General features: G+C 36.6%; 2 protein-coding genes across 2 annotated transcripts; one reads left to right on the top strand and one right to left on the bottom strand.

The window, feature by feature from the left end:
- Window positions 1–10,504: 10,504 nt before the first annotated feature.
- Window positions 10,505–30,533, bottom strand: Znf365 (zinc finger protein 365). The gene is made up of 5 exons (XM_042696493.1): window positions 30,507–30,533; window positions 28,155–28,892; window positions 15,937–16,117; window positions 11,806–11,843; window positions 10,505–11,214 (listed from the first exon to the last, which is right to left on the bottom strand). The coding sequence occupies exons 2-5, from the start codon at window positions 28,877–28,879 to the stop codon at window positions 10,953–10,955; spliced, it is 1,206 nt and encodes a 401-aa protein (XP_042552427.1). The 5' UTR covers window positions 28,880–28,892; window positions 30,507–30,533; the 3' UTR covers window positions 10,505–10,952.
- A 49,458-nt stretch (window positions 30,534–79,991) lies between these two features.
- Window positions 79,992–143,788, top strand: Rtkn2 (rhotekin 2). The gene is made up of 12 exons (XM_042696497.1): window positions 79,992–80,051; window positions 86,218–86,414; window positions 98,339–98,397; window positions 102,468–102,521; window positions 104,133–104,250; window positions 106,547–106,744; window positions 116,047–116,141; window positions 123,736–123,842; window positions 124,723–124,854; window positions 137,123–137,288; window positions 141,400–141,507; window positions 142,712–143,788. The coding sequence occupies exons 1-12, from the start codon at window positions 79,992–79,994 to the stop codon at window positions 143,245–143,247; spliced, it is 1,830 nt and encodes a 609-aa protein (XP_042552431.1). The 3' UTR covers window positions 143,248–143,788.
- The last annotated feature ends 391 nt before the right edge of the window (window positions 143,789–144,179 follow it).

Below are 144,179 nucleotides of genomic sequence, written 5' to 3'. Positions count from 1 at the left end.
CCCAAATCCAAACTAGTCCCCTCTTTAAGACTGAGACTGGCATATGTCACAGGTTATACTATCTTTAGTAGAAAACAGTATCAAAGAAGGATGAACATATTTGTTTTTGATTTTTGTATTAGTGATTTTGTGACTGCATAATGAAATTCCTGCAGGCTAGCTTTATAAATAAATATGGCTGGTTTATTTCATAGTCTTGGATGTTCAGTGCCTTGGTATTGACATTATTCAGTTCTGGTGAGGAGTCTTGGCTGTGTAACTTCATTGCAGAATCGTGTATATCAAAAGAACTCATTGCAAAAGAGGAAGGCAGAGTCTGTGGTCTCCAAAGTACTTTTGAGGGCATGAAGATAATGACTTAAAGACTTCCCAGTTAGCCCTGCCTCTTAAAAGTCTAATACCTCCTACCATCAACATTGTGGGGGCACATTGGAATCATCTGGGGACATGTCTAAAACCTTAGTAGCTTCCCTTTCAATAGAAATCTTGATCAGCATGAGTCTTCATTATGATGTTCAAATATCACTATTGTAGACCACTGAAAAATTAATCATTATGTTAGAGTCCAGCTTTTATTCCTTTGTTAATTTTTACATTTTTTCCTACATTTCCTATGAGTAAACTGGTTCTTTAATATGTAAAACATTCCAAAATCAAAACCAGTAAAACAAGTAAATTCTGAGAAGTCTCACTCTCATTTCTCTTCCTCTGAGAAATGACCATTTTGTTGGTTTTTAGTTTGCTCTTCCATTATATCCATTTAAAATATATATATGTATGTATATTTCTTACTCCACATTTTCTCGTAGAATGAAAGCTACTATTTATTACAATTTTCATATCGACTAATTTATGTGTGTGTATAAATATTGTAAGAGACATTTAAAGAAAAAAACACTTGTGATATGCTCTTAAGAACTTTCAAATTTAATGAAATTTAGACATTCAGCTATAATTACTTCACTGACTAGCACACTAAGTGATATGTCGGAAGGTTACCCTATTCAACATCTCTCAGTTTCCCCCAGCATAAGAAAAAGGAGACTAATGGTCTCTTAGCTCTGCCATGAGTGGTGGACGTGAAGCACATCTAGATTGATTTAGATAAATACATATGAAGAATGTTATCAAATATTCAATATTTTGATTAAGCTGATCTCATTTTCACATTGTCTCATTTTTCTATGCCAACACTTTAGTGGTAAAGGCTGCAGAAAAGAATTTCAGCTAAATCAAGCATGACATTAAAAACAACAAAAAAATGAGGATGGACATTTTGCTCATGTTTCTACCAGTTTCTAGTTATGAAAAATCATTGCATGCTTTATTTACTGTGATTATTAATGGTATTTTTGATGACTAGAAGGTACAAAGTACCAAAATGGTCTACTTGCAAACTCTTCAGACAAGATGCACAGTAATCATCAGCATTAGACTGAAGCTTAAGTGAATATTTTATGTAGTGATACAAAAATAAGGAGAAAGCATCCTAATGTTTAGCTTAAGTAGCCTTGAGTACTTGAGGACCAATGTTAGAAGATTTTAGGAGCAATATAAGTGGCCATTTGATAAACAAAATAAGCACAATTATTTAGGTCAGTTCTCTTGAAGAGGAATCCATATTTTAATATTATTTCCAATAACTCTTATGCTAACAAAAAGAGGTCTATTTAGAAATCAAATCATCTGAAATTCTCTGGGCTATGGGGTTAGAGAGGGACCTGCGTTCAAGGGTTCTTATAGTTGGTTTGGAGAAGCACAATGAATTATACAACAACCTTACATTCTATTTTATATGTCTGCTCAACTCCACCCCACCCCTGTAAGATTTCAATAGAAAAAGATTATTTTGAGCTATAAAGTGCCACACAATGACTTCAGAATCTAAGACTTTTCAAACATTCATTCTTTTTTGTGTTTATTTTTAAAAGTTATTATCCAAGAAATTGCAAATAGTAAGCTCTCTTTTCCGAAATTTGTGGATTCAGTATTAGAAAAACATGGGCATATTTTACCTCGAGTATATTCTTTGGATAACAGCTAGAGAAAATACTTTCTTTTGGTGGGAGAACATTCATGGGTACAATCACTTCTTTTCCACCAAAGCCCTTTCTTCCATTTGGCCTTGTTTTTACCTGATAACTAAGTTTTGGTTTCAGACAAGGGATTCCCCTGCCCTAACCCAGAAATGTTTGATCTAAATCAAGTGGAAGCCCTGGATATTGGGTCCTGGATTGGGACCTCTGCTGGAGAGGGACTGAGACATTTACACAGAGCTGAGGATGAACCAAGAATAAATTCAGAGGTGAAACCAAGATGAAGAAAACCAAGCCAATTATGTAATATAACTGTCAATCCAGAAAGTAAGTCAAGAATATTGATGACATGATTAGTAGTAGACCCAATGCTTCTTTCAAGAATAATTCTGGGGGCTGGGAAGTTGGCTCAGTGGTACAGCGCTTGCCTTGCATGCTTGAGGCCCTGAGTTCGATTTCTCAGCACCACATAAGCAAAAAGAAAAAAGCCGGAAGTGGCGCTGTGGCTCAAGTGGTAGAGCACTAGCCTTGAGCTGAAGAGCTGAGGGACAGCACTCAGGACCAGAGTTCAGGCCCCACGACTGGACCCAAAAAAAATAAATAAATAAAAGAATAATTCTGAACACTGTAAATGGAATAAAAATTATCCTTTTTAAAGGATAAAATCAGCAATTGTTATATCAAAAGGCACAAAATGATTCTTTCTCAAGTGGGGAGAATTTTGGAGAGGCAAGTTGAGTTCTAAGAGATTGGAAATTCAAGGTTTTCCTAGACTACACTTGGGAAGAATAATCAGCAAAAGTTTTAATGGTCTTATAAGACCTCAAAGGAAGATTCAAGGCACCTCAAACGTACAAGTCCTCAAGAAATTTGCTCATGTCTAAAGTTGTGAGGACAGGAGATTGAGAAGAGTAAAGCAGAAGAAAAAAGTAGCTTGCTTTGCATATGGACTTGTAATCAAAGCCTAAATCTGAAAATCAGTGTTTCATAGTGCTGATTATGCCAGAGGGTGCAAACATAATGACTAGACTAAGCAATCAGTTGGAAACCCTGACGGACAATACTTCAGGGATGGAAATCATAAACAAAGTGAGATTTTCCAAACCAGCCACAACCCAGTCCCATCACTGATTATTTTAAGGTGGTTGGTTTGAATTCCATCTGCTTAGTACAGGAAGGGTGCTCACATTTTGGGATCCTATACAATCTTTATATATACTTTCCAGCAATTAATTTAAAAAAATTAACATGATATGAGTCAGGACATTACTCAAAATCAAGAGAAAAATAAAACAGAGCCAGAACCCTGGATGAACTCAAACATTGGAGTTATCAAAGATTTAAAAATAACTACAGTCTGGAACTGTAGCTCAGTGATGACACACTTGTCTGTCATATGTGAGGCCTTGAGCCTTGAAGTCGGAGTCTTGCCCTCTTACTCAGCTTACTTGCTCATAGATGGTGCTCAACCACTGGAGCTATGCCTTCAGGCTGGCATTTTGCTGGCTGATTGAAGATGAGAGTCTTGCAGACATTTCTACCAGAGACAGCTTTCAAGTACAGTCCTCCAGGTCTGAGTGTCCTGAGTAGCTTGAATTACAGGCACTAGCCACTGGCACAGGGAGATATTTTTAATTTTAGTTTTTATTTTTATTTTATGTAAAGGTGATGTACAGAGAGGTTACAGTTCCATAAGTAAGGTAATGAGTACATTTTCTTTTTTCCCACTTGCCTTCCCCTCCTGTTCTTTTCCTACCACCCCCGCCCCAAGTTGTAAAGTTCATCTCCAGCATAGTGTCTAGTGAGTATCTCTGTTGCATTGGTCCACCATTTTATTATTTTTTTTAAATCACATCTAAGGCCATTGATAACCACATACACCAAAAGTACTTAGTGATGAACCAATTTATTCCAAGGAGTACATCTGGCACTGGAGATATGCTAGGGACAGAAAATGTTAAGTTGGCCCCTTATTTATGCAAACAACCGAATAGCAGGGGAGGCAGACATGAGTCAAGTAATCACACCGTGAAATATCAAGGTGGGGGGAGGGGATGACGAGGAGGCATATAAAGCTCTGAAAGTTGGCAAGTTGATTTGGGGAAGTGGCTGCTGACCTGAAATTTAAAGACAAAGTAGAAATAAGTCAGGTGAAGAAGGAGAAGGGCAATTCCAAGCAGAAAGAATAAAATCAGGGTTTCCCAGATGCTGAGAGGGAGCTGGAGGCCAGAGGGAGTCACGCAGAGGTGTGCGGCTAGCTGGGTGGAGAAGCAGGTCGGAGCTAGAGCACGATGGGGAAGGTTACTGTCCACTCCCTTTTCCTTACCCCACTCTATGCTTCTTGGAATTTATGCTTAAAAGAAGCCAGGTTTCCTCCACTATGATGTCAAGAGCACCTCATGTGAGGATGAGATTAAAGTGCTACATTCCTGAAAGTTGGGCAAGAAGAGTTTCTTTCCTCAACAAGAATTTGAGATTGAGAAGGTTGAGATTAAAAACCAAATAAAAATAGCTTTTGATTCTTTTAACATGTATCCAACTGAGGTGAATGCAGTGCCACTTTCATCAGTCAGCAAATTGCTAACATGTTATTTGCAAAATCATGTGCACTAAGCAACAGATTTCAGTAATTTGAATGCTGTGAATGTTTGGCAAGCTGGGGTGGCCAACAGTGGTCAAGTTTAGGTCTCTCATAGTGGCTTGATTAAAACAGATGCAGTAAATGATAGTAAATATTAAGTGGAACTTTAGGACTTTGAAAACCTTTGCAAATTCAATCAATGCATGTCTTTTAGACTATTCACCAGGTTTGTTACCAGTGAGGAAACTCAATGTTATGAATGAGTGCTGAGTAAGCCTCAGAAAAACAATATTCTACTTTTCACTCTGGCTCCTAGAAATTTTTTCAAATTTCTCAAGACCTTCGTTCATTGTAAATATGGTGCAGTCGCCATCTTAAGTTTTTTTTCCAAGAAAATAAAAAAGTTGAATACTAATCAAAATTACCAGGCAAATGCCTAGAAGAAGGCATGACATTGGACTCTGACATATTAGTCAGCATTTGTCAGTTCGACATTGCCAGGTTCTTCCTCTGTTGGAAAGAATGGCTGTCAATTCAACTGACACCAGAGGAAGGGGTTGGCTGGCATTCAGGAGTCATGTTCTAACAAAAATGTACCTTCTCTGGCAAACTGAAACCACACTCTGTGAGGTAAAATGCTTCTGTTCTCAGAAGCACTTCATGCTGTGATGTGTGTCTCCCATTTCTCCAACTGCTGCTTCTCCACCTGCTAAGAGAAGCAAAATTATACCTGCTCATTCCTGTTTCAAAGGACTCTACAAACATAAATGTGGGTATGTGTTATGAAAAAGTTTACAAAGCCCAAGATGTTGATATAAAATCTCCCAAAGCAATCTGCAGTATCAACACTAAGTTTTATATGACCAACATCTGTATTAATGTAGCTGCTGTTTAGCTACCACTTTAGCTAGAACTCTTATTATCTTTTTACCTATCTATATTATTACCTAAGATTATCTAAATTTTACTATATTATCGATCTTATCTATGTACCTATCAAGCTAGCTGGTTCATTAACATACTAGGGTTTGAACTCCAGGCCTTCAGTCTGCTAGGCAAGCATTCTACCACTTTAGCTACAATCCTAGCCATAGACTAAACTGCAGAATCCCAGGGCTATAGTTTCCGATCCAATATAGAATCCCACCAACCATATAAAGTAACTCAGAGACCAAGGGCTTGCTTTAATACATGATAACCTCTTTTGTGTGAACACTTAGAAATTTATCATTCAAGTTCAGGCATTTTTGCTCATGCCTATGTACCTGCTGTTTAGATATGAAGATGTTGGTCTTGTCAACAGGCAAGACCACAAAAACCTGTAGAAAATAAACTAAATCAAAACAGTGGTAGAGCAACTGCCTGATAAGCATGTGCCCCTGAATTCAAACTCCAGTACCACCAAAGAAAAATAGAAAAAAATTTCATTCAATGTTTGGATTTCTGTTTATTTACAACTCTCTCTCTTCGATTTCAATAATGCCTTGATGGCTACAAAGCAAGTATTTTTCCATGTGACAGTTCAGATCTCTGAGGACAGTTACTGTATCTCTTTTCACGGGACTAAAGTCATTTATCATTTTAGGCAATTGCCACCACATATGCCAAATTTTCAGAGTCCCTATGGCAGGGTGGGCAGAACTCAGCCTACAGATGAGGTTCCTCCACTGGCTAGTCCTTTTCTATCCTGGAACAAGAGCTTCAAATAGATCATAGAGCAACAGCCTAAGTAACTCTTTCTTAAATGGAAATTTCATGTGTGTCCATTTTACTAATACAGAATGTAGACCAAAAAAATTTCATTCCACAAAGTAAGAATCAAATCCAAATTGTTATATGCTCTATTTGAAATACTTGAAATGTCTCCCGGCTTATGTTGAGGACTGTGCATATAAGCCATCCCTGGAATTCATTTGTGAAGGATCTACACTATGCAGGCAGTATACGAGACTCATGCTAATATTCTCCGGTGAACAGGTATGTTACGTATTTCTCAGAAAGGTATCACCATGGCTCAGGGGGTAGAGCCATGAGTGACAAAAGCCAAGTATAGTAAACACAGGATTCCAATGCTGTAACTCCTTTGAACAACTTATACTTTAGCAAAATGAGCAAGAAACCGAAATATGAGTTGTCAGGAGGGGATTGAGGTCATGAAGAGGAAAATGTATAGAGAGGGTGAGAAAATACAGTTTTAATATTCAACATACCTATGTAAAAATGGAACCAGATAACTTGAGGGGAAGGGTGCTGTTGGGGACAAATGATGGAAGAGATGCATTGATCAAGATGGATTGTACTGGGCTGGGAAGGTGGCTCAGTGGTAGAGCGCTTGCCTTGCATGCCTGAGGCCCTGGGTTTCATTCCTCAGCACCACATAAGCAAAAAGAAAAAAAGCCGGAAGTGGTGCTGCGGCTCAAGTGGTAGAGCGCTAGCCTTGAGCTGAAGAGCTGAGGGACAGTGCCCAGCCCAGAGTTCAGGCCCCACGACCGGACCACCCCCCCCCAAAAAAAGATGGATTGTACTCATAAACTGATATACTGAATAGAAACCTGTACTTAAAGGTAATTTTTTTAATTGTAAAAGACATAGACTATAAAATGTAATTTTGACCTATAACCTAGTGGCCCATTGATTTTAATACCAGTGAAGTATTAAGAGAAACTTAGAGCAAATGGAGTCCCCTAAATTTTTATAATTCCATAGCTCTTAAATGACCAATGGCAGAGTGATTCTGTCAGTGATTTACTTCTCTTTGCTGTCCAGTCTAATCACTCTTCAGGCTTCGCAATGAGTAGTATCACTGATGTGGGCTGGGATGTACACTATGAAATCTGCCTATAATTTTTGCTGAGAGTTGACGAGTTTAAAAAATATGATTTAGGAAAATGACTCATAGTTGTGGAGGAAGATGGGGAAATGCCAAATGGGTTGGTGATGAAGATGTCACAGCATGACCATATGCAAAAAGAACTTTTGGATATAGACATCAGATGAACAGAAACAGTCAAGATAAGTTTTCAAGAATGTTTATGGGTGAGCAAGGTCAAAGTGATTATTACACAGTGTGCAGCTTATTTTGGAAGACCATTTTGTACACTGTTAATGAACCAACAAACCTGGCTTCCCCAAAACCATTAAACAAAACACACCAACACATTTGTCAGAAATATAGCTTTATTATCATAATATTTTATAATTAAAAATTTCTTTTTTAATCCTGGGAACAGAATATTCCAACTTCTATACAAGTGACCCTGCAGAATACTGGGAAACAGTGTCTAAGCAGTCTGAACTTTGCAGATAAAAAAATCTACCATTAGGTTTGGGAGAAGAAAGAAAATGGAAAGAAAGACTGTTCTTCCCCACATAACAAATAATAAAATTCTATCTATTCCCCAGTTTAATCTTGACCATGTTTTCCCAGAAACTTTGGTGATGTCTTCAAAAAACCCCACTGCCTCAATTCTAAGGCTGAGTGCCTGTGGTGGCAAGGAAACTTTTAAAATAAGACCTGAAGTGGACCATGGCACATGCTGCAGGCCATGAAGTGTAAGTGGACACTATTCCACATTTCAAAAGTAAATTTGTTGTCTCAAAGGTAGTACAATATACACAAAACATTTCCTGGTATGGGGATAAGAATTCAGTTGAAAATTTTCAAATTAATGTAACAAATAAATCCCCAAATTATTTGTCTTGCTTAATACAGAGAGTGTAGATATGATAGCATGATGCTTTCCCAAGATCACTGGTACCACTGTCAAAGAAGGCTACTATGTCCTTTAATCGTGTTAAATGAACATTTAAAAGCAACTTGAGTTATCCGAAATAAAATGGAAAAAAATAATCTAGCTATGCAAACTTTTGAAAGAAGCTGTCATTGCATACATTACAGAACGAAAGAAAAGCATGCAATACAGCCAAACAAGTCATGTTCCAAAATGTTCTAAAATGCAATGGTATAAGCATCAATAATGTAAGCATAAAGAATAAAGAACTTTGGAGGAGATTAATTATCCAGATAAATAACATCATTACATTTTTTTACAGTATCAGCCTAAACAGTGATATTCATAGCAATAATTTTTCCCACTTGATAACTGCTAAGTATCACAAAAATGGTCTATCCCCACAAGTTCAAAGTCAAATCAACCACTCAAAAACACGTTCACTATACTACACTGAAAATATTTGAAAATGATAAGTTATGTTTTTCATTTTTCTGGCATTTTTAGTAGCTGTTTTATCACCTATTTTTAATGTGCTGCTAATCTGATGCTTATTGCAATTACAATCATAATCCTACTTATGTTAATTAGGTTACAGTTTTAATTAAATAAGAGAATTCAATTTACATGAGCAAACTTAGATCATTTTAACCACCCACCACAAACACACACACACTTTCTCCGTGAATATTTAAAAATAAATTAATATACTTGACATTTATATTTTATATGTATGTTATATATATTTATATATATTTATAGACAAAATTATTCTTGCTTCTAGAATGATGTCAACACTTTTAAATTCTGCCTGAGACCTGATGATGTAACGAAATTTAAGGAAAAGAATTCATGAAAATTTGTTCCTGTAGAAAATGTTAAAACAAAAGGTTCTTAAAAGTTAGTTCTTACGGGGTGCTGGTGGCTCATGTTTGTAATCCAAGCTACTCAGGAGGCTGAGATCTGAGGATCACAGTTCAAAGCCAGCTCGGGCAGGAAAGTCCGGGAGACTCTTATCTCTAATAAACTACCAGAAAACTGGAAGTAACACTGTGGCTCAAGTGGTAGAGCACTTGCCTTGAGATGAAGAGCTGAGGGACAGTGCCCAGGCCCAGAGTTCAAGCCCCATGACTGAAAATAAAAGTTCTTTATAGAAATGAAAGGCATTTAGGGAGAAGAGTGTCATATTCCAGATTTTACATGCATTGTTTATTTCAGAAATTACTTTAGAATGCACTGTACAATGAACACCTCAAGTACTTGGTTGAAAGAAACCATGCAACTTTGGGTCTGGATCAGTTTGGTTAACATATTTTTTCCCCAAGTCTTTCCACTTCCTTACGAATGGTACAGTATCATTCTTTCTGATGGAAGAGTAAAATTCCATTTGTGTATATGCCACATTTTTAAAGAATGTATATTTTAGTTTTACAAGAGCACAAAAGCAGCAGGAGGTGAGTGGAGCTGCTGGTACAGCAGGTAAGCCAGTGAATAGAAGGGCATACCTATAGTGGAGAAAGGGGGGAGGGGAGGGAGAGGGAGAGGGAGAGAGACAGAGAAGAGGGAGGGAGGGAGAGGGGAGAAGGAAGGGGAGAGAGGGGGAGAGAGGAAGAGGGGAGGAGAGAGGGAGCGCACATGTGCTTCTGGCATACCAGGGAAGCAGGTGTTTGAAGACTGAGCCATACCTGCAGCATGTCCAGAGTGGTTCCAATGCACTCTGTGTGGCCTCTACTGGCATTCTTTGTACTCAGGCACAACACCAATGGTACTGTTGATTGCAAGGGTTTTATTGGCTTCCTGACCACAGCCACAGAAGCACTTATTAAGAGAGAGGTTCACAGCATCGTCTGAGGATGCAATGTATTCAGCTAAAGAAGTCATCATGGGTGTGTCAAGATCCAAATACACATGCATGTAAAAATGTAAAATCTGAGTCGAACAAATAAACTAAAACACGATCTGTCAAAATGAAGACTGAAGACTGACTGAGCAAATCGCTTAAGCGATCCAAAGATGAGAGTCTTAATTAACCAGAATACTCAGGGATGAGGGAATGAAAATAAATTGCTATTTTGGAGGCTTTCAAATAAACTGAAGGTTAAACATAATTATATATATATATATATATATATATATATATATATATATATCTCACTGCTATCAAAAGAGCTTTTTCTATTTCTTTTCCTTCTCTCACAATGTAAAAGAACAGTGGGCACAGGTGAAATTTCTCCCAGAGCCTGACATCTTGTGTAGAATTGGTCCTGAGTATTAATGATCACAATGTTCAGACTGAGACACCCTACTGGACACTGGGCCAAACTTCCAAGTTGGAGGTTTATTTTACTAAAATTATGGGATAGTTTTTTCTGTTGTGTGTTCATTCTTTAGGTGATTTGCATCTAGAAGGAGGCTGTCTTACAATTCTGGTTCACTAGGATTCCCCTTGGTTAAAATTCTGGTTAATTGAGTGCTTAAATGTGTTACATTCTTTGCTTTTCCAATATGTCTCCCTACAGGATATATCCAAAGAACAAAACAGTTTGCCCTTACAACAATGTTCCTCAGAGCCCAATGGTGATGCTCCCAGAGCCTCCCACCCTTTTAGATGATGTTCACAATGGCAGTTGGCTTCTTTTTAGCCATTTTGGGCCTGAGGTTGCCTTTCCGGCTAAGCCCCAGCAACTCTCCTTTCTTGGATGATCTGCAGAGTTCTCTTGCGGACTCAGCTTGCTCATGAATGGACTTGGCAGGCTGCATGCCGCCTCTGTCATCCTTGGCTTTCTTCAAGAAGTTTCTTCCCTTTGGATGGAAATGGGCCTTGAGATCGGGGTGGTTACACACAGAATGTGGGTGCCCTCGGCTTCTACAGAGGTTGGGTAGGAACGAAGAGGTGAGCAGACAGAGAGACGTTTTTAAACATTAAAACAATTTTAAGTACTTGTTGCACAACCATGTCTATATCCTACCATGTTGAGCATGCAGATATTGGTAATTTTCTTTTCCTAAAAGTTCGTGTCCTCCATGATTTCATGATACTAAATTCCCAAGGAAATAACACCAATTCTATTACCAGAGATAAAACTGAGGCACCTTTAAGCAGCAACCAGAATGATACATAGAGATGATGGGACCAGATCCCATATCTCTTGACTAAGTACTACAAAGCGAATGAGAAAAATCTATTGTACAGATAAGCAATGCAGTATCCACACTACATTAATAGTATCATAGAGTTATCATGAGTACACTATACCCCAAAAAGAGAAAACTACACCAGATAAGACCAGAAAAATACTACGTTAGTGTATTGGAGTCTCATCAACAGTTCACACATGCAGGTTAACTTTCACCTAACCTTCTCAAATCCACTTATAAGTAGCATATAAAAATGCAACAGTGAAACATACAACACAACCATTATTCAATGGCCCAAGAATAAAAAAGATATACATACAGGCATCTGTGTTTCTTATTTGAGGAGATATCTGTAAGCTAAAGGGAAACAAGTAAGAAAAACATTACTTCTCTTGAAGGCTGGATGTGGTTTATAAAATATTGTGCTTTTAAGAAACTGCATTTTTATTAAGGAGATAAGAAACATATTAGCATTACCATAGCACCATCTATCACATCAGACTTGTTTTTGTCTCTGTTTCCTTTGGGAGCTTCTTGGGCACCTGTTCCCAGTCTTCCTAGAAGTTAGCATCAGCAGAACTTAAATTTTTCCAAAAGCTGAAGAGCTTCCTACTATATCCATCTTAGAAATGATGGGCCATCATTTCTTGTGTGATCTAACTGTATTTGAAGCTAATTTACTATAGCAGTGGCTGGTCACAAAGTGTCAACTAAGAGGAAACTGGCATAAAATCTTTATTGTCTAAAGCACATCATTTCTAAATGAGGGCACATGAAGACCGACCTCATGAATGTCCCTGAGGCCATCTATCTTTGAGATTATTTCCACTCCTAATAGTCTATGCAATAAAATATCTGCATATACTTTGGTGCATGGGCTCAGAATGTCTTCATTCGCAGAATAAATTGGTAATTACCATTTGTGATCCAGATGTCATCCAGCCATTTATAGACAAATCAAATGAATTCCCAGCTTTTAGCTCCCAACTTTTCCCCTCCCCATAGAACTCTCAAATGTCAATGTCAAGTCTCATCAGTAAGTAGACTGGAAGAGGGAACAATAGAGAAAATGTGGAAAATTAGTCTGGCCAAGACTATTTGTGAGAGATTGATTGCAAGATCCCCTGAGGATACCAAAATCTGTGGATGTTCAAGTCCCTTATATAAAATGACATGATATTTGCATATAACCTATAAATATCTTCCTATAAACATTAAGTCACCTTTAGGTTACTCATAATACATAATACATGTAGTTGTACAAAGTTATTTTATTTCACTATTTAGAGAATAACAAGGAAAAGTCTGTGCTGATAAGTACAGATTTAATATTTTCCCTAAATACTTGCATTCTGCAGTTGTTGAACCCATGTACATAGAACCCACAGAGAGAGAGCCCACTGTATTTCTAAATTATAAGCATAGTGTTTCAACTTGCTATAGGTTTCAGGCAACTGGCCAACTCAGTTAGATCTTCTCCCACAGAACCTTTCTATAAATGGCAGCACCACATGCCCACTTATTCAGAGCAAAGCCTTGGATTCCTCTTTATTCCCTTTTTTCTCCTTTATCTGCTAAATCTAATCCAGCAGCAAGGCCAATAGTTCTTATAGAGCCTACCTGAAAACACATCATATGCCCTTTTCTTGTCTCTACTTCTAATGCTGTCACCCAGCAGCCATTCCTCTGGCTCCCCTCCAGTCTGACATGCCCTCCGATGGCTTCCCTGTGCACTCAGGAATAGATCTAAGCTTTTATGTGACCCGAAGGTCTGGCTGGACAAATCCGTCCTAACTTGCACCTTTTCTTACTTTACCTTTTCCTATTCAACCATGCCAAGCTAGCTCCCTCTGAAGGCACCTTTCCTTTGCCTAGAACATTCTATCTCCTACAGAGCTTCATTCGGTCTGCTCTCCATGTAACAGTTCAAAAGCTGCCCCTTCTGGGCCACCTTGAGCAGCTCAAACATACCATCTTACTTTCTGTCTAGACAGTGGCTCCCACTATGTGAGAGTGGCTTGGTTTACTTGCTCACCTACCATGATCCCTCCTCATTGAGAGCAAGGACCTTGTCTGTCTTGCTCACAGAAGTTTCCTGGGTATCTACTAAAAGCAACACCTTAAATAAATATGCGTTAAATAAAGTACCGCTAAATTAGCAACCTGCAGGGAATAAATGCGATGCTTAAAACAGGATTATCCAAGCTGTTCCCTGACCTTCCCATTTGAGCAGTTCTGTGAGTGATTTTGGCAGATGGTATATTAGGTCACTTTGTGTCTAATTTGACAGCATTTTTCAGAGCATAAAGATAAAATATCTGAGTAAGCACACTGTATTTTTAGAAAACAGCCAGGTGAAAAGGAACATAAATGCTCAAGGGGATTAAGGGAAAGAACAGACGCCAAAGCATTATTTCGGGTAAGGCAGTAAATGTGAGGGGATGGAAATTTTCCACAGTACAGAAGAATGTACGGCTAGAAGTCACCTTTAGAAAGAAGTAACTCACTTACCAGTCAGGCAATGGCAGCTACCATGCTCAGGAATGGAAAGGAGGCAAAGGGAAGAGCAGACGAGAAGGGAGGTAGGAGGCGATATGAGGGGAAAAGAAGATCCACACTGGGCTTGGATAACACGAGAGTAAGGTAGGAATAGCTTTTCTGACTGTTTTAGAAGAGGAAGCTCAGGTGTTGCAAGCAGGAGGGGTTGGGGTTGTGACCGGCAGTCAGGCAGAATGTCTATACATCCCGGTACACTCTGAGCATGGAGCTATTCTGGGTGGTTCCAGAATCCTGGGATCTGGAGTGTTCTATATTTTCACTAAGCTGGGTCAGCTGGGCTAACAAACATAATTCAAAGCTTTCCCTGATATAAGCATCCAAGTTATTCTGTACATCTGCAGCCATAGCAATCCCAGAAGACCACATTAAGCACTCTGGTTATATCAAATACATGGCTCATTTCATCGTGGATGTATATTATCACAGAATAAATTAGGTTATGAAATAAATTTAGTCTATAGAGTCTGTAGACTAAATCATAAAGTAGCACATTATGGTCTGAAGTGTGGTTTAGGGGACAATACATAGAGAGAAGAGGAATTTGCCCAAAACTTCTAGAAATCATGAACCCATTCTGAGTCTTTCTCCAGCTATATCTAGGCAAGCTGTATACCCTGTAGCTATGATTAGACACTGACAAGACTTACAAGGAGGAAAGAGATCAACTTGTTGGACTGACAATCTCCCCTTTCCTAAGAGTGTGTATCTGTGACACATAGAAGGTCACAGACACACACCTGAGAAACAGTCAATCAATCATGTAGTTGGAGATGAATACTGGGCTAAAACCTGAGCTAGAACCAGTTCATTCTTTTCTGTTCTGCTCTGATTATGTAAAGTTCTGTAGCTTACATACTCACCCGACATTGCCCTAGCTTACATACTCATACTATATTACTGGAAGGCTGAGTGTACATTTTTATAATAAACATTGTGCAAAATTTCATTTTCTTCTTTACTTCTCCTTTCCTGTCTCCTTGGCCTTCTTGTTGCCTCTCTCCTGCCTTCTTTCTCTTACTCAACTGCCTTTCATTTCATTGCTCCTTCTGGATAATTAGTTTCTTATTATATCATTATTCTTCTTTTAATCCCAACTTACAGAAGTTCAAACTAAACTTTTAAAAACTAATTCGACCTTATTATTCTGTTGATAAACATAAATACTTCCGATTCTTTCCCTCATAATATAATCCACTTGGGGGAAAGTAAAAGGATTGTTCCAAATCTTCTAGGAAGGAGGTAAATTAGAATAAAGTTCAATACATAATAAAATATTTCAAATAGACCACTTTTGGCTATACAAATATCCTTTCTTTGGGAACTGTATAGAGGGAAGATGGGACCTTACCTGCCTCACCCGCAGTGTGATTAAACCTGCTCTGACACTGCCAAGAGACTAGGATTTAACTGAGGCTTGACCACTGGGCCTTTCCCGCTTGCTCCATGTAGAGTACTAGCTATGAATTGCTCATAGCTAGTACTCTACCACTGGAGTCGCGTCTGCAGTTCTAGTTTTTTGCTAGTTCATGGGAGACAGAGTCTCTTAGACATTTCTACCCAGGCTGACTTTGAACCTTGATCCTTTGGGTCTCAGCTTTCTGAGTCATTAGGATTACACAGTTTATATTTCAAACATTTCAGATTTTCCAAATATGAATGAAGTTGCTTCCAATTCAGCATGGTGTGGAGGAAGAGGAGGAAAGAGTGGTAAAGTACACAATTAGGATTTAGCTTCCTCTGGCTATCACGTCCCTCAAACATGCACAAAGCAGTGTTTTTAAATGACACCTAAAGAGCTTTCACCAGCCACCCAGCTACTCATCCCTCCATCTTTGGCCCATTCCTACGGTGCTTAAGACCTCACATCTGCAGTTGAACAAATGGGACTTACCACGTGCTCGCTGATGTTACGGCTGAGGCCCACGGCCTGCTGGCTTTGATAGTACTCTAACTGCTTTTCTGCTAGCTCTACCCGTTGCAACAGATTCTCAATAAAGTCATGGAGTCGAGCTTTCCCCTGAACCTCCTTCTCAGCCGCTGCTTCCAGAAAATGGTTGAATGTTACAACTTCTCTGCAAGGCAAAAATGTGAGAACACAAAATGAAAAAAAGAGAGACAGGAATGAATTCATTCAACACATACTGAGGGTTGTCTATTTTGTGTTAATTATGATCCTAGACAAGGCAGTTGTGGCAGTAACAAAACACAGCATCATGTATGCATGTAGAGGGTGAATTTTGGTACAGGCAGATAGTCATGCTAAAATGTAAAAATAAATGCATGTCTAATGGCAAAAAGAGCTACCAAAGTTGAAACTGGATGCAAAGAGGCAAAGCAGTAAGAGGAAGGAAACAGGTAGGGAAAAAAGTAAGGGATGATCTTCTGGATGAGAAAATGTTTGAATAGAGGAATAAGCTATAAGGACATCTAAGAAAAGTAAACCAGGTCAGCCAGGGACATGCACATGAGTCAAGCACAGCCAGGAGACGTGTGTGTGGAGAAAGGAACTAAGGCCTTACTGATCACTCTAGATAGGGTAGATGGTTTTAGATAAAGTGCTTGAACTTAAATTTTAAAAGCCTGGCTGCTGGGGTAGAAAATTCTACAGAGAAGGCAGGTATAGAGGCTAGAGACCCAGATGAGTACAGTGATGAAGTACACTAATGAATTGCTTTACAGGAGTATATTTCTGAGCTAAGGATGAAATAACTCAAACACATGATGTCTACTAGGGAAGCGATTCCAGCACTGACATAGAGAAGCAATGGGTAGTTTCCTTTATGAAACTAAAAAACTGAACAAAATAATGAAATAAAATATACCGAGCAATGTTGTTTGTTAAGTATATAATTCATTACAGATTCACAAATCCAGGACATTTGTAATAACCTTATTATGGCTTTCCATTTTCCATTTATTTGTAATAAAAGTATGAAAATAGTTTGCTGCTTGTAAAATGTTATAATACACGTTAACAGTGTGAAGAAGGAAACAGCTGGAACTCCATTCTTTTGAGCTCAAACACATGAACGTGGACAGTCATCTTTTCTATCATCTCTTAAGGAATACACGCATCCCTTCCCTTCCTTGCTCTCTCCTTCAATTCCCCTTTTCTAGACCTTGTTTTTCCAGCAAACCATCAGGTACTCAGCACTACCAAAAGATGTACATGGGAGTAACATAACCCATCAATTAATCTGGTAAATTGAAACTCTTGCACAACTACCTAAAGATACCATTATTAATGATGATGTCGATGGTGATGCTATATAGGACCACAGTTCATCTATTGCTTTTATGTACTAAGAAATTCTTGTCACCCTCTTGCATGTTCCACCATCCCTACTGGGGCTAGTAAGCTGCATAATTTTACTTTTTACTACATGCTGGATTCAGTATTCCCTTTATGTGTCTTCAAACTTTCTCAGCCTCCAAGGAGTGGCCACTCATTGTCTTGACCACACTCAAGTTATGCAGTCAAGACTCTAAAGACTTTGATCATTATTCTATCAGACTGCTCCAATATCGATTAGTGAACTCTAAGTTTTATGTATCTAACATCATCCGGTGTAGACAGTCAATTCATCGCCTCTTGTCTTCCTTCTCAACTCCAAGTGATCTTTATTTTTCACGAAGTGCAATCATTTCTTGAGTATTTAGGGGAATCTGACTCAGGAAATCAGATTTACAAAAGATGTTTCCAATATGACTGGGAATAGTTCCCAACTCCTTTATTCTGTACAACTAGTCAGTGTGGTACTTTACAATTAGTCAGGCTTTTTCTCTTGCAAATATATTATGTCACACTTGGCCACACAGAAACTTTACTAACAGTTTCTATAGAGTCATACCTCTCTGCAAAATCTTGGTAGTTATATATTCATTAAACAAAAGAGAACAGATTGAGTCTAACAATGATTCACCAACGAAAATGCTCATGACTCCACCCACCTTTTGCTAGCTCTTTGTTCAGGCTGAAACACCAACCCCTAATATGTAATAACTACACTAACATTCAGTGCCTAATATATCGCCACATAAGAAAAAGACTCCTTTTGGGAAAGGATTTTCATCAAAAAATTTCAAGCTTGTTTCCATGTTTGCATGTGAGCCCTCAAGAGAAGATGTTCACTTTCCAATGTCCTACTTGTTCAGACTAGGAGCAGAACCAGTTTCCTACATGGCTTTGAAGCTGTGTGTGTGTTGTGTGTGTGTGTGTGTGTGTGTGTGTGTGTGTGTGTTTATTTTTGTATTGTTTTACTAACCTACAGTATCAATCCTGCCATATGCTTTGATTTTCCTTCACGTGAGTAGCAGGCCTTAACTAACAACAAGGGTAGAAGGCCCATACAGGTACTACACAGACATTGTGTGGATCCTAGTAAAGGAATGAACAATATCAAAGATGAAAAGCCAGTAGAAACATGACCTAGAAAAAATATGGCTGCCATATCTTCTTTTGGACATTGAGGCTTTAATTCATTTCCTTTGGACCTAAGCCCATTGAAGAGATTTTTCTGGGTGATATTTAGAATAACTGAATCATAAAATAGTTTCTAAATTGTACTTACAGGGCAGAAAACAAAAGTTAGCATTTTTTCCCAGTTCATTTTTTTTTTTTACAATATTTGCTATTTTTATCTTAATACAGAAATATTTCACACTTTTAGAAATTATAAAAACTGGACAGGGCTTTGTTCATTCAACTGAATATGTATCAACTACACATATTCAAGTAAATATTTTTGTAGTTAATATTTATGCAAGAGAAGGGGAAAAAATTCTACAAACCAGAAGTAATTATTGTCAATGCCCTTGGTATTTTTTCTAGTCATTTTTCCCCTGCATATATTTACTATTCTTGGGGTTGAAGACTATATAGTCTAACGTATGAAAAGACACCAACATCTGACAACTTAATCTCATGGGATTAAAACCAAAGGAACAAATCTGAATACAACACTGCTTATAATTATAGCTGTATGTTTAAATCAAGTAATGTTTCACTACTGGTCCCATAGAAAACCTTGAAAATTAATGTTAATGTTGGTAGCTGATCATGGAGTGTTATGTCATGTTGTAGAAGGATCTTTGTCTAGGCTCCTTCATCCAATTATCAATAATCTTCATAGTTTTCAACCAACACAGCAGGCAGTGATGCTAACCTAATGTCAATTTGTGAATCACATCAATTAGGAGAAAACAAAATAAAGATTACTGAAGTAAACCTGATGATTTAGTATGATTTTTGTCTTAAAAGATAAGTTAAACATACAGGACAAGAGTTGGAGGTGTTCATTGTGCTGGGATTGTGTGAAGTATCTTTATTAGATGAAAACTATAGCCAAAGTGAGTGACTAATTGTAGGATAGTAGGTGTGTATATCTCAGATCTTCCTTCCACATCCTGTTCATTTATAATGAATGATCTCCAGAACAACCTCTTTATTTCCCCTTCTTTACCCCAAGGCAAGGAATCTGTGACATTTTCTGAATAGGGGGAAACGAGTTTGATGAGATTCTATCTATAACCTCTATAATAATGGTATTCCAAACAGTAAAATGTCCATTCAAAGTGCAAAAGAGACCAATGGATCTCCATTTAAGAGAACAAAATGCTCGCTGTCATGATTTCAGATCCTACATTACTCCTAATCTTCAAGAAATTACCAACTGCTGCCTTTCGGCAATAGTATCTAAACAGAACATGCACCATTACCTGAAAACAATGTCAAAATATCCCCCCCTCCCCATTTCTCTACTACTGTGTATTCGTGTGCACTATGCCTTCCGCATGTATTTACCAAAACAATGAACAGAGACTGGATGTAGACCACTGAAAGGTCCGTTGGCTTCTATGAAGCCAGACATTAAAAATACTCACAAAAGTCTTAGAACACCACTAACTTGTTTTTGGAAAATAATTACATTTTTGTATGTGAACAGGTGGTGAATATATATATATATATATATATATATATATATATATATATATATATATATATATATATATATGGGAGAGGTAGAAAAGAAACAAATACTGAAATGCACAAGTACAAGGCTGAGTTGAATATGACTAAGAAAAAGAACAATATGATACTATCAGAGGGTTTGGTTTGCAGCTCTCACCCTCTGACTCACAAAACAGAAGCTGGAAGTCAGATGAGAAGATAAAGACCAACCTGAGTGAAATTCAATTAGGATTCAGGTATAGCTCAGCTTTAGGAAAGTTACCTGGTTCTAGGTCACTTCTAGCCCCATCTCTGATTTCTTATTTGGAGAAAAAGAGATTAAACATTGTTAAATCTAAGGATTTATGGAAAATATGCTTACTTAAAGCATTACTGGAGAGTGTAAGAAAGTGACCTTGAAGGTCATTATCATGTAGAACAGTCTGCAGACCTGAGAATCTGACAGTATCCCAGGATTCATGGTGGAGGTTATTAATACAAGGTTAATAATCTTGTATTTTTCAACTAACCTAGCACCGATGCCAACCTCATTTCAGTTTGTGAATGTATCACATCAACTAGAAAAAAAAACTGAAGGTGAGCATGGTGCTTTTATATCATTGTGTTTTTGTTTTAAAACTCACAAGACAAAGTTTGGAGAGGTTCAACACACTGGTGTGGAGTAAGGCAAATGTATTAGAAACAGATGATGCTAAGTGAAGTGAACCCCAAGATAGGGACACAAGAGGTTTTTTTCTTTGTCTCTCTTGTTTTTAATGTACTATGTGATATGGTATAACCAGCTGTCACTGTATTTGATTCTGGTGCCCTGCATCTTGTATATACATTTTTCTAATTTGGGGAGTGGAAGGAAAATAACAAAATGCTGAAACAAGGATACAGATTGACCCACTGTAACAATGAAACTTGCAAGACACTATTTGAAAATGAACTTTACAACTTTGGGTGGGGGAGGGAGGAGTTGAAGAGATAGGGAAGGAAGGGATACTAGGGGAAATACAAAGGGGGTAACAAATGTATCCATTACCTTATTCATGTAACTGTAACCCCTCTGTAGTGTATCTTTACAATAAAAAATTATAAAAAAAGAAAAGACCTTTCTTATACAAAAGAAGCTCTTTCTAAATTTAATAAAAAAATACTTGTTCACTCAGGTGAACAAGCGTTACTTTTTACAAACATCATGTTTGTAAAACATTGTTACTTTTTACAAATTAGATAACATTGTGTTACTTTTTACAAACTGTACCCCTCAATTGCATCTTCTGAGAAGAGTTCAAAACAACTTAAATTTGAAAAAAATCAGAGTTACACTATTATGTGAACAACATTACCTAAAAACACATTTAAAAGCAACAGAAGCCAAGCACCTATTACTCACATCTGTAATCCTAGCTACTCAGAAAGCTGAAATCTGAGGATCATGGTTCAAATCCAGCCTAAGCAGAAGTCTGTGAGACTCTTTATCTATAATTAGCCACTAAAAATTTGGAAGTGAATTTATACCTCAAGTGCTATAATTCCAACTTTAAGTGAAACAGCTAAGGGATAGAATCCAAGCCCTGAGTTCAAGCCCCGGTACTGGCACACACACAAAAATAACAGAAGTATGTAGGAAAATACTGTGGTAGTCAACACAACTGAACAGACATGAAAGCTCTGCATTATTAATGAAGGACTACATATCAGCCTTATCCCCAAACCATTTTTTATATCTACATGAACTCCCTTTCTGACTTAGCCAGACTTACATCTGGGCATCCTGTTCCCTCTGCCAGGATCTTTTTCCTTACATTTGCCCGAGTCCCCACTCCTAACAATCTCTCTAACCTCAGGAACTCTTGCTAGGAACTATGCCCAGACATATCCCCAGGGGTAGCTGAGATGCTGCCTGTGTCCTCCACATAACCTCAAGGTGCCATTTACTTCATTCAATCAGAAAATAGGTGAGGATCTAGGATCCTGTGTGCTCCTTCATTAGGATACACCAGCAGCTCACATGAGCTCAGAACACCACAGAGGCAACAAATTCCTAGGGAATATCTGAAATGTACAACTACAATTGGAAACTGTTAAGTATCAATGAGCTCTTTAGGTTTCTTTTTTTCTTTTATCTTTTTCCAGATACTTCCTGGGACATAACACTTATGAGTAATACACAGGTGCCTCCTACAGGAGTGGGGGTTGGGATCTAAGATGGGTATCTCTCTTCCGTTCTTAAAAACCACTCGAATATTAGCCTCTTCTCCCCAAGGCAAAGCTCTCTATCAAGTTATTTAAATTTCATTTTACATTACTGATTTATGAACTCTTCAGAGGTATATGAAATGATAAAAATACCTTCAGCTAAAAATAGTCTAGCTATTGATCACAGAGCACCTCAGACAGAATAAAGTGTCAGCTCAAGGCAAATATGAAGCAAGACTCAGCACCTCCTGCCTAGCACCATGAGCCTCCTGGTCAACTCGAAGGGTAGAGTGAGCTCATGAGCTTCCTGTGCAATAAAACACAAGCTGGAATTCTACCCTGGGCCCCATCTAGAGCCAGGGCCCATCTCTGTTTTTTGCTTCACCTTTTCTTGAGCTTTTCAAATAAACCATTATGGTTCCCAATTTCCTTAAAAAACTGTTTAAAGAACTGTCTCTCTCATGAGAAAATAAAAATGTTCTTACAGGTTCTAAGTAGGTCAATATATTCTAAGTTGCTCAGGTAGGATAGAGCAAAGAAAGGAGAGATGATGAAAACTGAAGACATCGAAAATTTCCCTGGGTTTCCAAATTTTACCAAAAGGGCATCGCTGAGAAAACATGTTTGACAGCTGGTTTATGCTAGGCTACTTTGTACTCTGCATGGGATATAGCTTGGAAAGAGAGGCCTTCATTTATAAAGATGAGCAAACACTGTGGAGCCAACAGACCCTGCTGTCCCATTGAACTCTGTATGTAACATGTTTCCTGGCCTGCTTCCTCGCTACAGATCAGGATGGACAGACTGTCTACTCACTGAATGACTTAAGTAAATGACAAGAAGTCTGAGTTGTACAAGCAAGTTACCAAGGTAATGGTGCCTTTTAAAGGCCAATACTCCACAGCCAGCTCTGGAAAGAAACCTAAATGGACATTGCCAGCTCCTGCTGCCTCTCTATCTGTGTCACTGAGCTCTAATGGTTTGCTTGATGCCATCTTTCTTTCAGTCTATAAGCTCCTTGAAGGCGGGCACTTCATGTGGTTTTCCACACTGCATAAACCAGAACAGAGCAGCACCTGGCACAGCAGGCTCTCGGTAAATACTCCTCCCACAGGGCTCCAGGATGGGAACAGAGCAAAGGAGGAAGGGAAAAGAGAACTGGATTCTGTGTACCGTACCTCACAAAGCAGTAGGTTGGAATCACAAAGAGGTCCCTCACTGCCATCAAAGCTTGGCACTGACACATGCCCCATCCTGACTGAGCAAGGACATCCGGAGAGCCAAGTTAAAAGCCCTTGTTTGGAGGTTAAAAGCCCTGGGCTGGGTGTTCTGGAAGCTTAGTATCACGGTGATACTTATGATGCCACTGTTTTCCTGCCTCCAACACCTTTGATGACAGCTGACATTTTCTTTAATCACATCAGAAAAATAAATGATGTCATTGTGGCAGCCCTCTCAAAATAGCAATATCCAAAATGGGCCATGCTCAGAATTACATAAGCTCTGATGCTTTAGGCAAATATCACATTTTCAGAAGTATGGTAAGGACACAGTGAGCTAAATGGAAAAGCACACGGCAGGGAAACTGCCTTCCGTTTCAGTGTGCTTCTAAATCTTTGTTCTTGGGCAAGTCAGTCCACAGCTCTAGTCCTTATTTTCTGTGAAATCCTCTCTCTGTGAAATGAGTGCGACACTCTGAAAGAGACAAGAGGTACCTTTCCGTTCTAAAATTTAAAAATTACACATAGCCCCTCCAGGAGCTATCTTTGACAGCCCACCCAGCTACCCTGTCAATGCCACTGTCAGCTATTCCACCCTTCCTTCTCATTTCTTCTGGGTAGAAATGTCTCTCTAGGTAGAAAGGTCTGTTCTCGAATGATTCATCCACTTGAAACTGTGGTTTACATTTAAGCACTTTCTAAAGCTACCTTGCAGTTTGGTATGGTAGCACATACCTGTAATCCCAGCACTGGGGGATGGGAGAGAATGAAGCAGGAAGCTCTTGAATTTGAGAGCAGTCTGAGCTACTTAGTAAGTTTGAGGCCAGCCTGCATTTAGTAGCAAGACCCTGTCTCAAAAAGAAACAAAAACATCAGTGAAAACCTACCCTGGGTTTGAATATGGTTCTGCTCATGAGTATGCTTCATTTTTCCTACAGAGAGCACAAGCACTTAGGGTAAAATACCACCGATTTCAAGTTCTCTAGACATATCTACATAGTGCTGGCACTTCCCAGGTGCACCACCAGCAGTTTGAAAACTTCCTGGCCTACTTGTGTGCCAGAAAATTTGGTATTGCTGTTATCATATTATCTCTAACCCACAACAGACCAACTCAGTTCCCAACTAAATCCAACCTTACTTGAGAAGAGATACCTTACTGCAGGGTGCCCAGGATTGATTTCCCTGATTACAGACCCTGCTACCAACAGCTCTGGGTGCTCATCAATAAGTAAAGACATGGTTCAGCAGGACTTTTTAAAGTTTCACTGACTTGGTAAATAAAAAGGACAACTTCTTTCTAGTGCTTTCACGCCAGAAGCATGCAGACTTCTCTCTGGAGGTGAAATAAGACTCACTAGTATACAAGGACAAAATATTGTCACTGCAAACAATCTAACAGCATCCTGTTTTCTCACACATAAACATACACGCATGTATGCAGGCATGCATGTGTGTGATCACACACACACACATATCTTCCATAAACCAAGTCGATTGAATCTAAAGATGATCTCAGGGCAGATACAGCCCTGGAATCTTTTAAGCAGTCTGAAGAATTTTTAAAGTTCAGGAGAAAATGTGTAAGCATGAAAGCCTTATTGTTAATGCTAAATACTACATGAATTTATTTTTAAGTTAGCAAGGATTTATTTTAGTATGATGGGTTGAAATAAGGAGAAATGAAAGAATCATGTGCTATTTGCTATGCAGGAAATAAGAGTTAAAACTCGCCTGTTTTCATTTTTTTTAACCAAATTTGCCATCTGTGCCTCAAAGGGTGTATTTCAAATAGGACAAATAACAATCTACCCCTAAGTGTTCATATAAAGGCATTTGGTAGGGAGCGCAGCTGCTGGAATGTTCTTGGCCAAATGGGCTTTCCTTATCTGAAAGACTAATGAGATGCCACCCTCTGAGGGAACATTGAGACATGAAGGGGCTCAGCCCGGCAAATCCAGTCAATCAACCTGGTACCAGTGGTGTGGCAAATGGGCAGCTGGCTCTGCACCCCCATTCAGATGGCAGGAAGAGAGGCAAAGCCAGTCTCTGCAGACACTGAGGGCCCTGTGCACAGTCACTGTCTCAGACTAAGAGCCCCAGTGTCCTTCCTGGGGACAAGACCCTCTCAGTTGTATTTCATACACAGAAGGAGTGATTATTTGAGGTTTGAATACAGAGACTGACAGGCTGGGCCCAAATGAAAGCTTAAAGAAAAAGACTTTGTTTATAGTTAAAAGATCAAGACAATGTTGCTGTATTTTTATTCTAGTTCTCAAAATTCAAACACCACTGCTCTCTTCTGTTAGCTTAAAAATCACATATTACAAACCAACTCATGCTGATAGTGTAGCTCATTGGTAATGTGCATATTTAGCATGCGTGAGGCCCTGCACCATGAATTAAATAACTAAATAAATATTAACCTGGAAAATATTGAAAACAAAGATGCACATGGATATTAACTTTAGATTCTGTATTTAGTATTAGGAAAATAGAGCAAAACTGTGTATTGGTTAATACAATACCTGGTTAAACTGATCTTGATGCATCCATACCATGGGATGTCATGTATCAGTCAACAGGAATGGCGTAATTCTGTCTTTAGTACACAACCAATACCTGAGACACAGTAATGCTAAAACAAAAGTACTCCAAGGACAAGTAGCAAACTAGTATATGTCATGATTACTTTGGAGAGAAAAAAGGAACTGTATATATAAATTACATATGGCTGCAAGCACACAGGAAAAGTCTAAAAGGGTGTTCACTAAATTTAAATGTTGTCTCTGAGAATGGCAGAAAGATGCTTGGAGAAGAAAGGATATTTTCTTTTCTTTTTGCGGGGGAGGAGGGGATCAGTCATAGGGCTTGAACTCGTGCCCTGGGCACAGTCCCTGAGCTCTTTGTGCTCAAGGCTAGCACTCTGAGCTACAGTGCTGCTTCTAGTTTTCTGGTAGTTATTTAGAGATAAGAATCTCACAGACTTTCCTGCCCAGGTTGTCTTTGAACTACAGTCCTCAGATCTCATCCTCCTGAGTAGGTAAGAGTACAGGTATGAGCCACCAGTGCCCAGCTTTTTAACACATATTCTGTTAATGTTTTGTTTTACAAGTCTGCGATTTTCATTTGATGCCTTGGATTAAACATAATATAATATTATTATTGACCTATTCACAAGCGATTTTTATTTAGTCAATCATTTTAATAATAAGACATTCTTGAACTCATCACTTCAAGCAAAGTAAATTCTAGGCTTGTCCCTATACATAGAGCAACCTCATCTGCCATTTTCCTAGAAGGGCCACATAGGTCACCAGAAGATGAAACAAACAGCAACAACAAAAAGAAAACCACATTTTCACTAGAGATCATCCCCCTAGGAACAAAAAAATATTAGTTGCAGATTCAACTTCATCCTTCCTATGTAATTTTTTAAATGTCTACTAGTCTGAACAAAAGGTGTCTTGGTTTCCCTTCAAGGTAGAATATAAATGTTTAATGATAGCCAGTAAAGAGTCCTTAAATACACAGGGTTTCTCAGGAAGTTTTAATTTCTATATTTTAAGCACAACACAAGATAGAAAAATATCAGAAGGCAAAAAAAAGATGAAAATAAATAAATCCCTATAATAGCACTCAAATTTGTCCTTTCATCCTATGAATTATGAGCCTTTACTTAAAATAAAATCCGACATTCTGAATTTGCAAATATGCTGAATTTTTATGTATGTTTTTCTAGTTTAGGTCAAATATAGACTTACAGATAAGGAAGTACTTCTCCAATTATGAAGCTTTTTCAAATAAAAGTTTCTATGATGACCTTGTTTGAAATGAGTGCCAGCTCTTTGCAAACAGTCAAGACTTGTTTTAGTGTCACGCATCATTTTATAACTGTAAAATTCTCAAACTTAAAACACAGAAATCTAAGCTGGGCACCAGTGGCTGACACTTGTAATTCTAACTACTCAAGAAGCTGAGACCTGAGCATCATGGTTCAAAGCTAATGCGGGTAGAAAAATCCATGAGACTCTTATCTCCAATTATAAAGAGAAAGCTAGAACCGGAGGGAGTATGTAGTGACAGAGCAGCACCCGTGAAGAAGAAAGCCATGCAAGAGCATAAGGCCGTGCGTTCAAGCCCCAGTACACACAAAAATCAACAACTTAGATTTCTATATCAGAAAAAACTCTTAGTGTCTCCTACTCCCAAATATAAATTATAATTAAATAGATCTTTCTTCAACTATTGGTGGCTCATTAACAAGGGCAGATAACCCAAAATGGCAAGCCAAAGTTATTTGTACTTGAAACACACTATTTTACTTGAGTAAGACAGTAGCCCATATTCTTGACCGTAAAATAGAGACAATTAGGAGGAAGGGTTCTCCTTGTACACCTTCTGTCTTCCCATTCAACTCAAGCTTACACACAATTTATGCTAGGAATGGATCCCACCATGGGTAATCTGTGTTACTCCTCTCTGTAAAAATATTACCTGTTGTTTACAGTCTCCAAGGTGACAGATACTTTGGCATTAATAAATCCTCCACAGCCATTGCACAGAGAGTGCAAATAATATCAGAGCCTCACACCTGCTTGCTCAAGTACATCAATGAAGAATGCACCAAAGATACTTTCAAATGACACACACCAAACCTTGTTTAACATTTGCTTATAACTTGGGGACCCTAAAACAACGGGGTTCACATCCAGTTTCAGCACCACTTACTCTTCTTTCCTAAGCAGCTCCTCTTCGGATTCTGTCAGGCGCTGCTTCAGCGCAGCAATCATTTCCACAGCCACGTCCACCTGTCTATTCAGGGCCCGCTCTCGCCTCTGCACTTCCTGTTTCTTCTGAGTCAGTTGCACAAAAGCTGCCCGAACTTCCAACAATTCAGCAGTTTTCTGGGCCAACTCTTTGGTGAGCTTATCAATTCTTTTCTCAATGGTCCTATCCACAGCCTCTACCATCTGGTTGAATTTTTCTCTGACATGTGCCTCAAAAGCAGCTTTGGTATCTGGAGTAGGAAGTCCAGGACTTGACCGGGGCCCATGCAGCGAGTCCGCCCGGATGTCCATCGCAGTGTAGGTCTGCACATAGGACACCGGCCTCTCTGCCACCACCTCAAATGGCTTCCTGTCCTTGGAGTGTTCATGTGAGATGCTATACAAGTTAACATAGGTTGGCCTTGGCTTCGCCCCATTGCCTCGACTTTGTACTTTACCCTGTCTCAGGAGTTCTGAAGGAGTGAGAGATGGAAAGATGCTGCATTTTGTCAAGAGGGTTCTTTCTTCGTAGCTGTGACTGAATTCCAGATGGGCCCTCAGAGATGACAAGCTTCTAAATCTGGTATGGTCTCCACACCTCGGGCAGCGGAATGGCAGGCATACAGCAACATTCTCAAAGGACTCCTGCCAGGGATATCTGCTTTCCTCAAAAGCCTTCTGTTGCATTACTTTAAAGATCCTGGGAATGGAGAGGAAAATGGGTAGTTTACATGTCTGTATTAAAAAAAAAAAAAAGATGTGCTCCTGAAACAATGGCCACTTATCTCCATGAGTGCTGTGGCTTTTGGCATAGATTGTGTTAAAATCAAAACTTAGAGATCATAAGCCAAATCTAATCACATTTTTTTTTCATTTCTGGAGCACCTACTATGGCTTTTGTACATTGGAATCTCTTAGCAGAGATGCTATGGCCTGCAATCCCCAAATACTTATTACTTGGGCTTTCCAGAAAAAGCCAACCTTCGCCTATGATTTCAAAATGGGGAGGGGAGGTGGGTAGGCCCTCTTCTTTGTAGAGGAGCAAATCAGAGCAAGGTAGTAATGAATCCAAGGTCAAGTGGAAAATGGCAGATCCAGAAGTCAAGTTTCTTGCATTCTGAATACTGCATGCAAAGCTGTGCCCTACTTGAATACAAGCGAGGAAAACTCAAAGCAATCGTCAAAATAAGCCCTAAGAGAGCAAGCTCAGCTTTTCCCAAGTAAGGAGAAGATTACTCAAACAAAGTGGCATTAGGCACACCACCAAGCTAAAGGTTTTACAAGCTGGGATTTTTTTTTACCTTTATAATTATTGGTGTGCGTAACAGTAGTTCCAGACTGGAATTTTACAGAAATTTGGAACCCAAAGTGCCAGATACCACTTGATGCAATCAGGGCCCTCTCCAGGATAATAATACAATGTTCTGGATGTATCTGTGCTGTTTCTGATCCTGTGTTAACATGACAATGTATACAGATAGATGGCCAGGTAGATATTAACATAAAACTCTTGACAGGAAGTTCTTGTTTCCTGGCATGAATTTATTACCTAGCAACAGATGACTGTTGCTAGCCATGTGAATCTATTCCCTCCTGGAATGGTTTCTGGTTAAGTGTAACTACCACCGGGCCTATGGTGAGGATGCCCAGAGGGGCCCTGAGGGTGAAACAGCAACTTTATAGGGTCTTAGATGGCTTCAAAAGCAGAAGTGGAAAATGGTCCCCAGATAGCCAGGTGGGTAAAGCTGTAAAGCTTCTAGGTTAGCACGCCTCTACCCTCTCCCCCCCCCCCACCCCAGTAGGGAACCTCTTTCTTAGGCTCTATTGGGATGTTTAAACTGCTTTTTTTTGGGGGGGGGGGTGAGGTGCACACCCAGACCTTAGATGTAAAAAGATAGCATTCTAGAATAGGAGATAGGTGGCATCTCTGGGTGGGGAAAAAACGAGTAACCACGCAATCCTTAGCACGCAGGCTTTTATGGGCCCAGCGGAAACCCCAGTCCACAGGGTTGGCAGGAAAGCTTCCATTTCTTCTGCCAGAGTAGTGCAGGCTGGCAGTGGCCCTGCCTGGAGCTGGGGATGGATGGGGGGTCCCAGCTCCGTCCCCTGCCCCCCCTCCCAGCTGCGCGGCGTGCCGGCCCCAGGGTGCGCACCGGTGTTCCCGCAGGTGGGGGCGGCGAAGCCGGCGCTCAGGCTCCCCGCGGGGCTGCGGGGCTGCGGGGCCGGGACCCCTTCCCCAGCCCCGGGCTGCTCCCCTCCGCGGCACCCCCTCGGGCTCGAGCCCGGGCGCGGGTACCCAGCGGCAGCCACTCACCCGACTTGTTGCTGCTGCCGCCGCCGCCGCCGCTGCAGCCGCCGCCACCGGTGCTGACGCTTCGGGAGCCCAGCGGTTTTCAGCAGAGCCGTAAATCAGGCTGAGCAGGGCCCGTTCTCCCCCCACCCCCGCACCCCACCCCCGCACCCCCCTCCCCGCCGCACCCCCGCGCGGGGGGACCCGCGGCGTCCGGGGCGGAGCGTGGCGCGGGCTGGCCGGCCGGCGGGGACGGGGGCGCGGCGCCTGGAGACTCCCCCTCTCCCCACCGAGGCCGGCGGCCTCCCGGGGTGTCACCTCCCTCCGCGCTGCCCAGCTGCAGGGAGACCCCGTCCCCTCCCGCAGCTCAGGATGGCGCTGACATCACGCGAGGGGGGAGATGCGGGGATCGCTTCTCGGAGGGGCGGGGGGTGGAGGGGAGATGCGGGGCCACGTGCCAACCCGCGGGCGGGCGCGGTGCGCTGCGCTGCGCTGCGCGTCGGGCAGGCCCAGCGAGCTGTTCTGCACTTTGCCCTTACTGAGGCCCCCCGGACGCTGGGCTAAGTTAACCGGCAGAGCTGGATTTAGGGTTGTTCTCCACCTGCTAAGGCTACAGAACTCGCACCCACATCTCCGAGGGCCACCTTTTGTCCCCAAAGAAAAGATGTATGATCAAGAGGCATTTCTTTCCTTTCCAGGGATCGTGCCCTCTCAATTGGCTGGATTTTAGTTTATGTTTGGGGAGGGGGGGGGGGGAGGGAAGTCGTTGGGTTTTGTTGTGGTTCTTTTAATCTTATTTAGGATACTCCTAGTCTTAACTCCTAGTCTAAACTCATAAAATAGGAAACCAAGATACAAGTTATTTTTCGATTTTTTTTTTTCTTATCTTAACTTTCCAGGAGTGTGTTCTCAGAGGCTGTTACAACTGATTTTTTTTTATTACAAACCAGTTCAGTAATTAGTTACATATGTATTTTTTGCTTTATTTGAGGAGAGGTTTGTTTGTGGACAAGTAACTCCTCACTTCAAGCTGGGGAATCAGATTTGGTTAGAATTGTGGTTCTAGGATTTCAGTCCTGCTTCTAAGACCCGAGTCCAGAACTTCCTGTATTTGGGATTCCTCATTAATGACAGGAGACAGTAAGGACCCGTATCTTCACTTAGGAGTAGGGTTCACAGAGGATGGGGTTTCCTGGTGGTTCACAACCACACAGATGAGTCATCTATTAGTGTTATTTAATTTATTGTTTTAGTTGTTAATTTCATAAAAGAGAAGCATGTACACCTCTAAAATATCAGAAAGAATGAATATGCAGTCACCCATCCCCCAAAAATTGTGCTGGGGGTATGTTCGTTGACAATATTACATTTCTCCAAAGTTACTTTATTTATTCCAACAATTCATTTGGTGAAAATAATTGTTAATTAAGCTGAAAAGTTCATGTTATAGCAGACCAGGTTATCTTGAGGGGAGAGAGCAGGGTCACACTAGTTTACCAGTTATGGCAGAAGGCAGCAGGAGCTTTGTTTTAGAGAGGAAAAGCTCTTGGGTTCACACTCATCCCTCCCAATTCTTAGGCAGCTTCTTCACTTTGATTTTTGATCTTTGAGTTCCTCCCTGGTTAAATCTAAGGACCGAGTCTTTTCTCACTCAAAGTGAGCATTGAGGAACTGTAAGTATGATCCAGTTGTTGTGGAGAAGGTCTGTGTAATACACACGCTGAGCATTGTGGGACCTTCCTTTGTGAGCCACAGGCACTAGTGTAGGTTATGGGAGCCTTTCCCAGTGTCCCTGGCACCTGCTACTCCCGTGATAGCTCTGTGAGAATAACCTGGCGACCTGTTAGTAATATATCTTATTTGCTTCCTACCTGCCCCACTGACTCAGAAACTCAGAAGTTAGGCCCCCAAGCTAACTGGGGAGAGGGGGCTGGGAAGGCTAGAGGAGGTTGAATTCTGATGGATTGTACAGTTTAAGAAACACTGTTTTATGTAGTACTTCTTCATACATTGTGTCCTATGAACAAGTCAGGTATATTTCCATGAATATATGTTTCTCAGTGCTGAACACTACATTATTTTATTATCTCATTAGGCCTTTTATCATCAGTGAGGTGGGCCATACCTTGTATTTCCAGCTTCAGCCACACTGACATCCCCGTACCTACAAGCCTAGTTTCTTCCCAGCTCAAAAACTTTACCTAGAAAAGTTTCCCCCATTATTCAGGGCTCAGTGTAAACACTCCCCCTCCCCATCTCTGAAGTTAGATCCCATTTGTAACATTTATTACAACAGAACCTTTTACAGTATAATTTGTTGTTTATATCATCTATTTAATGCATATACTTATTAGTTTTTAAGTAGTGTGGGGCCTGAGACTCTTGTTGGTCTTAGAATGTATTCCCAATACCCAATACACAGTGCTGATCGTATACAAAGAGCTCAAAAATATTGTTAAAAGAATAATTGGGAGGGCTGGGAAGGTGGCTCAGTGGTAGAGTGCTTGCCTTGCATGCCTGAGGCCCTGGGTTTGATTCATCAGCACCACATAAGCAAAAAGAAAAAAGCCGGAAGTGGCGCAAGTGGTAGAGCGCTAGCCTTGAGCCGAAGAGCTGAGGGACAGCGCCCAGGCCCAGAGTTCAGGCCCCACGACCGGACCCCCCCCAAAAAAAAACCAAAACAAAACCAAAAAAAGAATAATTGGGAAAAAAACTGATGCGCAAAGAAGTTAAGTAATTTTCCCAAAATCACACCTAGAAAGCATTAGAACCAGGACTCTAAATTCTAAGCATTTAACCATAATACTCATTGCTATTCCAGTGTTTTTCCTTAATTTTTTTTGCGGTGATAGAGGTGAACACACACTTACAAGCAACCATGCTACTACTGAGCTACAATCCCAGCCCACCTTTCCAGTCTTTGACAAAGAAAATAAAGTTTAAATTCATACAATTTGTAAATACAATCAGAATTAGAATCCATATATTCTAATGACATAAAGATGTATAAGACATGATATGAGCAAATTAAGTTAAAAGCAAAGTAAGTGGGAAGTATCTAAAGGGTTGACCTCATTCCTAGTACACAGTAGATGTTCAGTAAATGTTTGCTGAATGAATGATGTTCACATCTCTGGCTCTACTGAGCATTTACACACATATCCAGTGTTTCTCAAAGTGATACCTGCGGAACCCAGGGAACTTGTCATACATAGTCAGATGCCTGATAACTTAATCTGTGGGCATGAGTCTTGAAAGTTTACTTTTCCTAAGTACCTCTCATCTCCAGATGGTCATGGTGGTTACTACCGTAACCATTAATCACATACTTCATTGGCCCTTGTGCACAACAAAAAGTGTTGCTCAAGAAGTAATGAATGTTCGGTAAGTCTCACCACTCATAAATATCGGAGATAGGAAGAGTCTGTAGCCAATTCTGATTCTCAAAGCCAAGAAGAGGAGAGGAGAGGAAATGAATATAGGTGAAATGGAAACCAGGGAGAAAAAGAGCTGAAGAGAAGAGGAGGAGAAGGAAAGCCACTTTCTTGATATGGAAGTCAGAATTCATTCAGAAAAGGAAGAACCTGCAAGCTGAGGTTGTCAGGTCCCAGATGGAAGACCTAGAAGCTGAATGGATATTTATAGTCTCTTTCCTCTGTTGATTCAGGACCACCCACTCATGGAGGCCAGGATGCTGCCTGTCAAACACAGGTTTCTCAAACCAGAGAGGGTATTCTTTTTTTAAAAACAAATCCATTTATGAAATATGCTGATTACATTTATCAAAAAGCAACCTTACAGAGCTATAATACAGCCCCCTCTACAATGTGAGTAAGAGCACCAGTGAAAGGCTTCCAAAGAGAACCAGATCCAAATCCTGTCACTTTGGTCCTGTCTACAGCCAACATCTGTGTGCAGTCAGAACACCCTGGGTTGCAATAGTCCTTTGGATTCGAACAAATCATTCCACATAGAGTGCAGGCAATTATGCAAATCCAGGGCCACATCATTTTCTAAAGAGGGTATGGGTGGAATTGCAACACTCTGACCTTAAGTGTTAACTTTTTGTTGTTGTTGTTGGTCATGGGGGGCCTCAATTCTGGGCCTGGCAACTGTCCCTCAGCTCTTCAGTTCAAAGCTAGTGCTCTACCACACCACCACTTCTGGCTTTTTTTCTGCTTATGTGGTGCTGAGGAATCAAACCCAGGGCCTCATGCATGCAAGGCAAGCACTCTACCACTGAGCCACTTTCCCAGCCCCAAATGTTAACTTTTTAAGTAGCAGATTATTTCTCTGGTGCTACTGTGATCCAAAACCCAATGTAAATAATTATGTACATATATTCATTCTGTCTTTCAGCATACTGTCTGTATGCCAGGACAAATCAGTTGCAACATTAAAGCTTCAGAGTGAGAGGTGTAGCTGTACTCTGGCTTTCAAGGTCCCACCAGAATTATCTACTAGAGAACTATTTCCATTATGTTTCATTGGCAAGACAACCACCAAACAACACCATGGAAAATGCCTTAAATCTCACAGTCAGCTCCTGGCCCAAATGAATTGGCAGGGAGTAGGCCATCCATAAAGGTCTTGGTCCTTCCGTAGAAGAGCAGTGGCACTTACTGCTCCCCTTGGGAGAGCAAACATGAGTAAAATTAAAAGAAATATTGATTCCATTTCAGAGGCTTCTTCTGTTCATAGTTTGAACAAAGAATGTAGAGCCCCAAATCAAATACCCACTTCATTCCTAATTAGCTGTGTGAGTTTTTGTTTGTACTGAGCAACAACTCTAGGTTTCAGTGTCCTCATTTGTGAAAGATCAGTGAAAATGGACTAGGGAGTTTACAGTGCCATAATTCTAATTGCCAGTCCAGCTAATGTAGGAGTCATTTCTTGTTTTAATTTTTTTTTGGTCAGTCCTGGGTCTTGACCTCAGGGCCGAGCCTCTGTGATCAAGGCTAGTACTCTACCATTTTAGCTACAGTACCACTTTTGGATTTTTTGAATAGGGACTTTTCTGCCTTGGCTGGCTTTGAACCATGACCCTCAGATTCATCCTCCTGAGTAGTTAGGATGATAGGCATATATTACCAGTTTAAAATTTTTATTTTAAGGAGTTGTACAAAGGGGTTTCATTTTGTATCATTTCTTTGATAGCATGATGGGTCGGCTAGGGGAGATAACAGAGGTGTCATGTTGGAAATGCAATAGAGAGTCAGCAAATGGATAATTTGGAAAGTCATTAGATATCACTTCTTCCTGAAATAGCTGACATGTATTAAGTGCTTCCCATGTGCCAAGGATGGTTTTAAGTGATTTTTTCTCATGATCTACCATTTTGCTTTCTGAACAAAAATAGGAGAAAGATATTACTGTGTAAATAATAGGCAAATTGAAAAAGTAAGAAGCTCACTTTTACAAAGAAAGAAAATTGTGTAGCTAAGATTTGAACTTAAGATACCTAATTTAAGAATCTACATACTTGACAATTATTACGTTGTATACCTGGTGCCTAGATCCTTACCTAATGTCTTGAAAACTAATTATTGGACATGTAATAAATGACTTCTGTGTTGGAAAACTCTCAGTGCTTATTATTAACAAATCTCTAAGCCCCTGCCTTCCTTCCATGTTTGTTTGTTTAATGCAAAGACAAATCTTTGAGACATCTCCTCTAAGGACAGTGATTGAGGGGGGCTAGGGAGCATGTTGCTGTAGAATAAAATATACAGAAAAAAGATACCTTTAAAATATGGATTGTTAAATAATGAGCCTGAATTATGCAATTAAGTGAAGTATGAATCATGGAACTGATGCTCTGTCAAAAATGAGCCTATTTTCTAAGAGCTAAAATACATGGGCAATTTTATTCTGCTATTTTAGGTGAAAATTACATTGGTTCAGAAGCAAAGAGGAGAAAAAGAACATTGGCTATACGCAAGAGAAAATTGAACTTGAAAATAAAATATATGTAGACTTATGCAAGAGAAATTTATAGAACAACCACTATGCCAACAATATGTATTATATATGTATTATGTAGTATATATAGTACATAATACATTACATATTGTATCATATTCCATATTACATTAATATTTACTAATATATTTCATATAATACATAAGTATGTTATATAAGATATATATGTCATATATGAGTGATTTTTAGCATACTTCATTGCAAACAATGGTACGTTTAATTGGAGTCCTTTTCCCCTTTATTAGCTATAGAAATAATTCTTACTAGGAAAACAAAAGAATGTTGTTCCCTATCTCCATCCGTTCAGGCTTGGTTTCCTAGGCTATGCTAAGAGATGTGCTTTAACAGAAAGCTCAGGGCTAAGATTATGAAGTGAGTTGAAAAGATAACCTTCCAAATACTGTACTCGAATCTCAAATTTCTAGGCTAATTCTGCTCTGAAACTAAATTGTTAGATTTTTTTAATGTTTCATTGTAAACTAATATGCATACAAGTTTTCATATTATGATTATAAATCCCAATGAGTTTTCAGAAAAATCATTCATATGGATACTCCTGTAACCAGGAGCAAGGTCAATAGAGAAAGCAATTCCTTATTTCCCAGAACAAACCTTTCTATTTTTAACTTCCTAGCCTCCGCTAAAAGTACAACAGTTCTGAGTTCTACCAGCATGGATTAAGCATAACTCTGTGTACCTCATATAAACAGGATCCTATTGTATATCCTTTTTTTTTGGTGGAGGTAGGGGTGGTTGTGGGGCTTGAAATTGGGGCCTGAGCATTTTTGCTCAAGGCTAGCACTCTACCACTTTGAGCCGCAGTGCCAGGTTTTCTGGTTTTCTGGTGGTTAATTGGAGGTAAGAGTTTCCTGCTCAGATAAGACTTTCCTGCCCAGGCTGGCTTTGAATTATGATCCTCAGGTCTCCTGAGTAGCTAGGATTATAGGCATGAGGCACTGGCGTCGGGCTATATACACTCTTTTGTTCAATAGTATGTTTGTGATATTTGTCTATATTATTGTATATAAATGTAGTTCGTTATTTTCATTGCCATATAGTTGCACAGTGTACCAAAGAGGAACATTTAAGTTGTTTCCATTTGAGAGTTATTGTGAAAAGTCAATACAAACATTCTGGTGAGACACTGAATGTATTTGCAGAATATTGTAACCAGTTCATACTTAGAAACTGAACTCTGACCTACAATACCATTAGCAACCTGTCCAGAGAGCTAAATCACATCTCTGAAGCTGTTGGTCCCCATATGACTGGAACTTAGTCATTAAATGCCTGTTTTTCCAGCTTGGGGTCCTATTTTTAATTTAGGACTGATGAGAAAAAGCCAAATATACTGTAATCAGAAGGCTATCTCCTTGTAATTAGCCCAACTCCAGCTCTTCATTCAAACCTTGCCAGCAAACTCCAGTCAGAGCCCACTAGGAGCATTCCCTTTGTCCAATGAAGTTTTCCCACTCCTCTGTCTGCCTTTGATGGTAGCTCATATTTTTATAGCTAGCTTTGAGTAAGCACCCTTTGTTTATTCTCAATGGTGTGATCTTTATTTATTTTCATATTAATATATCTCTTAGTGAGTGTATGTACACATTTCTATTGTGCACCTAGGAGTAAAAATATCGAGTCATAGGATAGGTATATATTGAGTCTTGGTAGATACTGCTTAATTGTATTCAAAAGAATTATATTGGTATGGTAACCTACTAACCTTATGTGAGAATTCCAAATCATGCGCAGTTTTTCCAGCTTTTTTGAAATTTGTGACTCTGATTTAGTATTCCAGTAACTAGGGGAGGCATCTCACTAAGGTTTAATTTACATGTCTGTGGTGGCTAATGAGTTTGATGAGCTTTTTCATGTGTATTGTGAATACTTAGATAGCCTCTTATAAAATATTTAAATAACTAATAAAATCCTTAGTGAATTTTTCTCTTGAATTACCTATTTTATTCCTATTGACTAGTAAATCTGCACATATTCTATGAGTCCTTTGTCATATATATGGATATATGTGTGCATATATCCATATATATGCACACATATATGTGCATATATATACACATATATGCATACATATATACATGTGCATATGTATACATATGCATTATTCCTATTGACTAGTAAATCTGCACACATTCAATGAGTCCTTTGTCATATATATGTATATATGTGTGCATATATATATACACACATACATATGCATACATATATACATATATATGTGGGTATATACACACATATATTCATACATATCCACATATATGTGGATATATATGCACACACATATACATATAAATAGATATACATATATGTGGAGACTTTTCTTTTATGATTAGTAGTTTTATGTCATATTACAGACATTTTTACTTAATCCAAAGTCATGAAGTTGGTCTTCCTGTGCTATTTATTATTTTAGATCTGCAACCCATCTGAAATTCTCAAGCAGTGATATTGGAATGATATCAGAAGGAGTCCAGAAACACTTACTGAAAACACTATTCTTCATCCACTGCCTTGTTTTGCCTTTGTCATGAATCCAGTGACAATTCATTTGGGATCTCTAATCCAGTTCACAGTTAGTTTCTCTACCTTTGTGCTGATACTGTGAGATCTTCACTGCAGTAGATTTATGACAGCTTTTGTTCTTATAGAACAAATCTTCCAGCTTTGCACATTTCTATTTGAAAACTGACTGTTCAATCATGAACAAATAGCATTACTCTGCTTATAGTTTTGTTATTGATTCCTACCTCTGATAGACAACAGGCTGAGAATGATTTTAATCTTTTCAAATTTGGTGAGACTTCCCTTGATTTTGGTAAAAAGATACATTTACACCTGAAAAGATTAGTCTCATCACTGTTTGACTTAGTGCTCTATGTAACCCAGGGCAAATTTGGCCATGTTATATTTTTACAAATTTTTGCTAAATCATTTCATGAGCTATTAAGTGGATGATGTTGAAGGTTTTTCCATTATGAGTATGGATTTATCCATTATTTATTTTAATTCAGTTTTTTTTTAATTTAAAGTTTCTTTGTGTAGGGGCTGCTGTGGGGCCAAGACTTTCTCCTCCAGGACCAGAGTACTTACTCCTCCTCCTTCCTGCTAGTTCCCTAAGAATCAACGTTAGATGAAGGAGTGGTTGGCTTGCGGTTATGACATTTCTTCAGGAATAACCCACATCTAACTGCTACTTTATGCCAATGTATGAAGTCTGTCCTCAACTCAGGGCACATCTGTAAGGACTTTCCCAGCTCTAGAATTTTACCCAGGGTTTGGCTGTGGCTGCTCTTGGAATTGCACACATTTCAGTTTGTCTTTCTCCCCAATACTTGGGTCTTCCTTTTCTCAGAAGTCAAATGTTTCAGCTGGCAATTCCAAATACATTTTCTATATGCAAACTTTCTATCATATTTTTCAGCCCCACACATGTCCTCAGTAAGTATTCATATCTGTGGTCCCCTCCAAAATGAATCAAAGTGCAACTGGGCAACAGTGGATTTCTGCAGGAGTGGGCATGTATTACTTCTGACTCAAAGAATGTGAAACAGATTTACCTTTTTCTCTTGGGTCTCTCACAAGAGGAGAAGCAAACAATTGAGTAGTGAGGACAATCATACTGCTCCCCTCACAATGCCAGTATGGAGAGGGCAAACCATCCAGCATCAACCTGCCAGCTTTGGAAGGGAGCCTTTAGAAATGGATCCCCATCCCCAGGCAAGCCTTCCGATGATGACAGCCTAGCCAACAGCTGACTTTAGCTCACCAGAGATCCTGACACAAAATGTTCCAGCAGAGCTGAAAATAATCCTAAGTCATCAAAATGAATAAGTTGGGTTTTATTTGTTTTAATCCAGTGGGCTTTGGATAATTTTTCTTTTTCTTCTTTTTACATAGCGCTACAGATAGATAGATGATAGATAGATAGACAGACAGACAGATAGATAGATAGATAGATAGATAGACAGATAGATAGATAGATAGACTGATTGATTTTGATAACTGCAAATGATATGAAGATTTAAAATATGCCTGTGATTTTGGGACAAGTTTGTGGGGAAAGCTGAAGGGAGCTTGAGAAAGCTATTAGTGGAAGGTAAGTGCTATGTGAGACTGTTAATGGAGCCCACAAAGTGCTCACTGAGGATAGAAGGTGAATAATTTTTTCGAAGAGAAGAAAATGTGACTGGAAGTTGGGAAAAAAGGAGGACACGTATTATGGAGTGCTGGGAAGCTTATCAATATTGTTGCCTAAGGTAGCATGGAAAATTTAAATATGCCTACTAAAGTGAAATTGCTAAGAAGATTTTAAGCCAGAGTGTTAAATGTGTTGCTTGGCTTCTACTTGCTGTTCAAAGTGAAATATCAGAGGACAGAGATAAGCTACAGGAAGAACTGAAAAGGATAAAACACCCCAGGATGATCTAGCTTTGAAATTCAAATGATTTCTTATTCCAAGACTACAGATGGCAAACAATGCTAAAATTAAGAAATAGCTTTCAGTCATATATCAATCTAGGACACTCAGTTTTTTTTTAAAGTAAAAACATGATCTAAAGATGAAGCAGATGGTATGACTGTAGAATTCTTTGTTAAGCATTTAGAAGATTCTAAAGCAGTGACTTGGGGAGTTGTTCAGTGACAGAAAAAAGTCCTGTAGGAATGTGAAGGATGTCTTCATGGATCTTTGTTAATGATGCTCATTCTCAGAGTCTTGGAGATACTGTACTTCAACAAGCTCAGAAGAAGCTTACGGTTGTGCAGGCATTTGTGAATGTGGCTTTAGTTAATGGAATATATGCCAACAAGATTCAGAAGTGACTCACAAAAATTCTGAAAGAATTATACTAATGAGGGCTGGGAAGGTGACTCAGTGGTAGAGTGCATGCCTTGCCAAGCATGAGGCCCTGGGTTTGATTCCTCAGCACCACATAAACAGAAAAGGCCGGAAGTAGTGCTGTGGCTAGAGTGGTAGTGCACTAGCCTTGAGCTGAAGAGCTGAGGGACAGGGCCCAGGCCCAGAGTGCAGGCCCCACAACCGACAAAAAAAAAAAAAAAAAGAATTATACTAATGACAATAGTATATGGGTGGAAAGAAACCCAAACAGAACAGAGTGACAAAAAGGTCTTTAAATTTCCAAATTTTACAGTCAGAATCTGGATAGAGACTGGACTACTCAGCTGTATGTGCCAGCTAGCATTTGTGGAAGAGTTAAGATAGGGATAGAGGCAAAAACGAACCATTTCCAAGAAGTTGAAAGACACTTTTAATGAATGAACTGGCAACAGGTAGTTCTAAGCATTTCTATGTAGTTCTAAGCGTTTCTGCCTCTTCTTTTCTTACTTTTAGTGGGAGATTCTATAGCGGCCATCTTCTGCCAGGTTCACTGTTACAATTTTGGTGTTTGAAGAGTACAGACCTATCTCCTTAATTCACCGGTGTTCAGATCAAGGGAAAGTAGTCTAGAAACTACACTGGAGGAACTACAACCAAGGTGTCTTACCTGAACTTGTGTAGCATAAAGTGAAAGGTCAAACAATCTTGGATGTGCTGCTGAGTTTAAAATTAAAAATATTTTTTATTCTAAGACTTACTGATGGCAGGTGCAGAATTCAACTGCAGCAGGGTTGGAATTTTAGTAAGAGCAGTCCTGGTTTGAAACAAGTTCTGGGTTGTAAATGTCTACAACAAGTAATAGTGTCCTTAGCCATAGAGATCTTGAAAGGGAAGTTCTGGCCATGACAAATAAACTGGTCAAAAATACATGAAACCATGGCTTTCAGAAATTGTGAATAAGTGGGATAGGGCTGTGACTCCCTGGGGGGAAATTAGTGTCATCCTTAACATTTGGCAGCTTTCTGCCTGGCAGCACTTTGCAGACTGTGGAGCAGGGAGAGAAACACAAGTATTATGATATACCATTATCATTGAATTCTAGAGACAAGAAATAAGAGTTTAGGGAGGTTGAGGCTATTGGAATTTGCACAACAGAACTCCAGAGAAGAGATGAAAAACACTTAAAGAAGTTCAAAAATCTGCAATATTTCCTGTATCAAAAATTCTACTTGGGAGGCTGGGAAGGTGGCTCAGTAGTAGAGCGCTTGCCTTTCATGCATGAGGCCCTGGATTCAATTCTTCAGCACCACATAAGCAAAAAGAAAAAAAGCCAGAAGTGGCGCTGTGGCTCAAGTGGTAGAGCACTAGCCTTGAGCTGAAGAGCTGAGGGACAGTGCCCAGGCCCAGAGTTCAGGCCCCAGGACCGGACCCCACCCCACCCCCCCAAAAAAATTCTACTTGTTACAATTTGAATAATGCTCAGTGCTTGTATAAAGATGGAAGATATTTTTCACTCCAATTGAATACCCAGGGAAGTCAATAGAGGTCTCAAAACCATGATATATTAGTAGTAAGGATAAGCCAGTCCGTGGATAAAGCCTACTGTTGGAAAACATAGACAAAATTTTAAAATAGATATCAAAATGACTAAGCTGACTATCAAGTAATTCAAACAACTGCCAAAGCAAATTTCAGTATACAAGGGAATCCAGACACTTGACAACTGAACATCACAGTATTCTGCATTCATTTAACACTCACTAGACATGTGAAGAAATAGAAATTTTTGTATTGTCGAGAGACTATTCAGTAGGAAAAACAGATTTGGAAATAAGAGATAGTGGAGCTAATATATTAAGGGATTGAAACACTTTGAAAACAATACTTATAACAGTCATGGTGAGGACAGAAACAAACTATAAAATGAACCCAATTGGGCTGTGAAGGTGGCTCAGTGATAGAGTGCTTGCCTTGCATGCATGAGGCCCTGGGTTCGATTCCTCAGCACCACATAAGCAGAAGAAGCCAGAAGTGGCGCTGTGGCTCAAGTGGTAGAGGACTAGCCTTGAGCTGAAAAGCTGAGGGACAGCACCCAGGGCTAGAGTTCAAGTCCCAAACTGGAAAAAAAAATGAATCCGATTGAACTCATACCTAAAAAATTAACATATCAAATGTAAACTCACCAAATATACTCATTAAATGAGTAGACATTGCAGTAAAAAGAAATCTTGGCATTGAGTTAAGAGAGGAAACAACACAAATAAGTGAAGCAATACTGGAAAATTTTCCAAATTGGACAGAAGCTATCAATGCATGGATCTAAGTATTCTTTTTTCAGAGTGAGCCTTGAATCAAATCAGAGGCAATTAAGTCTATGTAGGAGTAACACAAAGTCAGATCACAATTGCATGTAATCAGTTTATTTCCTCTCAAAATCAAATTCACCTTTCGGTTATACATGCTATAATAGACTTGATTCTTCACATGGATTTTTCCAATGCAGTCAACACAATATTAAGCCTCATCAGTTGCAGGTGCTAGAAGCAGATTACATGGAAGGCAGATTTCTCTTCCTATTCCAGTTTGCTACATTTTGTTTTTTCTTACTTCAGCTAGGCAGCCTGTCAGGTGAACTTAAGTGACAACATCTTAATGGAATTCTGCCTTCCTGCGCGTGACAGCATGCAACCTCTAGGGACTTCTAGTTTAGGACTGAGATGGAACCTCAGCCTCTATGCTACAAGTCCTCCACAAATTCGTCTTTCATGGAGTTCTCCCTGTCAGCCTTGGATACCCTTTTCAGGTTCATTTTTATTTTTTTTTTATGATATGAGTCACTTTTCTTTTGCTGCTTTTAGGATTTCCTCCTTGTCTTTGTCTTCTGACAGACAGACATTGATGTATCTAGGTGTAGAATTCTTTAAATGTAGCTTACTTGGAGTGTCAAGATTCATGCGTGTGTTGACGGGTGTCTTTCATCAAATTGGGGAAGGTTCTGTCCTTTTATGTCTTCATAGCAAAAGTCCCACTATTGCCTAGCTTGTTAAACTTTGATGGAGACAGGTAACTTTCTAAAACTCAGTCATGTTAATTACTTTATTGGTTTCACTACATTCTCACCGTCTCCTCCTCAGTATCCACTATACCCTTCATTTAAATTAGAAGGAATGTCAGTTGTCAGCTATGCCCAGAATAAAGACTATACTCTCAACATTCTTTGCAGCCAAGTGTAGGTATTTTATTCACATTGGAATGTGGGTAGAACTTGCCCAGGCAACTGGTTGCTTCTTGGAAAGAAAGGAATTTGCTCTCCACTTCTGCTTTCTTTCTTTCCTAGGTAAAGTATCTGCCACTGTCTGAACAAATAACTAATTCCTCAGGAAAAGGGGAATAAAGAGTAATAATCAGGACTGATAACCACACTAAACTATGAGCTGTGAAGCTATTGCCTATGAAACAAATCTGTCCCACCTTATTCTCTATTTAAAAAAAAAACTACTAGGGTTTGAAATCAAGGCCTCACAACAGAACAAGTGCTCTACCTCTTGAGCCACATGTCAGTCCTTTTTACCTTAGTTATTGTTCAGGTAGGGCATTACCAGCTTGGGACCTCAAGTTTTGTACATGTGCTCCCCACAGAGTTAAATTACAGACATACATCATTATTCCTAGGTTATTCATTGACATGGAGTCTTGCTAACTTCTTGCCCAGACTCTCCTGGAACTTACCCTTCTAAACTCTGAATCCAAGTGGCTAGGATTATAGGTGCATGCCACAATCCTTGTCTCCATTCTCTACTTTCGTAAGTACTTTTGTGGGAACACAGTCAAGCCTATTGCTTCTTCCTACTGCTATGGTGAAGTTGGATACTGGAAACTGAGGCTTACTGCCCCTGTGTGGTCTCCTGTGACCTCTGTAACACATTATCATCAACTGGGTGGCTAAAGTAAGCAGAAACAGATCCTCTCACAGTTCTGGAAGCTAGAAGTCCAAAATCAGGCCCACTGATTTCCACTGATATTTCTACTGAGGTCTCTAGGGAAGACTCTATTTGCTTAACCTTCACCCATCCTTTGGTAACTATATGCATCCTTAATTAATGGTGGTGTCACTCTAATCTCTACCTTCCATTGCTTCCTCCTCTCCTGCTTTTTGTGCAACTTTTATAAGGATACTTGTTAGTGCATGTTGGTTCTACCCATATAATTTAGGATGAATCCTTATCTTAAGATCCCTAATTAGATCTGTAAGAATGCTTTTGTAAAATGAGGTAGTGTATATAAGTTCCTGGCTTTATAATGTGGATTTATCAGACCACTACTCTTTGAAAGCCTAGGTATTTATTACATAGACTACAAAAGTGCCATATCCAGGGCTGGGAAGGTGGCTCAGTGGTAGAGCGCTTGCCTTGCATGCCTGAGACCCTGGGTTTGATTCCTCAGCATCACATAAGCAGAAAAAGCCAGAAGTGGTGGTGTGGCTCAAGTGGGGGAGTGCTAGCCTTGAACTGAAGCGCTGAGGGACAGCGCCCAGACCCAGAATTCAGGTCCCACAACCAACAACAACAAAAAAGTACCATATCCAAATACTATGGGACAAGGTGAAGAAATCCATGCATTTCAGACTGTTGGAGATGGAAAATCAACAAAATGTTCTTAAAGAAAGTGATATTTGAGCTGAATATTGATGGTCGATAGCAAGGGGACCAGTTGGAGGGATTGCTTGATTTCTGAGTTGAGAAAGTGATGATTGTGTTGAATATGATATAAAATAGAAAATAATAGGAAATAGGCCAGGTGCTGGTGGCTCACACCTGTAATCCTAGCTACTCAGGAGGCTGAGATCTGAGGATCACAATCAAAACCAGCCCAGGCAGGAAAGACCGTGAGACTCTTATCTCCAATAAACCACCAGAAAACTGTAAATGGCTCTGTGGCTCAAGTGGTGGAGCACTAGCCTTGAGCTGAAGAGCTGAGGGACAGTGCTCAGGCCCAGCATTCAAGCCCCATGACTGATAAAAAGAAACAAACAAACAAACACAGAGAAAATAGACTTGGGTAGACAAAGAGGGAGAGGTTATAATGTACCTGTTTAGTTTAGGGGTAGATTCAGTCATGACTATACACCTGACTCCTGACTCCACTGAATAATTCATTATATATGAGTCTGAACATCAGGAAAAATATTAGGACCAGAGTAGGAGATTTTACATTTTTATCCCTTTTGAAGTCCTTATTTTATTAGTTATACTTATGTGTTCAAAATCTTTCCCTATGGATGAAGCAAAGATTCATTTTTATTAGCTTTTCAAGATGAAAGGACAGTGGAATATTATTCTTTACAATAACATTGTGATATGTTCATTACTATCACGTAATGAAAATCAGCCACCACTTCTGTTTTGTTTTTCTTCCTACTTGCAAATACTAATTATTCAAATTATCCATTCATAGTGAATAAGAACATCACAGAGATTATTCATATACTTCCTGGTTTTGGAAGTCCAATTTATCCCATAGTAGATTGGACATTCAGGAAATGACTAAGACATGTGTCAAGCTCAATGATAAAATAAGCAAAGGAATCAGAATTCCACAAGTTGAGTATTTACAAGACAGCAAAAATAAATATGTGTTTTAAATAGATACTCAAATATTATACAGTGTTTGAATATCCAGTTTGTAGTTATATGATACATTTATTGTTTCACCTCTTGTTCTCATTTTGTAACAATTTGTAAAGAAAAACATCTTGTGTTGTCAATTATTAATAGTACTACCTCACATGATGTAGATCTCTTTGCTGAATTCTACACATCAAAACTGAGAGGGTGTTTCTCTTAAGTTCTTTGACACATCATAATCTTTCTGACCTTAGAAATGGCATCCTAAAGGCTTTAAGATAAACTAAAGAAGGAAATACAAATTTCACTTGCCATTATTGCTTTATTTCATTGTAGACAGAAACATATTTAACATAATTCAAACCTTTTAAATTTGATTGAGACTTATTTTGTTCTGGAGAATGTTCTATGTACATTGAGAGGAAGGTATATTCTATTGTAGAGGTGTAGAATGTTCCTTGTAGATGTAGAATGTTCACAGAAGAATATTTCTTTGTACATCTTAGAGCCAATTGGTCCTATTAAAATCCTCTCTTTTCTTTTGTCTATCTAATTGTTTCATCCATTATTGAAAGTCATATAATTTATGTCACAAATATATTGAATTAAACAACACACTATTTAATCATCAATGAGCTAAAGAAGAAATAACAAGAGAACATTACAAAATACTTTGAGACTAATTAAAAAGAATAACTTTAAATCATGTGTAATTAAAAAAAGTAGTACTCAGAGGGAAATTTGCTACTGTACATGATTACATTGAAGAAAAAGAAATACCAGGCCCTAATGGCTCATAACCATAATCCTAACTACTCAGGATGCTGAGGTCTAAGGATCATAGTTTAAAGTCATCCTGAAAAAAGAAAGATAGAAAGGAAGGATGAAAGAGAAAGAAAGAAAGAAAGAAAGAAAGAAAGAAAGAAAGAAAGAAAGAAAGAAAGAAAGAAAGAAAGAAAGAAAGAAAGAAAGAAAAGAAAGAAAGAAGGAAGGAAGGAAGGAAGGAAGGGAAGAAGGAAGGAAGGAAGGGAAAAGAAGGAAGGAGGGAAGGAGGAAGGACAAAAGGAACAAACCAAAGAAAGAGAGAAAAAGAAAGAAGAGAGAAATGATGAAAAAAGAAAGAAAAGAGGGAGGGAAGGAGGAAGGACAGGAGGAAGGAACCAAAGAAAGAAAGAGAGAGAAAGAAAGAAAAAAGGAAGGAAGAAAGAAGGAAGGAAAGAAAGAAAAAGAAAAGAGAGAGGGAGGGAGGAAGGACAAGAGGAAGGAACCAAAGAAATAAAGAGAAAAGGAATGAATAAAGGAAGGAAAGAAAGAAAGAAAAAGGCAAGAAAGCAAGAAAACAAGAAAGCAAGGAAGGAAGGAAGAAATGAGGAGAGAGGGACGGAGGAAGGACAGGAGGAAGGAAGCAAAGAAAGAGAAAAAGAAAGATGAAAGAGAGAGACAGAAAAGAGGGAGTCAGAGAAGGAAGAAGGAAGGGAAGAAGGAAGGAGGAAAGAAGAGAAAGTGAGAAAGAAAGAATAAAGAGAAAAGGGGAGAAAGAAAAAAAGGAAGGAAAGAAAGAAGAAAGAAAGAAAAAAGGAAGGAGGAAGAGAAGGAGGAGGGAATGAAAAGAAAGAGAGAAAGAAAAGAAAGAAAGAAGGGAGGGAGGGAGGGAGGGAGGAACCAAAGAAAGAGAAAAAGAAGAAAGGAAAGGAAGGAAGGAAGGAAGAAAGAAAAAAAGAGGGAGGGAGGGAAGGAGGAAGAACAATAGGAAGGAATCAAAGAAAGAGAGAGAAAAATGAAAGAAGAAAGGAAGGAAGGAAGGAAGGAAGAAAGAAAGAAAGAAAGGGAAGGAGGGAGGAAGAAAGGGAGGGAGGGAGGAAGGAAAAAAGGAAGGAACAAAAGAGAGAGAGAAAAGGGGGAAGAGAAGAAGGGAAGGAGGGAGAGAAGGAGGGTATGAGAGAAAACCAAACATTGGTTTTTGTGAAGATCAACAAAATTGACAATGTTTTTTTTGCCTAGGTTGACTAAGAACAAAAGAAAGCAAACATAAAATAATAAAATCAGACATGAACATGCACACTACTATGTAATTAGCGATATACAGTGGCTTAAATGTCAATTTATCCATGTTATCTAAACTACACACAATTGTTCATAATATTCTCTTACAATAATGTTTGTTTTTTAACGTCAATCATAATTGTTATGGGTTGACTTGTTTCCCCTCTCAAAATTCATGTGTCGAAACCTTCATACTCAGTACCATGGAATGGGACTGTATTTGCAGACAAGATTTGGTCTCTTTATGAAAAAGCTAAACTTTGGCAAAGAGATAAACATGCAGACAGTGAGCCAGAGGGAGCATGTTGTGAACACACACAGAAAGAAGCCAGTTGTAACTGGATCGATGCATCTACAAGTGAAGAACTGCTAGCAAACACAAGAAGCTAGAAAAGGCATGGAAGATTTTCCTCTAAACTTGGAAGAGAAGTCATAGCCCCACTTTGGACTTCTAGCTTCCCAACCTACATGACAATAAGTATCTGTTGTTTTAATCCACCTAGTTGTTTGGTACTCTGTTATAGCAACCTAGAAATTTAATACAGGAGGAACTCTTCATAAACTTAGATTCTTAGAGTTGACACAAATCACAATAATAGGGGGAAAAGTAGATTAATTCGGCTATCAAAACTAAAATCTTTATACAGACAACTTGTACTACTTTGTACTTGATAGACTAACTATCAAGATAATAAAAATCCAACCCATAGATTGGGAAACATTTGAAGACTATACATCTGATCAGAATACAGTATCAAGAACAGATAAGACGGGCGCCTGTCATCCTAGCTACTCAAGAGGCTGAGATATAAAGATCGCAGTTCAAAGCCAGCCCGGGCAGGAAAGTCTGTAAGACTCTTATCTCCAATAAAATGACCAGAAGACCAGAAGTGGCACTGTGGCTCCAGTGGTAGAGTACTAGCCTTGAGCTAAAGAGCTGAGGGACCCATCTGGTCAAACCACTACTAAATATCCCCATGCTGCTGATTACATGTATGGTGTATAACATGTGAACACTGTTATAGACTGTGATAGACAATTTGCTCCAGGAAAGTTAGAATGAACTTGTGACTTTAAATGAGCATCATTATTCCACAATACTGTGAAATTCGGGAAATTATGTAATCACTTAATCACAATCAAAAAAAAAAAAGAAACTCGGGGAAGGTAGGGAGGGAAGGGATGGTAGGGGGAAAACAATGGAGGGGGCAACAATGTTCAATAGGAAGTGTACTCATTACCTCATTCATGTAACTGTAACCCTCTGTATAGTATCTTTACAATAAAAAAAAATTACTTGGGAAAAAAAAAAGAGCTGAGGGACAGTGTCCAAGCCCAAAGTTTAAGCTCCATGACCACCACCACCAACAAGAAAAAGGAATAGACAAAAGATCTCTTACAATGTAAAGAACATAGCAGACATTTTTCCAAATAGAAAACATAAATTTCCAACAAGCACATAGAAAGGTAGTGAATATTAAGTCATTAGTAGAAGACAAATCAAAACTTGAATGACATGACGCGATACCACTTCACATCCACTAAGATGGCTATAATTTTTTTAAAGAAAGGACTGAGTGAAAATAAGAATATAGAGAAGTTGAAGCTCTCACACATTGCAGTAGGAAAGTCAAGCTCCCACAAGTTTATGGCTATGTGAGGACTCCTAGTCAATGTCATCTGAAGAAGGAACATCAGTTTAACCCAGTTACCTTGCAAAAAAGAAAAAGCAAACAAACCTTTTTGTGACTACTTTTTTTATTGTCAAGGTGATGTACAGAGGGTTTACAATTGCATAAGTAAGATAATAAGTACATTTCTTGTCAAACTTGGTATCCCCTCCTCAGACAAGTCTTTAAGGAAGGATTGCAACAGTATCTAGACACAAGATAGCACCTAGAGACAACATAAAATAAAAGCCAATTGTCAAAGACAAACTATCTTTTGTAGGCCTGGATCAATGGGAAAGGATAAACTCTTCTTGTTTTTTTGTTTTTAATTTTTAGTCTTCAGGATTGAACCTGGGACCTTCCATGTAACTGGCAAGCATTCTGCCACTGAACTAAAGTCCCAGCCCTAGCATCTCACAGACTGAGTTAGAGTTCAAAGGCTGGGACTAGTATTCTAAACCTATGCCTTTGAGAAGGACTCTATGAGATGATAGAAAAGCCTGAATGTATAATTGAACATTTAAAATGTGACTATCTGGACCACGAGAAAGAATGTTTAATTTTTATATTTAATTTACATGTAAGATTTTAATTTGAATGTAAGTTTGAATAAACATATGTCCAGTGATTATAATATTGGATAGAAAGTTGTTACATCATACACCAAATTTTTACCCTGAAGGTACAAAAATCTCCAATACACCCTGAAATATATTTTTTGTATGCAAATCCCTTGGAATGCAAAAAGAACTAACTACTTAGACCTTGACTTACTTATGTCTCAGAATTTCCATATAATCTATATGGGCATTTCCATATACTGACCAGGGTCAGAAGTGTCTCTGTTTGTTGTAGTCTCAGAAAATAGAGATATGGCTTGGAATGGTAAATTAAAGTAAATCTATCTCTACGTTTTGTTCTAAGTCTATGAGTAGTCTTGAGTTAAAGGATCTGTTATGAAAGGAATGTCTAAGAACTTAAGGTAATGTTTGAAATTCAAGCCTAAACTTGCATATAGTTACTGAGTGTTCCCTAATCATCCCTTCACTAGGGAAATGGTTTGTGACCTCTATTAACCTCTCTCAATAGCAAGAGGGCATATTTTGGGAACACTGTTTTAGGAAATTACAAAAGAATTTTTATTAATCTGGGATAAATGTCATAATAAAATATTGAACACTTCAACTATGAATATACATACTCCCCCAAATCAATTCTATTTCCTTAATGACAAAATTAATCACTTGATATGATTAAACAAATATGAGACAAGAGTAAAATGATGATTTTCATTTCCTTATAGGTTAATTTTTAAATATTTAACAAAAATAGAATAAAAATCCATTATTCAAGGTGGTAGCAGAAGTTTAATTTAATTGTATGGTAACTGGGCTCCAAAATTTTGAACACTATTTTTAACATCCTTACCTCCTGAAGGCAATATTGGTATTTACATGAAGTAAATAAGTCATTTTTTTTTATACCCACCTGGTAAAATGTCATGATTTTCCAAAAAGCTAAAGTCCAATAACTATTTCAAGGACTTTTTTTTAGCTAGACAAAAAGTCTTTCTTAGGAGAGCAGAATTTGTTCTGCTTCACTGTCTAATTTAATACAACTGAAATTGAAAATGTATTCTTTTCAGTACCTAGCAATCCTCAAAAGACCATTCTACCACTAGAATTTGTTCATTGTGGATCCTCAATAAAAGGTAAACCAGGAATTTATTCAACTCACTTAACAATCTAGTTATTATGTGAGACAAGGTCTCTTCTCCCATGTCACTTCTCACAGAATTGTATAATTCTCAGTGTTCTTCAAAGATCATTTTCCCAAGCCATATTTGTGATTTGAGATTGTTTTATCTGTGCAAACCTTCCTCACTCTCTTTTTCCCCAATTCTTCTTATTCAACCCTAAGTCAATGTCTATATTTGGAAAGATGGCTGACGACTTACTAAGTGCTTTCCCATGGTGTCATGTTATAAATCTCCTTTCTCTGTTCTTAAAAAAGAAAAGAAAGATCATTTCCCTCCAGGGTTCTCTTCTGGATGCAGATTAGACAGAGTGGAGGCTTTAGTAGTCTTTTTTAAATGCAAATTTCCTGGAGCTCTGCTCCACAGTAATTTGACTATATGTGGGGTACACGGACCTGACTAGAAGGTCCAAGCACTGATATCCTCAAGATTCAAAGATTCCAATGGCACCATTGAGCAAGTCCATCCTGGAACCTGAAGAGGTGGTAGTTGACAAGCATATATAAGATTGATAACAGAGAGGACTCCAGGGTCCAATTAGGTAGGGAAAAGAGAAGGAACAGGAGACTGACCTTCTACAGAGGCACCCCCCCTCCCCTACATCTGTCTTTGTATTAGGGTTCTTCATATTTTGTTTGAAAAGAAAGTTCTACTGCTAAAGCATGCCAAATCTGAAATATCACTCCTCTCAAAATGTGAATAAGATGTGAACAACGTCTACATCCTGAGATATTTGTCAAAGTATTTCAGGATCCAGACACTAGTTCTACTATTAATGAAATGTGAAAACACTTAAAAGAACAGAGGAGTGTTTACTTTTGTCACATTTTTCATGTGTTTGATGAGCTCTCAGTATATATGGGAGCTAAAATATTTGCACTCCTCAAAATATGTGTAGCAGATAAGAACCTCAAGCCACAAACACAAGTTATCTAATTTAAAAAATCAACTGACAATAACTAATGTACATCCTATTACCCTAATATCTAACATTAAGGACACCCAGCCCTACCCATGGCTGTACCTAATCTGAAGACTTTAGTGTACTACAAGACCCACATCCATCACCATTTCTGTTTTGCTCCCCATCACACTGTCAAGAGAGGACCCATGTTGTTTGCCATCCCTCCTGACTCCATGCCAGAAGTGAGACACAGCTATTCTCTACTGTTGGCTCCCCAAAGATTTCTGTAAGGCCAAAGCCAGCAGTGGGATCAAGTTGGCATAGAGTCTCACTCTGGAAAATTCCAGGGACTAAAGATTAGTCTTCAGTTTCTTTCTAAAGAAGAGTGGGCAGGAAAACTGTCTTAAATCAAGAACATTTTTTTTCCTACAAACTATTACTCACTTTTGAAGCTGTCACAATCCAGAATCTTGCAGCTTAAATTATCTTTTTTTTCACAAGACAATTGTTTGGAAACTATCTTAAGATGGCCTATTTTAAGAAAGCCTATCTTAAGATGCAAGTGTGGAAAATGTTGGCCTGTTCTTCCCTTCTCTTGGATCAGTTCCCCCTAGAGGCCCCCTATAAGTGAGAGGAATGTTGGGGATACCCAGGAGAATAGGAAAAATCATATCAGTGAATACCCCCAGTATCTTGTCTTTCTACACAGGCAGATTGCTTGGGTTTTGATGAATTCTGCATCTCTCCATCTCTATTTCATTCTTTTCTCCTTTAACAGGACCTAGTAGAAGATAAATTTTTATCATGATTCTATATACTAGAAATATTAGTTTCTATCTGCCATATCCACTGCTCAGGAATCGGGGTCTTACTTGACTATTTGGTTTCCCTACCCATTATCAACGATTAGCTCAGAGATGTACAACAGACCCAAGCAAGGGCAACCAGTCAGTAGACTTATGAGCAACTAGCATCTGCATGGACTTGGTGGAGAAATGAACAGGATAGTTCTGAAATTTGTAATAAGAATTCAGACATTATAAAAATCAGTCAGCCGTGCCAGTGGATCATGCCTGTAATCCTAGCTACTCAGGAGGCTGAGATCTGAGGATCACGGGTTCAAAGCCAGGCTGGTAGGAAAGTCCATGAGACTTATCTCTAATTAACCATCAGAAAACTGGAAGTGGCTCTGTGGCTCAACTGGTAGAATGGTAGCCTTGAGCTGAAGAGCTCAGGGACAGTACCCAGGCCCAGAGTTCAAGCCCCACAACAGACAAATAAATAAAACTCAGACAATCAAAAAGTTTCAAATAGTTGGAGCTTGGTGGAGCAGGTTTGTAATCCCAGGTACTTCAAAGGCTGAGGCTGGAGGATTGCAAGTTAGAGATCATCATGGGCAAAGATAGCAAGATGTTACCTCAAAAACAAAATACAAACAAAAGGGCTGGGGATATGGCGTAAGTGGTAAAGAGCTTACCTAGCAAATACAAGGCCCTGAGTTCATCCCTAATACAACAACAACAACAACAACAACAACAACGAAAGTCACAAAGTAGGGCAGAAGTTTGAAACGATCAATTGGAAGTATAGGGGAGCCAAACTTAAGAATAAATAGGAAGCCAGACATTAGGAGCTCATGCCTGTAATTCAGGCTACCCAGGAGACTGAGACCTAAGATCACCATTCAAAGCCAGCCCAGGCAGAATAATCCAAGGGACTCTTATCACCAATTGATTGTTTTTTTCCTTCAGGGACAATTACTGCTTATCTTTGATACTTGTGTAGCCATCTTGAATCTTATTAGTTGTAGCTTCGTCTAGTTGTAAGAAGCTTCAACACTATAAACTTCTAGCCTTGTGGTCTCAACTAGTGTTTTATGACAAAGTTGTTGAAAGTATGCTTTAATGGGTAAAAGCTTAGGGAACCAGAGTTTATTTGCCCTTCCCTGCCTTCAGTGCTCCGTATCTGTCTCATCCGTCTAGCTTCTCTCTGATCTGTCAGCTTAACACCAGTTCTTACACCAACCACAAGTATGCCATTTTCTATGCCATTTTCTCTCCTCCTCCTCATTAATGGCAAATTCCCTAGAATATTACAGACCTCTACAGCATTTGCTTATAGTGATTAATAATTCCCTCTTTGAGGGGTAGCTAGAACTCTAGCTGATTCATTATCTTAAAACAAAAGGCTTAACCTGTGTCGGTAGTTGTAGATGCTGTTGTGATGATTAAAAGAGCTATTTTTCTGCTTGTGTCCTCATTAACTATGATCCCAATTGGTCTGAGGTGGTATTGTGCAAGACACTAGAAAAATCAATCATAATTAGTTCTGTGAAAACATTTTGTGGCATTCTCCACCTAAACTAATTTGATTTCTGACATTGTTTTCCCATATGTATCTTTAAAATTTCAGAGTACTGTGTTTTAAACTAGGAGAAGAATTCTCCAGGCAATGAGTGGAATGAGAAAAGGTAAAAAAGAAAATCATTCTTGGTTGGGGAAAAATGACTTTCTGTTACCTTTCAATGGAGGAAAAAGCTAGGCCAGGCCCATTTATCATCACTAAGGACAAATGTTAATTAACCTCCTAAACATCTTCAAAATGTCTTTCCACATAATCACATGCTTTTTAAAAAGAGTCAGTTGTGTCCAATAGTGCACTCAGTATATTTCCCTAGACAGAAAACATTGTAAAGTTTAAGTGAGAGGCAAAGAAAAACTGAAATATTTCTAGTTACACAACAAAAGCTCCATGTAGAAACTGTTAAGCGTGGCTACCAAAATCAGCCCTCAAAAGGCGCAAACCCAGCTTTTACCTGAGCAGTACTTAAATAGTTTAGTACATACTTACTACAAGTGCCTGTTTTATATTGATTGATATAAATGCCCAAGAATTCTGCCAAAATATTCTGTAGAACAAATGGAAAGCTTGCCTAAAGCACATGACTAGAGATCCAACAGCCATTTCACTCAACGTGGGACATTTAATCCCAATACAAAATTTCTAAGAAAGTATGGAATGTCTTGCACTAGTGTCTTCCTATGTCAGTGGAAATATCCACCAATTTTCTTGACATATACAGTAGCAAGGCAGATACTGAATCAGAGTAGAATAATTATGGCAGTTTTTAAACACTCTGCAATTCTCTATTTCTTTTCTTTAATCCTTTTTTTTTTTTTTTTTTGTCGGTTGTGGGGCTTGAACTCAGGATTTCAAACTATGACCCTCAGATCTCAGCCTCCTCAGTAGCTAGGATTACAGGCGTGAGCCACCGGTGCCTGGCTCAGCAATGTTTTTTCTTGAACTCAGGCTCTAGAGTTCTCATTTGGCATGCTTAAGATTGATGTTCTGCCACTCCATTTTGGCTTTTGTGTGGCTAATTGACAATGGAATTTCAATGATTTACACTGCTCTGGCTGGCTTCAAACTATTGCTTTAGAACATTTCAGATTGTTATGAAAATTTCAAGCTTAGATCTGAAAAGTAAATGAGTCCATTAACTTCCAAATTGTTTTCTCTAAAGACTACCAGTTCCAAAATAGTTTCAGATAGGATGAGGTCAAAAACCAATGTCTTCCCTGCTTTTACTATTTATTTAATAGATGTATTCTATTAAATATAACTTTAAAAAATATACCTAGCCAGGCGCTGGTGGCTCATGCCTGTAATTCTAGCTATTCAGGAGGCTGAGATCCGAGGATCGCGGTTCAAAGCCAGCCTAGGCAGGAAAGTCCGTGAAACTCTTACCTCCAATAAACCACCAGAAAACCAGAAGTGGCACTATAGCTCAAGTGGTAGAGCGCTCGCATAAACATGAATAATTAGGTGTCTAGTAAGAAGAACAGGGTCATGCATATAAAAACGCAGGCAATACAGTATTTTTAGATTGCTTCAAGTTATCACCAAAATGTATTTGAAGAAAGTTCATATACTTCTTTGTATTACTAATTCAAATTTGTCTGTGAAAATTTTCAGAATTGTTTTTCAAGTACCATACTGTCAGGTAATATTTTACATAACATGCTAAAAAGTATCAAATTAAACACAAGTAAGAACAAGAAATTTAAAAAAGAAATAGGCCATTTGAGAGGCTATGTGGATGCTAGTAAGTTCTAAGCATCTGTTTGTACAGCGATAACATAAAAATTCAGTCCTTTTAGGCAACTCAATTATAACACTTGTGAATCAAATAACTCTTAATGACTGAGTTAACATAGTGGAGTCTATATTTTTAAAGGTACAAGTAAGATATTTCTAATTCATTGTTTTTAATTTTCATTTAAACAGACAAAAGCTATATTTCATTTCTTGGAAAAAAATGTGACTATTTGAACAATCTTTTTAATCCATTCTCTTCTTTAAAAGACAAATTTTATTAAATTCATCTTTAATTCACCCACAAACTCCTTACTTTTTATAATCCATAATTTTAAAACAAAAAGTGTTTTTCTTTTTTATTAAAGATAGCTTATTTATTTGGTTTTGTCATTATCGGATAGTGTTATGGCAACTCAAAATTCTAGAGAGTGATCATTTTTACTGCATGTGAGTTACTGTTTTTCACATCTATAAAATATAAAGAGAAATAGCTCACATAAATAAATTCAAATGTCTCAGGCATATTACTGTTACAAAAATTTATTCTCACTACCTATAATAATAGATGGAAATGAGGATATATATTGGGCTGGGTTCCTATTAATGCATGGAGAAACTGTAGAAGCTTTTAAAATCAGTGTTTTAATATAAGCTTTTTTTATTTCCATTTATCTCAAAAGCATTCTTTCAAAAATTGACTTACATATGCTTGCGTATATTTATTTCTCCAAATGAGAGATGAAGTCTGTGATTGCAGGCAAAGGCATTCTGTCCTGAAACTTTTTACAGATTTCCTCACTTTGGAGCCCAAACCAAAGACAATATTCAATAAATGCTCATAGCGAATAGATAACAAATAATATCTTAAGCACTTCACTTACATCTTTTATTGTAGTCACAGTAACCTCTAAAGGAGCAAGGTCAGGTCAATTGATCATTTTTAGAGGGGTATTATTCATATGTGGTGAGATCAGATCTCAACTCTTCTTACCAAATCCCGGCTCCTTTCCATTCCTAGGCTGTACCTCATCTCACACTAAAAAAATGAATAAACGTTGTTCAGTGTTTTGTTGTTACTTTCCTTGCAAAGTAAATATGCTCTGTAACTGTGAGAGTTTATTCATGTACTTATTACAATATCTTTTTATTTGCTTCAGAATGCTAGGGTTTGTATATGCATGCATGCATTTGCTTGTTGTCTATCATCCCAACTAGACCAAAAGTTCACAGGGCAGTGTCTACAGGATACTGCTGTTTTCTTATTAATTCACTGTTAAGACTTTGAAATAAATAGGCCAATAGTAGCCAAATGATACACACACACACACACACACACACACACACACACACACACACACACAGTTTCAAATATAGTTAAAGCTCATTATATCCCTTCCATTTTAATTGCCAAAAGAACAATGCATGCATTTAAAAAATAAAACAAAAAAACTCTGCCTTTCTGGTAAAGATGACTGTAGCTATAGCCATGGTGAATGCTCCAAAATCCCACCTCCCCCTACCCCCAAAGGACAGTTTCATGACTCTTGTTTGTTACCAGAGTTTAGTTTTATCCAAGTTAAGTGACTGCTTTATAGTGAGTATTGAATAAACACTAGCTGATTACTAAACATTACAGAAATGTTTCCAATTCTGTCCCCATTCCTAAGATATGAAAGTACTGTGAAGTGTGTTTGCCCTGAGAAGGAGGTGGCCTTGAGCAAATGCCGCCGCCTAGCCAGCACTTAGGATCTTACCCTCACACATTGGTCACTCTCAGGGCCCAAGAACTGAAATTTGTTCTCAACTATTAGCTGTTTCTCTCATTCAGATATTGTTCCCAATAAAATCTGACATCTTTCTTTGCAGTTGACATCCCCTACTTATGAAAAATAAAGCCTTGATAGAAATAAAGCCTTGGAAGGAAATTCTAAACACTACCTCCAAATTTTTCCTCAGTTACCTCAGTAAGAAAGCTCCAGTACATCTTACAAACCAGATACAAATTTCCTTTGTTTTAATATCAAAAATTCTGAAACGTTACTAAAAATTTTAACTTGGGATTTCCTTCCTTTAGTTCTTTCTACTGACTTGAATAAAACTTTCTCCAAAGCATGTAAAAGCATGAAAGCTTTGTGAGGTGTGATGAAGAGGGGATATTCCCACGAGTTGGTCCCAAAATATGATTATTAGCTTTACTTTTAGTTGGGTTATTGATTTCCTCTCTGCTTTTATGTTCTTATCTATAAAATGATCATGGGAATTTTTATTCTTATCTAATTTATTAGACAAATCAAGATATTTCTAAGGATAAAAAAATGCTTTTTGAGAACTATGCAGAAGCAGCAAAGTTTTAACTGGTACCACTTTGAGCAAACCTTGGATAAGGTTACCCAACCTTAAACGGAACTATCTCATGCTATTTATTTGCAGGCATCTTATTCTCCATCCCTCACCTCTGGCAAACCTTAATCGGTTCCTCATTGCTATAGGCTTTCTGTTTATTTGTGGTTTTCCTTTCTAACCAAGTCATGTAAATGGAATCCTATAGAAGGTAGCATTTTCAAACTAGTTTCTTTCATCAATACAAGGTGTTGGAAATTCATCTGAGTGGTTGTAGCATCATTCTTTTCATTTTTATTAAATAGTATTCTGTTGGATGGTCTATCACAATTCTGTTTACATATGTTTTGGGATTTTACTTTTAGTTATATGGAAGAGAATGCCTTTGTATGTAAATATTTTTTACAAGGGTTATCATTTCATGTAGGTAAATACCCAGGAATAAGATTTCTGGATCATATATGTACATTCGACTCTGTAAGACACTGCCAATGCTCTCCAGAATGCCCCTGCCATGTTTTATATCATGTGTTTCCAATTGCAGTGACAGAGGTTCCAGTAGCAGAGCATTTGATGATTCGTTTTAAGGCTCTAATAGTGATGAAAATCATTATCATTTTAATTAGCATCCTCCGTTTGATTAATGTTGAGATGTTGAAGATCTCTTGATGTACCTATTTGCTTTCTGTATTTTCTCTTTGGTGAAGCATCTGCTCAAATATATATGCTCAAATCTTTTGCTCCTTTTTTATTTGGGAAAGTCATTGTCCCATTGTTAAGTTTTTGTCATTATTGTTGCTTGCATTTATACATATTATATTGACTTCAGAAGTACAATATGAAATCAGATAAAGTACAGCAATGGTGGTTACTTCACAGGCAAGAAAATAAGAACTAAAGATGATATATACTCACCCAAGATGACAGAAGTAACATGAAGTAAAAACAAGCTTAGATTTAATTTCCAGAGCAAAGTTTCCCACTTTAAATGGTAAAAATCAGCATACTGTTTCTTTTTCCTATGTTTTTATTATTTTATTTTTAAGTTGGCATATAATTGTCCTGCAAAGGGATTTCAATGAGATAAATACATGTATACATACATGTCCCCATTGTTCCCCTCCTTCCTCCATCATTTCCAAACAACATAAATGCTATATTCCTCTGGGTGTGTGTGTGTGTGTGTGTAAAATATAAAACATCTTCAATCCTCATCAGTCCTGGCATCCCTTCTTCTTAAAAGGATTCCATGCACTGAAGTCTTTTCGTGTAGTATATATTATTTGAAGATACATTATTTCACTCTTTTTCACAGGCTAAAAGTTTGATGGAGTATAATTTATTATTGTTTTTCTTTGTGGACTTGATTTTTAGCATTGTCTGCAACCTGCCTAATCTAAGGTCATGAAAATGTTCACCACTGGTTTCTTTTAAAAGTTTTAGAGTACTGCATTTTTAATTTAAATGAAATGGTTTTAAAGTAACCTATTTTGGTTAATTTTTAATAGGGAGTTTAGTTTGGATTTATTTGTCTGTGGGTTTTCTGTTTTGGTTTGGCTTGGTTTGATTTTCTATGTATGTCCACGTGCTCCATCTGCTTATATTGATGAAACTGTCTATAGCATTGAATTTCTTTCACATCTTTGCCAAAAATTGTACTTTATCTCCTTCAATGTCCATAAATAAAGCACCACTAAGTAAATTGTGAGTGGCACCACAAATTAAAATATTATGAAGATAAGAGGAGAAGACAGAGAAGAAACAAGGTGAAAGAAATTTACATATAACATTGTTCATGCATAGAATATCCGAGAAAGGATAAATTGGCTTTCTCTGAGGAATGGAAATAACTGGACAAAGAGTGGGAAGAAAGTTTTTCACTGCATCATTTTTGGTGTGTTTTGGTTTAAGTCACACGTGTATGTTATGCAACTGGAAAAGTGAATTAATGATTGTTTTACAAGTTATAGAATCCTACATTTCACAACCACAGGCTAATGAAACCCATTCTTCCTTCAGTATCTTGCTCTCTCCATTTTCAGCACAAAAGACAATGGGCCTCAAAGGATGGTGATACCATCCATGTTTGTGCCATAGGGTAGGTGAAGGGAGCTTGTGCAATGATTAATTACCTCCAAAGGGTTACATTCTAAATGCAGCCTAAGCACAGCAACAGTAGCAAATAGTCACCGTCTACAGTCTATGACAAGCACATTGGAACAATAAGAGTTATGGGGTAAAAACTCTCAACAGAACTCCCCTTAATGTTGTGGGACCCTATGTAAAGAGGGAGATGAAGGTAATTTCTTTAATCCCAGTATACATTTCATTGTAGTATATTCTCTCTTTCCAGTGCTGAGTTTTCTTTTTAATTGAGTCAGCAGGCTGAATATCTACTCAGCGCTGTGCAACCTACAACAGCCTGTCTTCCAAAATAATTGTTGAGGTTCATCTACAAAAGACTGAAACTTTCCAATCAATGCAAATACAAAGACACACTATAAATAAGCTGTGCTTTCGCTCTCATAGATTTCTGTGTCAGATCTCCAGAGAAAAATCTATTATTCCTCCAAATGAGTTTTCTGATCACTTAAACAAATAGAGCATTCCATTCCACTCATTACTTGTCATAATAAATACTTTCAAATTAATGTATGACACAGTTAATATGTACGACACTGCTGTTTCCTTATAAATTTCCTGTCAAACTTGGAAATAAATAGGCTCATATAGCAGAATGGATCTATATAGTTTCAAATATATTTAAAGCTCATATTATTCCTTCCATTCTAATTTCTGAAGGAAAAACAAATACATAATAAATGTCTACTTTCCCAAGTACAATTTCTCAAATCGAATGAGAAATACAGGACACTAAAAATGTAAAGCCTCAAAACTGAAATCTTGAAATGTTTTTGCAACAAATATTAACTTCTCTCTCATGTTCAAATGTTGAGCTTAATAGACATGAAAATTCCCCATAGTTTTGATGTTACATTAAAGTAGTTTAAAAAGTGAGGAAGGCAGGGAGAAAATTGAAATCTTCTTCTGTATGGAAGAAGCTATTTTCTACAAAGAAATCAAGGATGGCATCTATTCCAAGTTAACATGAAAATTAAGACAGATTTTAGAGTATGATAAATTTTAAAAGAGATTATTTTATAAAAGTACTTGGATAGCATGGCCAAACTCAAAAGTTAAGATGAAGAACAAATTCATGTTTCTTAAACAAGAGACACTAGCATGAAAGGTGATACACTTTTTGTTTATATTTTGCTTTTTGAGAAAAGCTAGATCCTTGGTATAACAATAAACACCTGTAGTATCATCTGTTCAGAAGGTAGAGGTAGAAAGATCGTAGTCTGAGTCCATGCTAGAAAATCTAGCATGTACTCTATCTGAAAAAAACAAAAAAATGAAAGCAAAAGTGCTAATGCATGGTTAAAATGTTTGTGCCTAAGATGCATAAAGCCCTGAGTGCAATCCCTAGTACCACAAGTAAAAAAATCTGGTTGAGAGCTGGGAAGGTGGCTCAGTGGTAGAGCGCTTGCCTTGCATGCCTGAGGCCCTGGGTTTCATTCCTCAGCACCACATAAGCAAAAAGAAAAAAGCCGAAAGTGGCACTGTGGCTCAAGTGGTAGAGCGCTAACCTTGAGCTGAAGAGCTGAGGGACAGTGCCCAGGCCCAGAGTTCAGGCCCCACGACCAGACCCCAAAAAAAAGGAGGCAGGGTAAAAGTGAATTGATCATATTTTCCATTTCTACAGTGAGAAAGAGGCATGCTCTTCCAGCAAGGAAAAAAATGCAATAATAATGAATATCAGACCATTACCAGAGTCTTCCTCACTAACTTCTCAAGTATCTTCATGTACATGAAAAGAAATAGTTCATTTATTTAAGCCACTTAGAATCTGGTTTCTGACCCTGTGAGCCAATTATATATAATATTACATTGTTTTGATTTAAATATTTATTATAATTATAGAGTTCTCCTATTTTAGAATCTGAATTTGATTTTCCTACTTTCGTTTCAACTCAACCAAACATTCTTGTTTGGTAATTATTGAGAGACTAACTGACCTCTTAAATCTTACAAATAGGGCTTTAGTACAATTTCAGAAAAAATTCGTTACTATTTTGTAGGGTGCTTCATCTTTACCTTGTTTTCAATCTTTGAGTAAAAAATATTTTAGAGTTCAAGAGCAATAATATTCTCTCTTACTTCACATTCTCTACATGAATGCCATTCCAGTGCTCACTTCCTTTGTTCGTTAAAGATAAATTTAAAGTGAAGGCACAGAATAGAAAAACTGTTCTCAGTTGACAAAAAGGATTGAGAGTTAGAAATTTTCTTCTTAAAAAAAGTAGGCTAGGCCGGGCGCTGGTGACTCACGCCTGTAATCCTAGCTACTCAGGAGGCTGAGATCTGAGGATCACGGTTCAAAGCCAGCCCGGGCAGGAGAGACCGTGAGACTCCTATCTCCAATAAACCACCAGAAAACCGGAAGTGGCGCTGTAGCTCAAGTGGTAGAGCGCTCGCCTTGAACTGAAGAGCTGAGGGACAGCGCCCAGGCCCAGAGTTCAAGCCCCACGACCGACAAAAAAAAAAAAAAAAAAAAAAAAGTAGGCTAGGGCTGGGAAGGTGGCTCAGTGGTAGAGCACTTGCCTTGCATGCATGAGGCCCTGGGTTTGATTCTTCAACACCACATACACAAAAAAGAAAAAAAACCAGAAGTGGTGCTGTGGTTCAAGTGGTAGAGTGCTAGCCTTGAGCTGAAGAGCTGAGGGACAGCGCCCAGGCCCAGAGTTCAGGCCCCAAGACCAGACCAAAAAAAAAAAAAAAAAAAGTATGCTAATATCTCTTTGGTAAATTTTTAGTGAGTTTTTAAGACTTCAACTATCTGTAAATTAATCTTTCCATTTTTCTAAATGCTGCTGCTTTATTTTTTTTTCCAAAAGCCAAGACAGATGGCATTTTATGCTTTATATTTAATCATAGCTGTACATGTGAGAAGTACACTTAATACCATTGGTGTGAATATTTTCAAAATTTTGCAGATCATTTTATAAATTCAAAATATTCTCAACCTCCATAATTGGTTCAGAAATTAGATATCAACAAGGCAGCTGGACTGATCTGGAATAGGTGGTATGTAAGGTGAGCTTTCTAATCAAATTACCATTTTATGAAGAATATTAACATTCCTGAGTATAATTATAAAGAGTATTAACATTCCTGAGTATAATTATAGCCTAGTGAAAAATAATCTGATTAGAGAACTGAGGTGAATGTTCATCCTAACTGCACTTTTGAGCTCTCCTGGGTCATTCAAATATTTTCTTAACATCTGATATAGTGCAAATGAGTTGCTAAAATATTAAATTGACTTAGTATGTTCCTAGTGCCTTCATGAAGAGGATAAAAATGTTTAGAAAAACTAGAAAATTTTTGGAAAAAAAGAAACCAAATCTAAATTTTAACCATTCCTCAGTTTCCCAAGCTCAATACTGTTGACAAGTTCAGCTTGTCAAGAGACCAATAGGATCTCCTTTCACTGTGATAACCAAAAATGTCTCCAAACATCAGCAAATACTATCCCTAATTGAGAGCCCCTACTCACAATTAAAGCACCGAACTAGAAAATTCAGAGGACAGGAAATCAACAAAATCTAGACTGAGACATTCTACCCACTAAATAATCTGGGTTTTTTTTCCCTACCAAGACAGTAACCCATTGCAGTGTATGGTATATATTTTGACCCTGATACATAGCAAGTAAAAGATCTAAGAATTCACTGACTGGATAGTTGATGAGTAATGAATTACTAGAATCATGAAATGTAGGGCTGTTCTAAAAATTATCTTTTAGAATGTCTGTTTTAGAATGTCTATTTCAGAAGAAGTGATGTGTAATTTGGGATTTGCTTCAAATTGATCCATGGCTAGAGTTGGGAGGAGGGAATCAACTTAAATAAAATTATTGGCAACTGGAGGAAAATCTATCCTTGTTATAAAGTGGCAAAGAATTTCATCAAATTATATTTGCATCCTAGTACTTCATGGCAGACAGAACTTGCCAGCCATGAGATAGTTGGATATTTAACTAGAGATCAATTCTATTCTACTTGACTTGAAAAGGTTATACAGAACGGTCTAGAATCAAACAGATCTATTAAACTTTCAGCCAGGATGGTCACAGATTTTAAACTTCTGAGGTTTTGCAGTCCCCATTTCTTATTAATCTGCATCTGAATTGTGAAGAATAGATGGAATAGAACACACAGAGTAGAACACAACTGCAACATAGGAATACCACTAAATATAAGCTGCTTCTGCTGCTGCTCTTATTATATGCTAAGTCTCATTCATATATTACATCATAAGCCCACTGTAAATATTAAATTATCACTTAAACAAAGAACCTTTACTTCCATTTTTTGAATGGAAATACTCAAGAGGTATACAGAACACACACCAAATCCTTTTAGCTTATTTGTACTAAGGCTCATAGAAATAAGAGTACATGTCTAAAGTATGAAGCTAACATCATTAGGACAAAAATATTGCTTTTCAGTACCATAAGAAAAGAGAATTGATCCCAATTGAGTTAACTTACAAGCTTTGCATTAAGAATAATTGGTTGGAAGATTTTCATAAAAGAGTTGCATTTCAGGGCAATAACTCTGCTCATCTTTTTTTCCTGCAGTTATTTTTTCCTTTTTCCCAATTTAGCTTTCATTCATCACCTACCAATTGCTAAATGAAGTAATAAATTCTACAAATGCATAAAGGCAATGACTTCTCTTACACATAACAACCTGGAAAGAAGCTTAACCCTTTCTTATGAAGCCAGCATCTATTCAATATGCCTAAGGTGCAAAAGTTTGATTCATGCTTAATATTTCAATATATTCTAATATATTCCCTTTTTTTGGATCAGTTGTAGGGCTTGAACTCTGGGCCTGGGCACTGTCCCTCAGCTTTTCAGCTCAAGACAAGCACTCTACCATTTGAGTTATAGTGTGCCACTTCCAGTTTTTCGGTGGTTAACTGGAGATAAGAGTCTCACGTACTTTCCTTCCCGGGCTGGCTTTGAACAGCGATCCTCAGATCTCAGCCTTCTGAGTAGCTAGGATTACAAGTGTGAGCCACCAGCACCCAGCTCTAATATATTCTTCACTACAAGCTTGCTGATAATATGTTTTTATTATATCTTTGCTAAAAAAGAGCTTGTTTCTGAAGCTCTTGGATTCCAGTTTGAATTAATAGGAGATTTATATGCTAAACAAAAGAGTCAGAAAAAATCCAAACCAGGAACCAAAATAATTAAAAACATTAATAACTTAGTTTTATGCTTTTAGTTAAACATCTAGAAAATGAGTTTCCCTCTAACCAATGGTGTAATGATAAAAGGGATGTCTGTATTATGCAGTCAAGTGTGATTAATTTTAGAATAAATCCATTTTTATAAAGTGTATTAGAAGCAGAACTAATAAAATTATTGTAGGAATATCATATTAGTATACAGTAATTAAAGACAAAATGAGCATATGATGTTTAAGGGATGAAAACATGATTTATAATATTCATAAGGATTAATAACTTCCAAGAGAGTAACTAATTTCTTTAAACAGTTTCAGTTTATTAAAAAACAGAACTGTGAAATGATTTGGTCTCATTTCATATTGACCCATGTTAGAAAAAAACAAGTTGATTATTAAAAAAGCAAATGGGTGCCAAGAGAAATAATCCATCTTAATTGATCATTAATTAATTTTGACTGGTTATTCTTGCTAGACATTTGTATTAAAATATTAATATTAAAAGTACTTCAATAATTTAGCCAAGTGTGCAACATAAGTTATTTTAATGATACATGAACGATATCTTATTAACATTTTGAATACTAATGATTGAATGTTAATGAATGAACTTTGAATGAATAACTTTATTCATACAATCATAAATGTAGTGATCATAGAAACACATTCAGATTTATAGTCTTATTTAAAAATGACTATTATGGCATCAAATATTTTATCTATTAATGTATAGCTTTTCTTGTTAATTTGAGGTTCACAATGAAGCCAAAGAAATAAATTATAGTGACTGAAAATTATTTGTCAACATGTAGAATTTCATGAACTTTAGCAATGAGCTTTAGAGTAGATGGAATCAAGCTTTTTGTGGTACTTCTTTTCTAAAAATATTAAGGCCTGAAAAATCAGTAGACAAAATCCTAGGCTGAAAATGAATTCAGGAACCTTGGGACTGACTCTTGGCTTTTGAGAAATAGATGTGACTATTGTTCAAGAGCTCCGTCTTAAAAGTAAGCATTTGCTTTATTTTTTTGAAGAGAAAATTGCTGCTACTATATGGAAGAAAAAAACTCACTTTCTCAGTAGCTGCATGAATACATTTGTGCTATTGTAAGTAGCACTTTCTCAGTGGTCGAATGAATGTATTTGTCTTCTGATGGGTGCAGCTATACCATAGTACGGTCAAAGCACTGCTAAAGAAGTATTCTATTAAAAAAGACATTGCAACTGTCATGACCATTGAACTCCAACTATAGTTAAACTCATATAAACTGTGATGATTAGATATGGAAGGCAGTAAAACAAGTGGCCTGGGTAGAACCTTTAGCACCAGGCAGTTTTTCTCCCTCACTCTTACCTTCACATATAACTGTCTATCCACCAACAACGACAGTTTTCAGGTTCATATCTGCAAAGAAAAGCCACAGCAAGATCCTTTTCTATATTGCTGTTGTAGCTAAGAGATGAACATAATGGAGAGAGCCCTGGGGAAAATAATGTGCCTGAATGAAGCCTTTGCTAGTAGTGTCATTTTTAAATGATGACAAGATATTGTGATCAACCACCATTAACAACCAATTCATGTCCTTTAATAAATGGTATCATCAACAAGAGGTCACCTTTTGTGAAATGCTATTTTTTTCAAGTACAGAACTTATGCCTCATGACATCACATTAACATGTGTGGACATTTACACGAATAGGTAAGAGAAAGCTAGAAACTTATATTACGAAAGAAAGTTGTTTAGAGCTGGGTGCCAGTGGCTCATGCCTGTAATCCTAGCTACTCATGAGGCTGCCATCTGAGGATCACGGTTCAAAACCAGTCCAGGTAGGAAAGTCTGTGAGACTCTTACCTCCAATAAACCACCAGAAAACCACAAGTGGTGCTGTGGCTCAAGTGGTAGAGCATTTGCCTTTAGCTGAAGAGCTGAAGAACATCGCCTAGACCCATAGTTCAAGCCCCACAACTGACAAAAGAAAAAAGAAAGAAAGGAAGGAAGGAGGGCTGGGAAGGTGGCTCAGTGGTAGAGTGCTTGCCTTGCATGCCTGAAGCCCTGGGTTCGATTCCTCAGCACCACATAAGCAAAAAGAAAAAAAAAAGGAAGGAAGGAAGGAAGGAAGGAAAAGAAAATTCCTTAGGAAGAGATTATCAAAATGTGTTTAAGTATAGTAAGTTAGTTTATTTTTATATTTTATTGTACTGTCTTTACAATTTTCTAGAAAATTGTACAATGGAATTAGATGGATATTCTCTAAGGCTTGTTATATTTTCTGAAATTCCATTATGTGAACATTCTTGCTGTGAACCTCTTGTAAATTTTATCAAGAATCCTAAAAATTCTGACCTGCTTAAGTGATGAAGAAAGACACTTAAATTTCTTTTGCTGAAATTGTTATGCAATATATTTTTCTCTAGTCCATAGGAAAATAGAGCATTATACCCACTTTACATAGTTTACGAAAGCTACTAAACCTTCTCATGTTCAAAATACATATGGCAAATCTTAGTTTATTCAACAAAATTAACCAGTCATCATTAGCTTTCAAATGAATTTCTAAAACAACCTAAATTATTATCAATTTCATTAAAAGTTTTAGAGATAAATATTTTATTAGAATAAGAAAATTTGTAGTTTCTCCTCTTCTTTTCTCTATGGATGAATTTTAAAATGGCAAAAAAGATGAACAAAATGAACTAAGGATATTAAAAATTTTTATATTTGTTTCTACACAAATTTTAACATGCAAAACTCATTTTGTTAAATTACATTATATTAAAAAGTAACTATGGGAGTCATGATTTATTTAACCATTTTTTCTATCTGATTATTGTTATAAATTAGAAATTGCAGACACATATTTAGTTTTAGTAAATAATACGTGTCCAAAGGGGGAAACTAATTTTACTCTAGACATGTATCATCTAGTGTCGTCATTATTGTATATAATTTATAAAGTTATCTTGAAATTATGAAACTATTAAGCAAAGATATAGAAAGTATAGGTATAGGACTGGGAAGGTGGCTCAGTGGTAGAGTGCTTGCCTTGCATGCATGAGGCCCTGGGTTCGATTCCTCAGCACCACATAAGCAAAAAGAAAAAGCTGTAAGTAGCGCTGTGGCTCAAGTGGTAGAGTGCTAGCCCTGAGCTGAAGAGCTGAGGGACAGCACCCAGGCCCAGAGTTCAGGCCCCACGACTGGACCCAAAAAAAAAAAGTATAGGTATAAACAAAACCATACAAGAAAATAAGATATTGGACATTGGGATGGAAATCAATTTAACAGGAAGATCACTTGGTCTTTTCTTTTTAATACTAATGTAATATTTATTTCTTGGCACAAAACATCTTTGCTTTATTATTGGTGAATATGAAATTGTAGATAGTAAGTGATTATATCATGACATTTCCCTATACATATAGAATCTACTTTGCATATTCACATTCTTATTCTTCCTTATCTTCCTCCAACCCTTTCCCTTTTTCCCTTCACCTTCTACATCCCAACTAGTCTCCCTTTTACTTTCGTGACCATGTTTTGTTTGCTTTTCCTTGTTCCTTTTTTCTCCCTTCTTCCACAAATAAGAAAAATCATGTGATACTCAGCTTTATGGAACTTGTTTATTTCATTTAACATGAGGAGTTCCAGTTCCATCCATTTTCCAGCAAATGGTAGAATTTCATTCTTCTTAATGGCTGAATAAAATGTGGTATATTATATTTAATATTTCTCCAATGGTTATTTCTGGGAACAGAAATAATTTAAAAGCTTGTTTGTATTCAACACTTTTAAACTATGAATTGAGTACATCTAGTATACAGATTTCTTGAAAAATACTTAGAACTACACATTAAGAAACACACAAAGCTTTAGGTAAAATCTATTCTTACCTATATTTATATTTACTGAGGACAAAGAATGTCATTGCTATAGCAATTCCCACACACATAAAAAATAACACTCTAAAAGTTGAAGGTTTTTTTGGGACACAAAATTAAAGGTGTGTGTCCACTGACTATGTTCTGTAGCATGCAGAGATGTTCTTTTAAAAAAAAAACAGGGTCCAGCTAGGAAGGTGGCTCAGTGGTAGAGTGCTTGCATGCATGAGGCCCTGGGTTCAAATCCTCAACACCATATAAACAGAAAAAGCCCAGTACTTGAGCCACTGGCTCTAGTAGTAGAGCACTAGCCTTGAGCTGAAGAGCTGAGGGACAGGGCTCAGGCCCCACGACTGACAAAAACAAAAAAACAAAAGCAAAACAAAACAGGGTCATGGTGCTTGCCTGCAGAAGTAAATTTGGCTTCTGCACAGAAGTAAATTTTGCCTTGCTGAGACAATTCTTCATTTTCATCATTAGCTACACTTGAAGAATATATTTATAATAATCTTAAAGCTGGTGCTGGTGGCTCACACATGAATTCCTACCTACTCAGGAGTCAGAGATCTTAGTATTACACTTTGAAGCCAACCTGGCAAGGGAGTCCCAACACCCTGATTTCCAGACTTTTATCTCCAATTAGCTACCAAAAGAGCTAGTAAGGAGGTATGGTTCAAGTGGTAGCTCCTTAGTTTAGAGTAAAAACACTCAGGGGCCATGCCCATAGAAAGGAAAAGGGAATTTATCCTGTCTCAGAGAGACTTTGTGCAGTATAAATAGATTAGGGAATACTTCCTTGATTTACTGTCGGTTGATACACAAAAATTCTGTGTAGATGGGATATTCAGATCTGGGACAACAGCCTCAAAATGGAACAGAATGTACAAAGCAGGATATATTGTTTTTGTTTTTTGGGTCCGGTCATGGGGCCTGAACTCTGGGCCTAGGCGCTTCCCTCAGCTCTTCAGCTCAAGGCTAGTGCTCTACCACTTGAGCCACAGTGCCACTTCCGGCTTTTTTCTTTTTGCTTATGTGGTGCTAAGGAATCGAACCCAGGGCTTCTGGCATGCAAGGCAAGCGCTCTACCACTGAGCCACCTTCCCAGCCCAAAGCAGGATATATTGTGAGACCAATTTGTTAAGAATGACTGAATAAAATACTTAACTTGGAGCAGAGCAGGAAGAAGTGCTTGATGGGAGAGAGAAGTACTAGATTTTTAGAGTTTCATATGGTAGGTTAAAGAGCTGAGATTTTTTTTTTTTTTGGGGGTGGGGGTCCGGTCGTGAGGCCTTGACTCTGGGCCTGGGCGCTGTCCCTCAGCTCTTCAGCTCAAGGCTAGTGGTCTACCACTTGAGCCACAGCGCCACCTCCGGCTTTTTTCTTTTTGCTTATGTGGTGCTGAGGAATCGAACCCAGGGCCTCAGTCATGCAAGACAAGCGCTCTACCTTCCCAGCCCCGAGCTGAGACTTTTCTAGGACTTCTAGTCCTAGAGTCTAGGAGATAAGCTATACTGGAAGGATTACAAACAGTTGAGATTAACCTTGAAAAGGATGTCAGAAAGAACCAATGAAAAGCAAGACTGAGTACATTGGCAGGGGTTTAGAAGTTGTAACCCAAAGTCTCGCATTCTTATGTACATGTACACATACTAGTTTGCCTGTATAGCATGATAGATAATGAAAAGTCTCATTTGAGGATAACAAACTGACTGAGTTTGCCTTTGTGCCAAGAAAAGAGAGGAGGCATTTGAACTAGACTTTGAATTATGGAGAAAATTGAACAAGCAAATATTTAAATCCAGGTAGCAGTTGCTAAGTGCCTACAAAATGCAGGAGACCAAAATTTCAATCTGTAAAGGTGACCAAAATGGTGCTTTTCTTAAAATTAGGAGCTTACATTTCTAAGAATATGACAGATACATAAAAAGTTATAGTACAGTATGCTAAGTGTTGTGGCAGAGGTTTGTAGATAGTACATCAAGAACAAAGGTAAATAAGGACTTGGTTCTGCATAAATTGAGTTCAAGGGACACTTCAGAGAAGAAGAAGAGTCTAATGGAAAGAGAGAACTTGATATCAAGTAGACATTTATAGTTGACCAGTGGGGTCTAATGGGACTAGGAGAAACAAAAAGATATTTTCAAAAAGGGAAAAATCCATGCCTGAAAAGACTATTTAATAAAGCTCATATTTGTCCTTAGTTGTAAAAAACAAATCAGGGTCATGTTGTGTTATAAATGTCAAAAAAAATTTCTCATTGGTATTAATGTGCTATTTTATATTTAATTACTTCAAGTAAAAAATGGTGCTTGGTTAATAAATGAATGATCACTTTTCTGTAACAGAGGAATGTTATAAAGAAATAAAACTATATTTATGACAGCGTTAATAGAAAGAAATTAGAACAGTAACCAGCAAAATTGAAGCAGTTGTTTAGCTTTAAAAATTATTTAACAGCTAATTTGAGCACAATTTGCGAGTAAGGTTCATACAGCCTAAAATGAAACCATTAGACTTCCCAATGGATAACTAAGAACAAGATAAGTAGCCTATTCCAAGTGGCTAATAAGGGTAAGAACTCAGAGCTTCAGCTATAATTATTTGTTGTACATTGTTATCACTATTGTGATAGTACCAGTCAACATAGTACTTCATAGATTTATGATGGAAACCTGCCATACTTGCTTAGAAATTCATAGCACAGCAAACTGCAAGACAAAAACAATCATCTCACAAGACTCTGGGTCTTGTCACTGGCAGAGATCAGTTTATATTCTTCCTTGATCATATACAACTGTTGTAACAGGTTCCTAAACCCTGGGAAGTTGTTGCAGGATGTCTTCCTGCCTTTAAGCTTGCAGAAAATAACAGGAAAGGCATGCTGTAAGATTGATTTATTCTTACTAAAGTGGTGACCTCATTGGAAGACAAAGATCAACCTCTAGGTGCTTAGAAGTTAGGGGACAGAGAAAGTCAGCTAAGGTTTGGAAAAAACGGTTTAATAAGCTCAATTGTATAGGATTTGTAGTAAGCAAACCAACTCATAGTCTCCTTGAAATCATATAATATAAACAATGTAGTATTTTCGATGGACAAAACAAATATTTCTTTATTCTAAAATTGTCTTTAATTTTATGTTCATTAGGTGCACTCTGAGGGTAGAATTTCAAAAGTATTAAAGGCTCATTCAAGAAGTCTCTGATTGCAAGAGGGTGTGCATTGTTACTGAGAAATTTTACATGGTAATACCTTCCACTCCATTCTAAACTTATCAAGTCTTTCGTTCCACTGTTATCTGAGTGAAATCTTGAGTTTTCATACCTTTGAGTTTTCTTCTTGGGGTGGCATTGTACAGTTGTTAGTGATACTTCTGGCATATATTTGACATACTTTAAATTTTTAAAACATGTTCACTTACACTGGATACCAAAAACTATGCAACCAACAGAAGAATTATTAGTCCTATATTACAGATTCAGAAACTAACATTTAAAGACACCATATAACTTGTTATGTAAAAGAGCCAAGAATCAACAACAACCAAGATACAGTGCTCTTGAGGATAAGATGGCTTATGTATAAAGAGGCTATTTCTAAAGCCGTGTGCCAGCGACCCATACCTTTATTCCTAACTACTAGGAGAAGGAGATCTGAAGCTCACAGTTCAAAGCCAGCCCAGAAAGACAAAGCCAAGAGATTCTTACCCCCAATTAACTAGCAAAAAGCTAGAAGTGGCACTGTGGCTCAAGTGGTAGAATGCCACTGTTGAACAAAAACATCAAGTGAGAGTATTAGGCCCTGAGTTCAAGTCCCAATTCTAGCACCACAAGACAAAACAAAAAGGTAGTTCCAGAACCAAAACATAAAGAGAGAAATTTGTCCTTTGTCTAACTCATACTATTAAAGCACATTGGGGAATAACTTAACTAGGAGAAGATGCTGAGACTAAAAGGGAGTGATCATTCATTAGGAGTCTTGGGACACAGAGGTAGCAGAATCAGCTAAGTTAGGACATGGGTCTATTTCTCTCTGCTGTCTGACCATTGTGTCTTCTACTATCCATGGATGCATCTAGTTATTGTGGGAACTATCAGCTTTATGATATTTCTGTGCAAACACTCCTAAAATATTTTTGTAATGTTTTACCTTTATATATTCTCAAGCCACCTTCATTATCTTGACATATGTTTAAATAATTATAGAAGATGTAAATTGTTGATGTGTTGAAAATAATTGCAATAAATTGTAAAACACTATACTGATAAATACTTACTATCATGCATTTAAAAATTATATGAATAGGGCCTGGGAAGGTGGCTCAGTAGTAGAGTGCTTACCTTGCATGCCTGAGGCTCTGGGTTCGATTCCTCAGCACCACAAAAACAGAAGAAGCCAGAAGTGGTGCTGGGGCTCAAATGGTAGAGCACTTGCCTTGAGCTGAAGAGCTGAGGAACAGCGCCAAGACCGAGTTCAGGCCCCACAACTGACTTAAAAAAAATTATATGAATAGCTTAATCTCGAAGATAGAAATTATACATTGCTCCTTTCCCTACCTAAACTTGTGGGGTTTTCCTCACTTCCCCACAGAATTTGATGCTAATGTATTTTATGCATAGCAAGTCTTTATTGTTCACCTTATCATATGTCTCTGTAACAAATATGATCATGTAAATTGAAATTATATGCATTTTTATATTTCATGGGATGAACAAATCCTTTTTCCCCATTTTCTCAAGGGTTAATATGTTAGAATGAGTCAGGGGTCAACCTTGATTTCTCATCTGGTTTTCATTTCTATAAATGGAAGCATTAGGCCTCTGGTTCATTGCTTATAGCTACACCAACAATAATAATTTTAATTGCCCTTTCAGCCCCCACATGGTTTTTACAACCTGGAGTAATGCACTGGATGTGATGGCTTTCCTTTGTCGTGTGGGAAAAGGATATTTTGAGAAGATTAGCAAGCAGACAACTTGCTAGATCAATTTCAGGACAGGGAACATAAAATAAAGATCTTGATGATGCGTCCCTTAAACTTGCACAGTCTTGGAAAGCAATTGTCCTAATTAGAGGAGCATTGATTCACATCACACAACTAATTCCTCTGACAGTGTTTCCTGGTTGTAAGAACTGATTATAATGTCACTTGAATTTCCTTGGGCTTGTGTGTAACATACAGGTCATGTTGTCAGTAATAACTTAAATGGCACGTAATTTGTCTCTACCTGCTGACTTGCCATTATTTGGCAAATACCTCTAAGTCTCTAAGTCTCCCCCACTAATCCCAAGCACATCTTTGGACACCAGCACCAATACAATGTGTTTGAATTTCTCAGGCTTTCTTTTTTTTTGAGGGGGGGGAGGGCCAGTCGTGGGGCCTGAACTCGGCCTGGGCGCTGTCCCTCAGCTCTTCAGCTCAAGGCGAGCGTTCTACCACTTGAGCCACAGCGCCACTTCTGGCTTTTTTTCTTTTTGGCTTATGTGGTGCTGAGGAATCGAGCCCAGGGCCTCAGGCATGCAAGGCAAGTGCTCTACCACTAAGCCACCTTCCCAGCCCCTTCTCAGGCTTTCTAATAATAAATGTGGACTGGCAATGGGTTCAATGCCAAGAAAATTTGTGGAGGCAAAAAAGTATACTACCATTTTTCCAAGTAAGTGCCCTAGAATATCACTATCATGAAACTTTTGCAAGAGTGTTGTATACATTTAAAATAATTTCTTATTATGAAATATTTGATGTATATAGAATAATGTATGTATGTATAAATAGTGTATGTAAATATGGAAGTTACCAGGTAAGCATTAAAGAAGACCTGTGAAGACAGCACTCACATAGATATTAAAAGGTGACTATTAAGTAGCTTTATATCTGCAGACTCCATCTGTATCCCAGCCTCCTGCCTTCCCCTAGAGATGGCCACTAGATTAAATTTTGTCTTAAACATTGTGTTAGCTTTCTGTCTCTGTGACAAAATACTGGAGGAAAACAACTTAAAAAAGGAAAGATTTTTTTGGCTCATGTTTCAGAGGTTTTAATTCAAGTCATCTGCTTCTATTGCTTTCAGCCCCTAGGCCCACAGCAAGGCACAAACATCATAGGGAGAAAGGGCACTATCATTGGGATTTATTGTCCTATAAAACATCTACTAGACCATTTGACTATTTCCAGTTGGATTTTTTATGGATTGTAGGATTGTTCTTGTTTGATTCTGAGGATAGAACTACTCCCTTATGCATGGTAGGCAAATGCTCTACCAATGAGCTAACATTCCAGCTCTTTTTAACTTAGGGTTGCCTAAGTAGCTCAGGCTAACCTAAAACTTGCCATTGTCCCACATCTGGCCCTCAAGTAGCTGGGATGACAGGAGTGCACCACCACCACACATGTACTGTAGATATCATTTGTCAGTGACAGGTGATATGTCTTGAATATACCCCAATCTGTGTCTGAGTTCTGCAGTGTTGATGGAGTTGCTTTCAGCACTGATACGTTCTTGCTATGCTAGCTGTGGCTTATGTTTCTGTGCGATAAACAGTTTACAAAGCACCCTTGCAAATCTTATCGAGTCTCTCAACAACTTTTAAAAGACAGGATGGGTATTATTATTTTTGTTTTATAGATAAGGAAACTGAGCCGCTTGCCCAAGGTTGTAAGTCCTTGAACTGCATTCCATGTCTTCCTTATGATTATATGATGCTTCAGCTCTTCTTAGATTATGTCTTATTCATTTAAGAAAATACCACTGCTTAGCATCTTACTGTCCTTCTTTCTGTTTCTTTTCTCCTGTGGGCCTGTCTTTTGTGGTGGTGTTTTGTATGTTTTTTTCTTTAATTTTGTTTTGGAGACACTGGAGTTTGAACTCAGGATCTTGTACTTGGTGGCACATACTCTATCACCTGAACTATACCTCTAGTCCCCTTTTTCTTTTTAGTTTATTTCTTAAATAGGGCCTATACTTTCACTTTGGACAGTGATCCTCCTACCTATGTTTCCTGTGTAGCTAGAATTACAGATACTCACCATGGTGCCTGTTTTTGTTTGTTGAGACAGGGCCTCACTAACTTTGAGGAGGCAGGGGCTAGTCTTAAATTTTGATCCTCCCAATATCTACATCCTGAATAGCTGAGATTGTAGGCTTGCACCACTGTGCTATATTCAAAATATAGCTCAAATTCAAGAAGTTCATTATATTATCTGTAGGATGATTAGGTGAGTGAAGACAGATACAAAAGCATATCCTATTTGGCTATCTTTGTGAGAGTATATGGATATTAGAAACCACAAGAGTTTCCTATACTGTAATGAATCACATTAAAAAAATGATGAGCTTTAACCTTTCAGTATTTGATGGTTGATTCTATGTGTGTATGTAGGCTGGTCCTGGGGCTTGAATTCAGGCCGTAGGCTCTGTCCCTGAGCTTTGTTTTATGCTCTACCACTTGAGCCACAGCTTCATTATGGATTTTTTTGCTGGTTAACTGGAGATAAGAGTCTCATAGATTTTCCTGTCCAAGCTGGCTTGGCAATCTCAGTCTCCTGAGTAGCTAGAATTACAGGTGTGAGCCATTGGTGTCTGGCTTGATTCTATTTTTATATACATTACAAGTACCAAAGAACTATGCTTGATGAAACTAGCAGTAACAAGAAAGGACCTGAGGGTAAATATGGAAATAGAAGTCTTACTCTGAAGTATTTTAATCACTACATAGCTTAAGTACTTCTAGGACACAGAACTCAATGAATAAGAGAAAAACCCACATTCTATTTTCTCTAAAGAGAAAAGACTTTAACAGCAACTGCTTATATTCTACAGATAATTACTAAATATGCTATTTCCTAAATCACTTTCTTGTTAGTATGATAAATACATCTACAATAGTTGCCTAGTTTTTTCTCATCAAATACTTTAATATCAGATTGGTAGCCTGTCTCTCCCCCCCACCCCCTTTTCAAGAAATGCTGTCTTCCACATGTATTTTGATCTAAGTCTGGGAGCTGTGTGTGTTATATGATAAATACTGTGTGTCTGATAATGAGCTCTCTGTATGTATTTCTTTAATGAGTAAGGTATTATAATAGGCTCATGCAGCTCACATTAACAGAAGATAATTACACCACAACAGCAATAGCACAGGAGGTAGGCACTGGGGAAGGCGAATCTAATGACGATGGAATTCAGTCCTGTGTTTTCAGAGGACCACAAGCTCTGTCTTGGTAATTTTGAGTCTACATACATTAAAGTTGTGTGCAAGGCTGTGGGTCATTAGGAATGGCTTATATAAGACTAATGACTAATATAAGAGGACAGTCTTTCCTAACTGGACATCTTTTGGTATCACTTGGTCCTAAGCATCTCAAAGAGGGAAATTATCTATCTGAAAGGAAGAGCACTCATATTTTTAAAAAGTACCTGGTCAAACCAACCGCTTAGAAAGGCCTATGTGGATCCTATGGCCCTGTCATTTTAAATCCACTTTGTGTAGGACAAGTAAAAGATGAGTGTGATCTTGGGACAGCAGGCCCAAGTGCATACAAATTAGGGTTACCCAATTCACATCAGGATGAAGTGAGACCCCTTGGGCGCCTGCGTCCATCCCAGAGTGATCTGTGGGGTCCAGGTGCCGCAGCTTCTGTGGTGTCAGAACCCTAACACTTTGGATGATCTCACACAGGATACAAGCAAAAGGATGCTAACGCAAACACCCTCTCCACTACCAGGAGCCCTGAAGGCCACAGGTTGCTTGCTCACGCTCCATCTCGTGGCCCCGCCCCCACAGCAGGCCCCGCCCCCGAGCCTTTAAGCCCGGGAGTAGCCGGCTTCCCGCAGGGTCGACCCTGAGAACTCGGGTCTCCAGACCCAATCTGGCGGGGCCGCGGGACGCGCCCACTGCGCGTGCGCGCGGCGGTCTGGCCGCCACCCCCGCTGCGGGCACTTGGTACTGCCGGGCGGTTGGCGTCCTCCGCGTGTGCAGCCCGGGGCGGGCTTTTCAAATCTTCCCTCCGGAGGGGAGTCGACCGGCGGGCCGTGGCGCCGGGCATGGAGGGGCCGGCGCTCCGGGGCCCCGCGCGCGGCCTGGCGGGGCTCGCGGCTCAGCAGGTGAGTGCCCGGGGCGGCCTGGCACCGCGGCGCGGGCCCGGCTTGCCTCTCCGGCCCTCGGCCCGCGCGCGGTGTGGGCGTCGGGAAAGCGGCCCCGGGGCCCCGCGGGCCGGGGACAAAGGGAGGCGCCCCGAGACCCGCACCCCGGGGCCGCGGCCGGGCCTGGCCAGGGTGCACCCGAGCTTCTCCGCCAGGAAAGGGCGGCCGGGCGTGGGGGAGCGACGGTGCTGCCCCGCCCACCTGTCTGTCCGTCCGTCCATCCGTCCGTCGGTCCGTCTGCCCGTCTGTCTGTCTGTCCGTCTGTCCGTCCGTCTGTCTGTCTGTCCGTCCTTCCGCCCGTCTGTCTTTCTGTCTGTCCGTCCGTCCGTCTGCCGTCTGTCTGTCTGTCCGTCCGTCTGTCTGTCTGTCCGTCCGTCCTTCCGCCCGTCTGTCTTTCTGTCTGTCCGTCTGTCTGTCTGTCCGTCCGTCTGTCCGTCCGTCCTTCCGCCCGTCTGTCTTTCTGTCTGTCCGTCTGTCTGTCTGTCCGTCCGTCTGTCCGTCTGTCCGTCTGTCTTTCATTTAATCTGCTCACTTTTAAGTATATTTAAGGAGTGGTGCAAAGGGGTTTCATCTCCACACGGCAGTTTACGAGTTCGGTGCGTCTGGATCCAGGTCTCCCCTTTCCCCCCTTCTCCCTAATCTCTCCCCTCCATCCCCTCACCTTTCTTCCTTCTCCGCTGGTGCCCTTGGTGTCCTGGACCGTGTAGGTGATGCACCGGGCGCAGATGCCCCTGGGTGGCCATCCAGACCCCTGAAGGGCAGTTTGGGCTTGGCTGTGGAGTTAATAGAAAGCGTATAGGTGAGGCGTGTTGTCTGCCTCCGACGTGAGCTGCGGGGGGGCGGGCAGCAGCCTCGGAGAAGCCCAGTGCCCACCCCTGAGCTTTAAGAGAAGTTGGGGAGGTGGGGAGGGGCAGGGATGGTAGGGGAGAAACAAAGGAGGAGGAGGTAACAAGTGTGCTCATTACCTTACTGGTGGAACTGTAACCCCTCTGTACAGCATCTTTACAATAAAAAAATATGTACTAAAAAAAAAAAAGTTGAGCTTGCTAGTGGTTTTGGTGTTTGTTTTTTGTTTTTTCCCCCATAAATACTTAGAAGGGAAAGTCGGAGGACACGGAATTGGATAGAACTTTGGTGTTTGTTTTTTTTAAATGTTATAGGCCATATGCGAAAATAATTTTATATTTTATTTATTTCTTTATTTAGTCAGCCCTGGGGCTTGAACTCTGGGCCTGGACATTAGTTCCTGAGACATTAGTTCAGCTCAAGGCTAGTGTTCTATCGCTTGAGCCACCATGCCACTCCGGTTTTCTGGTGGTTTATTGGGGATCAGAGTCTCATGGATTTTTCTGCCCCAGCTGGCTTTGAACCATGATCCTCAGATCTCAGCCTCCTGAGGAGCTAGGATGACAGACCTGAGCCACTAGTGCCCGGCTATATTTTATTATCTTTAAGTAGTTGTACAAAAGGGTTTTAATTTAACATGTGTAGAGTGTATCTTAATCAATGTTACCCTTTCACTATTCTCCCCCATCTCTCCCAACCCCACCAATCCCCTCAACTTTCCTAGTTGTCAAGTGTGTTAGAACCCTTTTTCCTTAATATAAGTCATTATTATTTCTTGGTGATATCTTCATTTGAATATACTTATGTGCTTAGCCTTAATTTTAGGGTCTCAATGGAAAACTCTGCCCTTTAGCTGCATATTTATTCCGTTCTATTTTAATCTTTACTCTCTAGTATATATTCCAGACTTTTATCTGCACATAACCAATTCTTAAAATACACGAATTTCTTTTTTTTTATTGTGAAAATACTGTACAGAGGGGTTACAATTACATGGGCAAGATAATGAGTACATTTCTTATCAAGCATTGTAGCCTCCTCCTTTGATTCCCCTTCCCATCCCATCCTCCTCCCACCCCCCCCTCCCATCCAACCCTCCTCCCCCACCCCACCAAAGTTGTAAAGTTCATTTTCAACATAACAACTTGTACCTCTCATTGTTGCAATGGGTCCACCTGTATTTAAACGATTTGTTTTTTCCCTTCCCCTTCACAAATGATAACAACATCAAATACAGTGAAAGCAGGGGTTATACTGTGGGGAGAAAACTCAACTTATACTGTATGTATTTTTCTGCAATTTTTCTTTTCATCTTTATCTTGGTCTTTTAGTTAACCTGGGTTAACTGATTGTGGGTGAGTGATAATTTCTATCAGGATTGCTTCTGAGATACTTTTTTTCTGTTTTGTCTTATCAACAACTAACTTCAGTTTTTATATCAACAATGGACTGTTTTCTTTGTCCTTTCCATGTGCCATTCTAGCTCTCAAAACCTATGAGAGCTCTTTTTCTAAAGTAAACTACATTACTTTTTTTTTTTTTTGGTCAGTCGTGGGGCTTGAACTCTGGGCCTGAACGCTGTCCCTGAGCTCTTCAGCTCAAGGCTAGTGCTCTACCATTTGAGCCACAGTGCCACTTCCAGTTTTCTGGTGGTTTATTGGAGATGAGAGTTTCATGGACTTTCCTGCCCTGCCTGGGCTGGCTTTGAACTACGATCCTCTGATCTAACCTCATGAGTAGCTAGGATTACAGGCAGGAGCCACTCATGCCCCAGTTACTTTTATCTGCCAGTTTACAAGATCAGAATCTAAACTTGTATTTGACTTGATTATATGGAAGCTATTGTCCAGAGCATTGAATCAGGAATAAAAAAAAGAATGTCTTGATAAAATTGTCGGTTCTTAGAAACTTTCAAGCAAACACTTCTAAGAAAAATGCATACAGGACCATACTTATATCACTGGTTGTAAAGAGCCTTGACTCTACCTGGCTATGTCTTATGGCTAAGGCAACAACAGTGATGATATTAACTGCCATTGAGGTTACCATTTTTTGCCCAGTGGGTGCCTTGATTTCACGATCATTATTCCTCACTGTGTGTATGTCACTAAACACCAATTCCTCCTCCGCAGCACTGTATGTCCTTGTTAACTAAAAACAAGTCCTTTAGCTCCATAAACTCTCTCTTGACTATAGCTAATCAGAGAGGCTTTCTTCTACTGGTAAAAGCAGCTGTTTATGGAAAGAAATTACATGAAAGACTCCAGATGAGTCAGAGACGAAAGAGAGCCATAGGAGTACATATGATTGAATTGTACCATATATATACATGTTTAAAATGTCACAATGAAACCTTTTGTAAAATAAATAATGAAACTAGTTGCAATAAACTTACTATTATTACTTTTTATTATTAACTGAATACATTCAAAGTATACTTTACAGTTGATCCTGGGAAGGCTGGCAGCCTTCCTAGATCACAGCTTACTAAGCCTGAAACCTGCCTCAGCAAGCAGGGTCCAAGATTACGTTGTATCTTAATTGGAGTGGGTAAACAGCCATACAGAAAAAAAATTCAGCTTTGCATGGAACTGTCTGTGGGGTACTATCTGTTGATATTGCCTAACTCTACCATTGTAGCTTGAAAGCAGCCATAGATGTTAATAATGGGTGTGGACATGTTCCAAAACAGCTATATTTACAAAATCAGATGCCAACCAGGCTGTAGTTTGCTAACTGGTACTCTAAAAGATAAAAGTGTAATAGAAATGTCTGCTAAATGTATCTTATTTCCCTAATGACTATTAACACATACATTTTATCTTTTGAGCCCTGACTTTACATTTTATTTTTTCTACTATTTTCCTGAACCTCTATAATTGTATGGAGTCTTTTTCAATCAGTGATAGGGAGAGAACAATCTTAATTGCGAGTTTGGAAACCCTAGAAAACTGATTCCTCAAAGTGACCGTGGCCACCTGCTGGCTCCTTAAGGTTGTTGCAACTTTAATAATTTTCTGTAGAATTTCACATTAGAATGTCTCTAATGTCAGACTTTAAACTAATTAGAAGAACTTAAACAACAAACAAAACACCTCTGATCCTATCTCCATATCTCCAGAGATCATCATTAGTTTGGATTAGGTTTAGGTCAACAGTCTTAGCTGGTTATCAGTGACCACGAGATTGTGGTTCAAAGCCACCCTTGGCCGGGCAGGAAAGTCTGTGAAACTCTTATCTCCAATAAACCACTCAAAAAACCGGAAGTGGCGCAGTGGCTCAAGTGGTAGAGGGCTAGCCTTGAGCTGAAGAGCTGAGGGACAGCATTCAGGCTCAGTTCAAACCCCTTGACCGACCAAAAAACAACAACAACAACAAAAACCCAAAAAACAGTCATATACTTTTTAGAAGGACCATTCTTCTGCCTCAGAAGATTCTAAAGCAGTGTAGGCTTTGAGAACCACTGTGTACTCACTCAACTGGCTATATTTAAAAAGCAAAGTTGAATTTAGTGGCACCAGATGGTATTTATTTATATTTGAGTTGTGAGGCAAAGCTATTCATACCAGCTTCAAGTTGACCCCTGTGCATACTCTTCAAATACCAGCCAGGCTGCCAGAGTTTACATCTGCTGACATATGGGTCACATAGATAATTCTTGTAATTAATTGCTAATTACTTTAAAGAAGAATTTACTTGGACTGGCAAGTCATAAAATGATAAAATGCAATTGTTGAAACCTAGTCATGTGTAAAGAAGGAAAACTAGTAAATTGACTACATTTATATAGTACACCAGTTTTGATAATTCAAAACTTATAGCAATATAAGAGACAGTTTTTATGGGGTGATTACATAATGTAATTACAGAAGGTAATTAAACAGATCTGATTGCTGCATGTGAATAGTGTAGTTCAATAGTTAAGTTAAATAATCTGTGCTTTCCTTTTTTGGAGGGTAATCTGTCAGCTTGCCTTTTGTCTACTTTAAAAATTCTTTTAATATTTGGAACTTTGCTATTCAATTCCATTTACATTTTTTAATTTGTATTTTGATAAAATGAGAATGTAATGGTGTGCATTTTTTTTTATCACAGAAGCCAGGTTGGTCATTTAACTTTTAGAAATAGGCACACTGGAATCATTGTTCAATCCTTGTATAGTAAAGAGTTATATTTACAATGTAAATGTTTATAATGTTTATAAGGTTATTGTGAAAAATGAAGACTGTACATTCTGTTTGTAGAATTTTGATGTTACAAATAAAACTTGTATATGGAATCAACCATTACAAGATCATTAAATGGAAAAGACTTTCAGAACTAAACTACTTAGCTGTTTCTGGATGCATCTTACAACTAAAAAAAGAAAACATATCCTGAGTCTGTGTTCTAAAACTCTGTTCATGCCTGTGGTATGTTCTAAGCACAGATTTTTTTCCCCCCTAAAGAACAACTTTTAATCAGTATTAAAAGCTTATATTTTATTTACATTGTTTAACATGTTGCTGATCTTTGGTTCATTTATTCAACATCTGTTCTTTCAGAAGGGTTTTCCTTGGTAAATTCAGTCCCCTTAGCTATATCTTATCATCCTATAATGTAACTTGTCTAATATGTACTATTGCTCACATTATTGTGTTTCTTAAGGCTGTCATAACAAATGACCAACACTAGGTGGCTTAAAAAGGGAATTTTGTTCTATCAAAATTCTAGAGTTTGTAAGTCTGATATCAAGATACTGGGAGAGCCATGCTCCCACTCATGTCTGTGGGAGAATCCTCCCTTGCCTTTTTCACCTCTGGTTGTTGTCATCAATACTTTGGCTTCTGTCTTCCCATAACATTCTCTGTGTCTGACTTCATCGGATCATTTTATAAGGACACTGTCTTTGGATTTGGGACCCGTTTCTAATCCAGTATGATTTCATATTAATTAATAACATCTTTAAAGCCTATATCCAACTAAGGTTTTATTCTGAGGCTATCTACATGCATTTGGGGGCTACTATTTAACTAGTATGTTATGGTAAGAGCACGTAATGGTTTTTACCTTTTTGTTCTGTTTATCCAGGCTTCCTAGTAGTAAAAGAAGTTAACGTTTTACAAAGAGCTTTTAAAATAGCTCTATTTTTATATTATCCATTATTAAAACTTTCATTTCTTTCCCAATAAGGTACAAGTGAATGATAGCTAGTACATTTTCCATCTGTTGGGAGTAAAAAGGATAGATTGTAATTTGGGGGTCTTGCTAACTATTTAAAATTCTCTTCTCTTTGTTTTAGCACTGCAGCATTCAAGAAAAAATAGACTTAGAAATTCGAATGCGAGAAGGAATATGGAAACTCCTTTCTCTGAGCACTCAAAAGGACCAAGTGTTACTTGCAGTTAAGAACCTTATGGTGTGCAATTCCCGAATAATGGCTTACACTTCGGAGCTGCGGAAATTAGAAGAGAGGATTGCCAATCAAACTGGAAGATGGTTAGTAGCATAGTTTACCTGTAACTTTTAACGTACTTAAATATTTGAGTTGAAAACAGGAAGTGACGTTAGTGTAAATAATACAAATACCACATCACAAATCTTTTTAAAAAGTCACTCTGAAGCAGCAGTGGGCGTCATTTTGAAAGCAGACTAAAGGATGAACTAAGCATAAAGTAGTAACTTTCATGGGACAATTGGTTGTGTTCAACATGTGACTATACAATAAAAGTAGTTGAGAAGCGTATAATTCAAGAGATACAATATTTCAAGAAGAAAGACTGATAGATAAGGATATGAAAATAAAATTTAGGGGCTGGGAAGGTGGCTCAGTGGTAGAGCGCTTGCCTTGCATGCCTGAGGCCCTGGGTTTCATTCCTTAGCACCACATAAGCAAAAAGAAAAAAGCCGGAAGTGACACTGTGGTTCAAGTGGTAGAGCGCTAGGCTTGAGTTGAAGAGCTGAGGGACAGTGCCCAGGCCCAGAGTTCAGGCCCCACGACCGGACCCCCCCCCAAAAAGAAAAACCAGAAAATAAAATTTAAAAGGTTATTAAAAAGGTACTAGCTAAGAGTAATAGAGACTTTGAATGTAGAAATTGAAATGAATGGGCATCAGATTATAAAGATATAAAAGCTTATGAACAGAGAAACTTTAAAGTCTGCCAGCACATCTACTCATATAGTAATCATCAATGCTAGAGGAGCAAAAATCAGTTAAGGACATGTAACTAGCTAGTGACAGAAGCTAAGGAGAGAGGCTAAGGAGCCCTGCATTCTTTCCATCACTCCAGGTTGCCCTCTTGGATTAGATGTATGAGTTGTATATGGGAATATATCCTATCCTATTTATAGTTTATAGTGTCAGATTTTAGTTAGACCTAAGAATCAGCTCAATTTAGTAGCTAGAGTTTGGTGTCCTTTTAGTATAATTTTATATCCTCCTTATAGTATGCTCCTTATTGTTTATGTTTCAATAAGCAAAAAATAGCCAGCTAGGTTTATGTATAATTTATAGGAAAGTCAGACTGATGCCAAAAAGTAAATATAGAAAATTTTCTAGATTGAGTAGATGTTAGGGACCAGTTCACAGATTGAATTAATTTTCTAGGGTTTTGACTAAAAAACCAGACTGTTTCCCTCCCTATTTTCCTGCATAACTCTCTTTAAAGACTATTCTGTCAGTCCACTTCTCAAAAGACATATAATAGTCATCGTTTACTGAAATTCCATTCTGTAGATAAGATAAGCCTTCTAGGATCTTAGTGGTCTAATTCAAAACTACTTTCATAGTCTTACTGCTCAATTTCTGCTCTACCAATTTATTGCAAACAAAAAGCTGTTTGATTTGTATTCCCAGAACACTTCTTGAATTTTCTTGTCTCTAGGGCCTTTTACTTAATTGAAGTGCCCTGTCTCCCATTCCCACTTGACAAAACCCTTGTGTTCTAAGACAATTGTAGCATCAGTTTTCTTTGTAATTCCCTCAAGGAAAGTGGTGATTTTGGTGTTGCAGAGGAAGGATCATGTGAGGACTCAAAAAATGAATTCCTTCCTCCTAATTCTAATAGCATCTGGTTTGTGAATAGCTCACTATACCTTACTGCATTCTAAGAGCACATGTAAACACATATTTTCAATTAGATTATGAACTTTTGGGAAAATGGAACAATGTCTTGTTCTGATTGGTGAGGTAGAGATATCACTTCTTCCTTCATAGGCTTGCAACTTATAGCTAAGGCAACTCATCTGATGCTGGTTTTCTTCCTTCTTGTTTGGGTACTGAGGAATACCTGGCACTGCTGTATGTGTATGCCCAAAGTCATATGCTGCTGCCTCACTTTCAAATGTACAATGAGCCATAGGGCTTAGAACTAATTTACTAACAGTTAATTGTATTCTAGTAACTCTTTCATTATCATGCCCATCCATGTTCTTAGAGTCTTCACTGTCTTGTTGGTCCAAACATTAGGTTCCAGCCTGTCATTTAGCTCTCATTTTTTCTTTTTTGGTCAGTCATGGGGCTTGAACTCTGGGCTTGGGCGCTGTCCCTGCAATTCTTCAGCTGAAAGCAAGTGCTCTACCGCTTGAGCCACAGCTACACTTCTGGTTTTATATTGGAGATAAGAGTCTCACGGACTTTCCTACCCCGGCTGGCTTTGAACCGCGATCCTCAGATCTCAGCCTCCTGAGTAGCTAGGATTACAGGCATGAGCCTTTGATGCCCAGCTCTTGTTCATTTTTTTAAACTACTTTTTTCTTTTGAAATGTGTCATATACTAAAAAAAAAAATGTAAATTCACCTTGCTTGACCAGTTAGTAGTTTGCAATATACGTTCATCCATTCTTTCCCTCTTTTTCTGCTCACACACAAATTTTTTCATCATTTGAAAGTAAGAGACAAGCCACACAGGAATGTATGCCTTGATAGTTGGCATATATCTTCCAAAAACGACATGCTTCCCTATAATCAAAATATGGTCATAAATGTGAAATATTAGAGGCTGGGAAGGTGGCTCAGTGGTAGAGTGCTTGTCTTGCATGCATGAGGCCATGGGTTCCATTCCTCAGCACCACATAAGCAGAAAAAGCTGGAAGTGGCGCTGTGGCTCAAGTGGTAGAGTGCTAGTCTTGAGCTGAAGAGCTGAGGGACAGTGCCCAGGCCCACGGTTCAGGCCCCACAACTGACCAAAACAATAAAGTGAAATATTAGCCATAATTTCATCAGAACCATCTACTACTCATATATCAACTTTTATCCAGCAAATCATTTCTAGGGTTTCTTTTTGCCCTCAAGCTAGAACTCTTATTAAGATTTGTGCAGCACATTTGGTTATTTCTCTTTGGCTTGTTTTAATTACTGTACCTTTTTCTAATAGCCCTTAGTAATCTCAGAAGTGTGCAGTCTAAAAAACATCCTTTAAAAATGCACAGCAGTCTACATTTGTCTAATTGTCTCTTTAAGGTAACATTGAACTTTTTACATTTTCTGTTTTTGCTGTAGCTCTAAAGACTTGATCAGCCTCAATTAAATATTTTTTGTAAGAATCATTCTAGGTATGTTTGAATACTATGTGTACTTCTAATTGATGCATTATGGTATGATAAAGGATGATGATCCTTTGATTTATCTTATTTATGGTAGTGCTGTGGATGGAACTCAGAGCCTTGTATGTGTTAGCTAAGTAGTCTTCCACTGAGCTACATCGCCAAACCCCTAATTCCTTAGTTTAGATGGCAGCTTCCTTTTTTCATGATAGAATCATTTTCTGTTTCCATTTTGTAAGTAAATCTTGGTATGTTAGGACTGGTGAATATTCTATTATCCAAAGAGCTTTAACTTAATGGCTTTATCATCCATTTATGATTCTTTCCCAAGTCGTTGTTAGTGGGATTTGTAAAATAGCAATTGTTCTGTTACTGTTTTTATACTTCATTGGCTGATCCTCCTCTGTAAAGAAGAAAATCATAGAAAAATCTATGAATATGATTTTTATTTATCCAGTGTATTGTTAGCATTAATCTTTTCAATAATAAAATTGTCCCAAATTTGTTCAGTGGGAGTTTCTTTAAAATAGCTTGTTTGTTCTTTTGACATTCCTGAATTAATCTTTAAGAACTCATTTGCTTTCTGACTCACACACCAAAAAAAAAAGCCCCTCAGGTTTGTCTGTTTATTTTTCCCTACTCCAGGCATTGGTTAGACATTTTTCTGAGTTCTCATTCATGCTAGTGGTGATCAAGGTCCTGAGGTATTCCTAGTCTATGCCTTTCAATGGACATAGCTATGAAAATGACTTAAATCATGAATTTATATGGATCCTTATAGGCCTCTATTTTCTGGATTATGTTTGCTTGTATTCATACCTCTTTTCCCTTACACTGAAAATCTTAATTTTCAGTAATAATATATTTCCTTATTTTATATTATGACTGTATAAAATTGTTTCATATTACATAACCAATTTTATTGACAAATCTATCTTGATTCATTCAAGATTTTTTGAAGTTCTTTTCCAACATAAAGAAATTATTGTGAAATTTACCAACAAAGTAGTAGAAAGAATTACATGGCAAGTACCTATGTATCTACCATCTAGAATCTATAATTAGTCTTTTGTGGTATTTACTATAATCCTCTATCACCCATCCCATTGATTTATCTTTTTTTATATTCTGTGTGTTTTCACACACACAAAGGCACAGACACAGATACACGTACTTCTGTGGATATAGACCAGAGAACTTTATTCAGAAATTATCTGATGTCACATGCCTATAACTTCACAACTTGTGAGGCTGAGGCAGGAAGCATGTAAATTCAAAGCTAGTCTGGGCTACATGGCAAGATCTTCTGTCTCAAAAAGAAAAAGAAATAGATTTTGAATTTTTTTCTCTATGTTTATGTTATACATTTCATAAACTTAAGTTTCTTCTTTAGGAGAAAGTCAGTTGCCAGAAAATTCCTTAATATGAGTATAGTTTTCTTCATATTTTTGTATGCTTAAAATGTTTTTCTTTAGTGTTGCTATTTAAAAGACAACTGGTCTAGTTGTCCCTTATAACACAGTTATTACATAACAATTGTCACAATAATTGTGAAAGAAATTATACTACTATATAATTGAATTATATTATAATAATTCTATGAAGTTATATTGAATTATATAAGAATTATATTGTTACTATTCTTATTATATAACAATTATAAAACACTTTCTTTCCTGAGTTCCTTAAAAACCTTGTTGTCATTACTTTAAAAATCTAATATTCAGGCTGGGCACTGATGGCTCAAACCTATAATCCTTGATACTCAGAAGTTTGAAACTTGAGGATCCTGGTTCAAAGCCAGCCTAGGCAGCACAATCAATCTATAAGACTCTTATCTCTAAACAACTACCCAAAAAAATGGAGCTGTGGATCAAGTGGTAGAGCACTAGCCTTTGGCAAAAGAAAAGAAAAGAAAAGCTCAGGAATGGTGTCCTTTCACCAGCACCAAAAATTAAAATAAAATAATATTTAATTTTCTTTTTAAAAAAATAAATGCTTAGAGACTGAAAGTAGTTTTATGTGTTTGCTTGTTTTATTTTATTTGCCTTCTTTTTTCAATCTTAATGTCTGATCATTTAACTTGGAATGTATAAAATTGACTTTTTGGCTCAGTTAGAGACTATTGAATATGTAGATTCTTCCTTTATTTTTCATGGAATATAAAATGAAATATTAATTCTATCTCCTTTTTTATTGTTGTTGTTGTTGTTGTTGTTGTTGGTCGTGGGGTTTGAACTCTGGGCCTGGGTGCCATCCCTCTGCTCTTCAGCTCAAGGCAAATACTCTACTGCTTAAGCCACAGCAACACTTCCAGTTTTCTGAGTGGTTTATTGGAGATAAGAGTCTCATGGACTTTTCCTGCTCAGGCTGGCTTTGAACCACGATCCTCAGATCTCAACCTCCTGAGTAGTTAGGATTACAGATGTGAGCCACCAGCACCCCGTTTCATTTTTTTTTTTTTTTTAATTTAAGAACTCCCAGTTATACATAAGGTGGATCTTCTTTGCCTGTCTAGTGACTATCACTTTCTGGTCTCTTTTTGCACTTGATTTTGTTTTTATATTTTTTGCTATTTTCAGGTTTATCTACTACATCTATTAGCATATTTCACTTCTCTCTATTCATCATTGAGTATGGTCTTCTCCATTTCTGGTGTGTGTGTGTGTGTGTGTGTGTGTGTGTGTGTGTGTGTGTGTGTGTGTGTGTGTGTGTGTGTGTGTGTGTGTGTGTGTGTGTGTGTGTGTGTGTGTGTGTGTGTGTGTGTGTGTGTGTGTGTGTGTTATTTGAACTCAGGGCGTTGTACTTGCTAAGCAAATGCTCTAACACTTGGGCCATGCCTATGCCCCCTTTCAGCCTTATTTTGGGGATAGAGTCTTGCATTTTTGCCTGGAGTTGGCCTGGAGTAAAGTCCTTGTATCTGTGTCTCCTTGTAGCTTGAATTATGGATACATCTTACTCTGCCCAGTTTGTTGGTAGTGTCTCATTATCTTTACCTAATCTTACATCAAACTAATTCTCTCAATATCCACCTTTCAAGTGATCAAGTGATTGACTGAGATTACAGATATGTTCACCTGTTAGATGTATAGTGACATCTTATATTTTAATGTTAATTCCAGTAAGTATTATTATCATTAGTAGTAGTAGTAGTAGTATTTCTGTTGGCTATGGGGCTTGAACTTAGGGCCTGGGTGGGCACTGTTCCTGAGCCTTACTACTCAAGGCTAATGCTCTACCACTTTGAGCCACAGCACCACTTCTGGTTTTCTGGTGTTTAATTGGAAATAAGAGTCTCAGTTTCCTGCCTGGACAAGCTCTGAAAGGCAATCTTCAGATCTCAGCTTCCTGGGGAGCTAAGATTACAGGCATGAGACACTACCACCTTGCTAGGAATGACTTATTTTTCCAGTGTCTTTATTTATTCTTTAGCATATCTGTATTTTTTTTATCCTTTACTTATATGAATTTTTATGTTTCCATCTCTTTAAATAACTTGCTGATCTATACTTCATTTTGGACTACTGTTGCAATTTTTTTTGTTCTTTTTTTTACTTTATATATATTTAATTATCAGCTGAAGAACATTTGCTAGATGCACTTACTTGGTTTCTTAGCTCAGTGGTCTTTTCTATTTTGTTTTAATGTTTTTTAAAGTTATTATCAAGGTGATATATAGCTTACAGTTACATAAATCAGAATCAGGTAAACAGTACATTTCTTTTTTGACAGTGTTTTCAATTTTTACAATAGTGAGTGTATCCTTTTTTTTTTTTTTTTGTCGGTTGTGGGGCTTGAACTCTGGGCCTGGGCACTGTCCCTGAGCTCTAAAGCTCAAGGCTGGCGCTCTACCACTTGAGCCACAGCGCCACTTCCAGCTTTTTTCTTTTTGCTTATGTGGTGCTGAGGAGTCAAACCCAGGGCCTCATGCATACAAGGCAAGCTCTCTACCACTGAGCCACCTTCTCAGCCCCCTTGTTTATTTTTTGGTGCCTGTACTGAGGCTTGAACTCAGAGCCTGGGCACTGTCCCTTAGCTTTTCCACTCAAGGCTAGCTTTCTACCGCTTGAGACACAGCTCCACTTCCAGTGACCTATTTTCTTAACTGCAGTTTGAGGATGCTAGTTGATTGGTTTTCTGATCCTTGAAATTACTTGTTTTGAGATTTTTGAGTTAAACTTCTTTCATTTTATTTATTGTTTTCATGGCAAACCTCCAAAGGATCTCTCCTTTACAATGTGAACTCTTGAACCAGAGTTGTTTTCAACTCCCTAGGAGCTGGCGAGTGGAATCCACCACATTTCACAGCGATTGTCTCCTCGTCTAGGGAGTAGAATATCAACTAATGGTTTATTCTTTACTTGGGGAAAACCAGCAGGGGCTGGCTTTTATGGCTTCAGATACTAGTTTATCCATTTGCATGTAAATATTAGTCCTGTGTATTTCTACTTATGTTTTTGGTTTAAGTTGGAGAGGATATTTCCCTTATTGAACTGAAGGCTTTATGTAGGAGATGTAATGATAATTTGGTTTAGCTAGCTACCACAATTATACAAGAATTGGCAAGTCATACTTTGATCACCTTAGCAAATAGTTTAGTGCCTCTTCTATTTAACATAAAATATGTAACATCTTTAAGAATGACACAGAACGCATTAAAGTATTAATCATTCAGTAGCTCTGTGAGATACTTTGTCCACTTTTCAGCTAAGCCTGTTGGTTTTAACAGGTTAATAGTAACTCATTAACATAGTTATGGATGAGTAAAATTGAAACATGAATAAAGCTCGAGTCCATATCTACTGTAGCTCCATCAAAATAACCATATCCTTAGTTCATTTCACACTCAACAGCCCCCAGATACACACTGAGTGCTTGAAATATACTGTTCTGTATATCAGGGACTTGTTATATAGCAATGAATGTTAATAGGCCCCTCCCCCACCAAAAATTCTCTGTACTCCCACGCCTCACATTTTAGCAGTACCATCCATTCATTCTCCTCCTCACCCAATCTGTCTCTTGTTGACTTAAGTTCTGAAATGCTTTATTTGGCTTTGTAAAAATAATGTTAATTACAGTCATTTATAGAACTTAATTATGTATCATTCAACAAAATTGTGATTTTTTTAATAGTACCAAAATAACTGCAAGTTTTATGTGATTACGATGCTAGTTTCTTATATTGCAGTTTCCTAGTTTATTACTTTATAAATTAAAAGAAGAAAAACAAGCCATGTAGATTGGAAGTTAAAATTTTTTGTATTTTTAGTAATTCTATAATGAAATGTGCTTATAAAGTCACTTCTAATTTTATATCTTAAATTTTTAAATAGCTGGTGTCTGTTGAAAAGAGCTTATATCATATTTAGACTAGAATTTAAGATATTTATGTAACTTAATTTTATGCCACATAGTTTTAGGACAGCTTAGAATTTCATTCTAAGCATTTCCTTCTTTCTCTCTCTTTCTGTCTTTTTTCTTTCTTTCCTCCCTTCCTTCCCTCCCTCCCTCCCTTCTCTCCTTTTTCTTTCTTTCTCTTTTCTTTCTCTTTCTTTCTTTCTCTCTTTTCTTTCTCTTTCTTTCTTTTCTTTCTTTCTTTCTTCCTTTCTTTCTTTCTTTCTTTCTTTCTTTCTTTCTTTCTTTCTTTCTTTCTTTCTTTCTTTCTTTCTTTCTTCCTTCCTTTCTTTCTTTCTTTCTTTCTTTCTTTCTTTCTTCCTTTCTTTCCTTCTTTCCTTCCTTCTTTCCTTCTTTCTTTCTTTCTTCTTGTTGGCCTAGGCACTGTCCCTGAACTCTTTTTTGCTGAAGGCTAATGTTCTACCACTTTGAGACATAGTGCCACTTCCAATTTTCTGTTGGTTAGTTGGAGATAAGAGTCTCATAATTTTTTTTTGTCCGGACTGGCTTTGAACTGCATTCTCAGATCTCAGCCTCCTGAGTAGCTAGTATTTAAGGTGTGAGTCACCAGTGCCTGACTTCATATTAAGTATTTCTGAATATTTAGTTTTCATTTATTTGCATGAAAGGTGAAGGATTTTGTAACCTATTATCAAATAATAGAATAACATTTAGAATCCTATTATTATTTCATTAAGAAAGTTTGAAATAGTCTCAACATTGTGTGATTTTTCATTATAGCTTGTTAATTTTGGTAAAGAAATTACATTTTAAATTCCCAAACATAGAACAGTATCAAATAGGGACTGACATACTCAGAAGATTTTAATACAGATTTTGGGGAACAAAGTGGCAAGTTGGCACCCTCTGTTGGTCATATTGTTTACCTAAAGGCAGAAATGTGAGTAATAATGTTATGTTTGTCTTCTGTATGTTAATTTCTTAAATTAGCTTTTATGGGTCTCCCCAAAATAATGTTTTACACTGGATTCATATGAATAAGGTACACTATTATTTAGCTGTATGCTGCTTCAGTAATTTTGTGGTTATTTGCTTTTTCCTTGGATTGGCTTTAATTGTAGCATTCAGAATTGACATGAATATTGCAGATTTTCGAACAAGTATTTATTTAACTGTAGCAAACTATTAGCTACAGTAGCACATTATTAAGTAGATAATGTTTAAACATTTTATTTTCAATTTGGATTAATTAGGAAAATATCACAGTTTTGCAAACTAAATAACTGTTTGGGGAGCTATTTGAACTGAAAATAATTCACTCATGAGAAAATGAGGCTGAGTTTTTATTTTTTTAAAACACAGACTTAATTATTTTGCAAGCTAATATGGTTTACTGGCTTTATATTATAGTTTGATAATATTTGTATTTGTATGTAATAAGTTTGTTGGCTGGCCCTGGAAATGCCACTGCAAATAATTTGATTGCAGAAAGTGGTACTCTGCCAGGTAGTAGAGAAGTTTGGAGGGGAAAATATTTTTCAGTAAATATTTGGCAAATTTGGTTTTGGTGGTTTGGGTATTTCAGAATTTAATTTGCCTGCCAAAGCCTGACATCTAATCCAATTTAGTAATGCCCAGTGGATCTCAACTTTAACATAATCTAGACCTATGAAGTTACCCACCATCTTTAAGCTTTCTTGAAAATCTAAAATGACATAATACTCTTAAAAATTTATACTGTGCCTTGTTCATATAGATTTATTTTTTTAAGATATCACTTACAAATGCCAACCAACTACATTTATACAGTATTTCTTGTACTAGTTTGAAAAATTAAACTTTAATATTGAACTTTACGCTTGAATTTATGATTCAATGAAACATTTGAAATAATTGATGAATACTTATATTTGTCACTGAATGAATTTTCCAAATACATAAAGCCATTGGGTAGGGTCTGAAAATGTATGACTTTAAATCTATTACATTATTTAAGTATAGCTAGAATGTGATTCTGTAAATACCATGTAAATGTCCCATGTAAATGTCCCATGTAAGCGTGTCAGGGATGTCAGTAAATTATTTTTAGCTCATTTGGAACATACTTCCCCCATGATACTTTATTTTTAATCCAGTTAGGAGGTAATACAAATCATGTATTTTGTTTTCAAATTTGGATGCATGATAATGAATATATATCTATGCTTTTTTAAAACAAAGCTATAGGAAACAATGAAATTGTGACATCCTTTTCTGAAAATTTAGTTAGATAACTTCCCACTTTTAACTCTGTGCAGTCTTTCTCTAGGTAGTCTTTCTCCACAAACTCTTAGAAACAAACAGTACTCAAGTGGAAAATTTCCATCTAATCTTGTATTTGAATTTTCTAATTAAATTAGCTAGCAGTTGATGAGCTAACTAAATTGAATAAGGCTAAAAACTACAAAGAGTTGATAAAAATACGGGGAGTTTGCTTGGAAATATTGCTTTAGAAATGGAATGTTAATCTCTAAATGCAGATTATTAAGAAACAAGATACTAGGGAAATATTCCAGAATGGTAAATTGTTCTGATCTATTTTGGAAGTATTTTTATGACAGTATGTTTATGATTGTATGTTCTAAAATCAGATTAGGAAGTGTCATATATCTCCAGCATTAACTTAGAAACTTTTTTCTGTTGTCATAGTAATATTTTCCTTTCTTTGTTTTATGCTTCCCTTCCCCATCTTACTTAGTTCATTGTTGGATTGGTATCTAGTAAGTTCTTTTAGAATTTAGAAAAATGAAATATGATATTAACAACACATAACTATTCATCAGAGTAATTTTTTTATATATTCCAGATTCTGTAAGGATAAGTTGGTCTTGGACAACACATTATGTGTTTGGGACATACATTTACATTTTTAGGCCATTGTATCTAAAAATCAATAAAATTTATGTAATAGTGATCCAAGGTATAACACTTTGAGGAACCTGCACATATGATACATCTCATTTATAAATTAATGAAGACTAGTATTATAGAGTAACTCATATACATCATTAGGGAATACAAATTTTTATGAAAAATGGAGAATTGCTCTCAAACCTCGCCAGCTAGCTGTTTACTAAATACCTTGGAGTCAAATACTTTATATTAACTGTTTTATTATTCATATGGCCATATATTAATATTCAGATATTTGTGAAAGACTTAAAGCAGTTACTTAATAGAAAAGATTTTACTAGGTGCAATGGCTCACGCCTGTAATCCTAGCTACTCAGGAGGCTGAGATCTGAGGATCATGGTTTGAAGCCAGCATAGGCATGAAAGTTCTTGAGACTCTGTCTCCAGTTAACCACCAAAATCCAGAAGTGGAGCTATGGCTCAAGTGTTTCAGCACCAGTCTTGAAGAAGGTAAGGGAAAATGACTCCGGCGCTGAGTTCGAGCCCCAGTACTAGTGCACATGACTACTTCTCCACCCCTCTGATTTTTTTCTTTCTAAGTGGTTTTGTTTTGTGTTTTGTTTAACAGTGATGTAAATTTTGAAAATAAACAACGAACACCATGCAAAGGAAAAGTGGCCATATCAGGTATGAACAAATGAATTTTTTTTAATTGCTGAGTAGATACATAAACTAACTAGAGTTGATCAATTTTGCTTTATTTTTCTGCTTCAAGTCTCTATCTCTCATGCCTTTTATCAGAGTATTCATTAATAAGTATTTTTATCATTATGCTCTATATTTGTATAGAACTTTATAGTTTGAGAAAATCATTTCATGCCTTATACATACTATATAGTTTTCTCCTTAATGCAGCCTTATGAAATAGTTTTTCTCACTTCTACAGACTTGGTGGCTAAATGACTTCCTTTATGTGCCAGAGCTGGTCTACAAACCCAAGTTGTCCAACTCTCACTTCCACTCCTTTTCTAGAAAAAGGAAAGGATTATCTAAACTAAATTCTGTGAGAATCTAGTCCCATGTTTATTTTCTCACTTTATACCCAAAATTTAACACAGCGCTTGGCACCTAGTAATTGCTAAGTAAGTATTACTGGATGGCCACTGCTCTTCATTGCCTGTAGGATAAAGGCCAGAATTCTCCTTAGTTTTCCATTCTGAACCAATTCTTTTCCCTGGCCAATATTTCATTATTCCTCTACAGAAGCCATTTACTTGAGGCACACATTTTTCTCCTTTTCCTGTAAATACACTCTATATTTCAGATACCTAATTAGCTTGTGTAAGAAATATATTTTCTCCAAGATCTGTTTGTTTATTGATAAAGCCTACCATTACCATTCCAAATATAAATCTGTCCTTTCTTTGAATTACTAGCACAGTTAAGAAGACCCTTTACCACTAGATGGCACTTATGCTGTGTAGTCTCAGTTTCTCCAAAGTGTTAAGGAAGCTGAAGACAATGGCTTGGATTGAAGTCAATACACAGTCGACTGTGTGTATACTATTATAATAATGCACTTTTACAAATATTATATCACTACATTTTGGAAACAACAGTTTATATCTCCATCAGTCTTTAAGATACACGTACTTTCTATTGGCCAAAGCCTTGTATTACAAAGTCTATTGCTATTTTTAGGCCCAGTCACTCAAGTATGTTTTCCATTTCCAGTTCACCACTACTTTATAACTAAACAAAAATTTCCGTACAGAAAGGATAGGTCTTTATTTAGGACATCACTGACTAAAAGGAAAGAAATTGCCTTCAGCTAAGCAAACAATACTTCAGAAAATTAACTGAAATATGTAAAGTCTATTACCAGTTTTATAGGTGTTTATATTCATGTTTTCATCTTTGTAATTAAAAATTGGGACATACAATATATTCCATATCCCCTTGTATCTCTTTGTTGCCAAACATAGTAATTGTTCATAATATTTAAGTTCATTTTTACATTAATAAAGATCTTTAAAAGAGATTTTATGCTAATACTTAAACAAGATTCTCCTTTTCTTGTTTCTAATATAGCACCACTGAATGTACACCTAAGGTGGGCGAACTTGCTAGTGAACACCCAAATTCCAAGATAGTCAACATCTGTTGTCAATCTCAGTAGTTTATGTATTGCTACAATTGGCAATGTACAATTGTACATTTAGAAGAGGACTCATATAAAACCATTTAAAGTGAAAGAAAACTTGATGACTTGAAATACATATAACAAATTTGTTTATTCATGTGTTCCTTCTTTCCAAAAGATCATTTTAAATTAAGGAACTGAAACTCAGAAGATAGGATCCATAATTTCTTTTTTTTTTTTTACAATTTCTTTTCATATTTACCTAGACTTCATTGTATCTTGTCTGCATATTATAAAAACAAAGAAAATTAAAAATGAATTCATCTTTATAAATGGATTTTCTTTTGACATTGGGATGAAAATGTGGCTTTTATTTATGAGAAAAAAAGCATATTTGTAACAAAGTTATATAATGTTTGAAAGATTGCCCTGCTAGCCAGGACAGACATGGACTTTCCATTTCCAGCTTCCCTACTCACTGACCAGATCTTCATTAAAAACAAAATTTACCCATGGTAATATTCCTGGCTTTTTCACTAACTACTAATGAAATGACTAAACTGATCATTTAATCATGTACCTCATAGGCTTTCACTTTTGAGATTGATAGCTAGTCTTTAAGGACCTGATAACATCAAGCTATCTGTCCTGATACAGCTCATTCAGTTTCCCATTAAATATCAATGAAGACTTAAGAAAACACAAAGAAAGGTAAGATGACTGTGAACAGTGAGTCAACCATTTGAAACTGACTTGGGTTACCTATCCCATGCTATCTAAATAGTCTATGACCCTCTGGGGAGTAGATAAGAAATATCCACCTTTTCCTCTTGGGGAGATGACATCACTAGGCTAGGGAAAGGGGGAGGAAAGATGGACCCATAGACTCTGGGTGTACAGCAAAGGAAGTCAGGGTCCATGTTCCTTCCAGGATGGAGTAAATAGTTAATGCCATCCCAGCAGAGCAAGAACAGCTGTGAACAAAAACAGTTGTGAAATGGAATGAGTCAGCAACTGTGGTCAAGCAAGAAGAAGTGAACTCTGACAGGACATCAGCCAAGTAATAATTACAAAACAATAAAGGCATTCTCATCAAAATCAAGAACAAAATAACAATGTCTATTATGTCAATATAATTTAACACTTTTGGAAATCCTGGCAAAAATAATAGATGAAATTATTGAAAATGAATAGACAAATTGAATCCTATTTGAGGATAATTGGATTGCAGACTGTAAAGCCTAAGGGAATTTTCTGAAACACTGTTTGACTTAATAAATAATTTAGTAAAAAAAAAGGCTGTATTTAAGATAAATATATAAAAGTGGTAATATTTCAAAACCAATAACTAGCAAATACAATGGGAAAAATCTTTGTGATATAAACAAAGCATTAAATACCTTAGACTACTTTACATTAGCTGCATGCTTTCGCCTAGCATGGATCCATGATCTTCAGTGCTGAAAAAAACTTCCTCTTAAAAAAATAAAGAAAGGTCAACACATTGTATAAAGAAAATATTATTATATTAATAAATATTAACTTGCAAGCGAGGTACTAGTGATTCATGCCTGTAATTCTAGATACCTACAAGGCTGAGATTGGGAAGAATAAGGTTCAAGGCTGGCCTAGGCAGACGTGCAAGATGCTTACTCAACCAATAGTAGGATACTGTGGCGTGTACCTGTCATTCCAGCCTGTCATTCCAGCCGTGTGGGAAGGCGAGATTAAAAGGATTGTGGCTCTAGGCTGCACCAGGCATAAAAGTTAATGGGTCTCTAACTCAATGAAAAATAAAGCAGCTAGGTGTTGTGGTGCATGCCTGTCATCCTGTTTATGATAGGAAGGTCTAAAATAGGCTGATTATACCCCACGCATGCACCTGGGCAAAGGTGAGAGGATATCTCAGAAATAACCAGTACAAGCTGGGCACTAGTGGTTCACGCCTGTAATCCTAGCTACTCAGGAGGCTGAGATCTGAGGTTCAAGGTTCAAAGCCAGCCTGGGTAGGACAGAGACTCCTGTCTTCAATTAACCATCGAAAAGCCGGAAGTGGAGCTATGGCCCACCTAGTAATCACTAGCCTTGAACACACACACACACACACACACACACACACACACACACACACACACACACACACACACAGTGCAAAAAAGGATTGAAGGCATAGTTCAGCAATAGAGTACCTATCAAGATTAAGGCAAGTGTAGTGTTAGTATTCAGATGTATAGTAATTCGATTGAATGCATAAGATTCATAGTCAAGGACCATTTCCTGTAGCATATATGATTAAGATCATAGTATAAATCAATGAGAAAGTGAAGGTGTACTTGTGCAATAGAGTATTTCTACAAAAATAATGTTTATATTTCTACCAAAAAAGTTTATGTTTTCTTTACATATCCCAAAATGTCACATATCCCAAAATGTCACATATTAAATAAATTTTAAAAATACAAATCATAAACAGAAACTAGAAAATGTGGTGTTAAATGATACATTTCATGTTTGGCTTTTGTAGTAAAAAATTTATTAAATAACTCAAAAGTTGATATAATGTTTGAAATCAAGCTAACCAAAATAATTGCTTACTATTTTTTCCCCTTTGCAGACATCCGAATACCACTAATGTGGAAAGACTCTGATCACTTCAGCTATAAAGAAGGTATTGCGATTTTGATTTGTAATTGAAATACTTTCTATAGTGTATAGTAATTCTTTTTTTTTTTTGGTCAGTCATGGAACTTGAACTTTGGATCTGGGTGCTATCCTTCAGTTTTTCTGATCAAGGCTAGAGCTTTACCACTTCTGGTTTTCTAAGTGTTTTATTGGAGATAAGAGTTTCATGGACATTCCTGCCTGAGCTGGCTTTGAACCATGATACTCAGGTCTCAGCCTCCTGAGTAGCTAGGATTACAGGTATGAGCCATAGGCGCCTGGAGTGTTTAGTAAATTTTTTGTTAAAGAAAAAAAATTTTCCACACTGAAATCAGTTGATACATTTGGCAGAATAAGCTGAATCACATGGATCTGTTGTTTCTTTGAGCTTGTGTGTAAATATGTTGGATCCTTGATACTGATTAAGATAATGCATTCCAAGTGTACTTTCCTGTTGTTGATAGGAACTTGAGCAAGGACACCAAGTAATGGGTTTAGAGTAGAGAAATCGGAGGAAATAATGAAACAAAAGAAAATGCTTAAGAAGCAAAGGCAGCATTTTTTCTGCTGGCCAGAATCTGGGAGGTCTTTTCTGCTTTATTTTGCGACTTCTGATTATTTAACAGGATGTAATGAAGAACGATTTTGAGCTTGATCTGATTATTTTTTTCCTTCACTATTTTATGGTTTTATTAGTCTTCACAAATCTATGTATTGCTTAGGTCATGGAAATTAACCTCAAATGATTTCTAGCTGTTAGAGGCAAACCAGAAAAATATGATAATCCTTTATCTTTCTTGTCTATTGTGATAGCTTTGTTCCTCTTACTTTAAAACTGAACCATATTGAGCATAATTAGTTTTATATGAAGAATTTAAAATTAGGTTAGTGTTTGTTATTCAATTAGGAAATATAATTCACTTTACAAAGGAATGCATGTGGAAATTAAGTAAGTCTTCCTGATTACTACTATACAGAGTATGTTTTTCTAATAATGAGAAAATGCCACTCTTTAATCACCTAATACTTTTTAAACCATCACCTAATATTCTTAAAATGTCACCAGATTAAAAGGCCTAGCAGCTATGTTTTTTTTTTGTCTGTGTGTTTCCATGTATATTTTTTTATTGGTGTGTGTGTGTGTGTGTGTGTGTGTGTGTGTGTGTGTGGTTTCCTTCTTGTTTTTAGTGTGGTGGAAAATATTTTACTGTTGTTAATCTGCCTACTCTTAAACTCTTCTAATAAAAACCATCTTTTTCTTAAATAGACTTGGAAATATATTGTATATTATATTTTTATAATATATGTAATAACTTGACAGTTAAGGCTTAAAGAGATTTTGAGTAATAAAATGTATGACTTTGGTGATTCCCTTGGGCTGCTGAGAGTGCTGCATGTTGAACTTTGTTTGGAAACTTCCTGGTTAAAGTTAGGTTCTAGGTGGGACAGTTATTACTATGTACTTCCAGAAAAGCCACTGAAAATGGTCAAATATTCAATGTTTGAAAATAGCAATCTACTAACAACCTATTATATGTCACTTTCAGGGTGATTTTAAGATATGTGAATATGATTGATGGTATGTATTATTGCTTAAAATGTTGTGTTTATTCCTTAGGATCACCACGCTATGCCATTTTCTGTTTATTCAAAATGGGAGCTAAAGTTTTTGATACTGACATGATTATAGTGGATAAAACAATCACAGATATATGTTTTGAAAACATAACCATATTGTAAGTATCTTTAATCTTCAGAGAATGTCAATAACCTAAAGTTCTACATTTTTTAAGGCCTAATTATTATGTCTTTGGATTCTTATGGCCTAAATGTTGGATCCTTGGCTTCTTTGTGAAGAATCTTTATTAAAAGCTCTTGAAGTGATTTTGAAAATTTCTCTTTTCAGAAGAAGCCCATTTCTTCATTTTCAATTTTCTGATTAAAAGATAAAACTTAACATTAATATTAGTAAATATTTACGTGTTTAATATAATAAAAATTTGAAAAATTTTAAATGAATATGCTATGGATAAAGTAGAATTTTATTTTACTAGTTTTGATATAGAGTGAATTTAGGTGTAAGACAGATTCTTCTACATCATATAGGAAATTCAGTTATAGATATAATGAAATAATTAAGTAATTTTATTTGTAAAATTGCCCTAAAGTATGTATCGTAGGGAAAATACTTTGATAAATTTGTAGAGTATGCTTTTTCTTATGGTGTACTTCGTTCATGTACTCTACAGCAGTAAAAAAAAAAAAAAAAAAAACCACTCCTTGAGGCTGTTTTTATTGCCCCTGCGCTTTTACAGGCTCATTTTATTGTGGTCATAATACAGAACCAGAGAGAGAACTCCTCAGGTAGCCATAGAAATCATTTTTAACTAATATAAGTTTCTCCTGGTCTTTTTCAAATGTTCTATCGGCTTAAGCCAGCATGGGATTTGTGTTTATTTTAGACTTTTGAAGATTCTATCTTCATATCTAAATGTTAATAGCTGCTGAACTGTTAAGATAAAATCAATATACATGGGTTTTGCTGTTTTCAGCAATGGAGTCACAGTTGTGATTTCTGAGGACTAGTTTTGTTGTTCACATAATACTGAAAATGTTCTAGAAAACTATATTTTGTGGCTTCTAGTCCAGCGTCCTATAATAATTGTGTAGTGCTGAAAAATAAACTGTATTGTTCTGGTTATTAACAGTAATCCAGGCCTTCTTACAACCTCTATAAAACTATAGGCACTTATTTAGGATTCTCTCCTCCACCAAAAACAAACAAACATAATAATAATCCCTAAATGCTTACATAATTCAAACTAAAAAAAATTTTCACTCAGTTATCTGAGTAGATTTATTTTCATTACCAACTATTGCTAATTAATTTTTTCTGCCAAAATTATCCTTCGAATGGACTCTTCATTTCACTTTGCTATTTTTGTTGTTGTTGTTTTTTTAACTGCAGAGACAAAAATGCAGACACCCCCCCCCCCCCCAGGGAATGAACAATATAAATCACTTGGGAAGACAACGCATGATCTATCTTTTTTTTATTCTGTAAATACTTTAAATTGTCCTAAAATAACTAACAAATGTTCTAAATGTTAAAAATGTGGTTTTTGTTATGATGATTGTTTTCAATAAGTATTCAATGTGTATGAATATCTCTTTTCTCCTCTAAATATTGACATTTGTTAGTCATTACCAGGAATACCGTATTTTTTTAAGTTGCCAAATAATAAACCATAAAAATATCTGAAGTTATTCTTTGGATTTATCTGAACTATTAATAGACCATTCAAATTTTGTAAAGTCTATGCTGAATTTCAAGTCTCTTAGGCTGATGGGTCTTCCACCTGCAGGAATATCTGCTACAGATAGATATATTCTGTAGTGTATTTTATCATTAGTAATCCTACAAGTATTCCATGCTAAAGGTAGTTTATTATGTCTGAAAACAGATGTCACTTTTAGCATTGACTAAAATTATATAATTTCTGTATATAGGTTTAATGTGTATCAAACATCCTCTAGTTTTAGGTAGAGTGCTATATTGATACAGAAAACATCAAGATAGTGCCTGCCCTCAAGTAGTTCATGCTTTCTATAAGACCAAATAGTGAAATGTTTACAGTTGTTAAGTACAAAAATGTTGTGGGTATGCACAGTGGTAAGTGGGCTGTAAGTGACTATGAAGAAAATTAAACATTCAACAGATTTGATTTGGAAGAATAGCACTAAAGGACTGAAACGTAACGTTGGCAACAAAATGACTAGAGCATTTTATTCTTTCTCTGTAAGTAATATGCCCATGTATTGGTTTGAGTTAAGGATGCCTTAGTGTGGAATCTGGGATAAAATCTGTAGTAATTCATAGGCCTCTAACATACTGAATAAACCCATTTCATTATGAATGTTTTAAATGCCATTTTGTATGTTCTGAAAAGCTCAAAGAACGTTGTCATTTTATTTTCTATTCAGTTAAATGTCTAACACTGTTCATGTCTTTTTAAAAATATTTATCTTTAGTGACGAAGCAAGACCAGACTTTCAGATAAAGGTAGAAGTATATAGTTGCTGTGCAGAAGAATCTTCTATAACCAATACACCAAGAAAGCTAGCCAAGAAACTTAAGACATCTATAAGCAAAGCTACAGGAAAGAAAATACATTCTGTGTTTCAAGAGGAGAACCATGAAACAAGTTTGTTCCTCAGTTCTACTGTTCCGTAAGTTTTCTAATACAGTATTTATGGTAATTTAATAAAATGTTGGTGATACTTAAAAGTTTTATATGACTAGTAGATGTTTACACTTTAAATGGGAAAAAACAGCTACAGGGAAAAAACTCTTAGTTGTCAGATACTTACACAGTTGAGGTATATTTAATATCTCCCTTTGAAGGTAGGAAGTCAAGTAATATAATATTTTTAGAATTCTAGTATCTACCAAAAAGAAAAAATGTTTTTCTTGAAAAAGATCTGGGTGTAAGACAAAGTTTTTGCTACAGTAGTAACTAATTGAGTTTACTAATTGAGTTTCTACATCTATCATTCTCATAGATTCAAAAAATTTTAAGAACTTTTTAAAAACCTTCATTATCATATTAACAAAATGAAAAGGAAGATCTTAATATATCTAATGGCTAGATTATATTCAGATTGCTACGACTTTGAAAATCTATTGTGCTTGGTTTAAAGCAATCTAAACAATGTCTATAGCATTACAATTAAGCAAGTGTGGTTTGCTTTAATTACATTTGTTTCTACTTTTTTCTTGCCATTAATTTTTTAATATATATATTTTTTATTGTAAAGCTATGGTACGGAGAGGTCACAGTTAAATTAGCAAAGTAATGAATCCATTTCCTATCAAGCATTGTTACCCCCTCCTTTGTTTTTTCCCTACCATCCCTTTCCTCCTCACCTCCCCAACTTCTCCCTTCCCCCCACCATGCACTCCCCACCCTGCAAAGTTGTAAAGTCTGTTTTCAACATAAAATGCTGAAATAAGGATATAGGCTGACCCATTGCAACAAGGAGTTGTACAAGACACTGTGTTGAAAACGAACTTTTTTTTTGTCAGTCATGGGGCCTAAATGATAGGCCTGGGTGCCGTCCCTCAGCTCTTCAGCTCAAGGCTAGTGTTCTACCACTTGAGCCACAGTGCCACTTCTGGTTTTCTCTGCTTATGTGGTGCTGAGGAATAGAACCCAAGGCCTCATGTATGCAAGGCAAGTACTCTATCACTGAGCCACCTTCCCAGCCCCTTTTGCCTTAATTTTTGAGGAAATCAGGTCTTTTTTTTTTTTAATTTAATTTTATTTTATTTGAGAACATACTGTACAGAGGGGTTACAATTACATGGGCAGGATAATGCATACATTTCTTACCAAGCATTGCAGCCTCCTCCTTTGTTTACCCTTCACCTCCCTTCCCAGCCTCCCCCCTCCCCCCCACCCAATCATACTCCCCCTCCCCCCCACACCGACATTGTAAAGCTGGTTTTGACATGACATTTTGTACTTCTCATTGTTGCAACAGGTCCACCTGAATCCTTAAATGACTTGTTTGTCCCCATCTCCTCCACATGTTATACTGACATCAAATATAGTGAAAGCGGGGGTTACACTGTGGGGGAGGGACATACAAAGCAACAAAGAAATAATCTTATAAATGCGTTAGAAACACATGCATGAAAGAAACAAAAACATTAAAATACATATTTGAGGGTTCGTTTTCCTAACATCACATTATCTGACTTTTTTCGCTTGACTCATACCTATACTAGATATTGCAAATAAGGGAAACCATGGGACCTATGTTTCTTTGGGCCTGGCTTACTTCACTTAATATAATTTTTTCCAAGCCTTTCCATTTCCTAACAAATGGGGAAATGTCATTCTTTCTGATGGAGGCATAGAATTCCATTGTGTATATATACCACATTTTCTTGATCCATTCATCTACTGAGGGGCATCTGGGTTGGTTCCAGATCTTAGCTATGGTAAATAATGCTGCAATAAACATAGTTGTGCTGGTAGCTTTAGTGTGGTCTTGTTTGTAAACATTAGGGTAAATGCCCAAAAGTGGGATTGCTGGGTCATAGGGGAGTTCTATGTGAAGTCTTTTGAGGAACCTCCATACTGCTTTCCAAGTGGTTGAACAAGTTTACATTCCCACCAACAATGAAGTAAGGTTCCTTTCTGTCCACATCCCCTCCAGCATCTGTTGTTAGAGTTCTTGATTTTTGCCGTTCTAATTGGAGTGAGGTGATATCTCAATGTTGTTTTGATTTGCATTTCTTTTATGGCTAGGGATGTTGAACATTTCTTCATGTGTCTATTGGCCATCCTTCTTTCTTCTTCAGAGAAGGAAATCAGGTCTTTTATAATTTTTATTTATTTATTTTTTTTGGTGGGGGTCCGGTCGTGGGGCCTGAACTCTGGGCCTGGGCGCTGACCCTCAGCTCTTCAGCTCAAGGCTAGTGCTCTACCACTTGAGCCACAACACCACTTCCGGCTTTTTTCTTTTTGCTTATGTGGTGCTGAGGAATCAAACCCAGGGCCTCATCCATGCAAGGCAAGCACTCTACCACTGAGCCACCTTCCCAGCCCTTTTATTATTTTTAATCTAGTCGATTACCCCTTTATAACATTTCAGCAAATCGTGTTCTTTTAATACCAGCTTTCTATTCAGCTTCTGGTTTAAATCAGTGTATATCAGGTTTTACGCATAGCCCCAACTTTTATCTAATATTGTTTTCAGTACCATGGTAAAAGTTTGAGAACAGCATTAGAAATCAGAATGCATAGGTTGCTTAATTTTGTTACTTTAACAGTGATCTAATTCAATGGTAAGACTTATAAGAAATTTTACACAGTTAGATTTAAACTAAAGATATTAGTCTTTAGCCAAAAAGCATAAATATAAAATAATATCTGTTTTCCCTACTAATGTGGCATGTGCCCAAATATAGCTATCTTTCTTGACAAGAGTGCATTCTTTCATATTACCAGTTAAGTAGTCATTTATTTCTTCATATCATTTCCCTCATTTCAGTTGGCCTATTTGATACAAAAAAAAATGCAGCTGATTTAACTTTTGGGGACTCACTATTAGAGTTGGCTAAAAGGAATGAGTGTAATGTTTTAGAAAGAAAATGTTATCCTGACAAGAATGTTTTAGAAGTGAAGTCATTGTTGGTTTTGGAAACAATAACATTATAATTAGTCATGGTTTAAAAATGAAGTAACTTGGAATATCATCATAAAATATTGTTGGATCTGAAAGAAGACAGTGAACATTTTTGGTAATTTTTAGCATGTTCCCTAATGTGACTCATTTATTCATTTTATTTGTGGAATTTAGCTTACTGAAATTCCTTTGATTAAATGTTCTCAGCATTTCTAATTGTTAACTATTTAATCTTTGATAACATAATAGTACATTATTCTTTATTATATAAACACTTTTTAAATTTTTAAATTTTACCAGTGAGAAATGATAAAAGTGTGATCTTTTTTTACTTGCTGAAGACATATATTGAATTTTTAAAAAGTAAGCCACAAAACTATGTTTTAAATTAGTTGCTGGCTTTGTTTCATGTATTTTTAATATTCTTGAAACGATTAGCAGAGAATTGAATGTCTTCCCTTCACCAAGTCCACCAGTTGATCTCTACCAGTTTATCTCCACCAGTTATCTCCACCAATTTATCTCCTCTTTGAACTGCCTTTTCACTGAGGGCCCATCTTCTTGTGTACCAGATCTATCCTTCCAGTTATTCAGAGATAGGTTCCTGCATATGCTCAGCTTTCATTCTATTACATTAATTACATTAATCCCACCGGTTTACAAACATGCTTCCCCTTTCATAACTACTCTTTTTAGAAATAGAAAGCTTTTTAAATTTTATTCCTATCTTAATTTTCTCTTCTCCCATTTTCTCAGGCCATTTCTGTTGGCTTTCCATGTTTCCTCTATCCCATCCTACAGAAATTCCTCTCAACAAGGTCAACATTAGCTTGTATGCTGCCACATCTGGTAGTTGGTTTATGGTGTTATTCTTCCTATACCATTCAGATCACACAACTGATCACTCTGTGATGTGGCTGTTTTTCTATTTTTTTGGGGGGGGGGTCCGGTTTTGGGGCCTGAACTCTGGGCCTGGGCACTGTCCCTCAGCTCTTCAGCTCAAGGCTAGTGCTCTACCACTTGAGCCACAACACCACTTCCGGTTTTTTTTCTTTTTGCTTATGTGGTGCTGAGGAATGGAACCCAGGGCCTCATCCATGCAAGGCAAGCACTCTACCACTGAGCCACCTTCCCAGCCCCAGGTGGCTGTTTTTCTTTTTCTTTTTTTTTGGTCAGTTGTGGGGCTTGAACTCTGGGCCTAGGGGCTGTGCTCTTCAGCTCAAGGCTAGTACTGTACCACTTGAACCACTTCTGGTTTTTTGGTGATTAACTGGAGATAAGAGTCTCATGGACTTTCCTTCACTGGGCTGGTTTTGAAGTGATCCTCAGATCTCAGCCTCCTGAGTAGCTAGGATTACAAGTGTGAACCACTAGCACCTGGCTGAGGTGGCTTTTTTATTTTTTATTTTAACACTGGCTTCTAGGGCTTTGCGTAGATTATCCTTCTAACTCGGTGAGTTCTTCGTCATTGTTCATTTCTCTTCAGCTTAGTCTGAAATAATGGAGTAGTTGGTTATTTGACATCACTTAACTTTGTAACTTACATTTTCATCTACACTGTAGATCTACCGCAATTTGTGGATACCCCAATTTGTATCCACAATATGTATTCCTCTTGTCTCTAGACTCATGTACCCACATGTACATTTAGATGTTTCAATCAGACTGCCCAGTGTTACATCTGGATTTCCAGAACAATCAAACTTACTTTCCTCAAACCAAATTCTTTTCCTACCTACTTCTCTGTCAGTCTGCCTCATTTTAATTAATAAAAATTCAATTTTTCTAGTTGTTATGACCAGAAGCCTTGGATATGCTGACTTTTTTTTTTCACATCCAGTTTTCACATTGAGTCAACTTTGAGATTATATCAAGTAGTCTACCACTTCTTACCGCCCTGTTCTAGGCCTGTATCAGCTCTTGTCTGATCCAATGCAGTAGTTCCCTAGTGAGGTCTCCATTTTTATATTTATCCTTGTGATCTGTGCTTCACAGAATGGTCAGTGGATTATTTGATTATCATTCAAATCAGATGATATCACATTCTCTGCACAAAACACACCATTTGCTTCACATCTTATTCTGAATAAAGTCTAGTGTTTTCTTATGCCTGTGTGTGGTGTCTGTCCCCTGTTTGCCTTTTGAATATCTCCCATCATTTTCTCCCTTACTATACTCTAGTCACATTGAACTCATTGTTTATCAAGCATACCTAGCATGTGTTTATGTTGGCCTTTATACTTACCATCTTTTTCCTGAAACGGTTTTCCCTCTGTTGTTGTCATGGTTTATTTCTCCATTGAGATCTCTGCACAAGTGTTCCTTTCCTTGCCCATCTGATAACACTCATCACCTTAAGCTCTTTACCTCTTTACTTTTAGTTGTTGTCTTAGACCTTATATATTCTTTTCTGTTTTTCTTCTTCCTAAGAGAATGTTGGCATGCAACATTCTCTTGGAAAATACAGGCAGTTCTATTAATGGTCAATAATCTTTTCCTAAAGATAACATATTGTTCATTAAAATGTTAATAGGAAATCTATTTCCCATTATTTCGTGTGGGAAAATTGTAATACTTTGTCAATGCAAAATGTTCATCTAGGGGCTGGGAAAGTGGCTCAGTGGTAAAGTGCTTGCCTTGCATGCATGAGGCCCTGAGTTCGATTCCTCAGTACCACATAAACAAAAAGAAAAAAGCCGGAAGTGGTGCTGTGGCTCAAGTGGTAGAGCGCTAGCCTTGAGCTAAGGAGCTGAGGGATAGCGCTCAGACCCAAAGTTCAGGCTCCAGGACTGGTTAAAAAAATGTTCATCTATTTTTTTTCAAATGTAAGGGCTGGGAAGTTGGCTCAGTGGTAGAGTGCTTGCCTCTCATGCATGAAGCCCTGGGTTCAATTCCTCAGAACCACATAATCAAAAGCAAACAAAAAAAAACCACAAAAAAATCAAATGTAGTTTCTCCATAAGATAATGTAGCAATGATAAATAAACATTTTGAGACAATGCTTAAACTAACTATTGTACCTTGAATACCATATAGCTATTAATTACTTTGATTCTCCATCTTTCTTTAGTAATTTCTTCACTTTTTGGGGATTCATTGTGTAGACACTAGAGAAAAGACCTAATTATTAAAGCCTCCCTAGAAACATGGACCGGTTAAGATAATAATAATAGAGAATAGTTGGGACTATGAGGTTAGTATGAGCTTAGTTCTAAAATCAGTGGAGATTTGTTGGTTCTTATTGAACTTTAGCGTAACATTCTAACTGGTTGTTCTGAATGTAAATGTCTAACTCATGTATTGTTTTATTTAAATGTCAGGTTAAGATTTAGAAATATAAATTTTTCTGTAAAAATATTGAATAAAAACACTACATATTAAATTGTATCTCTGGTCTGTAATGGCTGTGCATTAAAAACCGAAAGTCATTCTCCAAAAGAATAATATTCTAGAGGAAAAGTATGCATGTGTTAAAGAAGCAGATACAAACATTGTGATATATTAAATGCATGTGTATTGCTATTTAAAAGATTTAGAAAGAAAGTTTCATGTTTTTGAAACATATCATCTGATACAATTAATAAAAGTTTCATCAGACATCAATCTTTTCTCCAAAGTTTATCTTTTTCTCCCTCTTCTTCTCCCTTTCATTCTATCTTTTCTTCTCCCTACCTCTTTTCCCTGCCCTAGAATGTCAGAATGTATGTATGTGTGCATGTGTATATGTGTGAGTGTGTGTGTGTGTGTGTGTGTGTGTGTGTGTGTGTGAAAGAGAAAGGGGGGAGGAGTGAAAGGAAGAGAGAGAGGAGAGGAGAGAGAAAGTGTTGGTGTGTTAATATACTTACTCATATTTTGAGGTTATACTATGCTAGAAAATAACAAAACCAGGAAAAGTAACAAAATGAAATTACTAGTACAGAAAATGCAGTTATTGAACAAAAATTTGCTTCATTTTTTAACAGTGGCAGGATGTGAAATTTATCACCAGAATATCCGGGTTTTTTGACAAGCATACTATTTTGACCTAAGTAGCATAAAGGAGATGCTACTGAAAAGAAAAGAAAAATGACATTAGTAATGAAGTCCTCCATTTTCTCACACTATAGATAGAATCTCCAAATTTTTGAAGTACATAACCAGAAGGAGATTCACTTTTTGAAAGATAAACAAAGATGGACACTAGTTAAAATGGTAAGGACAGATTTTAATTAGTAATATGTTATTGTAATAGGGAGAAAACTCCAGTAAGATCTGACAGGGAAAACAAGAAGATGAGGAGGTGATGAGCTGGTCCAGAGTCTGGTAAAGCATTTCAGCAGCCACGAGGGGAGGTGTGCGTCTAGTCTGGGCTTGCCAACTGGTGTTTATGGCTGTGGGTCAGGCTGTTGGCTTCTCACAGAGACTGGGGAACAGTAGTGCTGTCTTCAGGTGTTGACAGGAACACACGTTAAATTCTTTTGGCCGCTATGAGTTTTCTCAGCTAATCTTAAGAAGGGTTAAGAGATTTCTATGGATGCAATGTTGAGCTGTTTGAAACAATGTTAGTATTTTGCTCAAGTGTTGGTAAGTCATCATGGAGGCCTATATGAGAAGAGGGCTCAGGGAAGCAGGGCTAGAGTTGAGGTAAGGAGAGAATCATTGTCAGATCTTACCCGGAGAAATTGCAAGTCATATCCTGTCTATTACCTCATCAACTTATCCTGATTTCCCATTACACTGATTTAAACCACTCTTCTTCCAAGGCTCACAAAGCCCTAGGTGATTTAATTCTACTTGTATTTCCAGCCTTGTGTTACACTGTAACTCTGACTCACTCATTGTGTTCTAGCCATGGTTTTTGTGTTTTTTTTTTTCAATACCCCTCTTTGCATGTGCATTTTCCTCTGCTTGGAAGCAGAAGCATTCTTTGCTTGGCTAGATCCCTTTTAACCATGTTACTATCACCACCTCAGAACACATTCCCTAATTTATCTCCTGAACCTAGGTTCTCAGTTTTCTCACTCCCTGTATTTTTTCCATAGAAGAAATTGCATTACAACTTGGAATTACTGATATTTTATATATTGCTATGCCTATACAGAATATAGTGCCGGAACTTGTTTACAGCTGAATGTTCATAGCCTAGCTTAGGACTTGGCATATCTTATTTAGTGAATAGCTATTGAATGAATGGAGACTCTTCATAAAAGTATTGGTTTGAAGTAAATAATTTTCAAGTTACTGACAAAAATATAAAGAGATAAGTGTGCTAAATTGATTAGCATCTTGTCTTGAATGTGTGATCTATAGTATCTTTCTGTTTGCTTGTTTACTAAGGCAGGTTCTTGTTTTGTAGCCCAGGCTTGCCTTAAATTCATAACCCTTCTTCTACCTCTGGAGTGCTAGGATTACAGAAGCATATACCACACAGGTGGATAATAACCTAGTTTTTTATTTCAATAGTGTAACAGTTTTTAGTACACAGTGCAGAGACATTGTAAGTACACTCACATTGTTTCACAGCTATCATCTCTGACCATCTTGTGAACTTTTTTATCTGTCCAGGTTGATCTTTTGTATCATTAATCACTCGATTTCTCATTCCTTCATCCCATAGCTCTCATAACCACCATTTCATTTTGAATTTTTATGAGTTTGATATTATAATTACCTGTTATAAGTAAAATTATACATACAGTAGGTGGCTTTTTGTGGTTTAGCGTAGTATTTTCAAAGTTCACCCATGTTGTAGCCTGTATCCAAATTCTCTTCCTTTTTAAGACTGAATAGTAGTTTATAGTACATATATAGAACCTTTTGTTTATTCATTTATTGTTGGATGGACATTTTTTTCCTATCCTTTGGCTCTTGTGAGTAATGCTACTATAAACAAAAAAAACACAGTTCATGTCATTGCTTTCACTTCTATTGAGTGTATATTGAAAATTGGTGGATCATATTGAATTTTAAAGTTCTGGTGGAATTGTCATACTTTTCTCCATAGCATTTATACAGTTTTGCATTCCTATTAGCAGTGCACAGAGGTTCCAGTTTCTCCACATCCCAGCCAATATTCTTTATTTTTCCTCCCTTTTGTTTCATTGTTTTGTTACTAGTTTTACTAATAGCTATCCTAATGGATGTGAAATGGTGACATATTCTGGTTTGATTTGAATTTCAAGAGACTAGTGATGTTCAGTATGTGTTTACTGGCATTTTCTGTGTCTTTATAGAAATGTCAAAGTTCTTTGCTCATTCTTCAAGTCAGGTTGTTTATTATTTGGCTTTAAATTGTTAAATGTTTTATCTAATACAGGACATACACAAATATTTAAAACATGTTTTCTTTCTGTCAGTGGTGCAAAGTATAATTTGCTAGCTCACACTACCTTAACTTTGGAAAGTGCTGAAGATAGCTTCAAGACCCATAATCTCTCTATTAGCGGAAATGGTAAGTATATATTTTGCATGTATTATTTAATATATGTGTGTGTGTATGTGTAGTTACAGTGATAAACTTAATTCTTCTGTATTTTTTGGAGTGGATAATTAGCCTAAGTAATGTAGAGATAAGTGATTCTCTGGGTTCTTTTAAGAATGTCTGTCTCTTTCCCCAAAGGGAAAATTTTTAAGCTGCCTTAGTAAGAGTAATAAGGTGTGGGGTATGCTTGAGGCCTTATCTCTGCCTTTAACGTGATGACTCACCACTCTTCTAGCTGTACATTTTGAAATTAAGGACACCAACTCATCTCTTGGTAGGAAGCAGAAGATATAAGAAAAAGTGGAGCTAAAATAATCCTTAGCCTTTTCTTTTTGTAAAAGTGGTCATTATAGTTTGTCTAAAGAAATACATAGTAAAGTATAAAAGGAGGTTAGGAAAAAAGAAGGATTTATAAACTTTGTATGGTCACTCTAACTGATTATTTTACCTGTCATAAAAAATATAGAGTAATGTTAGAAAAGTAGCTCATAAATCTGATTTGAATTATATACTTGTTCATTTTCTGGAGAAAATATATAGAATTATGTGGTAAATGTACTTACTGTTGTAAAGATTGATGCTCCATAGAAATGGGATTGATGATTTCACAGCATTTAAGTTTATTTGCAAACATTACATTTAGAACAGTAGAATAGTTCATGGAGTGTAAATGTACAGTTTATAACAAATAATTATGAAATGTATCCCTCCAAAAACGTGCCATTGCAGACACCACTTTCCCTGTTTATGGCAGTATAGATATGTCTATGGTGTTTGCTTTTTGCTTTTCTTTTTGGTCCTGCCATATGTATATCTAATGTTGTCTGGTTTGAACTTATGGGTGTAATCATATTATTCCATCTTGGGAAATGATATAATTTATTTTTGTTCATTATGAATTGTATCCCTTAATATTTCATTGTATGATTATAGCATTCTATCTTTAATGCTGGGTTAATTGTTTTTGTTTTGTTTTGTTTTGTTTTTGGGTCCGGTCGTGGGGCCTGAACTCTTGGCCTGGGTGCTGTCCCTCAGCTCTTCAGCTCAAGGCTAGCACTCTACCACTTGAGCCACAGCGCCACTTCCGGCTTTTTTTTTTCTGCTTATGTGGTGCTGAGGAATCGAACCCAGGGCCTTAAGCATGCAAGGCGAGCGCTCTACCACTGAGCCACCTTCCCAGCCCCTTTTGTTTTGTTTTGATGTGGATACTGGGGCTTGAATTTAGGGCCTCTCTTTCTAGTGTGGCTTCGTTGTTCACTGTTCTACTAGTGGAGCTATGCCTCCAATTGGGCATTTTACTGGTTAAAGAGATAGTCTTACAACTTTTCTGCATGGACTGGCTTTTAACAACCATCTTCTAGGTCTCAGCCTCCTGGGTAATATGATTATAGAAATGAGCCATTGGTACCTGGAAAATTATCTTTTTAATAAGTTCTAGCTGTTCTGGTTTTCTCCTTTTTTGTTCTTGAAATAAGTTTGCTTGGTTTATTATTCACTAATATGTTGTATGTATGGTAATATTTTTAGGAATAATGGTTGTACTGTACATATTCTATGTTACTATAAATTATAATAAAATATTCTATGATTATGACTTCTAGTCTCATAGTTATATCTATTTTTCCTTTAATTTTTTCAGCTTTTGTTATCAGGTGAATTATGTGAGTTTGTCTATTTTTACATTATAGATCTTATATTCTTCAGATAGGGTTTTAAGTCAATTAAATCTTTTTTTAATTGGAGCTTTTAGTCCTTTAGTATACAATAATGTATAGCTATATATTCGGCTATATATTATACCATGATAATTTTAATTTTCTATTTTTTCCCTATGCTTATTTATCTTTTAGTAATGAACTTTTTTCTTTTTTAATTTTTAAGATAGATTACATTTATCCATTGAATCTTCTCCTTTTGTACAGTCCTTTTGTCATTTTTAGAAGTTAACCCTAAAAAATTTAGTTACCATACTTTTTCAAGACTAAAAGATAATTATTCTTTCATCTCAGAGTGAGTAAGGAAGAACTTTAGAACAGTGATGCTCAATTTCCCTAATCTATGTGCTCATATATATTATATTCTTTTAGTTTTTAAAGTTTAAAAATAAAGTTTATTTTTAAGATTTAAATCTTGGACCTAAGATAGTTTTCCTTTTTAAAATATAATCCATAAAACTTCTTCCTTCTTTTGTGTACATTTTAATGGGTTTATTAGAACTCTTTATACATGTATATAATATACTTGATCATATTAACTCCTTAGTTACCCTCTCTCCCTTCACCCTCAGCCATCTTCATGAATAGTACTCATTCTACTTTATTTAAATGTAGGTTCCACATATGATACTTGTCTTTCTGAGTCTAATTTTGCCTAACATCATGATAACTTTCAATAGATTCTTTTCATATCAAAAGTTTTGCTTTACTTTTTTTTTTTTTTTTTTGGGTCCGGTCGTGGGGCCTGAACTATGGGCCTGAGCACTGTCCCTCAGCTCTTCAGCTCAAGGCTAGCACTCTACCACTTGAGCCACAGCGCCACTTCCGGCTTTTTTCTTTTTGCTTATGTGGTGCTGAGGAATCAAACCCAGGGCCTCAGGCATGCAAGGCAAGCGCTCTACCACTGAGCCACCTTCCCAGCCCCTTGCTTTACTTTTGAAAGTTATCTTATAATTGTTGATTGATGATTTATAGTTGGATAAAAACCTCACTATTCAGACAACTTCTGTATGTTTTTCTTGCTTTTCTTTTCCTTCGTGCCTTTTAAATACTTGATCATTTTCTTCATTGTATCCTCTACGATTCTTACCCCTTTGTGGCTCCAATTCTGCTTGATCTGCTATTAAACCCTTATGTAAGTTTCTTCATTTCAGTTATTGTGTTTCTCAGCTCTAATAATTCTACTGGATATCTGCTGTGTCACTTTCCTTACCCTGCATCCATTGTTGTTATTTTTTTTTTAATAAGAGTAGCCAGGCTTGGTGGCACTCTTGTAATTCTAGCTACTCAGAAAGTAGAAACAAGATTTCTGTTGAGACCAGCCTAGGCCCTCTTGTTGCCCCTATTGCTTTAGAAAAACAAATTATGTTTCATTCAGCTGTTTTCATCATTTTCAGTATAAGGATTGATCTGAAAAGCTAAGAATTAGTTCCAGTCCTCTAGAACTAATGTGTCAGAAACCATCCTAAACTCTTTAAAAGCAGTTTTTATTCTTAAACTCTGTAAGATGCCATTGTATGGATTTGTCCTAATTCAGTTATTAATAATGGGGACTGTAGAGTAAGCCAGTCTTGGATTTATATTCTAGTTCTACCACAGGGTAGCTCTGAAACCTTCCGAATGTCCTCATTTGATTGTCATTTACATTTTACAGGTGCTAAAATACAACTTAGAGAACTGAGAAATACGTTAGAGCATGTAGTTAGTAAGTAGTTGAGTCAAAGACTAACAGTCAAAGCTAGATTGTGCTTGCTCTGGTGGGCTTTGCTGTCAGGCATCATTACTATTATAGTCCTATCCAAGACCACAATATTATGATGTATGAAGGTAATGGAGCTAATGAAAGGCCTCATTCTTTCAAACAAGTCAGCTGAAAAGTGGTGAAAGGATTACAATTCACAAAAAATCAACTCCGCAATGGCCTTCCTTGGTTGTCCTCAGTGTTCTGTAAACTATTTCCAGATTCTACTTGGACAAAATATTGATGGGCAAATAAGTGTGGAAAATATTTTTCTTCAGGAAATATAATACCTACATGTTAAATAAAGGGTGTGAAAAGACCTGTGCTTTAAAACAATAAAATATTAAATTTATAATGTTATCTATCCTATCCCATGATATTAACTGTAAACTCCATTGCAAACATATCATTTGTAATTTGTGAAAAATAAAAAAAAATAAAAGAAGTAGCTTCTCTGGCAAGCAGCAGGAAGACAAATTAGCAATTTGGAAAAATAAGGGCATATTTGCACATCTATCATACTCTCTTTGATCGTTATGAGAAAAACAATAAAATTCAGATCTGTTGACTTTGGAGCTTATAGATTCTTTAGATGTTATTACTACAAATCTATGTATTTTGAGTTTTCCTAAATAAAGTTATGACAAACTCTATCAAATACTATACAGTTAAGAGGAAGTGCACAATTTTTGAAAATTGTATTATTCTTTATAATTCAAGAAAATAGCCCGATGGTGCCTGAAGGTTTATATTTGTCCTCATCAGGAAACTCTGATACTTTCATAAGCTGATGAAATTACATCATGAAGATTTCCCTACATATGGCCAAAATATTCTTTAGCTGACATTCTCTAGTCTAGGTTTTGGTTGTCTCACCATTTTTAAACTCCTTTTGGTTTCCTGTTTGAAATTATGAATTAATTAGATAAATAGGTAATGTAATCTCAAACCATTCTTTCATTTTGTCTTTTCCACATATGTCCTCTATTAGAAAACAGTTAAGTCTTTTAATTAGTGTATAACACAAGGACTGAGAGGTATTACTGAAAAATGGAAAGTGTGTGGTTTGGGAGTAAGACTGTCCTAGGTATCAAATTAAGAGAAGCAGTTCTTATGTACTGGACACATGATAGATGTCAAATATGTATGTACTGGATTTTTATAACAACACTACTTAAGATCAGTAATATTTTTAAATTATGAGAAATTGAAACTCAGATATGCAAAATGGCTAAGTTAGGTGCCATATTTCTTATCAGAAGCATAGAGACATTGTGATCCTGTTTCATTTCCAAGTTATAAAGAAACCTAGGCTATTGCAGGATAAGTGGTAAATGGGTTTTAAAGTAAGGAATTCTAAGTCCAGTATCCCTTTTCATAGACTGCAGTCAGGAAGGAATTATTTTCCTTAAGTTTTCATTCCATGAAATGTGAGTGTGTTTTGCTAGAGAGAATACATTTTTCCATGTGGTATTTAAGTTCCAGGTACATTATTGATTGTGCAAACTTTATGCACTAGACTGAGAATCTAATCATTTTTATTCTATTTCTTTAGGAGATGCATTCTAACTTAAAAACAACTAAGTTATAGATATTTAGAAAATAAGCCATTCATAAATCTGAAATTTCCCTTATAAAAAAATTGCTGATGTGCTACTCAGATTCATGACTTCATAGAATTTTTATTTCATTTCCTACTGATTTTAGGAAAGGTAACCTGTTTATTTATGTTTGCATTTTGGAATCACTGCATATATTGTATTTATGCACTTATTTCTCCAAGGTTACCTTTAACAAAAAAAATTCTTAAAAAAAAGATGGATTAATCTCAGAAAAAAAATTGTATGCTTTTGTATAGTATAATATTCTATTGGTGAGTGGATAAAAAACTTCTTTTACTTTGTACTTTTTATTTGAGCAGATTTTTCCCTTTAACCAATAGCCTTAATGTTGACTACCTTTATACCTATATGTTGAGTAAGTGTGTTTATATAAAAAATATTTTTTCCTGAGTTACTCAGACTTTCAGGTAAACAATACTTGTAGGTAATGACTGGCTATTTTATACAGATAACTGACAATAGGGTTAAGTTTTGAGAACTTAAAGAATAATTTCGGGGCTGGAGTATGGCTTAAGTGGTAGAGTGCCAGCCATGGGCAGACAAGCTGTGCATGTGCAAGGCTCTGAGTTCAAACTGCATTACCACACTTTTGTACAAAAAATAGTTTTAGAAAAACAAAGAAGGGGGTAACAATGCTTGATAGGAAATGTATTCATTACCTTACTCGTGTAACTATAACCCCTCTGTACAGTATCTTTACAATAAAAATATATATTAAAAATCATTTAAAATCATCTGTGTATGAAGCAATGTGATTTAAAGGCCATGTTTGGATTTTTATTGTACCCTGTTGCATAGGATAAATTATTCAGAGTTTTTTTTCTACATAGATAGGAGAAATAAATACCTACTCTCACACTTTATTAGAATATCAAAATGTTTCTTGATTTTTTAAAATAACCTCAAACTTTAAAAAAAAAATAACTTGCAAGTTGAATGTCAGTGTCTTTTTCAAGAAAATTACACAATGCCAAGTTGCATTCCTGACTCTCAATGACTCCCTTCAGAATGTTTATACACCTTAAGTAGAATCAAATCATCCAGCTATCACTGCATCAGTTCATGAAATGAATAGTACACATTATCACCATCTATTTAATCTAGACTCCAAGTATTATCTATTGCTCCAACAATATTCTTTGTGGTAAAGGAATCTACCTGTTGCCTTTACATGTGCTACTCTAGTTTCTTTTAATCTGACTTTAATGTAATGAACTTAATATTTTAAAGATTATAGTATGTTATTTTATAAATTGTCCCTCAATTTGGTTTTGTCTCATGTTTTCTTAAGATTCAGAATATTTATGGACTCAATTTTCCTGTTTTATTCAGACCATCATAATTCATTTTGAAGTTCAAATTGTTCTAGATTTGGCCAATGGAAGCATTTAAGATGGGTTCTGGTTTTTTGTTTTGTTTTAAATCATATGCCACTTTCTTGCTATGATGTACAAGATTTCATCTCATCATTAACTTCCTATGCTTTCTCACTGGAATCAGCCATTTCTGACAAGGACTTGGCTTGCCCTTTTCACTTGACTGTGTTTTGTGACACTGAGTTGGGTCACCTTGTGTGGCTGGCTTCTTTATTCTCTCAGTGTCTGATTCTCATGCTTCAGTTGCCCACCAAACATAGTTGTTTTTGTTCTTAAAAGCATCTGACACTACACCACAAAGCACCACTTTAAACTGAGGCTCTCTGAGAACTCCTTACTCCACTGGGACCCTGAGTTTCATACTAGGACATCTTCTAATGGCCATAATGACCACTTCTAGATGCCCTTGCACTGAGAACCTCCCTCACTCTAATCCAGATTGTGTTTTGGTATGAATGCTCTCTCAGCCTTCCATTTGTGGAGGTCTCCTGCTGACAATCTCCTCTCCCTTCTCATCTTGCCTGGCTTTAACACTTAGTAAAGCATCTTACAGCTCCCTTTCAATCCTTTCACATGCTCTCCTTTTGACTACATTTGATGGCTTAGACCTTTTTGCTTAGAAAGGCAAGGAGAAGAGGAAAGGCTAAAGGAGTTTATTAGATTATATTAAGCCGTAGATGGAAATAATGTTTAATTCAGAAGGTCTTCTTGCTCATTACTATAATGAGAATCAGAGCAAAAAATAAAATTTAATGAACACAAATCACTTTATTAGAATATTTTTATATTAAATGAGATCATTTATATTCTCTAAACAATCTCCACTAAATAATTACTTTTAAAACTAAGTTAGACCAAGAGACTAAAAGGTCTGTGATTTTTCTAAATGATAGCATATAATAAATTACAAGTTTCATATCATTCTTAATTTCTCACATTTAATTTGTCACTAAATATAGGACTACTGTTGAAATAAGTAAACCTTTAAATGAAAATATTCTTAATGTTTTTGTATGAATACATAAAATATATAAAGAAAAGTACCAAAATGTGAAACAGCCTTAATTAAACATGTATTTGTAACCTGATTTTTTTCTTTCTTTCAAACAGAGGAATCTTCCTATTGGCTTCCCTTATATGGCAACATGTGCTGCCGATTAGTTGCCCAGCCAGCTTGTATGGCTGAGGATGCATTTGCAGGATTTCTTAACCAGCGGGTCAGAGGACTTTAAATATCCTTTAAATATTCAAGCAGTGGTTTGACCTAATATTGAGGAGACTTTTGCCATGCCATTTTTTTAAAATGTGATTGGACATAAGCAGTGGGAGGTGTGGCTAAGAAGGACAGCAAGGGGAAAGGTCTGGTTGGTGGCCATAGAGCCATGATTTTCTGCTTTACCATCCTGCAGTCCAGGGATATTTGGCAGCAGAATTCCCTTGTGGAAACTGACTGGCTGCCCGACACCTTTCGCATAGAGGGCCTCCTGGCAGACAGCCTTTGGCATTGGTTAGGCCGCTGAGCTTCCAAAGCTGCCTCTGTGCTGCCTACTCCTGATTTATTTATAACCACAGTTATTTATATGCAGTAAATAATTAATTGTGGGCTTCAGTGAATCAATAGTTTTTCCTAAAAGATTCCATTAGCAGGAAAGAAAATTTGCATTCTTACGAGGTAGTAGTCAACATTTTCTAATGTTCTAAGAACAGTAAGGGGAAATTATATTTTCAACATTGAGAGTTATTTTTATAATTTTCCTGAGTCATTTGATGAATTGCTATGGAATTCTAAGCAGCAATTTTTAATAGACTAGCTTTTCTAAAACTGCATTGATTTATGCTTTTATGTGTAAAAATTATGCGGTAATCATTACCTTCGTTTTGCTTAATGCTTTTGAGAATTTCAAACTTTTCTTTTCTGATAGTAACTTATTCTTGGATTTGGGGTAATTAGCCTTACTGTATAGCAAATTAATGGGTTATTCTATCACATTTTAAATTTATAAAAAGCTAATTTGACTTTGATAGCTTAAGTATTATATTGAATTTAAAGCTAAAGTGGTACGGATTTAGAGTTAATAATTTCTTGATTTTTTTCAGCAAATAGTTGATGATCTAACTAGTTGGAGGAGGCTGTATTGTGTTTTGAGAGAGGGCAAACTCTTTTGTTATTATGGTCCAGAAGAAATTGAAGCCAAAGTGGAGTCAACTTTGGTAGTCCCCATTCATAAGGTAAATTATATATTACTTTGAAAATGAAGATGCAATGTTTCATGAAGTTTTTTCATCTCTATGTACCTCAAATCATCTTATAAAGAAAAGGAGAGAAATGATAAAAACAGGTTAGTTCATAAAGACAGTATAAATCTTTTCTTTGCATCGTAGAGCTGTAGTAATATGGGAACTTATTTATTAATAATAGTAAATACTTGCAAATTGAGAATGTAATCCCACATCAACAAGAAATTTACATTTTTCATTGATTTATTGAAGAGGTTTGTATAAACATAAATTGTTAGTTTAGGTTACAGTGATGCTTTTTCTAATTAATATTCAAATAAGTACATAAAACAACATTTTTTTTAAAAAAAGACATTTCTGTTGGTGTCAGAGGCTCACATCTGTAATCTTAGCTACCAAAAAACTGAGATCTGAGGATCAAAGTTCAAAGCTAGCCTGGGCAGAAAAGTCCATGAGACTCTTATCTCCAATAAACTACTTAGGAAACAGCCAGAAATGGTGCTGTGGCTCAAGTGGTAGAGTTCTAATCCTTGAACACAAAGAGGCTCAGAGGCAGCTCCCAGGCCCCAAGTTCAAGCCCCCAGACTGGCAAAAAAAAAAAAATGATAGCCCTGAGTATACCTTCTGAATTTATATGGGATTCATGGGTAATGGTTCAAACTTCTGTCAGGACAGAAAGGCTTGTATACTGCACTTAAAAAGTTGTTTTTGGCTGGTTTTCCAGTAGCTTATGCCTGCAATCCTAATTACGCAGGAGGCTGGGATTTGAGGATATCAGTTTGAAGCCAGCCTGGGCAGAAAGTGTGTGGGACTCGAGTGGAAGAGCACTAGCCTTGAGCAAAAGAAGCTCCTAGACAGTGCGCAGGCCCTGAGTTCAAGCCTCAGGATCAACACATACACACAAACAAAGTTGTACTTGCTAAATATAGAATCTGTTATTCATAGGTTTTATATATTTATGTCTATATGTGTCTTATATAGGTGTATGTGTGCTATTATGGATATATATACCTACATAAAACATATGCATATATATACTGGTTTGATACAAAGGAGATATTTGAATCTAGTTATAATTTTTTTACTTTTAATGGTATTTTTATACCAAATATGCTGTATTTTCTATTTAATAGATTTTACTTATTTTTCTACTTGTTTTACATTTTTGTATTACCTTTGCAGTAATTTAACTGAAGTGACTGTATGAGGAAACATAAGTTATGATATCTATTAACTATATATCTTCTACTTTGTTTAATGTTCTTTAGGTGGGAGTTGAACTTAGAGCCTTGTACTTGCTAGGCAAGCACACTGTGTCTTGAGCCAGGGCTCCAGCTCTTTTTGCTGTAGCTATTTTTTCTAATAGGGTCTCAAGTTTTTCCCTGTGCTGGCCTGAACCTTGATCCTCCTATTTCCATGTCTTGAGTAGCTGGGATGGTAGCTGTAAGGCACCACATCCACCCTTTATTTGTTGAGATGGATCTCCATCTCTCACGAATGTGTGGGATGTGTAAGCCACATTGTCGACCAAAAAAAAATTTTTAAGGATAATGTAAATTCATAGGTTCTTTTATATTATAGTTGTATTCCCCAAAACGTGGTTACCTTCCATTTTATTATATGTATGAGTTTAGTTCTGTGATCTTTTCTGATAACATATATTGTTTCTCTCCTACTTTTACAAATTATGCTGCTTTTTAACTAAAAGAAATATTTTAGCAAGACCTTTTGTCATATAGTTAAGTCCACCAAATTTAAGTGCCTTATTTACTGGAAAAATTAATGTTGTTCTTTAATAATAGAAATAAGATTATGAGATACATATGTTTATTGATGAACAAGTTGTAGAATTTTTCAATACTTGTCAGGTTTGTTTTATTTTGTTCCTATTGTGTTCTCTTTCATTTTTCCATATCTTAAGTTTTTGGAAGACTTCGAATGTATAAAAAAGTTTAAACAAAATAATTGACATCTATGTACCCATCATTTGGATTATTCAGCCATTGACATTTGTGTGTGTGTGAGTCCTGGGGCTTGAATTCAGGATGTAGGCACTGTCTCTGAGCTTTTGGCTCAGGGCTAACACTAAACTACTTAAGTGACAGCTTCACTTCTGGCTTTTTGGTGTTTTATTGGAGATAAAACACCTGGATTTCACTTGCCTGCATTGGCTTTGAGCCATCATCCTCAGAGAATAACTAAGATTATAGGCACGAGCTATCAGAGCCTGGCTGCTATTGCCATTTTTTTTCCTCTTTTTTTTTTTTTAATTGTGAAAATACTGTACAGAGGGGTTACAATTACATGGGCAAGATAATGAGTACATTTCTTATCTAGCATTGTAGCCTCCTCCTTTGTTTCCCCTTCCTATCCCTTCCCATCCTCCCGCTGCCCCCCACCCAATAATCCTCTCCGCCCCCCCACCAAAGTTGTAAAGTTCGTTTTCGACATAAGGACTTGTACATCTCATTGTTTCAATGAGTCCACCCTATTTAAACCATTTGTTTTTCCCCTTCCCCTCCACAAATTATACCGACATCAAATACAGTAAAAGCAGGGGTTATACTGTGGGGGAAGGACATACAAAGCAACAAAGAAATAATCTTATAAATGTGTTAGAAACAATCGCATGAAAGAAAAAAACATTTGAATACATTTCTTAGGGTTCATTTTCCTAACATCACCTTATCTGACCTTTTCTGCTTGACTCAGACATATACTAGATATTGCAAATAAGGGAACCCATGGGACCTATGTTTCTTTGGGCCTGGCTTACTGCTATTGCCATTTTTTGGGTCCAGTCGTGGGGCCTGAACTCTGGGCCTGGGCACTGTCTCTCAGCTCTTCAGCTCAAGGCTAGCGCTCTACCACTTGAGCCACAGTGCCACTTCCGGCTTTTTTCTTTTTGCTTATGTGGTGCTGAGGAATCAAACCTAGGGCCTCAGGCATGCAAGGCAAGCGCTCTACCACTGAGCCACCTTCCCAGCCTGCTATTGCCATTTTTATCACATGGTTTCTCTCTATTTTTTTTTTCTGATTCATCTGAAAAAGAGTTCAGTTGCAAACATCATAATGTCTCTTCTCAGAATATTTCCATGTTTCATCTATAACAAAGGACATTTTTAACAATTTTAATTTTATTACACTAGTGGATACTTATTGTTGATACAATATTATCTAATAGACAAAGAAAAATGTCTCAATTGTCTCCAAACTTATTTTCTTATTTTTGCTTCTATGATTTAGGACCCCTAGTCACCATGTCCTGTGTAAAATTTGAGGGCTGTTTTTTCTATTTCCTTATAGACATATTGGTAAGTTCGATTTTGAAGATAAGATTAGTCTTTTATCTGTCTTCATGAAAGTAAAAATAGCTGTAAATGGGATTGAATTTGAAGCAACAGTCGACCTACAATGTTTGGCTTAAATCTTTCCCATTTAATTTCCCCAAAAGATGTGCTAAATCTTTCTCATATGAAGACATTTATGTTTAAACTCTTCTAATGCATCTGTATTTCCTGCCTAATGATGAATATGTAATTTTAAAAGAGCAGTAATCATGTTTACATGTTATGACTGAATTGATGTAGGGTTTTTTTTGTTTGTTTTTTGTTTTCATTTTTGTTTTTTGGTTTGGTTTGGTTTTGGTTTTTTTCCTGGTGGTAATAAATGCTGATGGCCAGGTGACTGGATTCAGTAATCAATCACTCATTGCTAATACCTGAAATTGTCGTACTTAGAAATTCTAGTGTTTATTCTACACTTGACTATACATGTATATAAGAATATGGATTTGGCCTTAAACTTGAGGGCAACCAGGGCCATAGTTAACTCTGAAGACTAATAACTTCAATGTCTCTTCCCTCTTCTCTGTACATGACTTTTGTCTGAAATGCAAAGATAATTTTGAAGAAGTAAACCAGAGGTAGAAACTAATAAAGATCGGTATAATGTAATTATCACTATGTGATCACCCAGTGTACCCATTTCCTAGATTGAACTGAACAGCCATGTTTGCTTTACCTCTTTACTTACATCCATATTTTCTGCTGATTCATTTAAATATGTCCTCCACATTGTGGTACTTCAACCCTGAATACTTTAGCCAGCAAAATTTAAAAATAAAAATCACATGTTATAGACAGTTAGTTACAGTAGTAGAACAGAAAATTAATGTTAATTTCTTTATTTCATCCAATATCTAGTCCACATTCAGATGTCCCTAAAGTGCCTTTTTAGCTTAGTTTTCAATCTGGGACTATTCAAGGACTATGCATCTTCTAAAGTTATTCTACTTTGTGATCAAGATCTGGAGACTTGATCTTAGGAAGCACAAGATGTCAGGTTGTCTCACCAGGGGTAATATCATGGTCACAGCCTAAAAGTAATTTTCCTGTTTACAATTATCCAGTAATCAATGAGGACAATAACCTTGGCACTGTGTGGTCAAACAATTGATATCTAACAATTTTCCAAATGGATTTAGCATCTTAATTACTTACCTGAACTCTTGATTCCACATGATTTTCCCATATTGTCCTTTCTCTACAGTTTGGCTAACAATCTTTTGTGAAGAAACTTTTTCTCATCACTAGGGTTGCATTGCAGCTCTTCCCGCAAAGACAGAACTTGCTATACTTTAACTATGGAATTTTAGAGAATTGATGTCACATACTGGTATTATATGATGTTAGTAATATATATTGGAGTTGATGCTTGTCCCTTCTATGAGTAACAAATAAGTACTTGCTATCTCATATTTCTATATATTTTCAAATACAATGATAAACTCATAGATTGTGAATTTACTCGATGTTTGAATGGTTTTAAATTCAAGATAGATGGTTTAATTATTTTGCTTTCTCTGGAAATTTCTAAGGAAACGTGAATTAATATAAACACCCCCCCCTTTTTTTTTGCCATTCCTGGGGCTTGAACTCAGGGTCTGGGCACTGTCCCTGAGCTTCTTTTGCTCAAAGCTAGCACGCTACCACTTGAGCCACAGCACCACTTCTGGCCTTTTCTGTTTCTGTGGTACTGAGGAATCAAACCTAGGGCTTCATGCATGCTTGGCAATCACTCTACCACTAAACCACATTCCCAGCCTATGAATTAATATATTCTTAAATAAAGATTTTTTATACATGCCAGTTTGGTATTTTCTGGTATAGCAAGTAAAGACCAAATAAAACTTAGAAGAATCATGATTTTTGTCTTAGTTTTTAATGTATTTTCTAAGGCAATCCCTAAAATCTTTTTAAACTTAATTATGTTAAGTGCTGAATACAAATAAGAAGTTTTTCAGTTGCTTCTTTTTCTTTTGTGATTTAACAAATAATAGTTTTGTTTTGTGTTACTTTAAAAAATATGTGAAAACAAATTCTACAGTTACTAAGGTATATAAATAATGGTTGTGTTATTTTGATCACAGCTATAATTCTTGTTTGTCTAAATGGCATTTCCTGTAAAGGCTAAGTCTCTTCATTAATTTTCATAGGGAGCCAGCTGTGGAAATAGTCACATTAAGGGAAGAAAAGCCTAAAAGCTATTCCCTCCCCTTTTCAATCCAAATTTGAAAGGGTGATTTACTTCAAAGTGATTGCTTCAACTTCAAAAAACTTCACTATGATTGTTGTTGAGCAAGACACTCTCAATAACGAGTACTTAACTGAATCTCCTATACATTGGAGAAAGCATTTTTATTAACCCAAGCTTTGTCCATTGCCAGTGGGGTGGAGTGAGATGCAAAATAAGTATGAGTCTTTGAGATCCATAGTTGATTCTTGATTTAAATACTATATTATGCACCATTCATTTTAGTAATATATACTGTACTGAACAAATCAATAACATGAATTGATGTGATAGACCTTTATTAAATTGTCATGAAATTATTTTAATTGTTATAGTTATCATGGATCCTAGCAAAGTTATTATGAAGCACAAGGGATTATTTTCCATTTATATTAATCTTCTTAATATTTAAACCCTGTCAACTGTTCAGATTGCCTTTTATTAAATATAGCAAAAGTTTCTTTAAGAGGCTTTTTGAAGGAGTTTACATTCAGATTTCATTGTCATGAATTGGACGTAAATTGGTACTGATCATGCCAAATGCTCGGTCCTATTGATAGCTGTGCTTTGCACACTGGTATTATTGGGTGAAGGTATGCTTTCTTTGTCTCTAGGGTATAGATAAACTTTGAAGCTTGTTTATTTATTTATTTCCATTGTCTATCAACAAGACATTAGACCATTTTTCAAACATGTTTGTGAGAAAGGGATGAAATATTTGCATTACAAATAAGAAAGTGGATACTAACAGACTTGCTTTTTATTTATATTTCATTTAAAATTATTTTCTGGAAAAAAGTTCAAGATCTCTTATGTAGTGAATAGTATAAATGAACTCATCTGTACACCCAGAATTATTTTGAAGCAAATCCTAGAAACCATAGCATTTTACTTGTAAATATTCTTGTTGTGTGACAAGAATATGTAATTATATATATATATATAGTCATGTGTATAGCTAATGCATCAGTAAAAATCCAGACAGTGTTCAAATTTTTCCAGTTGTTTAATTTTTACCATAAGTTTTTGAATCAGGATCCAAATAAGAACCATGCATTTCGGTTGATTAATTAGAATTTTTAAGATTCTTAGTTTATCAGTTCCTATATTCTTTCTTCCTTCTCCCTGCCCTTTCTTTCTCTCCTCCTTCCATTGTTTCTCTTCCCCCACCCCCCTGCTAATTCACATAAGCTTGCACACACACACACACACACACACACACACACACACACACACACACACACACACACACACACACACACACACACACACACACACACACACTGAGCTTACTTGTTAAAGAAATTGGGTCATTTATCTTACAGGGTTTTCTGTAATATCAATTTTGTTTATCGTATCTTAATGTTGTTTTTTTGAAATCATACTCAAGGTTTGTTGGTTAGTAGTAAAATATGCTTTAGAAAGTGTTTTATACTTCTATTAAGAAGTATAAAATAATTTGTTTTCCACTGAATAAGCATGCATTAATCAGCGTTACTTAGACCCTTTTTTAGTGATTGCAAATGCAGTTTTCAGCATTCGTTCTTCACTTAACTGAAATACCTCTATGACATAAATTATTTGGTTACCCTGAGGTACAGTTCTTACAGTTCTTACAGATAAGGATTTAAAAACAATTAGGTGTTTACCTAGCATCGTTGAAGGGACTTAATCTTTAAAAATCATTATGAATTTATGGATGCAAAAGCAGGTCTTGTATCACTCCTTTTCCAATGTTATTTTTATTGGTTCTGTAATTGTCCCAGGTTTGAATGGAAGAATCCTTAAATTGGCCTTGAGGCTTTTTTTTTAATTTTATTTTTATTTGTTTTTTAATATATATTTTTATTGTAAAGATACTGTACAGAGGGGTTACAGTTACATGAGTAAGGTAATGAGTCCATTTCCTATTGAGCATTGTTACCCTCTCCTTTGTTTTTCCCCTACCATCCCTTTCCTTCCCACCACCCGTACTTCCCCCCCCCCACCAGTTGTAAAGTTCGTTTTCAACATAGTGTCTTACACATCTCATTGTTACAATAAGTCTGCCTGTATCCTTATTTAAACATTTTGTTATTCCCTTCCCCTCCCCCTTGAGGCTTTTCAAACACTTTAGTAATCTCTGGTTCTGATAGAACAGGATCTTCCAGAATCATTTTCTGGACTAGGCTGGTGATCAGCCATTTCTCTAAAGAGCACTCAATCCTTTTTATAGTTAGAGACCATAATCTAGGTATAGTCTAATACTACACCTAATACTTTTTTCTAAAGATCGTATAGTCAAAAGTTAAATAAGAAGCAATTTTTAAATCTATCCCTGATCTAGTAATTTTCCATTTACAGAGAAATGGAGAGATTGAAGAAAAGTCTTAATTCAAAATAGTGAAAAATGTAAAAGAAACTTTACTTTCCCTTAGAGCGTATATTTTCATTGCGAAATTGGCATCTCATATTATGTATTATAAACTTAATGTGGTCTTCTCTAGGTACCCCTCCATTTTATGCTGCAGAATTTTAGTATGTGCTGACTGAAAAAAGCAAAGCCCACTACCAACAACAGTGAATCTAAATCCATCCATAAATCAGTAATAAAATAAAATAACTGAAATTAACTCAAATTATCTGAAATGGTTGGGATTGGCAGAAGAAAACAAAAAAATTCCAGTCTTACATAAAATGCTTCTATCTGAGAAGACATTTCCTCATCCATTAATTGAGTTAGAATAAAAACTGTTTATAGGCTCTGTGTCTATTAATGCAAAACTTTATCATTATCTGGGTTGTTCTTTTCCTGTCTCAATTTTGAATATTTTTCAACAATAACTTGGTGCTAGGCAATACATTAGCTTGTAGAAATGGGGTGGAGAGAATTCCCAAGTTGCTTGTTTTTATACCCTCTCTGCTATGAAGATGTTTTCCTCATTTATAATTTATGTGAGTCTACTCTGATAACAGTCTTAAAATTTACTTTGGTGTTTTTTAATCACAGGCCTGTTCTTTTCTGAGAAGTGGAAACGTGAATGCTGTTGTTTGAGACTTTACTTGTTCTAATCACCTTTCCTTTGATGTGTAATATTTAGTTAAAAATGCTTTCTATTACCTAAATTATTTTGGATGAAATTAGTTTAAATTCTGCATTTTATTTGAACCTTGAAAAGCCTCTCACATTTAAAAAATGTGTTATTTATGGTTACCAGGGGTAATGAGTATATAATATTCCTGTTTATTGTTATATTTTCAGAGTAGTCTGTAAGTGATCTACTTAATCATATTTCCTACATTTCTTTTTAAATGATACCTTGTTCAAAAAATACTAAATATTCAGCTATAAAGATCATATTTTCCTTATTTAAAAATTGAATCTATTTTAATCATATAGCAAAAAGTAGTCAGAAATGTATTAAAATGAAATTGTGCAGGAAAGCACAATTCTGTTAACAAGAATATATTTGCAATAACTAGTATATGTCTGAGTCAAGCAGAAAAGATCAGATAAGTTGATGTTAGGGGAATGAACCCCAAGATAAGTATTCAAATGTTTTTTTGTTTTTTTTCCTTTCATGCAATTGTTTCTAACATACTTATAAGATGATTTCTTTGTTGCTTTATATGTCCCTCCCCCACGGTATAACCCATGCTTTCACTGTATTTGATGTTGTTATAATTTGTGGAGGGGAAGGGAAAAAACAAATCGTTTAACTAGGGATACAAGTGGACCCACTGCAACAATGAGATGTACAAGTTGTTATGTCCAAAAACAAACTTAACAACTTTGGTGGGGGCTGGGGGAGGACCGGGTGGGAGCTGGGGGGAGTATGGGAAGGGATGGGAAGGGGAAACAAAGAGAAGGCAACAATGCTTGATAAGAAATGTACTCATTAAGGAGGAGGCTGCAATGCTTGATAAAGGAGGCTGCAATGCTTGCTAAGAAATGTACGCATTATCCTGCCCATGTAATTGTAACCCCTCTGTACAGTATGTTCACAAAAAAAAAAATTAAATTAAAAATTTTAAAAAAAGAAATGTACTCATTATCTTGCCCATGTAATTGTAACTCCTCTGTAGGGTATTCTCACAATAAAAAAAAAAAAGAGTATATCTTGTTTTGTTGCTATTGGTGGTAGTGGTATTAGTGATAGTAGTACAAGATCCTCTTCAATGATTCAGACTTCATTTAGTCAGATTATCATAGTAAAGATTTTCCCTAGAGCTCAAGTTGTTCTCTGCTAATGATAATAACCATTTTGTGTTTTGAACTCAGGACCTGGGCAGTGTCTCTGAGATTTTTTGCTCAAAGCTAATGCCTTATCGCTTGAGCCACAGCTCCTTCCTCTTTTTTTTTTTTTTTTTTTTGATTAATTGGAGATAAGTATCTCATAGACTCAAACTGCATCCATCTCAGACCCTGATCACAGGTAGGAGCCATTGGCATTTGGCAGATTAAAACAAAAACTTTTCATAAAGAGATTGATTAGATATATCTTTCAGCTTGCAAGTTTCCATTTAGCACAATATTTGTAGTATTTTTATTTTATTTAGTTGTTTTTCTACCAGTCATGGGGCTTGAACTCAGGGCCTGGGTGCTATCCCTGAGCTTTTTTGCTCAAAGCTAGGGCTCTACCACTTGAGCCACAGCTCCACTTATGGCTTTTGGGTGGTTAATTGAAGATGAGTCTCCCAGACTCTTCTGCCCTGGCTGGCTTCAAACCACAATGCTCAGACCCCAGCCTCCTGAGTAGTTAGGATTACAGATGTGAGCAGCCAGCACGTAGCTCTAGAATTTTTATTCTATATAAACATTTACTTAATAGAGATAATTCACAAGGTTTATTACAAGATAGACTCAAAGACCATATCATGATAAAATTATTATTCTGATCCTGTCTCATTAAAGTCCTCTAAAACCAGTTCTTTATAACAGAATAGGCTGACTTTCTGATATTTACCAATCCTTTTATCTTGTGATCTAAAAGTTCCAAGTAATGTTGCTACTTTATGCAGCATACATTTTCCCCATGTGATTATGAATACGAATTCCTTCAGACCTCCTTTTGTAAAATACATGGTTTTTACTTCCTGTGTTCTTTCTGAGAATGATTACATTTTCTCCCTTATTCTTTGCTACTTCTCAAATACTCAATAAACATCCTGGTATGTTTGCATAAGTTTTTTTAAATTTTATTTTATTTTATTTTTGTCTGTCATGGGGCTTGAACTCTGGGCCTGGGCCTGTCCCTGAGCTCTTCAGCTCAAGGCCAGTGCTCTACCACTTGAGCCACAGCACCACTTCCGGTTTCCTGGTGGTTTATTGGAGATAAGAGTCTTGCGGACATTCCTGCCCAGGCTGGCTTTGAATCATTATCCTCAGATCTCAGCCTCCTGAGTAGCTAGGATTACAAGCGTCAGCCACCAGCGCCAGGCTTATGTAAGCTTCACCTTTCTACTCAGTGGAGTCAAGAATTGCTTACCACTTCTAATCTGCTTTTGTAATTGCCACCTTAGATATTCTGCTTACATCCTAGTAGGCTTAGTTATGTTCTTCTAGAACTGCTGTGTAGAACCCAGGAGCCACTAGCTTCTAGTAGCTGTTGGCTACTTCAAATGTGGTTGATCTGAATTGAGATGTGAACTATTAATATACAAAAAAAAGAAACTTTTAGCTATCAGAGTAACTTTTTATGTAATATTTGGCTATGTTATTTTATGCTATTAAAATTTACTTCACCCATTTATTTTTATTTTCTTTTAAATTTTTTTTCAGAAAATTTAAATTACATATGTGGTTCATATTGTATTTCTACTAGATAGGCTGCCCTAGAATAATGTAAAGCTAATTATTATACAGGCATTAAAATCCTTGTATAATAGATAGTTCTGTTCCAGACTTTTAATTCCCTCTAGATCCCATGGTCTGAACTATATGGGGTTGCTGTGGCTAGTTTGCCATGTGCCTGACAGTCTCTCTGTATGACTTGGGTAGACTTTTCTCTTCTACTGGAAGACAATAAGGAAAAAGGTTTAGATTGTCATCATGAATGAAATGATTGCCTCTGTGGTAGGCTGTTGTAGTCAGTATTACAGAAGTAACTTGAAAAGGATGATACTAACTTTTGGATCTTTAGCTATGAGCTTTGTAAATGAATGTTACATATAAAATAAACGTTAATGAGGAGTACCCAACTGTTTTTGCTACAGTAAACACTGTTATGATTTGACTACTACTTGCTGATAACACTATAATATGTATAAATATTAGAATAAGAAACATTACTGATGTAATTTTACTATTTTTGGAAATATAGTTAACTTACAATCCACATTAAAGTTATGACTTACAGTACTTGTTTTCTGCAGATTTTAAGATGTATATAAAAGACAGCAAACTCCCACTTAGAGATAGATCAAAACAGTTTATGTTTTAATCTCATGTAATTTCCTATAAGTGCTATATGTGTAGCATACTTGAAACATTACTTGGTTTTTAATATAAAATATTCTTTTTAAAGATCTCTTAGATTTGAGTTTGAATGTTGGAAATTCTCTAAATTACCTATTTTAAATTTCAAATGAACACCGATAAGAATATAATTACACTTATATAATATGGTAGCTAAGTAATAAAACATTTGTTTGATCATTACAGAAATATTCTCTTGTAAAATACCAATTTTATCCTAATTTTTAGGAAACCAGAATTCGAGCAATGGATAAAGATGCCAAGAAAAGACTCCATAGCTTCTCTGTCATCAACCCTGTTGCTGGACAATCTGTAACTCATATATTTTCAGTTGATAGTAAAGAAGATCTTGAGAAGTGGATGGAAGCCTTCTGGCAGCATTTCTTTGATCTTAGTAAGTAGATATTGGGATTTTTCTATCAGTATATTCTCATTGCCTGAATGTTTGCACATAGAAATCTAAATATTAAAATATTTTCTCTTAGAGCTTATAGCAAGGATGTTGTATGGTTTTGAATAAAATGTTAATATGTCATCATTACATTGATGTTTTTCTTTCTCTCTCCACCTCTTTGCAGTGTCTCGACAACTATTGTTATAGAAGTTTGCCTTTGAGTTCCTACCACCCCTTTTTTTATGCTTCCTTTGATCCCTAAAGCAACAGAACCCCGTTTTCTTAAAAGATTAAGATTTTATCTACTTAAGGTGATATATTTGATCTAAGAGATAAGCCATTTGAAAAACAAAATGCTTTTCCAGGGTACTAATCATCATAAAATATTGAAATGTTCAGAAGGAGCCCCAATTTTATGTAACCTTCTGTTAACTCTACATTTGTTATTGTATCATCTTGGATATCGCCCAGAGATTTTTTTTTTTGAACCTCATGTGGTTTTTCAATAATACAGTCTAGTGCCAAGAATTATATAGAAAACAATATGATAGTATTTTGGTTTGGTTCAAGTGTGAAAAATATTTGAGATTCTAATATTTGATTGTCAGTTTAAAGAAGACTTACAGGAAAATAATGAAATTGTAGCTTTTTTTGTCTTTACCAACAATTTATTTAACAGCATATTTGTTATCTAGAATTTTATGTTGAAAACATGAGTATTGATGATGGCTAATTCTAATTAAGTTAATTTTTATTAGATTCAATTAGCATTTATTATTTACAGTGTTGTCTTATAAAACTACAAGGATGTCATTTCCACATAATTTAAGGCTATTTTTGCAACTTACAGAAATAATCCTAGAGACATTTTAGGAATTAACATTTTCTGGAACATTATATCCAGTTGTCAGGTTAATTTGTTAGGCCTCCTGATTCATGACTTCATTGTGCTTTAGAATAAAGTTTGGAAAGGAGGAAAGAAATAATTTATTGATTACCTCCTATGTATCAAATGCTTTTAATTCCAATAACATTCCTATGATATAGAAGACATTTCAGTCCACTGTACAGATGAGAAAACTAAGATTTTAAAAGGTTGTAGTCAATGGTAGTGAGATAGAAAATTCCTTGTAGGATTTTTAAAAAAATTATCCTTAAGTTTTTCTATGAGGATTTTTTTCAATTCGACATGTCAGTTCGTGAGAACAATGCATCTTGTTCAAGTCACCCCTTTCCTAATTCTTTATCTCTTCTAACCCCACACCTCTCCTCAATTTTCCAAGTTCCATTTGCATATATGCATTGAATATTCTGAGGGCATTTGGCATTATTAAACTCATTACAATGTTGTCTTTAAATACCATTGCTAGGTTCTCAATAAACATTGAAGTATTTGTTCCATCTTTATCAGTCCCATCTTTGACGTCTGAGTGCTGAGATTACAGGCATGTACCATCATATCATGCCAACAACTTCCCTTCTTTTGCTAATCATAGCTGAAATTTTAACTGGTTTCCTAAATGCTCTGACTTGGAGTCTGTTTTACAAAATGCTATACTGTATTTAGAAATGATTCTGATTATTTTATACTTGTATGGGCCTAAAACAGAAAAGATGGCTATATGGAAGAAATAATAATGTCAAAACATTGTAGTTAGGGCATAAATTAATACTAGTGGATACTCTTGTTCTCTATATTATCTGAAATAATTTCTCATTTTGAAGTGAGGAGCTAGAAGGATGAACATTTCAGAGTGTGTAGTAGGAACAAGGAAATGATGAATGATGACAATGTGGTCTGGCTTCTTTGGTACTTAATTCCTTTCTTTTTTGGGTAAAAATTGATCATTCTATATAATTTTAAAGTTCTGTTACATTTACTTTGAAATGTTCTGTATATGGAAGTGTTTATAAGATCCTAAATTTTAAACTGTACTTCAGACTTTTCAATTTTTAGTGACAAGCATAGTCTCTTGTAATCTTGGTTGAAAAATAATGTCTAGCACAGAATAAAGATTGATAGCAGAAGAGAATTAAATGAGAATATTTCAATATTTGGAATAAACGTCAATTATTTGGTCCTCCTTCCAGGTGGAAACTCAGAAGGGTGAGATAATTAGAATATACGAGGAAACACTGTGGAAGTGGGTCTCTTGAGCCTATAGAATAGCGAAGGTTATGGAGGTTAGGAGCAAAGAACATATAATCACTATTTTTAATATTTGAAAGCTAAAAACTATATAAAAGAGAAATAATCCTTGTTCTGGATTATTAGTAGAGTAGAACTAGGAATGGTGGATCAAAGATAGAAAATTAAGATAGTCTTTGCATATTAAATATTTTTCAAATATTTTGTAATAGAAATATTGAGTTAAGCATTTTTAATTGGGGACATTATGACAATATTGTGAAAATTACTTTCAATACTAGAGATTGTTATTCAATCAAAACATATATTTATTTCATATTAACTATCATGTATATCTATGCATACAAAGTTATTCACTGGAAAAATCAGCATTTCAGTTGTGAATTCTTGACTAAAGTACAGATCGTATTTCTACCTCTGACATATCAGTAACATGTAGAATGATATGATATTCTAATTTGCAACATGATTAGTATTCTGCCTCTAGTTTAACAATGCAATGCTTTTATCTGTGAATGCACAAAAAAACCACAAGAATTTCAAAGAATTCAAGAGAATTTGTCCAAGAATGTGACAGAAAAATATTTGCCAGTTTTAAGTGAATCATTATTTTTCCATTAGATAAAGAATTTTTTTCCTGCTACCAAGAAGAAAAAAAATATGGCTTTTATATATTTGTCTAAAAAAAGGAAGTAAAGGGGAAAATGTCAGCTCTCAGTCCTGTTGGATTTACATTTAGAGAGCAAGCTTTGAAGCCTTCTGTTTGGAAATGTATGTCTTCTTTAAGTTTTAATGAAGTTATTTGTAAACTTTACAATATTCTCTACTTAGCTTCATGATAAAAAAAAAAATACAAAAAGGCTCTTATATCCTTCTTAACTAGTTAAGGTAGTGTGTTTAAAATTCATGCAGTAATACCATTTTGTCATGACAACACAATGAATACATAATTTAACTATGCATGAAATGTCTTTAATTTTTAAACCATGGAAAATAGCCAAGTTGGATACTGAATGTGTGTAATAAAAATATTAAAAAAACAAATGTGGAGCATAAATCGGCCTGAAAAAAGGCATAGGTATATTATATTATTTTTCTACAGGTATAATATATAAGAATAGAGAGTCTCAGTAACTTCTTTTTATAATATTAATAGACACAGTATCTAGCACAGTTTCTATGCAGCATTCAGGTGCATTTAAATTAGGAAAATTACACTTGATATCTACTCAAGAGAAATAAATCTGAAAATTTGAAGATTAAGGTGGTGAAACATAAGAGAAAATTAATAATGTCCACACATATTTTAATTGGATAGTTGAAACAGTTGTTCAAGAATATTATTTTTATCTTATTTTCAATGCCCATTTTTTCCAAAACAAAGTAGACTCAGAATTTTGTTGATTGATATTTCTTCATAGTTAGGCTTTTATATGTCTTTTTTTAAAAATGAAAACACATTGTTTAAAGCTATATGATTTTGAAAGCATGGTAATCTTCTTAAAGAGATAGTTGTTAAATAAATTTTATTTTCTCATTTAAAATTTTTGAGAGCTGCCATTCCTTTTTTTCTAATTCCTTCAAGACAACTGTATTTCAGCTTATAGTTACTTTTTAGCCACCTTTGAGTACTTAATGGTTTAATACTTAACAGCCTGTGTAAACTCCTACCATGAGTAGAAATTTTAAAGTAATTGGTTATTTTGTGAACTACTATATAGCCTAGAGGTCTTAATATCTCTATCTTCTTAAATAATTTTATACACAGAATTAGATTTTGAAATTATGGGTAGGACTAGCTTTTGTACAAGTTTCCTTAAGGCAATGTTGAATTTATAAATTCACTATTTACTTTTAAAGCAAGGATATATGTTGATATCTGTTCATAATGAATTGTATGTCTTCACATTTATGTCTTAAACTAGCCTGCTATTTTTCTTTCTTTCTTCCTTTCTTTCTTAGGCCAATGGAAGCATTGTTGTGAAGAACTTATGAAAATTGAGATTATGTCACCACGGAAACCACCTTTGTTCTTGACAAAAGAGGCAACCTCAGTCTACCATGATATGAGTAAGTGGGGTTTGTCTTTTCTAAGCTGCAGGGTAACAAAAACAACATTGTCCCTACTCAAGCAGCTTATTCTATTGAAATTAAAATGCTGAAATTTTCAGGGCACAATCAAATGAATGAAGAAAAAGAATATGATTATAGACTAAGGAACTCATGTTTAATAGATGAATTAATACAAAATTAATGAATACACATTTTTCATAGTTTGAATGCTCAAGATCAAACAGATTTTAAGACTTAAAATGAATAAAAGTGCACTGAGAATAAATATTAGCTGAGCTGCTGATGAACATTCAGAAAATATAAACTTGCAGATTTTAAAATAAAATTACATTCGGTGATTCTTTTTCTGTATTTTATTGTTTTTTTTCAAGTAGTGTTGATAGGTGAATATTAATGATTGGAAGCTTTCATCTCTAGCCAACAATAATCAGTTAAGTTTAATACTCTAGAAAATTTAAATTTTTCTAACTTATTTGTATTTCATTTCCACATGTAAGATACTTATGCTGTGCTTAGGGGATTGCTGCAGTGATTGGCACAAGCAAAAGTCAACAATAAACTTTCATCTAATCTGCCACTCTTGTACCTGAGTTTCTACATACTAAAAGTTGTGGATCTAAAATTATATGCTTGTATTTACATACTTAAAAATACCAGTAATACTTCCAATAGTTAGGTATCATCTCCGATACTTATTTTTCCTAAGGAACCTTTTCACCCAGTATCTTATCACCAAATGATATAAGGGCTTCACATTCTTTTCCTGGGTTTGGGATTTGGGGATTTTATTTCCCTTGCAACAGAGACTGCTGTTCTGTAGGAAAATAGAGTATTAATGCAGTCATACTCATCCCAGTTATATTCTAAGCTTCCTAAGATTCAAAATAAGATTCAAAAAATCCAAGAATTAAATTGTACTCATGTATCTCCATTTTATGTTGTTTATTATAGCTGGCTACAGTATATATTTTACATATGTGTTGTGTATATGATATATAATTTTGTAGTACAGTTTATAACATCCTTGATTTTTGTTTTATTGGTAGTTATTTTTACAATTAAACATTTTACTGCTTATCCTACTGTTAACTTTTTTGGTGGTTGTTATAGCTTAGTTATTTGCAAAACAAACTTACTAAAAGTGAAGTTTATATGCCTTCTGAGTCTTTTTCTATGCATTTTTTTCTTAAAATTATTACAGGCATTGATTCACCAGTGAAACTTGAAAGTTTAACTGACATAATTCAAAAGAAAATTGAAGAGACAAATGGACAGTTCCTTATTGATCAAAGTGAAGAACCCTCCCCACCTCCTTGGGCTACAATCTTTGATGGTAATCATGAAATGGTCATCCACAAAAAGGTATTGTCCCCTGAAAGTGAGCCAGCACAAGATGGGAAAAGGAAAAAGAGACGAGCTCCTCTTCCTCCCTCTGATAAGCCTCCATTCAGCTTCAAAACACAGAGCAACACAGATCCATCCGTGAAGGACAACTGGGGAAAAACAAGTGTGTCTCCAGCCTCGCCTTTGGACACCAGACTTTCTAACCTTATGCACCACTTACAGAAACCAGTCGCTTCTCCTCGAAAACTTCCTCCTGCCAGGAAAAGTAGTTTAACTGATGGTGAGCACAGAGACACTAAAAACAATTTTGAAACTAAGCCAGTACCAGCTCCAAGGCAGAAATCCATCAAAGACATTTTGGACCCTCGATCATGGTTGCAAGCACAAGTATAGAAAACCTTTACTGTATAAAACACTTAACAAAAATCTATAACTGGAAGGCTTAATTCAGAGGCATTATAAATGTAAAGTTACATAATTGTACAGGTAAATATGATAGCAATTTACATACATAATTAATAAGCTACTAGGTACAGAAAACTATCTTATAATGAAGGAATACGTTTCTATTTTATTTCTGATTTTCAGAATATAAGTGGTTTTTCCCCATAGAGTATAAGAGGCGGTTTCTAGACAATATCCTAATTGTTGGAAGGGTTAATTTATGCCAAAATTAGTACCAGGCAGTGAATAAGCACTAGGCAGAAGAAAGCATTAACATTTCTTTTGGGGAGAGACTGTCTAGTAATTTAAAATGTGTTAAATATGAGCCATATTCTCATTGTGAGAATTTTAATACTAATGGAATGTTTCAAAGGTTTTATTCAAACCACAAATTATAGAATCCACCCAAGAAAATGTTCTTGTTAGCATTCTGGAATTCTCATCTAATGCTTCACTGGCTCACATCTATTGTTTAACTCTCTCGTTTATAGGCTTGACCTTTTAAATTCCTGGGATAAATTTTGGAATATTAGATTCTTTGTCTTTAAGGGGAATTTGTAATACACTATTCTCAGTAGTTTCCTTGATGAGCCCTGAAATCCTGTTGACATTAACTCTCCTAAGTGAAGCATAACATTTATTAGTTTAGAGAAATGGTAGATGAAATGTTCCTTACATGCACTTTTCTGTGTGTGGTGTTAATTTCCATTGTGCCTTTGGAATTTGGGAAAGTGAGTATAGCCGATTAACACTTTGAAATGTATTTAGTACTTACTTAAAAAGCAGATGGAAGATTCAGAAATAGTGGAAAAATTGGTTATCGTAATCATTTTCAGGATTAATCCTTTTAAAATTTTTAATTAGATTTCCTTTTTCTAGTG

The sequence above is a fragment of the Dipodomys spectabilis genome, unplaced genomic scaffold (genome assembly GCF_019054845.1).
Source record: "Dipodomys spectabilis isolate Male_0828 unplaced genomic scaffold, ASM1905484v1 ptg000207l, whole genome shotgun sequence".
In the NCBI taxonomy this organism is placed as follows: Eukaryota; Metazoa; Chordata; class Mammalia; order Rodentia; family Heteromyidae; genus Dipodomys; species Dipodomys spectabilis.
Note: the sequence above shows the minus strand (reverse complement) of the source record. Positions and strands in the feature narration are given on the sequence as shown.

Coding starts and splice junctions, on each gene's coding strand:
- Rtkn2 (XM_042696497.1), top strand. CDS start 79,992: ATGGAGGGGCCGGCGCTCCGGGGCCCCGCGCGCGGCCTGGCGGGGCTC. Junction 104,251..106,546: donor TTTGAAAACATAACCATATT/GTAAGTATCTTT, acceptor ATTTATCTTTAG/TGACGAAGCAAGACCAGACT. Junction 124,855..137,122: donor TGGTAGTCCCCATTCATAAG/GTAAATTATATA, acceptor CCTAATTTTTAG/GAAACCAGAATTCGAGCAAT.
- Znf365 (XM_042696493.1), bottom strand. CDS start 28,879: ATGCAACAGAAGGCTTTTGAGGAAAGCAGATATCCCTGGCAGGAGTCC. Junction 16,118..28,154: donor GAGCTGCTTAGGAAAGAAGA/GTAAGTGGTGCT, acceptor TTTGCCTTGCAG/AGAAGTTGTAACATTCAACC. Junction 11,844..15,936: donor GTAACATCAGCGAGCACGTG/GTAAGTCCCATT, acceptor GTTTCCCTTTAG/CTTACAGATATCTCCTCAAA.